This window comes from Triturus cristatus, chromosome 11 (assembly GCF_964204655.1).
Source record: "Triturus cristatus chromosome 11, aTriCri1.1, whole genome shotgun sequence".
In the NCBI taxonomy this organism is placed as follows: domain Eukaryota; kingdom Metazoa; phylum Chordata; class Amphibia; order Caudata; family Salamandridae; genus Triturus; species Triturus cristatus.
This window is the reverse complement of record NC_140594.1, coordinates 511,702,311-511,846,489: the sequence shown is the minus strand read 5'-3', so window position 1 is coordinate 511,846,489 and position 144,179 is coordinate 511,702,311.

The following is a 144,179-nucleotide window of genomic DNA, read 5'->3' as shown; positions in this document are numbered from 1 at the left end:
TCATGAATACAGATAGTAACCTACTGCATAACCTCCTGATATTTCATACTCCTGTGTGGTCATCTTCCACTGGGACAATTGGTCCAGAGCTGCTCTGACATCATAAAGCTAAAGCTAGATGTTGTCTGACAGGAAGGCCACTCTGTTGCCTAGCAAGCTGACTTCATAAAGCTAAGGCAAGATGTTGTCTGACATGAGGGCCACTCTGTTGCCTAACAAGCAGTAGGATACATTTAGCTTGGTAATGAAATGAATAGCAGGGTAAACAGGATGTCCAACTGAAAACCAAGATGGTAAGATGAAAGAAATTAGACATTTTTTGAGACTTCTAAATTTGTATGAACGGAAGTTTGAGCATAAGAGTCTCAACTTCACCATTGCTGAACTGGTAGGAATTGTCTAAAATGAAGATGGTAATTATGATATTCATAGTCTTTATTATTCCCATTAACTGTAGCATAACCCTTCATCTCTACACTTCTGAGTTGGCTTAATTGCTACTGGTGTACCATATCCTAAAACGAAGAAAGTTAGAAGGGTTCGCTGCCACTTGGCTGGCAAAAAGATCTTTTTATCTATGCCCTAATGTACGTGCTACAATTTTTGAGAGAGTGTTAGCAAATGAGGCAAGGGATGCAGAGAAGTATGGGAGGTTAAAAACACACATTGAGATTTGATTTTTTAGTGAGCTCTTGATTTTCACAATAAAATGGACTCCATATTATTGATCTGTTTACCCTTTATAAAAATCAAAAAAAAATTGTATTGCTTATAGTAAATGTGCTAACAGTGGACTTTTCCATCTGCAGGTTATACTGAATGACCAGCAGTGGCAGTGTTTCACAACAGAGTTTCTCTGAATTGCCGAGACTGAAGAAAGAAAAAAAAAGGCAGTCTTCCGGCATACGGCATCATTTTACCAATTTATATGGTAAGTAAAACTCACAATCATTCCTTCAGGTCTTACAAAGACTTTCACAGCATCAGAATGTCCTCCCTACCTTACAGTGGGAGCCTGAGCCTGAATGATATTTCTATCAAGATAGAACTAATATGGATCACTTTGGTTTGGTGTTGATCATAAAAGACTGACCATGCTCCCTCCTACTTGCCGTGTAGTCATGAATACAGATAGTAACCTACTGCATAACCTCCTGATATTTCATACTCCTGTGTGGTCATCTTCCACTGGGACAATTGGTCCAGAGCTGCTCTGACATCATACAGCTAAAGCTAGATGTTGTCTGACAGGAAGGCCACTCTGTTGCCTTGCAAGCTGACATCATAAAGCTAAGGCAAGATGTTGTCTGACATGAGGGCCACTCTGTTGTCTAACAAGCAGTAGGATACATTTAGCTTGGTAATGAAATGAATAGCAGGGTAAACAGGATGTCCAACTGAAAACCAAGATGGTAAGATGAAAGAAATTAGACATTTTTTGAGACTTCTAAATTTGTATGAACGGAAGTTGGAGCATAAGAGTCTCAACTTCACTATTGCTGAACTGGAAGGAATTGTCTAAAATGAAGATGGTAATTATGATATTCATAGTCTTTATTATTCCCATTAACTGTAGCATAACCCTTCATCTCTACACTTCTGAGTTGGCTTAATTGCTACTGGTGTACCATATCCTAAAACAAAGAAAGTTAGAAGCGTTCGCTGCCACTTGGCTTGCAAAAAGATCTTTTTATCTATGCCCCAATGTACGTGCTACAATTTTTGAGAGTGTTAGCAAATGAGGCAAGGGATGCAGGGAAGTATGGGAGGTTAAAAAACACACATTGAGATTTGATTTTCTAGTGAGCTCTTGATTTTCACAATAAAATGGACTCCATATTATTGATCTGTTTACCCTTTATAAAAATCAAAAAAAAATTGTATTGCTTATAGTAAATGTGCTAACAGTGGACTTTTCCATCTGCAGGTTATACTGAATGACCAGCAGTGGCAGTGTTTCACAACAGAGTTTCTCTGAATTGCCGAGACTGAAGAAAGAAAAAAAAGGCAGTCTTCCGGCATACGGCATAATTTTACCAATTTATATGGTAAGTAAAACTCACAATCATTCCTTCAGGTCTTACAAAGACTTTCACAGCATCAGAATGTCCTCCCTACCTTACAGTGGGAGCCTGAGCCTGAATGATATTTCTATCAAGATAGAACTAATATGGATCACTTTGGTTTGGTGTTGATCATAAAAGACTGACCATGCTCCCTCCTACTTGCCGTGTAGTCATGAATACAGATAGTAACCTACTGCATAACCTCCTGATATTTCATACTCCTGTGTGGTCATCTTCCACTGGGACAATTGGTCCAGAGCTGCTCTGACATCATAAAGCTAAAGCTAGATGTTGTCTGACAGGAAGGCCACTCTGTTGCCTAGCAAGCTGACATCATAAAGCTAAGGCAAGATGTTGTCTGACATGAGGGCCACTCTGTTGCCTAACGAGCAGTAGGATACATTTAGCTTGGTAATGAAATGAATAGCAGGGTAAACAGGATGTCCAACTGAAAACCAAGATGGTAAGATGAAAGAAATTAGACATTTTTAGAGACTTCTCAATTTGTATGAACGGAAGTTTGAGCATAAGAGTCTCAACTTCAACATTGCTGAACTGGTAGGAATTGTCTAAAACGAAGATGGTAATTATGATATTCATAGTCTTTATTATTCCCATTAACTGTAGCATAACCCTTCATCTCTACACTTCTGAGTTGGCTTAATTGCTACTGGTGTACCATATCCTAAAACGAAGAAAGTTAGAAGCGTTCGCTGCCACTTGGCTGGCAAAAAGATCTTTTTATCTATGCCCTAATGTACGTGCTACAATTTTTGAGAGAGTGTTAGCAAATGAGGCAAGGGATGCAGAGAAGTATGGGAGGTTAAAAAACACACATTGAGATTTGATTTTCTAGTGAGCTCTTGATTTTCACAATAAAATGGACTCCATATTATTGATCTGTTTACCCTTTATAAAAATCAAAAAAAAATTGTATTGCTTATTGTAAATGTGCTAACAGTGGACTTTTCCATCTGCAGGTTATACTGAATGACCAGCAGTGGCAGTGTTTCACAACAGAGTTTCTCTGAATTGCCGAGACTAAAGAAAGAAAAAAAAAGGCAGTCTTCCGGCATACGGCATCATTTTACCAATTTATATGGTAAGTAAAACTCACAATCATTCCTTCAGGTCTTACAAAGACTTTCACAGCATCAGAATGTCCTCCCTACCTTACAGTGGGAGCCTGAGCCTGAATGATATTTCTATCAAGATAGAACTAATATGGATCACATTGGTTTGGTGTTGATCATAAAAGACTGACCATGCTCCCTCCTACTTGCCTTGTAGTCACGAATACAGATAGTAACCTACTGCATAACCTCCTGATATTTCATACTCCTGTGTGGTCATCTTCCACTGGGACAATTGGTCCAGAGCTGCTCTGACATCATAAAGCTAAAGCTAGATGTTGTCTGACAGGAAGGCCACTCTGTTGCCTAGCAAGCTGACATCATAAAGCTAAGGCAAGATGTTGTCTGACATGAGGGCCACTCTGTTGCCTAACGAGCAGTAGGATACATTTAGCTTGGTAATGAAATGAATAGCAGGGTAAACAGGATGTCCAACTGAAAACCAAGATGGTAAGATGAAAGAAATTAGACATTTTTAGAGACTTCTCAATTTGTATGAACGGAAGTTTGAGCATAAGAGTCTCAACTTCAACATTGCTGAACTGGTAGGAATTGTCTAAAACGAAGATGGTAATTATGATATTCATAGTCTTTATTATTCCCATTAACTGTAGCATAACCCTTCATCTCTACACTTCTGAGTTGGCTTAATTGCTACTGGTGTACCATATCCTAAAACGAAGAAAGTTAGAAGCGTTCGCTGCCACTTGGCTGGCAAAAAGATCTTTTTATCTATGCCCTAATGTACGTGCTACAATTTTTGAGAGAGTGTTAGCAAATGAGGCAAGGGATGCAGAGAAGTATGGGAGGTTAAAAACACACATTGAGATTTGATTTTCTAGTGAGCTCTTGATTTTCACAATAAAATGGACTCCATATTATTGATCTGTTTACCCTTTATAAAAATCAAAAAAAAATTGTATTGCTTATTGTAAATGTGCTAACAGTGGACTTTTCCATCTGCAGGTTATACTGAATGACCAGCAGTGGCAGTGTTTCACAACAGAGTTTCTCTGAATTGCCGAGACTGAAGAAAGAAAAAAAAAGGCAGTCTTCCGGCATACGGCATCATTTTACCAATTTATATGGTAAGTAAAACTCACAATCATTCCTTCAGGTCTTACAAAGACTTTCACAGCATCAGAATGTCCTCCCTACCTTACAGTGGGAGCCTGAGCCTGAATGATATTTCTATCAAGATAGAACTAATATGGATCACATTGGTTTGGTGTTGATCATAAAAGACTGACCATGCTCCCTCCTACTTGCCTTGTAGTCATGAATACAGATAGTAACCTACTGCATAACCTCCTGATATTTCATACTCTTGTGTGGTCATCTTCCACTGGGACAATTGGTCCAGAGCTGCTCTGACATCATAAAGCTAAAGCTAGATGTTGTCTGACAGGAAGGCCACTCTGTTGCCTAGCAAGCTGACATCATAAAGCTAAGGCAAGATGTTGTCTGACATGAGGGCCACTCTGTTGCCTAACAAGCAGTAGGATACATTTAGCTTGGTAATGAAATGAATAGCAGGGTAAACAGGATGTCCAACTGAAAACCAAGATGGTAAGGTGAAAGAAATTAGACATTTTTAGAGACTTCTAAATTTGTATGAACGGAAGTTTGAGCATAAGAGTCTCAACTTCACCATTGCTGAACTGGTAGGAATTGTCTAAAATGAAGATGGTAATTATGATATTCATAGTCTTTATTATTCCCATTAACTGTAGCATAACCCTTCATCTCTACACTTCTGAGTTGGCTTAATTGCTACTGGTGTACCATATCCTAAAACGAAGAAAGTTAGAAGCGTTCGCTGCCACTTGGCTTGCAAAAAGATCTTTTTATCTATGCCCTAATGTAGGTGCTACAATTTTTGAGAGTGTTAGCAAATGAGGCAAGGGATGCAGAGAAGTATGGGAGGTTAAAAAACACACATTGAGATTTGATTTTCTAGTGAGCTCTTGATTTTCACAATAAAATGGACTCCATATTATTGATCTGTTTACCCTTTATAAAAATCAAAAAAAATTGTATTGCTTATAGTAAATGTGCTAACAGTGGACTTTTCCATCTGCAGGTTATACTGAATGACCAGCAGTGGCAGTGTTTCACAACAGAGTTTCTCTGAATTGCCGAGACTGAAGAAAGAAAAAAAAAGGCAGTCTTCCGGCATACAGCATCATTTTACCAATTTATATGGTAAGTAAAACTCACAATCATTCCTTCAGGTCTTACAAAGACTTTCACAGCATCAGAATGTCCTCCCTACCTTACAGTGGGAGCCTGAGCCTGAATAATATTTCTATCAAGATAGAACTATTATGGATCTCTTTGGTTTGGTGTTGATCATAAAAGACTGACCATGCTCCCTCCTACTTGCCGTGTAGTCATGAATACAGATAGTAACCTACTGCATAACCTCCTGATATTTCATACTCCTGTGTGGTCATCTTCCACTGGGACAATTGGTCCAGAGCTGCTCTGACATCATAAAGCTAAAGCTAGATGTTGTCTGACAGGAAGGCCACTCTGTTGCCTAGCAAGCTGACATCATAAAGCTAAGGCAAGATGTTGTCTGACATGAGGGCCACTCTGTTGCCTAACAAGCAGTAGGATACATTTAGCTTGGTAATGAAATGAATAGCAGGGTAAACAGGATGTCCAACTGAAAACCAAGATGGTAAGATGAAAGAAATTAGACATTTTTTGAGACTTCTAAATTTGTATGAACGGAAGTTTGAGCATAAGAGTCTCAACTTCACCATTGCTGAACTGGAAGGAATTGTCTAAAATGAAGATGGTAATTATGATATTCATAGTATTTATTATTCCCATTAACTGTAGCATAACCCTTCATCTCTACACTTCTGAGTTGGCTTAATTGCTACTGGTGTACCATATCCTAAAACGAAGAAAGTTAGAAGCGTTCGCTGCCACTTGGCTTGCAAAAAGATCTTTTTATCTATGCCCTAATGTAGGTGCTACAATTTTTGAGAGTGTTAGCAAATGAGGCAAGGGATGCAGAGAAGTATGGGAGGTTAAAAAACACACATTGAGATTTGATTTTCTAGTGAGCTCTTGATTTTCACAATAAAATGGACTCCATATTATTGATCTGTTTACCCTTTATAAAAATCAAAAAAAAATTGTATTGCTTATAGTAAATGTGCTAACAGTGGACTTTTCCATCTGCAGGTTATACTGAATGACCAGCAGTGGCAGTGTTTCACAACAGAGTTTCTCTGAATTGCCGAGACTGAAGAAAGAAAAAAAAAGGCAGTCTTCCGGCATACGGCATCATTTTACCAATTTATATGGTAAGTAAAACTCACAATCATTCCTTCAGGTCTTACAAAGACTTTCACAGCATCAGAATGTCCTCCCTACCTTACAGTGGGAGCCTGAGCCTGAATGATATTTCTATCAAGATAGAACTAATATGGATCACATTGGTTTGGTGTTGATCATAAAAGACTGACCATGCTCCCTCCTACTTGCCTTGTAGTCACGAATACAGATAGTAACCTACTGCATAACCTCCTGATATTTCATACTCCTGTGTGGTCATCTTCCACTGGGACAATTGGTCCAGAGCTGCTCTGACATCATAAAGCTAAAGCTAGATGTTGTCTGACAGGAAGGCCACTCTGTTGCCTAGCAAGCTGACATCATAAAGCTAAGGCAAGATGTTGTCTGACATGAGGGCCACTCTGTTGCCTAACAAGCAGTAGGATACATTTAGCTTGGTAATGAAATGAATAGCAGGGTAAACAGGATGTCCAACTGAAAACCAAGATGGTAAGATGAAAGAAATTAGACATTTTTAGAGACTTCTCAATTTGTATGAACGGAAGTTTGAGCATAAGAGTCTCAACTTCACCATTGCTGAACTGGTAGGAATTGTCTAAAATGAAGATGGTAATTATGATATTCATAGTCTTTATTATTCCCATTAACTGTAGCATAACCCTTCATCTCTACACTTCTGAGTTGGCTTAATTGCTACTGGTGTACCATATCCTAAAACGAAGAAAGTTAGAAGCGTTCGCTGCCACTTGGCTGGCAAAAAGATCTTTTTATCTATGCCCTAATGTACGTGCTACAATTGTTGAGAGAGTGTTAGCAAATGAGGCAAGGGATGCAGAGAAGTATGGGAGGTTAAAAACACACATTGAGATTTGATTTTCTAGTGAGCTCTTGATTTTCACAATAAAATGGACTCCATATTATTGATCTGTTTACCCTTTATAAAAATCAAAAAAAAATTGTATTGCTTATAGTAAATGTGCTAACAGTGGACTTTTCCATCTGCAGGTTATACTGAATGACCAGCAGTGGCAGTGTTTCACAACAGAGTTTCTCTGAATTGCCGAGACTGAAGAAAGAAAAAAAAAGGCAGTCTTCCGGCATACTGCATCATTTTACCAATTTATATGGTAAGTAAAACTCACAATCATTCCTTCAGGTCTTACAAAGACTTTCACAGCATCAGAATGTCCTCCCTACCTTACAGTGGGAGCCTGAGCCTGAATGATATTTCTATCAAGATAGAACTAATATGGATCACTTTGGTTTGGTGTTGATCATAAAAGACTGACCATGCTCCCTCCTACTTGCCGTGTAGTCATGAATACAGATAGTAACCTACTGCATAACCTCCTGATATTTCATACTCCTGTGTGGTCATCTTCCACTGGGACAATTGGTCCAGAGCTGCTCTGACATAAAGCTAAAGCTAGATGTTGTCTGACAGGAAGGCCACTCTGTTGCCTAGCAAGCTGACATCATAAAGCTAAGGCAAGATGTTGTCTGACATGAGGGCCACTCTGTTGCCTAACAAGCAGTAGGATACATTTAGCTTGGTAATGAAATGAATAGCAGGGTAAACAGGATGTCCAACTGAAAACCAAGATGGTAAGATGAAAGAAATTAGACATTTTTTGAGACTTCTAAATTTGTATGAACGGAAGTTTGAGCATAAGAGTCTCAACTTCACCATTGCTGAACTGGTAGGAATTGTCTAAAATGAAGATGGTAATTATGATATTCATAGTATTTATTATTCCCATTAACTGTAGCATAACCCTTCATCTCTACACTTCTGAGTTGGCTTAATTGCTACTGGTGTACCATATCCTAAAACGAAGAAAGTTAGAAGCGTTCGCTGCCACTTGGCTTGCAAAAAGATCTTTTTATCTATGCCCTAATGTAGGTGCTACAATTTTTGAGAGTGTTAGCAAATGAGGCAAGGGATGCAGAGAAGTATGGGAGGTTAAAAAACACACATTGAGATTTGATTTTCTAGTGAGCTCTTGATTTTCACAATAAAATGGACTCCATATTATTGATCTGTTTACCCTTTATAAAAATCAAAAAAAAATTGTATTGCTTATAGTAAATGTGCTAACAGTGGACTTTTCCATCTGCAGGTTATACTGAATGACCAGCAGTGGCAGTGTTTCACAACAGAGTTTCTCTGAATTGCCGAGACTGAAGAAAGAAAAAAAAAGACAGTCTTCCGGCATACGGCATCATTTTACCAATTTATATGGTAAGTAAAACTCACAATCATTCCTTCAGGTCTCACAAAGACTTTCACAGCATCAGAATGTCCTCCCTACCTTACAGTGGGAGCCTGAGCCTGAATGATATTTCTATCAAGATAGAACTAATATGGATCACATTGGTTTGGTGTTGATCATAAAAGACTGACCATGCTCCCTCCTACTTGCCGTGTAGTCATGAATACAGATAGTAACCTACTGCATAACCTCCTGATATTTCATACTCCTGTGTGGTCATCTTCCACTGGGACAATTGGTCCAGAGCTGCTCTGACATCATAAAGCTAAAGCTAGATGTTGTCTGACAGGAAGGCCACTCTGTTGCCTAGCAAGCTGACATCATAAAGCTAAGGCAAGATGTTGTCTGACATGAGGGCCACTCTGTTGCCTAACAAGCAGTAGGATACATTTAGCTTGGTAATGAAATGAATAGCAGGGTAAACAGGATGTCCAACTGAAAACCAAGATGGTAAGATGAAAGAAATTAGACATTTTTTGAGACTTCTAAATTTGTATGAACGGAAGTTTGAGCATAAGAGTCTCAACTTCACCATTGCTGAACTGGAAGGAATTGTCTAAAATGAAGATGGTAATTATGATATTCATAGTCTTTATTATTCCCATTAACTGTAGCATAACCCTTCATCTCTACACTTCTGAGTTGGCTTAATTGCTACTGGTGTACCATATCCTAAAACGAAGAAAGTTAGAAGCGTTCGCTGCCACTTGGCTTGCAAAAAGATCTTTTTATCTATGCCCTAATGTAGGTGCTACAATTTTTGAGAGTGTTAGCAAATGAGGCAAGGGATGCAGAGAAGTATGGGAGGTTAAAAAACACACATTGAGATTTGATTTTCTAGTGAGCTCTTGATTTTCACAATAAAATGGACTCCATATTATGGATCTGTTTACCCTTTATAAAAATCAAAAAAAATTGTATTGCTTATAGTAAATGTGCTAACAGTGGACTTTTCCATCTGCAGGTTATACTGAATGACCAGCAGTGGCAGTGTTTCACAACAGAGTTTCTCTGAATTGCCGAGACTGAAGAAAGAAAAAAAAAGGCAGTCTTCCGGCATACGGCATCATTTTACCAATTTATATGGTAAGTAAAACTCACAATCATTCCTTCAGGTCTTACAAAGACTTTCACAGCATCAGAATGTCCTCCCTACCTTACAGTGGGAGCCTGAGCCTGAATGATATTTCTATCAAGATAGAACTAATATGGATCACTTTGGTTTGGTGTTGATCATAAAAGACTGACCATGCTCCCTCCTACTTGCCGTGTAGTCATGAATACAGATAGTAACCTACTGCATAACCTCCTGATATTTCATACTCCTGTGTGGTCATCTTCCACTGGGACAATTGGTCCAGAGCTGCTCTGACATCATAAAGCTAAAGCTAGATGTTGTCTGACAGGAAGGCCTCTCTGTTGCCTAGCAAGCTGACATCATAAAGCTAAGGCAAGATGTTGTCTGACATGAGGGCCACTCTGTTGCCTAACAAGCAGTAGGATACATTTAGCTTGGTAATGAAATGAATAGCAGGGTAAACAGGATGTCCAACTGAAAACCAAGATGGTAAGATGAAAGAAATTAGACATTTTTTGAGACTTCTAAATTTGTATGAACGGAAGTTTGAGCATAAGAGTCTCAACTTCACCATTGCTGAACTGGAAGGAATTGTCTAAAATGAAGATGGTAATTATGATATTCATAGTCTTTATTATTCCCATTAACTGTAGCATAACCCTTCATCTCTACACTTCTGAGTTGGCTTAATTGCTACTGGTGTACCATATCCTAAAACGAAGAAAGTTAGAAGCGTTCGCTGCCACTTGGCTTGCAAAAAGATCTTTTTATCTATGCCCTAATGTACGTGCTACAATTTTTGAGAGAGTGTTAGCAAATGAGGCAAGGGATGCAGAGAAGTATGGGAGGTTAAAAAACACACATTGAGATTTGATTTTCTAGTGAGCTCTTGATTTTCACAATAAAATGGACTCCATATTATTGATCTGTTTACCCTTTATAAAAATCAAAAAAAAATTGTATTGCTTATAGTAAATGTGCTAACAGTGGACTTTTCCATCTGCAGGTTATACTGAATGACCAGCAGTGGCAGTGTTTCACAACAGAGTTTCTCTGAATTGCCGAGACAGAAGAAAGAAAAAAAAAAGGCAGTCTTCCGGCATACAACATCATTTTACCAATTTATATGGTAAGTAAAACTCACAATCATTCCTTAAGGTCTTACAAAGACTTTCACAGCATCAGAATGTCCTCCCTACCTTACAGTGGGAGCCTGAGCTTGAATGATATTTCTATCAAGATAGAACTAATATGGATCACTTTGGTTTGGTGTTGATCATAAAAGACTGACCATGCTCCCTCCTACTTGCCGTGTAGTCATGAATACAGATAGTAACCTACTGCATAAGCTCCTGATATTTCATACTCCTGTGTGGTCATCTTCCACTGGGACAATTGGTCCAGAGCTGCTCTGACATCATAAAGCTAAAGCTAGATGTTGTCTGACAGGAAGGCCACTCTGTTGCCTAGCAAGCTGACATCATAAAGCTAAGGCAAGATGTTGTCTGACATGAGGGCCACTCTGTTGCCTAACAAGCAGTAGGATACATTTAGCTTGGTAATGAAATGAATAGCAGGGTAAACAGGATGTCCAACTGAAAACCAAGATGGTAAGATGAAAGAAATTAGACATTTTTTGAGACTTCTAAATTTGTATGAACGGAAGTTGGAGCATAAGAGTCTCAACTTCACCATTGCTGAACTGGAAGGAATTGTCTAAAATGAAGATGGTAATTATGATATTCATAGTCTTTATTATTACCATTAACTGTAGCATAACCCTTCATCTCTACACTTCTGAGTTGGCTTAATTGCCACTGGTGTACCATATCCTAAAACGAAGAAAGTTAGAAGCGTTCGCTGCCACTTGGCTGGCAAAAAGATCTTTTTATCTATGCCCTAATGTACGTGCTACAATTGTTGAGAGAGTGTTAGCAAATGAGGCAAGGGATGCAGAGAAGTATGGGAGGTTAAAAACACACATTGAGATTTGATTTTCTAGTGAGCTCTTGATTTTCAAAATAAAATGGACTCCATATTATTGATCTGTTTACCCTTTATAAAATCAAAAAAAAATTGTATTGCTTATAGTAAATGTGCTAACAGTGGACTTTTCCATCTGCAGGTTATACTGAATGACCAGCAGTGGCAGTGTTTCACAACAGAGTTTCTCTGAATTGCCGAGACTGAAGAAAGAAAAAAAAAGGCAGTCTTCCGGCATACGGCATCATTTTACCAATTTATATGGTAAGTAAAACTCACAATCATTCCTTCAGGTCTTACAAAGACTTTCACAGCATCAGAATGTCCTCCCTACCTTACAGTGGGAGCCTGAGCCTGAATGATATTTCTATCAAGATAGAACTAATATGGATCACTTTGGTTTGGTGTTGATCATAAAAGACTGACCATGCTCCCTCCTACTTGCCGTGTAGTCATGAATACAGATAGTAACCTACTGCATAACCTCCTGATATTTCATACTCCTGTGTGGTCATCTTCCACTGGGACAATTGGTCCAGAGCTGCTCTGACATCATAAAGCTAAAGCTAGATGTTGTCTGACAGGAAGGCCACTCTGTTGCCTAGCAAGCTGACATCATAAAGCTAAGGCAAGATGTTGTCTGACATGAGGGCCACTCTGTTGCCTAACAAGCAGTAGGATACATTTAGCTTGGTAATGAAATGAATAGCAGGGTAAACAGGATGTCCAACTGAAAACCAAGATGGTAAGATGAAAGAAATTAGACATTTTTAGAGACTTCTAAATTTGTATGAACGGAAGTTGGAGCATAAGAGTCAACTTCACCATTGCTGAACTGGAAGGAATTGTCTAAAATGAAGATGGTAATTATGATATTCATAGTCTTTATTATTCCCATTAACTGTAGCATAACCCTTCATCTCTACACTTCTGAGTTGGCTTAATTGCTACTGGTGTACCATATCCTAAAACGAAGAAAGTTAGAAGGGTTCGCTGCCACTTGGCTGGCAAAAAGATCTTTTTATCTATGCCCTAATGTACGTGCTACAATTTTTGAGAGAGTGTTAGCAAATGAGGCAAGGGATGCAGAGAAGTATGGGAGGTTAAAAAACACACATTGAGATTTGATTTTCTAGTGAGCTCTTGATTTTCACAATAAAATGGACTCCATATTCTTGATCTGTTTACCCTTTATAAAAATCAAAAAAAAATTGTATTGCTTATAGTAAATGTGCTAACAGTGGACTTTTCCATCTGCAGGTTATACTGAATGACCAGCAGTGGCAGTGTTTCACAACAGAGTTTCTCTGAATTGCCGAGACTGAAGAAAGAAAAAAAAAGGCAGTCTTCCGGCATACAACATCATTTTACCAATTTATATGGTAAGTAAAACTCACAATCATTCCTTAAGGTCTTACAAAGACTTTCACAGCATCAGAATGTCCTCCCTACCTTACAGTGGGAGCCTGAGCCTGAATGATATTTCTATCAAGATAGAACTAATATGGATCACATTGGTTTGGTGTTGATCATAAAAGACTGACCATGCTCCCTCCTACTTGCCTTGTAGTCACGAATACAGATAGTAACCTACTGCATAACCTCCTGATATTTCATACTCCTGTGTGGTCATCTTCCACTGGGACAATTGGTCCAGAGCTGCTCTGACATCATAAAGCTAAAGCTAGATGTTGTCTGACAGGAAGGCCAATCTGTTGCCTAGCAAGCTGACATCATAAAGCTAAGGCAAGATGTTGTCTGACATGAGGGCCACTCTGTTGCCTAACAAGCAGTAGGATACATTTAGCTTGGTAATGAAATGAATAGCAGGGTAAACAGGATGTCCAACTGAAAACCAAGATGGTAAGATGAAAGAAATTAGACATTTTTTGAGACTTCTAAATTTGTATGAACGGAAGTTGGAGCATAAGAGTCTCAACTTCACCATTGCTGAACTGGAAGGAATTGTCTAAAATGAAGATGGTAATTATGATATTCATAGTCTTTATTATTCCCATTAACTGTAGCATAACCCTTCATCTCTACACTTCTGAGTTGGCTTAATTGCTACTGGTGTACCATATCCTAAAACGAAGAAAGTTAGAAGCGTTCGCTGCCACTTGGCTGGCAAAAAGATCTTTTTATCTATGCCCTAATGTACGTGCTACAATTGTTGAGAGAGTGTTAGCAAATGAGGCAAGGGATGCAGAGAAGTATGGGAGGTTAAAAACACACATTGAGATTTGATTTTCTAGTGAGCTCTTGATTTTCACAATAAAATGGACTCCATATTATTGATCTGTTTACCCTTTATAAAAATCAAAAAAAAATTGTATTGCTTATAGTAAATGTGCTAACAGTGGACTTTTCCATCTGCAGGTTATACTGAATGACCAGCAGTGGCAGTGTTTCACAACAGAGTTTCTCTGAATTGCCGAGACTGAAGAAAGAAAAAAAAAGGCAGTCTTCCGGCATACGGCATCATTTTACCAATTTATATGGTAAGTAAAACTCACAATCATTCCTTCAGGTCTTACAAAGACTTTCACAGCATCAGAATGTCCTCCCTACCTTACAGTGGGAGCCTGAGCCTGAATGATATTTCTATCAAGATAGAACTAATATGGATCACTTTGGTTTGGTGTTGATCATAAAAGACTGACCATGCTCCCTCCTACTTGCCGTGTAGTCATGAATACAGATAGTAACCTACTGCATAACCTCCTGATATTTCATACTCCTGTGTGGTCATCTTCCACTGGGACAATTGGTCCAGAGCTGCTCTGACATCATAAAGCTAAAGCTAGATGTTGTCTGACAGGAAGGCCACTCTGTTGCCTAGCAAGCTGACATCATAAAGCTAAGGCAAGATGTTGTCTGACATGAGGGCCACTCTGTTGCCTAACAAGCAGTAGGATACATTTAGCTTGGTAATGAAATGAATAGCAGGGTAAACAGGATGTCCAACTGAAAACCAAGATGGTAAGATGAAAGAAATTAGACATTTTTTGAGACTTCTCAATTTGTATGAACGGAAGTTTGAGCATAAGAGTCTCAACTTCACCATTGCTGAACTGGTAGGAATTGTCTAAAATGAAGATGGTAATTATGATATTCATAGTCTTTATTATTCCCATTAACTGTAGCATAACCCTTCATCTCTACACTTCTGAGTTGGCTTAATTGCTACTGGTGTACCATATCCTAAAACGAAGAAAGTTAGAAGCGTTCGCTGCCACTTGGCTTGCAAAAAGATCTTTTTATCTATGCCCTAATGTAGGTGCTACAATTTTTGAGAGTGTTAGCAAATGAGGCAAGGGATGCAGAGAAGTATGGGAGGTTAAAAAACACACATTGAGATTTGATTTTCTAGTGAGCTCTTGATTTTCACAATAAAATGGACTCCATATTATTGATCTGTTTACCCTTTATAAAAATCAAAAAAAAATTGTATTGCTTATAGTAAATGTGCTAACAGTGGACTTTTCCATCTGCAGGTTATACTGAATGACCAGCAGTGGCAGTGTTTCACAACAGAGTTTCTCTGAATTGCCGAGACTGAAGAAAGAAAAAAAAAGGCAGTCTTCCGGCATACGGCATCATTTTACCAATTTATATGGTAAGTAAAACTCACAATCATTCCTTCAGGTCTTACAAAGACTTTCACAGCATCAGAATGTCCTCCCTACCTTACAGTGGGAGCCTGAGCCTGAATGATATTTCTATCAAGATAGAACTAATATGGATCACTTTGGTTTGGTGTTGATCATAAAAGACTGACCATGCTCCCTCCTACTTGCCGTGTAGTCATGAATACAGATAGTAACCTACTGCATAACCTCCTGATATTTCATACTCCTGTGTGGTCATCTTCCACTGGGACAATTGGTCCAGAGCTGCTCTGACATCATAAAGCTAAAGCTAGATGTTGTCTGACAGGAAGGCCACTCTGTTGCCTAGCAAGCTGACATCATAAAGCTAAGGCAAGATGTTGTCTGACATGAGGGCCACTCTGTTGCCTAACAAGCAGTAGGATACATTTAGCTTGGTAATGAAATGAATAGCAGGGTAAACAGGATGTCCAACTGAAAACCAAGATGGTAAGATGAAAGAAATTAGACATTTTTTGAGACTTCTAAATTTGTATGAACGGAAGTTTGAGCATAAGAGTCTCAACTTCACCATTGCTGAACTGGAAGGAATTGTCTAAAATGAAGATGGTAATTATGATATTCATAGTCTTTATTATTCCCATTAACTGTAGCATAACCCTTCATCTCTACACTTCTGAGTTGGCTTAATTGCTACTGGTGTACCATATCCTAAAACGAAGAAAGTTAGAAGCGTTCGCTGCCACTTGGCTTGCAAAAAGATCTTTTTATCTATGCCCTAATGTACGTGCTACAATTTTTGAGTGTTAGCAAATGAGGCAAGGGATGCAGAGAAGTATGGGAGGTTAAACACACATTGAGATTTGATTTTCTAGTGAGCTCTTGATTTTCACAATAAAATGGACTCCATATTATTGATCTGTTTACCCTTTATAAAAATCAAAAAAAAATTGTATTGCTTATAGTAAATGTGCTAACAGTGGACTTTTCCATCTGCAGGTTATACTGAATGACCAGCAGTGGCAGTGTTTCACAACAGAGTTTCTCTGAATTGCCGAGACTGAAGAAAGAAAAAAAAAGGCAGTCTTCCGGCATACGGCATCATTTTACCAATTTATATGGTAAGTAAAACTCACAATCATTCCTTCAGGTCTTACAAAGACTTTCACAGCATCAGAATGTCCTCCCTACCTTACAGTGGGAGCCTGAGCCTGAATGATATTTCTATCAAGATAGAACTAATATGGATCACTTTGGTTTGGTGTTGATCATAAAAGACTGACCATGCTCCCTCCTACTTGCCGTGTAGTCATGAATACAGATAGTAACCTACTGCATAACCTCCTGATATTTCATACTCCTGTGTGGTCATCTTCCACTGGGACAATTGGTCCAGAGCTGCTCTGACATCATAAAGCTAAAGCTAGATGTTGTCTGACAGGAAGGCCACTCTGTTGCCTAGCAAGCTGACATCATAAAGCTAAGGCAAGATGTTGTCTGACATGAGGGCCACTCTGTTGCCTAACAAGCAGTAGGATACATTTAGCTTGGTAATGAAATGAATAGCAGGGTAAACAGGATGTCCAACTGAAAACCAAGATGGTAAGATGAAAGAAATTAGACATTTTTTGAGACTTCTAAATTTGTATGAACGGAAGTTTGAGCATAAGAGTCTCAACTTCACCATTGCTGAACTGGAAGGAATTGTCTAAAATGAAGATGGTAATTATGATATTCATAGTATTTATTATTCCCATTAACTGTAGCATAACCCTTCATCTCTACACTTCTGAGTTGGCTTAATTGCTACTGGTGTACCATATCCTAAAACGAAGAAAGTTAGAAGCGTTCGCTGCCACTTGGCTTGCAAAAAGATCTTTTTATCTATGCCCTAATGTAGGTGCTACAATTTTTGAGAGTGTTAGCAAATGAGGCAAGGGATGCAGAGAAGTATGGGAGGTTAAAAAACACACATTGAGATTTGATTTTCTAGTGAGCTCTTGATTTTCACAATAAAATGGACTCCATATTATTGATCTGTTTACCCTTTATAAAAATCAAAAAAAATTGTATTGCTTATAGTAAATGTGCTAACAGTGGACTTTTCCATCTGCAGGTTATACTGAATGACCAGCAGTGGCAGTGTTTCACAACAGAGTTTCTCTGAATTGCCGAGACTGAAGAAAGAAAAAAAAAGGCAGTCTTCCGGCATACGGCATCATTTTACCAATTTATATGGTAAGTAAAACTCACAATCATTCCTTCAGGTCTTACAAAGACTTTCACAGCATCAGAATGTCCTCCCTACCTTACAGTGGGAGCCTGAGCCTGAATGATATTTCTATCAAGATAGAACTAATATGGATCACTTTGGTTTGGTGTTGATCATAAAAGACTGACCATGCTCCCTCCTACTTGCCGTGTAGTCATGAATACAGATAGTAACCTACTGCATAACCTCCTGATATTTCATACTCCTGTGTGGTCATCTTCCACTGGGACAATTGGTCCAGAGCTGCTCTGACATCATAAAGCTAAAGCTAGATGTTGTCTGACAGGAAGGCCACTCTGTTGCCTAGCAAGCTGACATCATAAAGCTAAGGCAAGATGTTGTCTGACATGAGGGCCACTCTGTTGCCTAACAAGCAGTAGGATACATTTAGCTTGGTAATGAAATGAATAGCAGGGTAAACAGGATGTCCAACTGAAAACCAAGATGGTAAGATGAAAGAAATTAGACATTTTTTGAGACTTCTAAATTTGTATGAACGGAAGTTTGAGCATAAGAGTCTCAACTTCACCATTGCTGAACTGGAAGGAATTGTCTAAAATGAAGATGGTAATTATGATATTCATAGTATTTATTATTCCCATTAACTGTAGCATAACCCTTCATCTCTACACTTCTGAGTTGGCTTAATTGCTACTGGTGTACCATATCCTAAAACGAAGAAAGTTAGAAGCGTTCGCTGCCACTTGGCTTGCAAAAAGATCTTTTTATCTATGCCCTAATGTAGGTGCTACAATTTTTGAGAGTGTTAGCAAATGAGGCAAGGGATGCAGAGAAGTATGGGAGGTTAAAAAACACACATTGAGATTTGATTTTCTAGTGAGCTCTTGATTTTCACAATAAAATGGACTCCATATTATTGATCTGTTTACCCTTTATAAAAATCAAAAAAAAATTGTATTGCTTATAGTAAATGTGCTAACAGTGGACTTTTCCATCTGCAGGTTATACTGAATGACCAGCAGTGGCAGTGTTTCACAACAGAGTTTCTCTGAATTGCCGAGACTGAAGAAAGAAAAAAAAAGGCAGTCTTCCGGCATACGGCATCATTTTACCAATTTATATGGTAAGTAAAACTCACAATCATTCCTTCAGGTCTTACAAAGACTTTCACAGCATCAGAATGTCCTCCCTACCTTACAGTGGGAGCCTGAGCCTGAATGATATTTCTATCAAGATAGAACTAATATGGATCACATTGGTTTGGTGTTGATCATAAAAGACTGACCATGCTCCCTCCTACTTGCCTTGTAGTCACGAATACAGATAGTAACCTACTGCATAACCTCCTGATATTTCATACTCCTGTGTGGTCATCTTCCACTGGGACAATTGGTCCAGAGCTGCTCTGACATCATAAAGCTAAAGCTAGATGTTGTCTGACAGGAAGGCCACTCTGTTGCCTAGCAAGCTGACATCATAAAGCTAAGGCAAGATGTTGTCTGACATGAGGGCCACTCTGTTGCCTAACAAGCAGTAGGATACATTTAGCTTGGTAATGAAATGAATAGCAGGGTAAACAGGATGTCCAACTGAAAACCAAGATGGTAAGATGAAAGAAATTAGACATTTTTAGAGACTTCTCAATTTGTATGAACGGAAGTTTGAGCATAAGAGTCTCAACTTCACCATTGCTGAACTGGTAGGAATTGTCTAAAATGAAGATGGTAATTATGATATTCATAGTCTTTATTATTCCCATTAACTGTAGCATAACCCTTCATCTCTACACTTCTGAGTTGGCTTAATTGCTACTGGTGTACCATATCCTAAAACGAAAGTTAGAAGCGTTCGCTGCCACTTGGCTTGCAAAAAGATCTTTTTATCTATGCCCTAATGTAGGTGCTACAATTTTTGAGAGTGTTAGCAAATGAGGCAAGGGATGCAGAGAAGTATGGGAGGTTAAAAAACACACATTGAGATTTGATTTTCTAGTGAGCTCTTGATTTTCACAATAAAATGGACTCCATATTATTGATCTGTTTACCCTTTATAAAAATCAAAAAAAAATTGTATTGCTTATAGTAAATGTGCTAACAGTGGACTTTTCCATCTGCAGGTTATACTGAATGACCAGCAGTGGCAGTGTTTCACAACAGAGTTTCTCTGAATTGCCGAGACAGAAGAAAGAAAAAAAAAAGGCAGTCTTCCGGCATACAACATCATTTTACCAATTTATATGGTAAGTAAAACTCACAATCATTCCTTAAGGTCTTACAAAGACTTTCACAGCATCAGAATGTCCTCCCTACCTTACAGTGGGAGCCTGAGCCTGAATGATATTTCTATCAAGATAGAACTAATATGGATCACATTGGTTTGGTGTTGATCATAAAAGACTGACCATGCTCCCTCCTACTTGCCTTGTAGTCATGAATACAGATAGTAACCTACTGCATAACCTCCTGATATTTCATACTCCTGTGTGGTCATCTTCCACTGGGACAATTGGTCCAGAGCTGCTCTGACATCATAAAGCTAAAGCTAGATGTTGTCTGACAGGAAGGCCACTCTGTTGCCTAGCAAGCTGACTTCATAAAGCTAAGGCAAGATGTTGTCTGACATGAGGGCCACTCTGTTGCCTAACAAGCAGTAGGATACATTTAGCTTGGTAATGAAATGAATAGCAGGGTAAACAGGATGTCCAACTGAAAACCAAGATGGTAAGGTGAAAGAAATTAGACATTTTTAGAGACTTCTAAATTTGTATGAACGGAAGTTTGAGCATAAGAGTCTCAACTTCACCATTGCTGAACTGGTAGGAATTGTCTGAAATGAAGATGGTAATTATGATATTCATAGTCTTTATTATTCCCATTAACTGTAGCATAACCCTTCATCTCTACACTTCTGAGTTGGCTTAATTGCTACTGGTGTACCATATCCTAAAACGAAGAAAGTTAGAAGCGTTCGCTGCCACTTGGCTTGCAAAAAGATCTTTTTATCTATGCCCTAATGTACGTGCTACAATTTTTGAGAGAGTGTTAGCAAATGAGGCAAGGGATGCAGAGAAGTATGGGAGGTTAAAAAACACACATTGAGATTTGATTTTCTAGTGAGCTCTTGATTTTCACAATAAAATGGACTCCATATTATTGATCTGTTTACCCTTTATAAAAATCAAAAAAAAATTGTATTGCTTATAGTAAATGTGCAAACAGTGGACTTTTCCATCTGCAGGTTATACTGAATGACCAGCAGTGGCAGTGTTTCACAACAGAGTTTCTCTGAATTGCCGAGACAGAAGAAAGAAAAAAAAAAGGCAGTCTTCCGGCATACAACATCATTTTACCAATTTATATGGTAAGTAAAACTCACAATCATTCCTTAAGGTCTTACAAAGACTTTCACAGCATCAGAATGTCCTCCCTACCTTACAGTGGGAGCCTGAGCTTGAATGATATTTCTATCAAGATAGAACTAATATGGATCACTTTGGTTTGGTGTTGATCATAAAAGACTGACCATGCTCCCTCCTACTTGCCGTGTAGTCATGAATACAGATAGTAACCTACTGCATAAGCTCCTGATATTTCATACTCCTGTGTGGTCATCTTCCACTGGGACAATTGGTCCAGAGCTGCTCTGACATCATAAAGCTAAAGCTAGATGTTGTCTGACAGGAAGGCCACTCTGTTGCCTAGCAAGCTGACATCATAAAGCTAAGGCAAGATGTTGTCTGACATGAGGGCCACTCTGTTGCCTAACAAGCAGTAGGATACATTTAGCTTGGTAATGAAATGAATAGCAGGGTAAACAGGATGTCCAACTGAAAACCAAGATGGTAAGATGAAAGAAATTAGACATTTTTTGAGACTTCTAAATTTGTATGAACGGAAGTTGGAGCATAAGAGTCTCAACTTCACCATTGCTGAACTGGAAGGAATTGTCTAAAATGAAGATGGTAATTATGATATTCATAGTCTTTATTATTACCATTAACTGTAGCATAACCCTTCATCTCTACACTTCTGAGTTGGCTTAATTGCCACTGGTGTACCATATCCTAAAACGAAGAAAGTTAGAAGCGTTCGCTGCCACTTGGCTGGCAAAAAGATCTTTTTATCTATGCCCTAATGTACGTGCTACAATTGTTGAGAGAGTGTTAGCAAATGAGGCAAGGGATGCAGAGAAGTATGGGAGGTTAAAAACACACATTGAGATTTGATTTTCTAGTGAGCTCTTGATTTTCAAAATAAAATGGACTCCATATTATTGATCTGTTTACCCTTTATAAAAATCAAAAAAAAATTGTATTGCTTATAGTAAATGTGCTAACAGTGGACTTTTCCATCTGCAGGTTATACTGAATGACCAGCAGTGGCAGTGTTTCACAACAGAGTTTCTCTGAATTGCCGAGACTGAAGAAAGAAAAAAAAAGGCAGTCTTCCGGCATACAACATCATTTTACCAATTTATATGGTAAGTAAAACTCACAATCATTCCTTAAGGTCTTACAAAGACTTTCACAGCATCAGAATGTCCTCCCTACCTTACAGTGGGAGCCTGAATGATATTTCTATCAAGATAGAACTAATATGGATCACATTGGTTTGGTGTTGATCATAAAAGACTGACCATGCTCCCTCCTACTTGCCTTGTAGTCATGAATACAGATAGTAACCTACTGCATAACCTCCTGATATTTCATACTCCTGTGTGGTCATCTTCCACTGGGACAATTGGTCCAGAGCTGCTCTGACATCATAAAGCTAAAGCTAGATGTTGTCTGACAGGAAGGCCACTCTGTTGCCTAGCAAGCTGACTTCATAAAGCTAAGGCAAGATGTTGTCTGACATGAGGGCCACTCTGTTGCCTAACAAGCAGTAGGATACATTTAGCTTGGTAATGAAATGAATAGCAGGGTAAACAGGATGTCCAACTGAAAACCAAGATGGTAAGGTGAAAGAAATTAGACATTTTTAGAGACTTCTAAATTTGTATGAACGTAAGTTTGAGCATAAGAGTCTCAACTTCACCATTGCTGAACTGGTAGGAATTGTCTGAAATGAAGATGGTAATTATGATATTCATAGTCTTTATTATTCCCATTAACTGTAGCATAACCCTTCATCTCTACACTTCTGAGTTGGCTTAATTGCTACTGGTGTACCATATCCTAAAACGAAGAAAGTTAGAAGCGTTCGCTGCCACTTGGCTTGCAAAAAGATCTTTTTATCTATGCCCTAATGTACGTGCTACAATTTTTGAGAGAGTGTTAGCAAATGAGGCAAGGGATGCAGAGAAGTATGGGAGGTTAAAAAACACACATTGAGATTTGATTTTCTAGTGAGCTCTTGATTTTCACAATAAAATGGACTCCATATTATTGATCTGTTTACCCTTTATAAAAATCAAAAAAAAATTGTATTGCTTATAGTAAATGTGCTAACAGTGGACTTTTCCATCTGCAGGTTATACTGAATGACCAGCAGTGGCAGTGTTTCACAACAGAGTTTCTCTGAATTGCCGAGACTGAAGAAAGAAAAAAAAAGGCAGTCTTCCGGCATACGGCATCATTTTACCAATTTATATGGTAAGTAAAACTCACAATCATTCCTTCAGGTCTTACAAAGACTTTCACAGCATCAGAATGTCCTCCCTACCTTACAGTGGGAGCCTGAGCCTGAATGATATTTCTATCAAGATAGAACTAATATGGATCACTTTGGTTTGGTGTTGATCATAAAAGACTGACCATGCTCCCTCCTACTTGCCGTGTAGTCATGAATACAGATAGTAACCTACTGCATAAGCTCCTGATATTTCATACTCCTGTGTGGTCATCTTCCACTGGGACAATTGGTCCAGAGCTGCTCTGACATCATAAAGCTAAAGCTAGATGTTGTCTGACAGGAAGGCCACTCTGTTGCCTAGCAAGCTGACATCATAAAGCTAAGGCAAGATGTTGTCTGACATGAGGGCCACTCTGTTGCCTAACAAGCAGTAGGATACATTTAGCTTGGTAATGAAATGAATAGCAGGGTAAACAGGATGTCCAACTGAAAACCAAGATGGTAAGATGAAAGAAATTAGACATTTTTTGAGACTTCTAAATTTGTATGAACGGAAGTTGGAGCATAAGAGTCTCAACTTCACCATTGCTGAACTGGAAGGAATTGTCTAAAATGAAGATGGTAATTATGATATTCATAGTCTTTATTATTCCCATTAACTGTAGCATAACCCTTCATCTCTACACTTCTGAGTTGGCTTAATTGCTACTGGTGTACCATATCCTAAAACGAAGAAAGTTAGAAGCGTTCGCTGCCACTTGGCTGGCAAAAAGATCTTTTTATCTATGCCCTAATGTACGTGCTACAATTGTTGAGAGAGTGTTAGCAAATGAGGCAAGGGATGCAGAGAAGTATGGGAGGTTAAAAACACACATTGAGATTTGATTTTCTAGTGAGCTCTTGATTTTCAAAATAAAATGGACTCCATATTATTGATCTGTTTACCCTTTATAAAAATCAAAAAAAAATTGTATTGCTTATAGTAAATGTGCTAACAGTGGACTTTTCCATCTGCAGGTTATACTGAATGACCAGCAGTGGCAGTGTTTCACAACAGAGTTTCTCTGAATTGCCGAGACTGAAGAAAGAAAAAAAAAGGCAGTCTTCCGGCATACGGCATCATTTTACCAATTTATATGGTAAGTAAAACTCACAATCATTCCTTCAGGTCTTACAAAGACTTTCACAGCATCAGAATGTCCTCCCTACCTTACAGTGGGAGCCTGAGCCTGAATGATATTTCTATCAAGATAGAACTAATATGGATCACATTGGTTTGGTGTTGATCATAAAAGACTGACCATGCTCCCTCCTACTTGCCTTGTAGTCACGAATACAGATAGTAACCTACTGCATAACCTCCTGATATTTCATACTCCTGTGTGGTCATCTTCCACTGGGACAATTGGTCCAGAGCTGCTCTGACATCATAAAGCTAAAGCTAGATGTTGTCTGACTGGAAGGCCACTCTGTTGCCTAGCAAGCTGACATCATAAAGCTAAGGCAAGATGTTGTCTGACATGAGGGCCACTCTGTTGCCTAACAAGCAGTAGGATACATTTAGCTTGGTAATGAAATGAATAGCAGGGTAAACAGGATGTCCAACTGAAAACCAAGATGGTAAGATGAAAGAAATTAGACATTTTTAGAGACTTCTAAATTTGTATGAACGGAAGTTGGAGCATAAGAGTCAACTTCACCATTGCTGAACTGGAAGGAATTGTCTAAAATGAAGATGGTAATTATGATATTCATAGTCTTTATTATTCCCATTAACTGTAGCATAACCCTTCATCTCTACACTTCTGAGTTGGCTTAATTGCTACTGGTGTACCATATCCTAAAACGAAGAAAGTTAGAAGGGTTCGCTGCCACTTGGCTGGCAAAAAGATCTTTTTATCTATGCCCTAATGTACGTGCTACAATTTTTGAGAGAGTGTTAGCAAATGAGGCAAGGGATGCAGAGAAGTATGGGAGGTTAAAAAACACACATTGAGATTTGATTTTCTAGTGAGCTCTTGATTTTCACAATAAAATGGACTCCATATTATTGATCTGTTTACCCTTTATAAAAATCAAAAATAAATTGTATTGCTTATAGTAAATGTGCTAACAGTGGACTTTTCCATCTGCAGGTTATACTGAATGACCAGCAGTGGCAGTGTTTCACAACAGAGTTTCTCTGAATTGCCGAGACTGAAGAAAGAAAAAAAAAGGCAGTCTTCCGGCATACAACATCATTTTACCAATTTATATGGTAAGTAAAACTCACAATCATTCCTTAAGGTCTTACAAAGACTTTCACAGCATCAGAATGTCCTCCCTACCTTACAGTGGGAGCCTGAGCCTGAATGATATTTCTATCAAGATAGAACTAATATGGATCACATTGGTTTGGTGTTGATCATAAAAGACTGACCATGCTCCCTCCTACTTGCCTTGTAGTCATGAATACAGATAGTAACCTACTGCATAACCTCCTGATATTTCATACTCCTGTGTGGTCATCTTCCACTGGGACAATTGGTCCAGAGCTGCTCTGACATCATAAAGCTAAAGCTAGATGTTGTCTGACAGGAAGGCCACTCTGTTGCCTAGCAAGCTGACTTCATAAAGCTAAGGCAAGATGTTGTCTGACATGAGGGCCACTCTGTTGCCTAACAAGCAGTAGGATACATTTAGCTTGGTAATGAAATGAATAGCAGGGTAAACAGGATGTCCAACTGAAAACCAAGATGGTAAGGTGAAAGAAATTAGACATTTTTTGAGACTTCTAAATTTGTATGAACGGAAGTTTGAGCATAAGAGTCTCAACTTCACCATTGCTGAACTGGAAGGAATTGTCTAAAATGAAGATGGTAATTATGATATTCATAGTCTTTATTATTCCCATTAACGGTAGCATAACCCTTCATCTCTACACTTCTGAGTTGGCTTAATTGCTACTGGTGTACCATATCCTAAAACGAAGAAAGTTAGAAGCGTTCGCTGCCACTTGGCTGGCAAAAAGATCTTTTTATCTATGCCCTAATGTACGTGCTACAATTGTTGAGAGAGTGTTAGCAAATGAGGCAAGGGATGCAGAGAAGTATGGGAGGTTAAAAACACACATTGAGATTTGATTTTCTAGTGAGCTCTTGATTTTCAAAATAAAATGGACTCCATATTATTGATCTGTTTACCCTTTATAAAAATCAAAAAAAAATTGTATTGCTTATAGTAAATGTGCTAACAGTGGACTTTTCCATCTGCAGGTTATACTGAATGACCAGCAGTGGCAGTGTTTCACAACAGAGTTTCTCTGAATTGCCGAGACTGAAGAAAGAAAAAAAAAGGCAGTCTTCCGGCATACAACATCATTTTACCAATTTATATGGTAAGTAAAACTCACAATCATTCCTTAAGGTCTTACAAAGACTTTCACAGCATCAGAATGTCCTCCCTACCTTACAGTGGGAGCCTGAATGATATTTCTATCAAGATAGAACTAATATGGATCACATTGGTTTGGTGTTGATCATAAAAGACTGACCATGCTCCCTCCTACTTGCCTTGTAGTCATGAATACAGATAGTAACCTACTGCATAACCTCCTGATATTTCATACTCCTGTGTGGTCATCTTCCACTGGGACAATTGGTCCAGAGCTGCTCTGACATCATAAAGCTAAAGCTAGATGTTGTCTGACAGGAAGGCCACTCTGTTGCCTAGCAAGCTGACTTCATAAAGCTAAGGCAAGATGTTGTCTGACATGAGGGCCACTCTGTTGCCTAACAAGCAGTAGGATACATTTAGCTTGGTAATGAAATGAATAGCAGGGTAAACAGGATGTCCAACTGAAAACCAAGATGGTAAGGTGAAAGAAATTAGACATTTTTAGAGACTTCTAAATTTGTATGAACGTAAGTTTGAGCATAAGAGTCTCAACTTCACCATTGCTGAACTGGTAGGAATTGTCTGAAATGAAGATGGTAATTATGATATTCATAGTCTTTATTATTCCCATTAACTGTAGCATAACCCTTCATCTCTACACTTCTGAGTTGGCTTAATTGCTACTGGTGTACCATATCCTAAAACGAAGAAAGTTAGAAGCGTTCGCTGCCACTTGGCTTGCAAAAAGATCTTTTTATCTATGCCCTAATGTACGTGCTACAATTTTTGAGAGAGTGTTAGCAAATGAGGCAAGGGATGCAGAGAAGTATGGGAGGTTAAAAAACACACATTGAGATTTGATTTTCTAGTGAGCTCTTGATTTTCACAATAAAATGGACTCCATATTATTGATCTGTTTACCCTTTATAAAAATCAAAAAAAAATTGTATTGCTTATAGTAAATGTGCTAACAGTGGACTTTTCCATCTGCAGGTTATACTGAATGACCAGCAGTGGCAGTGTTTCACAACAGAGTTTCTCTGAATTGCCGAGACTGAAGAAAGAAAAAAAAAGGCAGTCTTCCGGCATACGGCATCATTTTACCAATTTATATGGTAAGTAAAACTCACAATCATTCCTTCAGGTCTTACAAAGACTTTCACAGCATCAGAATGTCCTCCCTACCTTACAGTGGGAGCCTGAGCCTGAATGATATTTCTATCAAGATAGAACTAATATGGATCACTTTGGTTTGGTGTTGATCATAAAAGACTGACCATGCTCCCTCCTACTTGCCGTGTAGTCATGAATACAGATAGTAACCTACTGCATAAGCTCCTGATATTTCATACTCCTGTGTGGTCATCTTCCACTGGGACAATTGGTCCAGAGCTGCTCTGACATCATAAAGCTAAAGCTAGATGTTGTCTGACAGGAAGGCCACTCTGTTGCCTAGCAAGCTGACATCATAAAGCTAAGGCAAGATGTTGTCTGACATGAGGGCCACTCTGTTGCCTAACAAGCAGTAGGATACATTTAGCTTGGTAATGAAATGAATAGCAGGGTAAACAGGATGTCCAACTGAAAACCAAGATGGTAAGGTGAAAGAAATTAGACATTTTTAGAGACTTCTAAATTTGTATGAACGGAAGTTTGAGCATAAGAGTCTCAACCTCACCATTGCTGAACTGGTAGGAATTGTCTAAAATGAAGATGGTAATTATGATATTCATAGTCTTTATTATTCCCATTAACTGTAGCATAACCCTTCATCTCTACACTTCTGAGTTGGCTTAATTGCTACTGGTGTACCATATCCTAAAACGAAGAAAGTTAGAAGGGTTCGCTGCCACTTGGCTGGCAAAAAGATCTTTTTATCTATGCCCTAATGTACGTGCTACAATTTTTGAGAGAGTGTTAGCAAATGAGGCAAGGGATGCAGAGAAGTATGGGAGGTTAAAAACACACATTGAGATTTGATTTTTTAGTGAGCTCTTGATTTTCACAATAAAATGGACTCCATATTATTGATCTGTTTACCCTTTATAAAAATCAAAAAAAAATTGTATTGCTTATAGTAAATGTGCTAACAGTGGACTTTTCCATCTGCAGGTTATACTGAATGACCAGCAGTGGCAGAGTTTCACAACAGAGTTTCTCTGAATTGCCGAGACTGAAGAAAGAAAAAAAAAGGCAGTCTTCCGGCATACGGCATCATTTTACCAATTTATATGGTAAGTAAAACTCACAATCATTCCTTCAGGTCTTACAAAGACTTTCACAGCATCAGAATGTCCTCCCTACCTTACAGTGGGAGCCTGAGCCTGAATGATATTTCTATCAAGATAGAACTAATATGGATCACATTGGTTTGGTGTTGATCATAAAAGACTGACCATGCTCCCTCCTACTTGCCTTGTAGTCATGAATACAGATAGTAACCTACTGCATAACCTCCTGATATTTCATACTCCTGTGTGGTCATCTTCCACTGGGACAATTGGTCCAGAGCTGCTCTGACATCATAAAGCTAAAGCTAGATGTTGTCTGACAGGAAGGCCACTCTGTTGCCTAGCAAGCTGACATCATAAAGCTAAGGCAAGATGTTGTCTGACATGAGGGCCACTCTGTTGCCTAACAAGCAGTAGGATACATTTAGCTTGGTAATGAAATGAATAGCAGGGTAAACAGGATGTCCAACTGAAAACCAAGATGGTAAGGTGAAAGAAATTAGACATTTTTAGAGACTTCTAAATTTGTATGAACGGAAGTTTGAGCATAAGAGTCTCAACCTCACCATTGCTGAACTGGTAGGAATTGTCTAAAATGAAGATGGTAATTATGATATTCATAGTCTTTATTATTCCCATTAACTGTAGCATAACCCTTCATCTCTACACTTCTGAGTTGGCTTAATTGCTACTGGTGTACCATATCCTAAAACGAAGAAAGTTAGAAGGGTTCGCTGCCACTTGGCTGGCAAAAAGATCTTTTTATCTATGCCCTAATGTACGTGCTACAATTTTTGAGAGAGTGTTAGCAAATGAGGCAAGGGATGCAGAGAAGTATGGGAGGTTAAAAACACACATTGAGATTTGATTTTTTAGTGAGCTCTTGATTTTCACAATAAAATGGACTCCATATTATTGATCTGTTTACCCTTTATAAAAATCAAAAAAAAATTGTATTGCTTATAGTAAATGTGCTAACAGTGGACTTTTCCATCTGCAGGTTATACTGAATGACCAGCAGTGGCAGTGTTTCACAACAGAGTTTCTCTGAATTGCCGAGACTGAAGAAAGAAAAAAAAAGGCAGTCTTCCGGCATACGGCATCATTTTACCAATTTATATGGTAAGTAAAACTCACAATCATTCCTTCAGGTCTTACAAAGACTTTCACAGCATCAGAATGTCCTCCCTACCTTACAGTGGGAGCCTGAGCCTGAATGATATTTCTATCAAGATAGAACTAATATGGATCACATTGGTTTGGTGTTGATCATAAAAGACTGACCATGCTCCCTCCTACTTGCCTTGTAGTCATGAATACAGATAGTAACCTACTGCATAACCTCCTGATATTTCATACTCCTGTGTGGTCATCTTCCACTGGGACAATTGGTCCAGAGCTGCTCTGACATCATAAAGCTAAAGCTAGATGTTGTCTGACAGGAAGGCCACTCTGTTGCCTAGCAAGCTGACTTCATAAAGCTAAGGCAAGATGTTGTCTGACATGAGGGCCACTCTGTTGCCTAACAAGCAGTAGGATACATTTAGCTTGGTAATGAAATGAATAGCAGGGTAAAAAGGATGTCCAACTGAAAACCAAGATGGTAAGGTGAAAGAAATTAGACATTTTTTGAGACTTCTAAATTTGTATGAACGGAAGTTTGAGCATAAGAGTCTCAACTTCACCATTGCTGAACTGGAAGGAATTGTCTAAAATGAAGATGGTAATTATGATATTCATAGTCTTTATTATTCCCATTAACTGTAGCATAACCCTTCATCTCTACACTTCTGAGTTGGCTTAATTGCTACTGGTGTACCATATCCTAAAACGTAGAAAGTTAGAAGGGTTCGCTGCCACTTGGCTGGCAAAAAGATCTTTTTATCTATGCCCTAATGTACGTGCTACAATTGTTGAGAGAGTGTTAGCAAATGAGGCAAGGGATGCAGAGAAGTATGGGAGGTTAAAAACACACATTGAGATTTGATTTTCTAGTGAGCTCTTGATTTTCACAATAAAATGGACTCCATATTATTGATCTGTTTACCCTTTATACAAATCAAAAAAAAATTGTATTGCTTATAGTAAATGTGCTAACAGTGGACTTTTCCATCTGCAGGTTATACTGAATGACCAGCAGTGGCAGTGTTTCACAACAGAGTTTCTCTGAATTGCCGAGACTGAAGAAAGAAAAAAAAGGCAGTCTTCCGGCATACGGCATAATTTTACCAATTTATATGGTAAGTAAAACTCACAATCATTCCTTCAGGTCTTACAAAGACTTTCACAGCATCAGAATGTCCTCCCTACCTTACAGTGGGAGCCTGAGCCTGAATGATATTTCTATCAAGATAGAACTAATATGGATCACATTGGTTTGGTGTTGATCATAAAAGACTGACCATGCTCCCTCCTACTTGCCGTGTAGTCATGAATACAGATAGTAACCTACTGCATAACCTCCTGATATTTCATACTCCTGTGTGGTCATCTTCCACTGGGACAATTGGTCCAGAGCTGCTCTGACATCATAAAGCTAAAGCTAGATGTTGTCTGACAGGAAGGCCACTCTGTTGCCTAGCAAGCTGACATCATAAAGCTAAGGCAAGATGTTGTCTGACATGAGGGCCACTCTGTTGCCTAACAAGCAGTAGGATACATTTAGCTTGGTAATGAAATGAATAGCAGGGTAAACAGGATGTCCAACTGAAAACCAAGATGGTAAGATGAAAGAAATTAGACATTTTTAGAGACTTCTAAATTTGTATGAACGGAAGTTGGAGCATAAGAGTCAACTTCACCATTGCTGAACTGGAAGGAATTGTCTAAAATGAAGATGGTAATTATGATATTCATAGTCTTTATTATTCCCATTAACTGTAGCATAACCCTTCATCTCTACACTTCTGAGTTGGCTTAATTGCTACTGGTGTACCATATCCTAAAACGAAGAAAGTTAGAAGGGTTCGCTGCCACTTGGCTGGCAAAAAGATCTTTTTATCTATGCCCTAATGTACGTGCTACAATTTTTGAGAGAGTGTTAGCAAATGAGGCAAGGGATGCAGAGAAGTATGGGAGGTTAAAAAACACACATTGAGATTTGATTTTCTAGTGAGCTCTTGATTTTCACAATAAAATGGACTCCATATTATTGATCTGTTTACCCTTTATAAAAATCAAAAATAAATTGTATTGCTTATAGTAAATGTGCTAACAGTGGACTTTTCCATCTGCAGGTTATACTGAATGACCAGCAGTGGCAGTGTTTCACAACAGAGTTTCTCTGAATTGCCGAGACTGAAGAAAGAAAAAAAAAGGCAGTCTTCCGGCATACAACATCATTTTACCAATTTATATGGTAAGTAAAACTCACAATCATTCCTTAAGGTCTTACAAAGACTTTCACAGCATCAGAATGTCCTCCCTACCTTACAGTGGGAGCCTGAGCCTGAATGATATTTCTATCAAGATAGAACTAATATGGATCACATTGGTTTGGTGTTGATCATAAAAGACTGACCATGCTCCCTCCTACTTGCCTTGTAGTCATGAATACAGATAGTAACCTACTGCATAACCTCCTGATATTTCATACTCCTGTGTGGTCATCTTCCACTGGGACAATTGGTCCAGAGCTGCTCTGACATCATAAAGCTAAAGCTAGATGTTGTCTGACAGGAAGGCCACTCTGTTGCCTAGCAAGCTGACTTCATAAAGCTAAGGCAAGATGTTGTCTGACATGAGGGCCACTCTGTTGCCTAACAAGCAGTAGGATACATTTAGCTTGGTAATGAAATGAATAGCAGGGTAAACAGGATGTCCAACTGAAAACCAAGATGGTAAGGTGAAAGAAATTAGACATTTTTTGAGACTTCTAAATTTGTATGAACGGAAGTTTGAGCATAAGAGTCTCAACTTCACCATTGCTGAACTGGAAGGAATTGTCTAAAATGAAGATGGTAATTATGATATTCATAGTCTTTATTATTCCCATTAACGGTAGCATAACCCTTCATCTCTACACTTCTGAGTTGGCTTAATTGCTACTGGTGTACCATATCCTAAAACGAAGAAAGTTAGAAGCGTTCGCTGCCACTTGGCTGGCAAAAAGATCTTTTTATCTATGCCCTAATGTACGTGCTACAATTGTTGAGAGAGTGTTAGCAAATGAGGCAAGGGATGCAGAGAAGTATGGGAGGTTAAAAACACACATTGAGATTTGATTTTCTAGTGAGCTCTTGATTTTCAAAATAAAATGGACTCCATATTATTGATCTGTTTACCCTTTATAAAAATCAAAAAAAAATTGTATTGCTTATAGTAAATGTGCTAACAGTGGACTTTTCCATCTGCAGGTTATACTGAATGACCAGCAGTGGCAGTGTTTCACAACAGAGTTTCTCTGAATTGCCGAGACTGAAGAAAGAAAAAAAAAGGCAGTCTTCCGGCATACAACATCATTTTACCAATTTATATGGTAAGTAAAACTCACAATCATTCCTTAAGGTCTTACAAAGACTTTCACAGCATCAGAATGTCCTCCCTACCTTACAGTGGGAGCCTGAATGATATTTCTATCAAGATAGAACTAATATGGATCACATTGGTTTGGTGTTGATCATAAAAGACTGACCATGCTCCCTCCTACTTGCCTTGTAGTCATGAATACAGATAGTAACCTACTGCATAACCTCCTGATATTTCATACTCCTGTGTGGTCATCTTCCACTGGGACAATTGGTCCAGAGCTGCTCTGACATCATAAAGCTAAAGCTAGATGTTGTCTGACAGGAAGGCCACTCTGTTGCCTAGCAAGCTGACTTCATAAAGCTAAGGCAAGATGTTGTCTGACATGAGGGCCACTCTGTTGCCTAACAAGCAGTAGGATACATTTAGCTTGGTAATGAAATGAATAGCAGGGTAAACAGGATGTCCAACTGAAAACCAAGATGGTAAGGTGAAAGAAATTAGACATTTTTTGAGACTTCTAAATTTGTATGAACGGAAGTTGGAGCATAAGAGTCTCAACTTCACCATTGCTGAACTGGAAGGAATTGTCTAAAATGAAGATGGTAATTATGATATTCATAGTCTTTATTATTCCCATTAACTGTAGCATAACCCTTCATCTCTACACTTCTGAGTTGGCTTAATTGCTACTGGTGTACCATATCCTAAAACGAAGAAAGTTAGAAGCGTTCGCTGCCACTTGGCTGGCAAAAAGATCTTTTTATCTATGCCCTAATGTACGTGCTACAATTGTTGAGAGAGTGTTAGCAAATGAGGCAAGGGATGCAGAGAAGTATGGGAGGTTAAAAACACACATTGAGATTTGATTTTCTAGTGAGCTCTTGATTTTCAAAATAAAATGGACTCCATATTATTGATCTGTTTACCCTTTATAAAAATCAAAAAAAAATTGTATTGCTTATAGTAAATGTGCTAACAGTGGACTTTTCCATCTGCAGGTTATACTGAATGACCAGCAGTGGCAGTGTTTCACAACAGAGTTTCTCTGAATTGCCGAGACTGAAGAAAGAAAAAAAAAGGCAGTCTTCCGGCATACGGCATCATTTTACCAATTTATATGGTAAGTAAAACTCACAATCATTCCTTCAGGTCTTACAAAGACTTTCACAGCATCAGAATGTCCTCCCTACCTTACAGTGGGAGCCTGAGCCTGAATGATATTTCTATCAAGATAGAACTAATATGGATCACATTGGTTTGGTGTTGATCATAAAAGACTGACCATGCTCCCTCCTACTTGCCTTGTAGTCATGAATACAGATAGTAACCTACTGCATAACCTCCTGATATTTCATACTCCTGTGTGGTCATCTTCCACTGGGACAATTGGTCCAGAGCTGCTCTGACATCATAAAGCTAAAGCTAGATGTTGTCTGACAGGAAGGCCACTCTGTTGCCTAGCAAGCTGACATCATAAAGCTAAGGCAAGATGTTGTCTGACATGAGGGCCACTCTGTTGCCTAACAAGCAGTAGGATACATTTAGCTTGGTAATGAAATGAATAGCAGGGTAAACAGGATGTCCAACTGAAAACCAAGATGGTAAGGTGAAAGAAATTAGACATTTTTAGAGACTTCTAAATTTGTATGAACGGAAGTTTGAGCATAAGAGTCTCAACCTCACCATTGCTGAACTGGTAGGAATTGTCTAAAATGAAGATGGTAATTATGATATTCATAGTCTTTATTATTCCCATTAACTGTAGCATAACCCTTCATCTCTACACTTCTGAGTTGGCTTAATTGCTACTGGTGTACCATATCCTAAAACGAAGAAAGTTAGAAGGGTTCGCTGCCACTTGGCTGGCAAAAAGATCTTTTTATCTATGCCCTAATGTACGTGCTACAATTTTTGAGAGAGTGTTAGCAAATGAGGCAAGGGATGCAGAGAAGTATGGGAGGTTAAAAACACACATTGAGATTTGATTTTTTAGTGAGCTCTTGATTTTCACAATAAAATGGACTCCATATTATTGATCTGTTTACCCTTTATAAAAATAAAAAAAAAATTGTATTGCTTATAGTAAATGTGCTAACAGTGGACTTTTCCATCTGCAGGTTATACTGAATGACCAGCAGTGGCAGAGTTTCACAACAGAGTTTCTCTGAATTGCCGAGACTGAAGAAAGAAAAAAAAAGGCAGTCTTCCGGCATACGGCATCATTTTACCAATTTATATGGTAAGTAAAACTCACAATCATTCCTTCAGGTCTTACAAAGACTTTCACAGCATCAGAATGTCCTCCCTACCTTACAGTGGGAGCCTGAGCCTGAATGATATTTCTATCAAGATAGAACTAATATGGATCACATTGGTTTGGTGTTGATCATAAAAGACTGACCATGCTCCCTCCTACTTGCCTTGTAGTCATGAATACAGATAGTAACCTACTGCATAACCTCCTGATATTTCATACTCCTGTGTGGTCATCTTCCACTGGGACAATTGGTCCAGAGCTGCTCTGACATCATAAAGCTAAAGCTAGATGTTGTCTGACAGGAAGGCCACTCTGTTGCCTAGCAAGCTGACTTCATAAAGCTAAGGCAAGATGTTGTCTGACATGAGGGCCACTCTGTTGCCTAACAAGCAGTAGGATACATTTAGCTTGGTAATGAAATGAATAGCAGGGTAAACAGGATGTCCAACTGAAAACCAAGATGGTAAGGTGAAAGAAATTAGACATTTTTTGAGACTTCTAAATTTGTATGAACGGAAGTTTGAGCATAAGAGTCTCAACTTCACCATTGCTGAACTGGAAGGAATTGTCTAAAATGAAGATGGTAATTATGATATTCATAGTCTTTATTATTCCCATTAACGGTAGCATAACCCTTCATCTCTACACTTCTGAGTTGGCTTAATTGCTACTGGTGTACCATATCCTAAAACGAAGAAAGTTAGAAGCGTTCGCTGCCACTTGGCTGGCAAAAAGATCTTTTTATCTATGCCCTAATGTACGTGCTACAATTGTTGAGAGAGTGTTAGCAAATGAGGCAAGGGATGCAGAGAAGTATGGGAGGTTAAAAACACACATTGAGATTTGATTTTCTAGTGAGCTCTTGATTTTCAAAATAAAATGGACTCCATATTATTGATCTGTTTACCCTTTATAAAAATCAAAAAAAAATTGTATTGCTTATAGTAAATGTGCTAACAGTGGACTTTTCCATCTGCAGGTTATACTGAATGACCAGCAGTGGCAGTGTTTCACAACAGAGTTTCTCTGAATTGCCGAGACTGAAGAAAGAAAAAAAAAGGCAGTCTTCCGGCATACGGCATCATTTTACCAATTTATATGGTAAGTAAAACTCACAATCATTCCTTCAGGTCTTACAAAGACTTTCACAGCATCAGAATGTCCTCCCTACCTTACAGTGGGAGCCTGAGCCTGAATGATATTTCTATCAAGATAGAACTAATATGGATCACATTGGTTTGGTGTTGATCATAAAAGACTGACCATGCTCCCTCCTACTTGCCTTGTAGTCATGAATACAGATAGTAACCTACTGCATAACCTCCTGATATTTCATACTCCTGTGTGGTCATCTTCCACTGGGACAATTGGTCCAGAGCTGCTCTGACATCATAAAGCTAAAGCTAGATGTTGTCTGACAGGAAGGCCACTCTGTTGCCTAGCAAGCTGACATCATAAAGCTAAGGCAAGATGTTGTCTGACATGAGGGCCACTCTGTTGCCTAACAAGCAGTAGGATACATTTAGCTTGGTAATGAAATGAATAGCAGGGTAAACAGGATGTCCAACTGAAAACCAAGATGGTAAGGTGAAAGAAATTAGACATTTTTAGAGACTTCTAAATTTGTATGAACGGAAGTTTGAGCATAAGAGTCTCAACCTCACCATTGCTGAACTGGTAGGAATTGTCTAAAATGAAGATGGTAATTATGATATTCATAGTCTTTATTATTCCCATTAACTGTAGCATAACCCTTCATCTCTACACTTCTGAGTTGGCTTAATTGCTACTGGTGTACCATATCCTAAAACGAAGAAAGTTAGAAGGGTTCGCTGCCACTTGGCTGGCAAAAAGATCTTTTTATCTATGCCCTAATGTACGTGCTACAATTTTTGAGAGAGTGTTAGCAAATGAGGCAAGGGATGCAGAGAAGTATGGGAGGTTAAAAACACACATTGAGATTTGATTTTTTAGTGAGCTCTTGATTTTCACAATAAAATGGACTCCATATTATTGATCTGTTTACCCTTTATAAAAATCAAAAAAAAATTGTATTGCTTATAGTAAATGTGCTAACAGTGGACTTTTCCATCTGCAGGTTATACTGAATGACCAGCAGTGGCAGTGTTTCACAACAGAGTTTCTCTGAATTGCCGAGACTGAAGAAAGAAAAAAAAAGGCAGTCTTCCGGCATACGGCATCATTTTACCAATTTATATGGTAAGTAAAACTCACAATCATTCCTTCAGGTCTTACAAAGACTTTCACAGCATCAGAATGTCCTCCCTACCTTACAGTGGGAGCCTGAGCCTGAATGATATTTCTATCAAGATAGAACTAATATGGATCACATTGGTTTGGTGTTGATCATAAAAGACTGACCATGCTCCCTCCTACTTGCCTTGTAGTCATGAATACAGATAGTAACCTACTGCATAACCTCCTGATATTTCATACTCCTGTGTGGTCATCTTCCACTGGGACAATTGGTCCAGAGCTGCTCTGACATCATAAAGCTAAAGCTAGATGTTGTCTGACAGGAAGGCCACTCTGTTGCCTAGCAAGCTGACTTCATAAAGCTAAGGCAAGATGTTGTCTGACATGAGGGCCACTCTGTTGCCTAACAAGCAGTAGGATACATTTAGCTTGGTAATGAAATGAATAGCAGGGTAAAAAGGATGTCCAACTGAAAACCAAGATGGTAAGGTGAAAGAAATTAGACATTTTTTGAGACTTCTAAATTTGTATGAACGGAAGTTTGAGCATAAGAGTCTCAACTTCACCATTGCTGAACTGGAAGGAATTGTCTAAAATGAAGATGGTAATTATGATATTCATAGTCTTTATTATTCCCATTAACTGTAGCATAACCCTTCATCTCTACACTTCTGAGTTGGCTTAATTGCTACTGGTGTACCATATCCTAAAACGTAGAAAGTTAGAAGGGTTCGCTGCCACTTGGCTGGCAAAAAGATCTTTTTATCTATGCCCTAATGTACGTGCTACAATTGTTGAGAGAGTGTTAGCAAATGAGGCAAGGGATGCAGAGAAGTATGGGAGGTTAAAAACACACATTGAGATTTGATTTTCTAGTGAGCTCTTGATTTTCACAATAAAATGGACTCCATATTATTGATCTGTTTACCCTTTATACAAATCAAAAAAAAATTGTATTGCTTATAGTAAATGTGCTAACAGTGGACTTTTCCATCTGCAGGTTATACTGAATGACCAGCAGTGGCAGTGTTTCACAACAGAGTTTCTCTGAATTGCCGAGACTGAAGAAAGAAAAAAAAGGCAGTCTTCCGGCATACGGCATAATTTTACCAATTTATATGGTAAGTAAAACTCACAATCATTCCTTCAGGTCTTACAAAGACTTTCACAGCATCAGAATGTCCTCCCTACCTTACAGTGGGAGCCTGAGCCTGAATGATATTTCTATCAAGATAGAACTAATATGGATCACATTGGTTTGGTGTTGATCATAAAAGACTGACCATGCTCCCTCCTACTTGCCGTGTAGTCATGAATACAGATAGTAACCTACTGCATAACCTCCTGATATTTCATACTCCTGTGTGGTCATCTTCCACTGGGACAATTGGTCCAGAGCTGCTCTGACATCATAAAGCTAAAGCTAGATGTTGTCTGACAGGAAGGCCACTCTGTTGCCTAGCAAGCTGACATCATAAAGCTAAGGCAAGATGTTGTCTGACATGAGGGCCACTCTGTTGCCTAACAAGCAGTAGGATACATTTAGCTTGGTAATGAAATGAATAGCAGGGTAAACAGGATGTCCAACTGAAAACCAAGATGGTAAGATGAAAGAAATTAGACATTTTTTGAGACTTCTAAATTTGTATGAACGGAAGTTTCAGCATAAGAGTCTCAACTTCACCATTGCTGAACTGGTAGGAATTGTCTAAAATGAAGATGGTAATTATGATATTCATAGTCTTTATTATTCCCATTAACTGTAGCATAACCCTTCATCTCTACACTTCTGAGTTGGCTTAATTGCTACTGGTGTACCATATCCTAAAACGAAGAAAGTTAGAAGCGTTCGCTGCCACTTGGCTGGCAAAAAGATCTTTTTATCTATGCCCTAATGTACGTGCTACAATTGTTGAGAGAGTGTTAGCAAATGAGGCAAGGGATGCAGAGAAGTATGGGAGGTTAAAAACACACATTGAGATTTGATTTTCTAGTGAGCTCTTGATTTTCACAATAAAATGGACTCCATATTATTGATCTGTTTACCCTTTATAAAAATCAAAAAAAAATTGTATTGCTTATAGTAAATGTGCTAACAGTGGACTTTTCCATCTGCAGGTTATACTGAATGACCAGCAGTGGCAGTGTTTCACAACAGAGTTTCTCTGAATTGCCGAGACTGAAGAAAGAAAAAAAAAGGCAGTCTTCCGGCATACGGCATCATTTTACCAATTTATATGGTAAGTAAAACTCACAATCATTCCTTCAGGTCTTACAAAGACTTTCACAGCATCAGAATGTCCTCCCTACCTTACAGTGGGAGCCTGAGCCTGAATGATATTTCTATCAAGATAGAACTAATATGGATCACTTTGGTTTGGTGTTGATCATAAAAGACTGACCATGCTCCCTCCTACTTGCCTTGTAGTCATGAATACAGATAGTAACCTACTGCATAACCTCCTGATATTTCATACTCCTGTGTGGTCATCTTCCACTGGGACAATTGGTCCAGAGCTGCTCTGACATCATAAAGCTAAAGCTAGATGTTGTCTGACAGGAAGGCCACTCTGTTGCCTAGCAAGCTGACATCATAAAGCTAAGGCAAGATGTTGTCTGACATGAGGGCCACTCTGTTGCCTAACAAGCAGTAGGATACATTTAGCTTGGTAATGAAATGAATAGCAGGGTAAACAGGATGTCCAACTGAAAACCAAGATGGTAAGGTGAAAGAAATTAGACATTTTTAGAGACTTCTAAATTTGTATGAACGGAAGTTTGAGCATAAGAGTCTCAACCTCACCATTGCTCAACTGGTAGGAATTGTCTAAAATGAAGATGGTAATTATGATATTCATAGTCTTTATTATTCCCATTAACTGTAGCATAACCCTTCATCTCTACACTTCTGAGTTGGCTTAATTGCTACTGGTGTACCATATCCTAAAACGAAGAAAGTTAGAAGGGTTCGCTGCCACTTGGCTGGCAAAAAGATCTTTTTATCTATGCCCTAATGTACGTGCTACAATTTTTGAGAGAGTGTTAGCAAATGAGGCAAGGGATGCAGAGAAGTATGGGAGGTTAAAAACACACATTGAGATTTGATTTTTTAGTGAGCTCTTGATTTTCACAATAAAATGGACTCCATATTATTGATCTGTTTACCCTTTATAAAAATCAAAAAAAAATTGTATTGCTTATAGTAAATGTGCTAACAGTGGACTTTTCCATCTGCAGGTTATACTGAATGACCAGCAGTGGCAGTGTTTCACAACAGAGTTTCTCTGAATTGCCGAGACTGAAGAAAGAAAAAAAAAGGCAGTCTTCCGGCATACAACATCATTTTACCAATTTATATGGTAAGTAAAACTCACAATCATTCCTTAAGGTCTTACAAAGACTTTCACAGCATCGGAATGTCCTCCCTACCTTACAGTGGGAGCCTGAGCCTGAATGATATTTCAATCAAGATAGAACTAATATGGATCACATTGGTTTGGTGTTGATCATAAAAGACTGACCATGCTCCCTCCTACTTGCCTTGTAGTCATGAATACAGATAGTAACCTACTGCATAACCTCCTGATATTTCATACTCCTGTGTGGTCATCTTCCACTGGGACAATTGGTCCAGAGCTGCTCTGACATCATAAAGCTAAGGCAAGATGTTGTCTGACATGAGGGCCACTCTGTTGCCTAACAAGCAGTAGGATACATTTAGCTTGGTAATGAAATGAATAGCAGGGTAAACAGGATGTCCAACTGAAAACCAAGATGGTAAGGTGAAAGAAATTAGACATTTTTAGAGACTTCTAAATTTGTATGAACGGAAGTTTGAGCATAAGAGTCTCAACCTCACCATTGCTCAACTGGTAGGAATTGTCTAAAATGAAGATGGTAATTATGATATTCATAGTCTTTATTATTCCCATTAACTGTAGCATAACCCTTCATCTCTACACTTCTGAGTTGGCTTAATTGCTACTGGTGTACCATATCCTAAAACGAAGAAAGTTAGAAGGGTTCGCTGCCACTTGGCTGGCAAAAAGATCTTTTTATCTATGCCCTAATGTACGTGCTACAATTTTTGAGAGAGTGTTAGCAAATGAGGCAAGGGATGCAGAGAAGTATGGGAGGTTAAAAAACACACATTGAGATTTGATTTTCTAGTGAGCTCTTGATTTTCACAATAAAATGGACTCCATATTATTGATCTGTTTACCCTTTATAAAAATCAAAAATAAATTGTATTGCTTATAGTAAATGTGCTAACAGTGGACTTTTCCATCTGCAGGTTATACTGAATGACCAGCAGTGGCAGTGTTTCACAACAGAGTTTCTCTGAATTGCCGAGACTGAAGAAAGAAAAAAAAAGGCAGTCTTCCGGCATACAACATCATTTTACCAATTTATATGGTAAGTAAAACTCACAATCATTCCTTAAGGTCTTACAAAGACTTTCACAGCATCAGAATGTCCTCCCTACCTTACAGTGGGAGCCTGAGCCTGAATGATATTTCTATCAAGATAGAACTAATATGGATCACATTGGTTTGGTGTTGATCATAAAAGACTGACCATGCTCCCTCCTACTTGCCTTGTAGTCATGAATACAGATAGTAACCTACTGCATAACCTCCTGATATTTCATACTCCTGTGTGGTCATCTTCCACTGGGACAATTGGTCCAGAGCTGCTCTGACATCATAAAGCTAAAGCTAGATGTTGTCTGACAGGAAGGCCACTCTGTTGCCTAGCAAGCTGACTTCATAAAGCTAAGGCAAGATGTTGTCTGACATGAGGGCCACTCTGTTGCCTAACAAGCAGTAGGATACATTTAGCTTGGTAATGAAATGAATAGCAGGGTAAACAGGATGTCCAACTGAAAACCAAGATGGTAAGGTGAAAGAAATTAGACATTTTTTGAGACTTCTAAATTTGTATGAACGGAAGTTTGAGCATAAGAGTCTCAACTTCACCATTGCTGAACTGGAAGGAATTGTCTAAAATGAAGATGGTAATTATGATATTCATAGTCTTTATTATTCCCATTAACGGTAGCATAACCCTTCATCTCTACACTTCTGAGTTGGCTTAATTGCTACTGGTGTACCATATCCTAAAACGAAGAAAGTTAGAAGCGTTCGCTGCCACTTGGCTGGCAAAAAGATCTTTTTATCTATGCCCTAATGTACGTGCTACAATTGTTGAGAGAGTGTTAGCAAATGAGGCAAGGGATGCAGAGAAGTATGGGAGGTTAAAAACACACATTGAGATTTGATTTTCTAGTGAGCTCTTGATTTTCAAAATAAAATGGACTCCATATTATTGATCTGTTTACCCTTTATAAAAATCAAAAAAAAATTGTATTGCTTATAGTAAATGTGCTAACAGTGGACTTTTCCATCTGCAGGTTATACTGAATGACCAGCAGTGGCAGTGTTTCACAACAGAGTTTCTCTGAATTGCCGAGACTGAAGAAAGAAAAAAAAAGGCAGTCTTCCGGCATACAACATCATTTTACCAATTTATATGGTAAGTAAAACTCACAATCATTCCTTAAGGTCTTACAAAGACTTTCACAGCATCAGAATGTCCTCCCTACCTTACAGTGGGAGCCTGAATGATATTTCTATCAAGATAGAACTAATATGGATCACATTGGTTTGGTGTTGATCATAAAAGACTGACCATGCTCCCTCCTACTTGCCTTGTAGTCATGAATACAGATAGTAACCTACTGCATAACCTCCTGATATTTCATACTCCTGTGTGGTCATCTTCCACTGGGACAATTGGTCCAGAGCTGCTCTGACATCATAAAGCTAAAGCTAGATGTTGTCTGACAGGAAGGCCACTCTGTTGCCTAGCAAGCTGACTTCATAAAGCTAAGGCAAGATGTTGTCTGACATGAGGGCCACTCTGTTGCCTAACAAGCAGTAGGATACATTTAGCTTGGTAATGAAATGAATAGCAGGGTAAACAGGATGTCCAACTGAAAACCAAGATGGTAAGGTGAAAGAAATTAGACATTTTTTGAGACTTCTAAATTTGTATGAACGGAAGTTGGAGCATAAGAGTCTCAACTTCACCATTGCTGAACTGGAAGGAATTGTCTAAAATGAAGATGGTAATTATGATATTCATAGTCTTTATTATTCCCATTAACTGTAGCATAACCCTTCATCTCTACACTTCTGAGTTGGCTTAATTGCTACTGGTGTACCATATCCTAAAACGAAGAAAGTTAGAAGCGTTCGCTGCCACTTGGCTGGCAAAAAGATCTTTTTATCTATGCCCTAATGTACGTGCTACAATTGTTGAGAGAGTGTTAGCAAATGAGGCAAGGGATGCAGAGAAGTATGGGAGGTTAAAAACACACATTGAGATTTGATTTTCTAGTGAGCTCTTGATTTTCAAAATAAAATGGACTCCATATTATTGATCTGTTTACCCTTTATAAAAATCAAAAAAAAATTGTATTGCTTATAGTAAATGTGCTAACAGTGGACTTTTCCATCTGCAGGTTATACTGAATGACCAGCAGTGGCAGTGTTTCACAACAGAGTTTCTCTGAATTGCCGAGACTGAAGAAAGAAAAAAAAAGGCAGTCTTCCGGCATACGGCATCATTTTACCAATTTATATGGTAAGTAAAACTCACAATCATTCCTTCAGGTCTTACAAAGACTTTCACAGCATCAGAATGTCCTCCCTACCTTACAGTGGGAGCCTGAGCCTGAATGATATTTCTATCAAGATAGAACTAATATGGATCACATTGGTTTGGTGTTGATCATAAAAGACTGACCATGCTCCCTCCTACTTGCCTTGTAGTCATGAATACAGATAGTAACCTACTGCATAACCTCCTGATATTTCATACTCCTGTGTGGTCATCTTCCACTGGGACAATTGGTCCAGAGCTGCTCTGACATCATAAAGCTAAAGCTAGATGTTGTCTGACAGGAAGGCCACTCTGTTGCCTAGCAAGCTGACATCATAAAGCTAAGGCAAGATGTTGTCTGACATGAGGGCCACTCTGTTGCCTAACAAGCAGTAGGATACATTTAGCTTGGTAATGAAATGAATAGCAGGGTAAACAGGATGTCCAACTGAAAACCAAGATGGTAAGGTGAAAGAAATTAGACATTTTTAGAGACTTCTAAATTTGTATGAACGGAAGTTTGAGCATAAGAGTCTCAACCTCACCATTGCTGAACTGGTAGGAATTGTCTAAAATGAAGATGGTAATTATGATATTCATAGTCTTTATTATTCCCATTAACTGTAGCATAACCCTTCATCTCTACACTTCTGAGTTGGCTTAATTGCTACTGGTGTACCATATCCTAAAACGAAGAAAGTTAGAAGGGTTCGCTGCCACTTGGCTGGCAAAAAGATCTTTTTATCTATGCCCTAATGTACGTGCTACAATTTTTGAGAGAGTGTTAGCAAATGAGGCAAGGGATGCAGAGAAGTATGGGAGGTTAAAAACACACATTGAGATTTGATTTTTTAGTGAGCTCTTGATTTTCACAATAAAATGGACTCCATATTATTGATCTGTTTACCCTTTATAAAAATAAAAAAAAAATTGTATTGCTTATAGTAAATGTGCTAACAGTGGACTTTTCCATCTGCAGGTTATACTGAATGACCAGCAGTGGCAGAGTTTCACAACAGAGTTTCTCTGAATTGCCGAGACTGAAGAAAGAAAAAAAAAGGCAGTCTTCCGGCATACGGCATCATTTTACCAATTTATATGGTAAGTAAAACTCACAATCATTCCTTCAGGTCTTACAAAGACTTTCACAGCATCAGAATGTCCTCCCTACCTTACAGTGGGAGCCTGAGCCTGAATGATATTTCTATCAAGATAGAACTAATATGGATCACATTGGTTTGGTGTTGATCATAAAAGACTGACCATGCTCCCTCCTACTTGCCTTGTAGTCATGAATACAGATAGTAACCTACTGCATAACCTCCTGATATTTCATACTCCTGTGTGGTCATCTTCCACTGGGACAATTGGTCCAGAGCTGCTCTGACATCATAAAGCTAAAGCTAGATGTTGTCTGACAGGAAGGCCACTCTGTTGCCTAGCAAGCTGACTTCATAAAGCTAAGGCAAGATGTTGTCTGACATGAGGGCCACTCTGTTGCCTAACAAGCAGTAGGATACATTTAGCTTGGTAATGAAATGAATAGCAGGGTAAACAGGATGTCCAACTGAAAACCAAGATGGTAAGGTGAAAGAAATTAGACATTTTTTGAGACTTCTAAATTTGTATGAACGGAAGTTTGAGCATAAGAGTCTCAACTTCACCATTGCTGAACTGGAAGGAATTGTCTAAAATGAAGATGGTAATTATGATATTCATAGTCTTTATTATTCCCATTAACGGTAGCATAACCCTTCATCTCTACACTTCTGAGTTGGCTTAATTGCTACTGGTGTACCATATCCTAAAACGAAGAAAGTTAGAAGCGTTCGCTGCCACTTGGCTGGCAAAAAGATCTTTTTATCTATGCCCTAATGTACGTGCTACAATTGTTGAGAGAGTGTTAGCAAATGAGGCAAGGGATGCAGAGAAGTATGGGAGGTTAAAAACACACATTGAGATTTGATTTTCTAGTGAGCTCTTGATTTTCAAAATAAAATGGACTCCATATTATTGATCTGTTTACCCTTTATAAAAATCAAAAAAAAATTGTATTGCTTATAGTAAATGTGCTAACAGTGGACTTTTCCATCTGCAGGTTATACTGAATGACCAGCAGTGGCAGTGTTTCACAACAGAGTTTCTCTGAATTGCCGAGACTGAAGAAAGAAAAAAAAAGGCAGTCTTCCGGCATACGGCATCATTTTACCAATTTATATGGTAAGTAAAACTCACAATCATTCCTTCAGGTCTTACAAAGACTTTCACAGCATCAGAATGTCCTCCCTACCTTACAGTGGGAGCCTGAGCCTGAATGATATTTCTATCAAGATAGAACTAATATGGATCACATTGGTTTGGTGTTGATCATAAAAGACTGACCATGCTCCCTCCTACTTGCCTTGTAGTCATGAATACAGATAGTAACCTACTGCATAACCTCCTGATATTTCATACTCCTGTGTGGTCATCTTCCACTGGGACAATTGGTCCAGAGCTGCTCTGACATCATAAAGCTAAAGCTAGATGTTGTCTGACAGGAAGGCCACTCTGTTGCCTAGCAAGCTGACATCATAAAGCTAAGGCAAGATGTTGTCTGACATGAGGGCCACTCTGTTGCCTAACAAGCAGTAGGATACATTTAGCTTGGTAATGAAATGAATAGCAGGGTAAACAGGATGTCCAACTGAAAACCAAGATGGTAAGGTGAAAGAAATTAGACATTTTTAGAGACTTCTAAATTTGTATGAACGGAAGTTTGAGCATAAGAGTCTCAACCTCACCATTGCTGAACTGGTAGGAATTGTCTAAAATGAAGATGGTAATTATGATATTCATAGTCTTTATTATTCCCATTAACTGTAGCATAACCCTTCATCTCTACACTTCTGAGTTGGCTTAATTGCTACTGGTGTACCATATCCTAAAACGAAGAAAGTTAGAAGGGTTCGCTGCCACTTGGCTGGCAAAAAGATCTTTTTATCTATGCCCTAATGTACGTGCTACAATTTTTGAGAGAGTGTTAGCAAATGAGGCAAGGGATGCAGAGAAGTATGGGAGGTTAAAAACACACATTGAGATTTGATTTTTTAGTGAGCTCTTGATTTTCACAATAAAATGGACTCCATATTATTGATCTGTTTACCCTTTATAAAAATCAAAAAAAAATTGTATTGCTTATAGTAAATGTGCTAACAGTGGACTTTTCCATCTGCAGGTTATACTGAATGACCAGCAGTGGCAGTGTTTCACAACAGAGTTTCTCTGAATTGCCGAGACTGAAGAAAGAAAAAAAAAGGCAGTCTTCCGGCATACGGCATCATTTTACCAATTTATATGGTAAGTAAAACTCACAATCATTCCTTCAGGTCTTACAAAGACTTTCACAGCATCAGAATGTCCTCCCTACCTTACAGTGGGAGCCTGAGCCTGAATGATATTTCTATCAAGATAGAACTAATATGGATCACATTGGTTTGGTGTTGATCATAAAAGACTGACCATGCTCCCTCCTACTTGCCTTGTAGTCATGAATACAGATAGTAACCTACTGCATAACCTCCTGATATTTCATACTCCTGTGTGGTCATCTTCCACTGGGACAATTGGTCCAGAGCTGCTCTGACATCATAAAGCTAAAGCTAGATGTTGTCTGACAGGAAGGCCACTCTGTTGCCTAGCAAGCTGACTTCATAAAGCTAAGGCAAGATGTTGTCTGACATGAGGGCCACTCTGTTGCCTAACAAGCAGTAGGATACATTTAGCTTGGTAATGAAATGAATAGCAGGGTAAACAGGATGTCCAACTGAAAACCAAGATGGTAAGATGAAAGAAATTAGACATTTTTTGAGACTTCTAAATTTGTATGAACGGAAGTTTCAGCATAAGAGTCTCAACTTCACCATTGCTGAACTGGTAGGAATTGTCTAAAATGAAGATGGTAATTATGATATTCATAGTCTTTATTATTCCCATTAACTGTAGCATAACCCTTCATCTCTACACTTCTGAGTTGGCTTAATTGCTACTGGTGTACCATATCCTAAAACGAAGAAAGTTAGAAGCGTTCGCTGCCACTTGGCTGGCAAAAAGATCTTTTTATCTATGCCCTAATGTACGTGCTACAATTGTTGAGAGAGTGTTAGCAAATGAGGCAAGGGATGCAGAGAAGTATGGGAGGTTAAAAACACACATTGAGATTTGATTTTCTAGTGAGCTCTTGATTTTCACAATAAAATGGACTCCATATTATTGATCTGTTTACCCTTTATAAAAATCAAAAAAAAATTGTATTGCTTATAGTAAATGTGCTAACAGTGGACTTTTCCATCTGCAGGTTATACTGAATGACCAGCAGTGGCAGTGTTTCACAACAGAGTTTCTCTGAATTGCCGAGACTGAAGAAAGAAAAAAAAAGGCAGTCTTCCGGCATACGGCATCATTTTACCAATTTATATGGTAAGTAAAACTCACAATCATTCCTTCAGGTCTTACAAAGACTTTCACAGCATCAGAATGTCCTCCCTACCTTACAGTGGGAGCCTGAGCCTGAATGATATTTCTATCAAGATAGAACTAATATGGATCACTTTGGTTTGGTGTTGATCATAAAAGACTGACCATGCTCCCTCCTACTTGCCTTGTAGTCATGAATACAGATAGTAACCTACTGCATAACCTCCTGATATTTCATACTCCTGTGTGGTCATCTTCCACTGGGACAATTGGTCCAGAGCTGCTCTGACATCATAAAGCTAAAGCTAGATGTTGTCTGACAGGAAGGCCACTCTGTTGCCTAGCAAGCTGACATCATAAAGCTAAGGCAAGATGTTGTCTGACATGAGGGCCACTCTGTTGCCTAACAAGCAGTAGGATACATTTAGCTTGGTAATGAAATGAATAGCAGGGTAAACAGGATGTCCAACTGAAAACCAAGATGGTAAGGTGAAAGAAATTAGACATTTTTAGAGACTTCTAAATTTGTATGAACGGAAGTTTGAGCATAAGAGTCTCAACCTCACCATTGCTCAACTGGTAGGAATTGTCTAAAATGAAGATGGTAATTATGATATTCATAGTCTTTATTATTCCCATTAACTGTAGCATAACCCTTCATCTCTACACTTCTGAGTTGGCTTAATTGCTACTGGTGTACCATATCCTAAAACGAAGAAAGTTAGAAGGGTTCGCTGCCACTTGGCTGGCAAAAAGATCTTTTTATCTATGCCCTAATGTACGTGCTACAATTTTTGAGAGAGTGTTAGCAAATGAGGCAAGGGATGCAGAGAAGTATGGGAGGTTAAAAACACACATTGAGATTTGATTTTTTAGTGAGCTCTTGATTTTCACAATAAAATGGACTCCATATTATTGATCTGTTTACCCTTTATAAAAATCAAAAAAAAATTGTATTGCTTATAGTAAATGTGCTAACAGTGGACTTTTCCATCTGCAGGTTATACTGAATGACCAGCAGTGGCAGTGTTTCACAACAGAGTTTCTCTGAATTGCCGAGACTGAAGAAAGAAAAAAAAAGGCAGTCTTCCGGCATACAACATCATTTTACCAATTTATATGGTAAGTAAAACTCACAATCATTCCTTAAGGTCTTACAAAGACTTTCACAGCATCGGAATGTCCTCCCTACCTTACAGTGGGAGCCTGAGCCTGAATGATATTTCAATCAAGATAGAACTAATATGGATCACATTGGTTTGGTGTTGATCATAAAAGACTGACCATGCTCCCTCCTACTTGCCTTGTAGTCATGAATACAGATAGTAACCTACTGCATAACCTCCTGATATTTCATACTCCTGTGTGGTCATCTTCCACTGGGACAATTGGTCCAGAGCTGCTCTGACATCATAAAGCTAAGGCAAGATGTTGTCTGACATGAGGGCCACTCTGTTGCCTAACAAGCAGTAGGATACATTTAGCTTGGTAATGAAATGAATAGCAGGGTAAACAGGATGTCCAACTGAAAACCAAGATGGTAAGGTGAAAGAAATTAGACATTTTTAGAGACTTCTAAATTTGTATGAACGGAAGTTTGAGCATAAGAGTCTCAACCTCACCATTGCTCAACTGGTAGGAATTGTCTAAAATGAAGATGGTAATTATGATATTCATAGTCTTTATTATTCCCATTAACTGTAGCATAACCCTTCATCTCTACACTTCTGAGTTGGCTTAATTGCTACTGGTGTACCATATCCTAAAACGAAGAAAGTTAGAAGGGTTCGCTGCCACTTGGCTGGCAAAAAGATCTTTTTATCTATGCCCTAATGTACGTGCTACAATTTTTGAGAGAGTGTTAGCAAATGAGGCAAGGGATGCAGAGAAGTATGGGAGGTTAAAAACACACATTGAGATTTGATTTTTTAGTGAGCTCTTGATTTTCACAATAAAATGGACTCCATATTATTGATCTGTTTACCCTTTATAAAAATCAAAAAAAAATTGTATTGCTTATAGTAAATGTGCTAACAGTGGACTTTTCCATCTGCAGGTTATACTGAATGACCAGCAGTGGCAGTGTTTCACAACAGAGTTTCTCTGAATTGCCGAGACTGAAGAAAGAAAAAAAAAGGCAGTCTTCCGGCATACGGCATCATTTTACCAATTTATATGGTAAGTAAAACTCACAATCATTCCTTCAGGTCTTACAAAGACTTTCACAGCATCAGAATGTCCTCCCTACCTTACAGTGGGAGCCTGAGCCTGAATGATATTTCTATCAAGATAGAACTAATATGGATCACATTGGTTTGGTGTTGATCATAAAAGACTGACCATGCTCCCTCCTACTTGCCTTGTAGTCATGAATACAGATAGTAACCTACTGCATAACCTCCTGATATTTCATACTCCTGTGTGGTCATCTTCCACTGGGACAATTGGTCCAGAGCTGCTCTGACATCATAAAGCTAAAGCTAGATGTTGTCTGACAGGAAGGCCACTCTGTTGCCTAGCAAGCTGACATCATAAAGCTAAGGCAAGATGTTGTCTGACATGAGGGCCACTCTGTTGCCTAACAAGCAGTAGGATACATTTAGCTTGGTAATGAAATGAATAGCAGGGTAAACAGGATGTCCAACTGAAAACCAAGATGGTAAGGTGAAAGAAATTAGACATTTTTAGAGACTTCTAAATTTGTATGAACGGAAGTTTGAGCATAAGAGTCTCAACCTCACCATTGCTGAACTGGTAGGAATTGTCTAAAATGAAGATGGTAATTATGATATTCATAGTCTTTATTATTCCCATTAACTGTAGCATAACCCTTCATCTCTACACTTCTGAGTTGGCTTAATTGCTACTGGTGTACCATATCCTAAAACGAAGAAAGTTAGAAGGGTTCGCTGCCACTTGGCTGGCAAAAAGATCTTTTTATCTATGCCCTAATGTACGTGCTACAATTTTTGAGAGAGTGTTAGCAAATGAGGCAAGGGATGCAGAGAAGTATGGGAGGTTAAAAACACACATTGAGATTTGATTTTTTAGTGAGCTCTTGATTTTCACAATAAAATGGACTCCATATTATTGATCTGTTTACCCTTTATAAAAATAAAAAAAAAATTGTATTGCTTATAGTAAATGTGCTAACAGTGGACTTTTCCATCTGCAGGTTATACTGAATGACCAGCAGTGGCAGAGTTTCACAACAGAGTTTCTCTGAATTGCCGAGACTGAAGAAAGAAAAAAAAAGGCAGTCTTCCGGCATACGGCATCATTTTACCAATTTATATGGTAAGTAAAACTCACAATCATTCCTTCAGGTCTTACAAAGACTTTCACAGCATCAGAATGTCCTCCCTACCTTACAGTGGGAGCCTGAGCCTGAATGATATTTCTATCAAGATAGAACTAATATGGATCACATTGGTTTGGTGTTGATCATAAAAGACTGACCATGCTCCCTCCTACTTGCCTTGTAGTCATGAATACAGATAGTAACCTACTGCATAACCTCCTGATATTTCATACTCCTGTGTGGTCATCTTCCACTGGGACAATTGGTCCAGAGCTGCTCTGACATCATAAAGCTAAAGCTAGATGTTGTCTGACAGGAAGGCCACTCTGTTGCCTAGCAAGCTGACTTCATAAAGCTAAGGCAAGATGTTGTCTGACATGAGGGCCACTCTGTTGCCTAACAAGCAGTAGGATACATTTAGCTTGGTAATGAAATGAATAGCAGGGTAAACAGGATGTCCAACTGAAAACCAAGATGGTAAGGTGAAAGAAATTAGACATTTTTTGAGACTTCTAAATTTGTATGAACGGAAGTTTGAGCATAAGAGTCTCAACTTCACCATTGCTGAACTGGAAGGAATTGTCTAAAATGAAGATGGTAATTATGATATTCATAGTCTTTATTATTCCCATTAACGGTAGCATAACCCTTCATCTCTACACTTCTGAGTTGGCTTAATTGCTACTGGTGTACCATATCCTAAAACGAAGAAAGTTAGAAGCGTTCGCTGCCACTTGGCTGGCAAAAAGATCTTTTTATCTATGCCCTAATGTACGTGCTACAATTGTTGAGAGAGTGTTAGCAAATGAGGCAAGGGATGCAGAGAAGTATGGGAGGTTAAAAACACACATTGAGATTTGATTTTCTAGTGAGCTCTTGATTTTCAAAATAAAATGGACTCCATATTATTGATCTGTTTACCCTTTATAAAAATCAAAAAAAAATTGTATTGCTTATAGTAAATGTGCTAACAGTGGACTTTTCCATCTGCAGGTTATACTGAATGACCAGCAGTGGCAGTGTTTCACAACAGAGTTTCTCTGAATTGCCGAGACTGAAGAAAGAAAAAAAAAGGCAGTCTTCCGGCATACGGCATCATTTTACCAATTTATATGGTAAGTAAAACTCACAATCATTCCTTCAGGTCTTACAAAGACTTTCACAGCATCAGAATGTCCTCCCTACCTTACAGTGGGAGCCTGAGCCTGAATGATATTTCTATCAAGATAGAACTAATATGGATCACATTGGTTTGGTGTTGATCATAAAAGACTGACCATGCTCCCTCCTACTTGCCTTGTAGTCATGAATACAGATAGTAACCTACTGCATAACCTCCTGATATTTCATACTCCTGTGTGGTCATCTTCCACTGGGACAATTGGTCCAGAGCTGCTCTGACATCATAAAGCTAAAGCTAGATGTTGTCTGACAGGAAGGCCACTCTGTTGCCTAGCAAGCTGACATCATAAAGCTAAGGCAAGATGTTGTCTGACATGAGGGCCACTCTGTTGCCTAACAAGCAGTAGGATACATTTAGCTTGGTAATGAAATGAATAGCAGGGTAAACAGGATGTCCAACTGAAAACCAGGATGGTAAGGTGAAAGAAATTAGACATTTTTAGAGACTTCTAAATTTGTATGAACGGAAGTTTGAGCATAAGAGTCTCAACCTCACCATTGCTGAACTGGTAGGAATTGTCTAAAATGAAGATGGTAATTATGATATTCATAGTCTTTATTATTCCCATTAACTGTAGCATAACCCTTCATCTCTACACTTCTGAGTTGGCTTAATTGCTACTGGTGTACCATATCCTAAAACGAAGAAAGTTAGAAGGGTTCGCTGCCACTTGGCTGGCAAAAAGATCTTTTTATCTATGCCCTAATGTACGTGCTACAATTTTTGAGAGAGTGTTAGCAAATGAGGCAAGGGATGCAGAGAAGTATGGGAGGTTAAAAACACACATTGAGATTTGATTTTTTAGTGAGCTCTTGATTTTCACAATAAAATGGACTCCATATTATTGATCTGTTTACCCTTTATAAAAATCAAAAAAAAATTGTATTGCTTATAGTAAATGTGCTAACAGTGGACTTTTCCATCTGCAGGTTATACTGAATGACCAGCAGTGGCAGTGTTTCACAACAGAGTTTCTCTGAATTGCCGAGACTGAAGAAAGAAAAAAAAAGGCAGTCTTCCGGCATACGGCATCATTTTACCAATTTATATGGTAAGTAAAACTCACAATCATTCCTTCAGGTCTTACAAAGACTTTCACAGCATCAGAATGTCCTCCCTACCTTACAGTGGGAGCCTGAGCCTGAATGATATTTCTATCAAGATAGAACTAATATGGATCACATTGGTTTGGTGTTGATCATAAAAGACTGACCATGCTCCCTCCTACTTGCCTTGTAGTCATGAATACAGATAGTAACCTACTGCATAACCTCCTGATATTTCATACTCCTGTGTGGTCATCTTCCACTGGGACAATTGGTCCAGAGCTGCTCTGACATCATAAAGCTAAAGCTAGATGTTGTCTGACAGGAAGGCCACTCTGTTGCCTAGCAAGCTGACTTCATAAAGCTAAGGCAAGATGTTGTCTGACATGAGGGCCACTCTGTTGCCTAACAAGCAGTAGGATACATTTAGCTTGGTAATGAAATGAATAGCAGGGTAAAAAGGATGTCCAACTGAAAACCAAGATGGTAAGGTGAAAGAAATTAGACATTTTTTGAGACTTCTAAATTTGTATGAACGGAAGTTTGAGCATAAGAGTCTCAACTTCACCATTGCTGAACTGGAAGGAATTGTCTAAAATGAAGATGGTAATTATGATATTCATAGTCTTTATTATTCCCATTAACTGTAGCATAACCCTTCATCTCTACACTTCTGAGTTGGCTTAATTGCTACTGGTGTACCATATCCTAAAACGTAGAAAGTTAGAAGGGTTCGCTGCCACTTGGCTGGCAAAAAGATCTTTTTATCTATGCCCTAATGTACGTGCTACAATTGTTGAGAGAGTGTTAGCAAATGAGGCAAGGGATGCAGAGAAGTATGGGAGGTTAAAAACACACATTGAGATTTGATTTTCTAGTGAGCTCTTGATTTTCACAATAAAATGGACTCCATATTATTGATCTGTTTACCCTTTATACAAATCAAAAAAAAATTGTATTGCTTATAGTAAATGTGCTAACAGTGGACTTTTCCATCTGCAGGTTATACTGAATGACCAGCAGTGGCAGTGTTTCACAACAGAGTTTCTCTGAATTGCCGAGACTGAAGAAAGAAAAAAAAGGCAGTCTTCCGGCATACGGCATAATTTTACCAATTTATATGGTAAGTAAAACTCACAATCATTCCTTCAGGTCTTACAAAGACTTTCACAGCATCAGAATGTCCTCCCTACCTTACAGTGGGAGCCTGAGCCTGAATGATATTTCTATCAAGATAGAACTAATATGGATCACATTGGTTTGGTGTTGATCATAAAAGACTGACCATGCTCCCTCCTACTTGCCGTGTAGTCATGAATACAGATAGTAACCTACTGCATAACCTCCTGATATTTCATACTCCTGTGTGGTCATCTTCCACTGGGACAATTGGTCCAGAGCTGCTCTGACATCATAAAGCTAAAGCTAGATGTTGTCTGACAGGAAGGCCACTCTGTTGCCTAGCAAGCTGACATCATAAAGCTAAGGCAAGATGTTGTCTGACATGAGGGCCACTCTGTTGCCTAACAAGCAGTAGGATACATTTAGCTTGGTAATGAAATGAATAGCAGGGTAAACAGGATGTCCAACTGAAAACCAAGATGGTAAGATGAAAGAAATTAGACATTTTTTGAGACTTCTAAATTTGTATGAACGGAAGTTTCAGCATAAGAGTCTCAACTTCACCATTGCTGAACTGGTAGGAATTGTCTAAAATGAAGATGGTAATTATGATATTCATAGTCTTTATTATTCCCATTAACTGTAGCATAACCCTTCATCTCTACACTTCTGAGTTGGCTTAATTGCTACTGGTGTACCATATCCTAAAACGAAGAAAGTTAGAAGCGTTCGCTGCCACTTGGCTGGCAAAAAGATCTTTTTATCTATGCCCTAATGTACGTGCTACAATTGTTGAGAGAGTGTTAGCAAATGAGGCAAGGGATGCAGAGAAGTATGGGAGGTTAAAAACACACATTGAGATTTGATTTTCTAGTGAGCTCTTGATTTTCACAATAAAATGGACTCCATATTATTGATCTGTTTACCCTTTATAAAAATCAAAAAAAAATTGTATTGCTTATAGTAAATGTGCTAACAGTGGACTTTTCCATCTGCAGGTTATACTGAATGACCAGCAGTGGCAGTGTTTCACAACAGAGTTTCTCTGAATTGCCGAGACTGAAGAAAGAAAAAAAAAGGCAGTCTTCCGGCATACGGCATCATTTTACCAATTTATATGGTAAGTAAAACTCACAATCATTCCTTCAGGTCTTACAAAGACTTTCACAGCATCAGAATGTCCTCCCTACCTTACAGTGGGAGCCTGAGCCTGAATGATATTTCTATCAAGATAGAACTAATATGGATCACTTTGGTTTGGTGTTGATCATAAAAGACTGACCATGCTCCCTCCTACTTGCCTTGTAGTCATGAATACAGATAGTAACCTACTGCATAACCTCCTGATATTTCATACTCCTGTGTGGTCATCTTCCACTGGGACAATTGGTCCAGAGCTGCTCTGACATCATAAAGCTAAAGCTAGATGTTGTCTGACAGGAAGGCCACTCTGTTGCCTAGCAAGCTGACATCATAAAGCTAAGGCAAGATGTTGTCTGACATGAGGGCCACTCTGTTGCCTAACAAGCAGTAGGATACATTTAGCTTGGTAATGAAATGAATAGCAGGGTAAACAGGATGTCCAACTGAAAACCAAGATGGTAAGGTGAAAGAAATTAGACATTTTTAGAGACTTCTAAATTTGTATGAACGGAAGTTTGAGCATAAGAGTCTCAACCTCACCATTGCTCAACTGGTAGGAATTGTCTAAAATGAAGATGGTAATTATGATATTCATAGTCTTTATTATTCCCATTAACTGTAGCATAACCCTTCATCTCTACACTTCTGAGTTGGCTTAATTGCTACTGGTGTACCATATCCTAAAACGAAGAAAGTTAGAAGGGTTCGCTGCCACTTGGCTGGCAAAAAGATCTTTTTATCTATGCCCTAATGTACGTGCTACAATTTTTGAGAGAGTGTTAGCAAATGAGGCAAGGGATGCAGAGAAGTATGGGAGGTTAAAAACACACATTGAGATTTGATTTTTTAGTGAGCTCTTGATTTTCACAATAAAATGGACTCCATATTATTGATCTGTTTACCCTTTATAAAAATCAAAAAAAAATTGTATTGCTTATAGTAAATGTGCTAACAGTGGACTTTTCCATCTGCAGGTTATACTGAATGACCAGCAGTGGCAGTGTTTCACAACAGAGTTTCTCTGAATTGCCGAGACTGAAGAAAGAAAAAAAAAGGCAGTCTTCCGGCATACAACATCATTTTACCAATTTATATGGTAAGTAAAACTCACAATCATTCCTTAAGGTCTTACAAAGACTTTCACAGCATCGGAATGTCCTCCCTACCTTACAGTGGGAGCCTGAGCCTGAATGATATTTCAATCAAGATAGAACTAATATGGATCACATTGGTTTGGTGTTGATCATAAAAGACTGACCATGCTCCCTCCTACTTGCCTTGTAGTCATGAATACAGATAGTAACCTACTGCATAACCTCCTGATATTTCATACTCCTGTGTGGTCATCTTCCACTGGGACAATTGGTCCAGAGCTGCTCTGACATCATAAAGCTAAGGCAAGATGTTGTCTGACATGAGGGCCACTCTGTTGCCTAACAAGCAGTAGGATACATTTAGCTTGGTAATGAAATGAATAGCAGGGTAAACAGGATGTCCAACTGAAAACCAAGATGGTAAGGTGAAAGAAATTAGACATTTTTAGAGACTTCTAAATTTGTATGAACGGAAGTTTGAGCATAAGAGTCTCAACCTCACCATTGCTCAACTGGTAGGAATTGTCTAAAATGAAGATGGTAATTATGATATTCATAGTCTTTATTATTCCCATTAACTGTAGCATAACCCTTCATCTCTACACTTCTGAGTTGGCTTAATTGCTACTGGTGTACCATATCCTAAAACGAAGAAAGTTAGAAGGGTTCGCTGCCACTTGGCTGGCAAAAAGATCTTTTTATCTATGCCCTAATGTACGTGCTACAATTTTTGAGAGAGTGTTAGCAAATGAGGCAAGGGATGCAGATAAGTATGGGAGGTTAAAAACACACATTGAGATTTGATTTTTTAGTGAGCTCTTGATTTTCACAATAAAATGGACTCCATATTATTGATCTGTTTACCCTTTATAAAAATCAAAAAAAAATTGTATTGCTTATAGTAAATGTGCTAACAGTGGACTTTTCCATCTGCAGGTTATACTGAATGACCAGCAGTGGCAGTGTTTCACAACAGAGTTTCTCTGAATTGCCGAGACTGAAGAAAGAAAAAAAAAGGCAGTCTTCCGGCATACAACATCATTTTACCAATTTATATGGTAAGTAAAACTCACAATCATTCCTTAAGGTCTTACAAAGACTTTCACAGCATCGGAATGTCCTCCCTACCTTACAGTGGGAGCCTGAGCCTGAATGATATTTCTATCAAGATAGAACTAATATGGATCACATTGGTTTGGTGTTGATCATAAGACTGATCATGCTCCCTCCTACTTGCCTTGTAGTCATGAATACAGATAGTAACCTACTGCATAACCTCCTGATATTTCATACTCCTGTGTGGTCATCTTCCACTGGGACAATTGGTCCAGAGCTGCTCTGACATCATAAAGCTAAAGCTAGATGTTGTCTGACAGGAAGGCCACTCTGTTGCCTAGCAAGCTGACTTCATAAAGCTAAGGCAAGATGTTGTCTGACATGAGGGCCACTCTGTTGCCTAACAAGCAGTAGGATACATTTAGCTTGGTAATGAAATGAATAGCAGGGTAAACAGGATGTCCAACTGAAAACCAAGATGGTAAGGTGAAAGAAATTAGACATTTTTAGAGACTTCTAAATTTGTATGAACGGAAGTTTGAGCATAAGAGTCTCAACTTCACCATTGCTGAACTGGAAGGAATTGTCTAAAATGAAGATGGTAATTATGATATTCATAGTCTTTATTATTCCCATTAACTGTAGCATAACCCTTCATCTCTACACTTCTGAGTTGGCTTAATTGCTACTGGTGTACCATATCCTAAAACGAAGAAAGTTAGAAGCGTTCGCTGCCACTTGGCTGGCAAAAAGATCTTTTTATCTATGCCCTAATGTACGTGCTACAATTTTTGAGAGAGTGTTAGCAAATGAGGCAAGGGATGCAGAGAAGTATGGGAGGTTAAAAAACACACATTGAGATTTGATTTTCTAGTGAGCTCTTGATTTTCACAATAAAATGGACTCCATATTATTGATCTGTTTACCCTTTATAAAAATCAAAAAAAAATTGTATTGCTTATAGTAAATGTGCTAACAGTGGACTTTTCCATCTGCAGGTTATACTGAATGACCAGCAGTGGCAGTGTTTCACAACAGAGTTTCTCTGAATTGCCGAGACTGAAGAAAGAAAAAAAAGGCAGTCTTCCGGCATACGGCATAATTTTACCAATTTATATGGTAAGTAAAACTCACAATCATTCCTTCAGGTCTTACAAAGACTTTCACAGCATCAGAATGTCCTCCCTACCTTACAGTGGGAGCCTGAGCCTGAATGATATTTCTATCAAGATAGAACTAATATGGATCACTTTGGTTTGGTGTTGATCATAAAAGACTGACCATGCTCCCTCCTACTTGCCGTGTAGTCATGAATACAGATAGTAACCTACTGCATAACCTCCTGATATTTCATACTCCTGTGTGGTCATCTTCCACTGGGACAATTGGTCCAGAGCTGCTCTGACATCATACAGCTAAAGCTAGATGTTGTCTGACAGGAAGGCCACTCTGTTGCCTTGCAAGCTGACATCATAAAGCTAAGGCAAGATGTTGTCTGACATGAGGGCAACTCTGTTGTCTAACAAGCAGTAGGATACATTTAGCTTGGTAATGAAATGAATAGCAGGGTAAACAGGATGTCCAACTGAAAACCAAGATGGTAAGATGAAAGAAATTAGACATTTTTTGAGACTTCTAAATTTGTATGAACGGAAGTTGGAGCATAAGAGTCTCAACTTCACTATTGCTGAACTGGAAGGAATTGTCTAAAATGAAGATGGTAATTATGATATTCATAGTCTTTATTATTCCCATTAACTGTAGCATAACCCTTCATCTCTACACTTCTGAGTTGGCTTAATTGCTACTGGTGTACCATATCCTAAAACGAAGAAAGTTAGAAGCGTTCGCTGCCACTTGGCTTGCAAAAAGATCTTTTTATCTATGCCCTAATGTACGTGCTACAATTTTTGAGAGTGTTAGCAAATGAGGCAAGGGATGCAGGGAAGTATGGGAGGTTAAAAAACACACATTGAGATTTGATTTTCTAGTGAGCTCTTGATTTTCACAATAAAATGGACTCCATATTATTGATCTGTTTACCCTTTATAAAAATCAAAAAAAAATTGTATTGCTTATAGTAAATGTGCTAACAGTGGACTTTTCCATCTGCAGGTTATACTGAATGACCAGCAGTGGCAGTGTTTCACAACAGAGTTTCTCTGAATTGCCGAGAATGAAGAAAGAAAAAAAAGGCAGTCTTCCGGCATACGGCATAATTTTACCAATTTATATGGTAAGTAAAACTCACAATCATTCCTTCAGGTCTTACAAAGACTTTCACAGCATCAGAATGTCCTCCCTACCTTACAGTGGGAGCCTGAGCCTGAATGATATTTCTATCAAGATAGAACTAATATGGATCACTTTGGTTTGGTGTTGATCATAAAAGACTGACCATGCTCCCTCCTACTTGCCGTGTAGTCATGAATACAGATAGTAACCTACTGCATAACCTCCTGATATTTCATACTCCTGTGTGGTCATCTTCCACTGGGACAATTGGTCCAGAGCTGCTCTGACATCATAAAGCTAAAGCTAGATGTTGTCTGACAGGAAGGCCACTCTGTTGCCTAGCAAGCTGACATCATAAAGCTAAGGCAAAATGTTGTCTGACATGAGGGCCACTCTGTTGCCTAACAAGCAGTAGGATACATTTAGCTTGGTAATGAAATGAATAGCAGGGTAAACAGGATGTCTAACTGAAAACCAAGATGGTAAGATGAAAGAAATTAGACATTTTTTGAGACTTCTAAATTTGTATGAACGGAAGTTGGAGCATAAGAGTCTCAACTTCACCATTGCTGAACTGGAAGGAATTGTCTAAAATGAAGATGGTAATTATGATATTCATAGTCTTTATTATTCCCATTAACTGTAGCATAACCCTTCATCTCTACACTTCTGAGTTGGCTTAATTGCTACTGGTGTACCATATTCTAAAACGAAGAAAGTTAGAAGGGTTCGCTGCCACTTGGCTGGCAAAAAGATCTTTTTATCTATGCCCTAATGTACGTGCTACAATTTTTGAGAGAGTGTTAGCAAATGAGGCAAGGGATGCAGAGAAGTATGGGAGGTTAAAAAACACACATTGAGATTTGATTTTCTAGTGAGCTCTTGATTTTCACAATAAAATGGACTCCATATTATTGATCTGTTTACCCTTTATAAAAATCAAAAAAAAATTGTATTGCTTATAGTAAATGTGCTAACAGTGGACTTTTCCATCTGCAGGTTATACTGAATGACCAGCAGTGGCAGTGTTTCACAACAGAGTTTCTCTGAATTGCCGAGACTGAAGAAAGAAAAAAAAAGGCAGTCTTCCGGCATACGGCATCATTTTACCAATTTATATGGTAAGTAAAACTCACAATCATTCCTTCAGGTCTTACAAAGACTTTCACAGCATCAGAATGTCCTCCCTACCTTACAGTGGGAGCCTGAGCCTGAATGATATTTCTATCAAGATAGAACTAATATGGATCACTTTGGTTTGGTGTTGATCATAAAAGACTGACCATGCTCCCTCCTACTTGCCGTGTAGTCATGAATACAGATAGTAACCTACTGCATAACCTCCTGATATTTCATACTCCTGTGTGGTCATCTTCCACTGGGACAATTGGTCCAGAGCTGCTCTGACATCATAAAGCTAAAGCTAGATGTTGTCTGACAGGAAGGCCACTCTGTTGCCTAGCAAGCTGACATCATAAAGCTAAGGCAAGATGTTGTCTGACATGAGGGCCACTCTGTTGCCTAACGAGCAGTAGGATACATTTAGCTTGGTAATGAAATGAATAGCAGGGTAAACAGGATGTCCAACTGAAAACCAAGATGGTAAGATGAAAGAAATTAGACATTTTTTGAGACTTCTAAATTTGTATGAACGGAAGTTGGAGCATAAGAGTCTCAACTTCACCATTGCTGAACTGGAAGGAATTGTCTAAAATGAAGATGGTAATTATGATATTCATAGTCTTTATTATTCCCATTAACTGTAGCATAACCCTTCATCTCTACACTTCTGAGTTGGCTTAATTGCTACTGGTGTACCATATTCTAAAACGAAGAAAGTTAGAAGGGTTCGCTGCCACTTGGCTGGCAAAAAGATCTTTTTATCTATGCCCTAATGTACGTGCTACAATTTTTGAGAGAGTGTTAGCAAATGAGGCAAGGGATGCAGAGAAGTATGGGAGGTTAAAAAACACACATTGAGATTTGATTTTCTAGTGAGCTCTTGATTTTCACAATAAAATGGACTCCATATTATTGATCTGTTTACCCTTTATAAAAATAAAAAAAAAATTGTATTGCTTATAGTAAATGTGCTAACAGTGGACTTTTCCATCTGCAGGTTATACTGAATGACCAGCAGTGGCAGTGTTTCACAACAGAGTTTCTCTGAATTGCCGAGACTGAAGAAAGAAAAAAAAAGGCAGTCTTCCGGCATACGGCATCATTTTACCAATTTATATGGTAAGTAAAACTCACAATCATTCCTTCAGGTCTTACAAAGACTTTCACAGCATCAGAATGTCCTCCCTACCTTACAGTGGGAGCCTGAGCCTGAATGATATTTCTATCAAGATAGAACTAATATGGATCACTTTGGTTTGGTGTTGATCATAAAAGACTGACCATGCTCCCTCCTACTTGCCGTGTAGTCATGAATACAGATAGTAACCTACTGCATAACCTCCTGATATTTCATACTCCTGTGTGGTCATCTTCCACTGGGACAATTGGTCCAGAGCTGCTCTGACATCATAAAGCTAAAGCTAGATGTTGTCTGACAGGAAGGCCACTCTGTTGCCTAGCAAGCTGACATCATAAAGCTAAGGCAAGATGTTGTCTGACATGAGGGCCACTCTGTTGCCTAACGAGCAGTAGGATACATTTAGCTTGGTAATGAAATGAATAGCAGGGAAAACAGGATGTCCAACTGAAAACCAAGATGGTAAGATGAAAGAAATTAGACATTTTTAGAGACTTCTCAATTTGTATGAACGGAAGTTTGAGCATAAGAGTCTCAACTTCAACATTGCTGAACTGGTAGGAATTGTCTAAAACGAAGATGGTAATTATGATATTCATAGTCTTTATTATTCCCATTAACTGTAGCATAACCCTTCATCTCTACACTTCTGAGTTGGCTTAATTGCTACTGGTGTACCATATCCTAAAACGAAGAAAGTTAGAAGCGTTCGCTGCCAATTGGCTGGCAAAAAGATCTTTTTATCTATGCCCTAATGTACGTGCTACAATTTTTGAGAGAGTGTTAGCAAATGAGGCAAGGGATGCAGAGAAGTATGGGAGGTTAAAAAACACACATTGAGATTTGATTTTCTAGTGAGCTCTTGATTTTCACAATAAAATGGACTCCATATTATTGATCTGTTTACCCTTTATAAAAATAAAAAAAAAATTGTATTGCTTATAGTAAATGTGCTAACAGTGGACTTTTCCATCTGCAGGTTATACTGAATGACCAGCAGTGGCAGTGTTTCACAACAGAGTTTCTCTGAATTGCCGAGACTGAAGAAAGAAAAAAAAAGGCAGTCTTCCGGCATACGGCATCATTTTACCAATTTATATGGTAAGTAAAACTCACAATCATTCCTTCAGGTCTTACAAAGACTTTCACAGCATCAGAATGTCCTCCCTACCTTACAGTGGGAGCCTGAGCCTGAATGATATTTCTATCAAGATAGAACTAATATGGATCACTTTGGTTTGGTGTTGATCATAAAAGACTGACCATGCTCCCTCCTACTTGCCGTGTAGTCATGAATACAGATAGTAACCTACTGCATAACCTCCTGATATTTCATACTTCTGTGTGGTCATCTTCCACTGGGACAATTGGTCCAGAGCTGCTCTGACATCATAAAGCTAAAGCTAGATGTTGTCTGACAGGAAGGCCACTCTGTTGCCTAGCAAGCTGACATCATAAAGCTAAGGCAAGATGTTGTCTGACATGAGGGCCACTCTGTTGCCTAACGAGCAGTAGGATACATTTAGCTTGGTAATGAAATGAATAGCAGGGAAAACAGGATGTCCAACTGAAAACCAAGATGGTAAGATGAAAGAAATTAGACATTTTTAGAGACTTCTCAATTTGTATGAACGGAAGTTTGAGCATAAGAGTCTCAACTTCAACATTGCTGAACTGGTAGGAATTGTCTAAAACGAAGATGGTAATTATGATATTCATAGTCTTTATTATTCCCATTAACTGTAGCATAACCCTTCATCTCTACACTTCTGAGTTGGCTTAATTGCTACTGGTGTACCATATCCTAAAACGAAGAAAGTTAGAAGCGTTCGCTGCCAATTGGCTGGCAAAAAGATCTTTTTATCTATGCCCTAATGTACGTGCTACAATTTTTGAGAGAGTGTTAGCAAATGAGGCAAGGGATGCAGAGAAGTATGGGAGGTTAAAAAACACACATTGAGATTTGATTTTCTAGTGAGCTCTTGATTTTCACAATAAAATGGACTCCATATTATTGATCTGTTTACCCTTTATAAAAATCAAAAAAAAATTGTATTGCTTATTGTAAATGTGCTAACAGTGGACTTTTCCATCTGCAGGTTATACTGAATGACCAGCAGTGGCAGTGTTTCACAACAGAGTTTCTCTGAATTGCCGAGACTGAAGAAAGAAAAAAAAAGGCAGTCTTCCGGCATACGGCATCATTTTACCAATTTATATGGTAAGTAAAACTCACAATCATTCCTTCAGGTCTTACAAAGACTTTCACAGCATCAGAATGTCCTCCCTACCTTACAGTGGGAGCCTGAGCCTGAATGATATTTCTATCAAGATAGAACTAATATGGATCACATTGGTTTGGTGTTGATCATAAAAGACTGACCATGCTCCCTCCTACTTGCCTTGTAGTCACGAATACAGATAGTAACCTACTGCATAACCTCCTGATATTTCATACTCCTGTGTGGTCATCTTCCACTGGGACAATTGGTCCAGAGCTGCTCTGACATCATAAAGCTAAAGCTAGATGTTGTCTGACAGGAAGGCCACTCTGTTGCCTAGCAAGCTGACATCATAAAGCTAAGGCAAGATGTTGTCTGACATGAGGGCCACTCTGTTGCCTAACGAGCAGTAGGATACATTTAGCTTGGTAATGAAATGAATAGCAGGGTAAACAGGATGTCCAACTGAAAACCAAGATGGTAAGATGAAAGAAATTAGACATTTTTAGAGACTTCTCAATTTGTATGAACGGAAGTTTGAGCATAAGAGTCTCAACTTCAACATTGCTGAACTGGTAGGAATTGTCTAAAACGAAGATGGTAATTATGATATTCATAGTCTTTATTATTCCCATTAACTGTAGCATAACCCTTCATCTCTACACTTCTGAGTTGGCTTAATTGCTACTGGTGTACCATATCCTAAAACGAAGAAAGTTAGAAGCGTTCGCTGCCACTTGGCTGGCAAAAAGATCTTTTTATCTATGCCCTAATGTACGTGCTACAATTTTTGAGAGAGTGTTAGCAAATGAGGCAAGGGATGCAGAGAAGTATGGGAGGTTAAAAACACACATTGAGATTTGATTTTCTAGTGAGCTCTTGATTTTCACAATAAAATGGACTCCATATTATTGATCTGTTTACCCTTTATAAAAATCAAAAAAAAATTGTATTGCTTATAGTAAATGTGCTAACAGTGGACTTTTCCATCTGCAGGTTATACTGAATGACCAGCAGTGGCAGTGTTTCACAACAGAGTTTCTCTGAATTGCCGAGACTGAAGAAAGAAAAAAAAAGGCAGTCTTCCGGCATACGGCATAATTTTACCAATTTATATGGTAAGTAAAACTCACAATCATTCCTTCAGGTCTTACAAAGACTTTCACAGCATCAGAATGTCCTCCCTACCTTACAGTGGGAGCCTGAGCCTGAATGATATTTCTATCAAGATAGAACTAATATGGATCACTTTGGTTTGGTGTTGATCATAAAAGACTGACCATGCTCCCTCCTACTTGCCGTGTAGTCATGAATACAGATAGTAACCTACTGCATAACCTCCTGATATTTCATACTCCTGTGTGGTCATCTTCCACTGGGACAATTGGTCCAGAGCTGCTCTGACATCATAAAGCTAAAGCTAGATGTTGTCTGACAGGAAGGCCACTCTGTTGCCTAGCAAGCTGACATCATAAAGCTAAGGCAAAATGTTGTCTGACATGAGGGCCACTCTGTTGCCTAACAAGCAGTAGGATACATTTAGCTTGGTAATGAAATGAATAGCAGGGTAAACAGGATGTCTAACTGAAAACCAAGATGGTAAGATGAAAGAAATTAGACATTTTTTGAGACTTCTAAATTTGTATGAACGGAAGTTGGAGCATAAGAGTCTCAACTTCACCATTGCTGAACTGGAAGGAATTGTCTAAAATGAAGATGGTAATTATGATATTCATAGTCTTTATTATTCCCATTAACTGTAGCATAACCCTTCATCTCTACACTTCTGAGTTGGCTTAATTGCTACTGGTGTACCATATTCTAAAACGAAGAAAGTTAGAAGGGTTCGCTGCCACTTGGCTGGCAAAAAGATCTTTTTATCTATGCCCTAATGTACGTGCTACAATTTTTGAGAGAGTGTTAGCAAATGAGGCAAGGGATGCAGAGAAGTATGGGAGGTTAAAAAACACACATTGAGATTTGATTTTCTAGTGAGCTCTTGATTTTCACAATAAAATGGACTCCATATTATTGATCTGTTTACCCTTTATAAAAATAAAAAAAAAATTGTATTGCTTATAGTAAATGTGCTAACAGTGGACTTTTCCATCTGCAGGTTATACTGAATGACCAGCAGTGGCAGTGTTTCACAACAGAGTTTCTCTGAATTGCCGAGACTGAAGAAAGAAAAAAAAAGGCAGTCTTCCGGCATACGGCATCATTTTACCAATTTATATGGTAAGTAAAACTCACAATCATTCCTTCAGGTCTTACAAAGACTTTCACAGCATCAGAATGTCCTCCCTACCTTACAGTGGGAGCCTGAGCCTGAATGATATTTCTATCAAGATAGAACTAATATGGATCACATTGGTTTGGTGTTGATCATAAAAGACTGACCATGCTCCCTCCTACTTGCCTTGTAGTCATGAATACAGATAGTAACCTACTGCATAACCTCCTGATATTTCATACTCCTGTGTGGTCATCTTCCACTGGGACAATTGGTCCAGAGCTGCTCTGACATCATAAAGCTAAAGCTAGATGTTGTCTGACAGGAAGGCCACTCTGTTGCCTAGCAAGCTGACTTCATAAAGCTAAGGCAAGATGTTGTCTGACATGAGGGCCACTCTGTTGCCTAACGAGCAGTAGGATACATTTAGCTTGGTAATGAAATGAATAGCAGGGTAAACAGGATGTCCAACTGAAAACCAAGATGGTAAGATGAAAGAAATTAGACATTTTTAGAGACTTCTCAATTTGTATGAACGGAAGTTTGAGCATAAGAGTCTCAACTTCAACATTGCTGAACTGGTAGGAATTGTCTAAAACGAAGATGGTAATTATGATATTCATAGTCTTTATTATTCCCATTAACTGTAGCATAACCCTTCATCTCTACACTTCTGAGTTGGCTTAATTGCTACTGGTGTACCATATCCTAAAACGAAGAAAGTTAGAAGCGTTCGCTGCCAATTGGCTGGCAAAAAGATCTTTTTATCTATGCCCTAATGTACGTGCTACAATTTTTGAGAGAGTGTTAGCAAATGAGGCAAGGGATGCAGAGAAGTATGGGAGGTTAAAAAACACACATTGAGATTTGATTTTCTAGTGAGCTCTTGATTTTCACAATAAAATGGACTCCATATTATTGATCTGTTTACCCTTTATAAAAATCAAAAAAAAATTGTATTGCTTATTGTAAATGTAAATGTGCTAACAGTGGACTTTTCCATCTGCAGGTTATACTGAATGACCAGCAGTGGCAGTGTTTCACAACAGAGTTTCTCTGAATTGCCGAGACTGAAGAAAGAAAAAAAAAGGCAGTCTTCCGGCATACGGCATCATTTTACCAATTTATATGGTAAGTAAAACTCACAATCATTCCTTCAGGTCTTACAAAGACTTTCACAGCATCAGAATGTCCTCCCTACCTTACAGTGGGAGCCTGAGCCTGAATGATATTTCTATCAAGATAGAACTAATATGGATCACATTGGTTTGGTGTTGATCATAAAAGACTGACCATGCTCCCTCCTACTTGCCTTGTAGTCATGAATACAGATAGTAACCTACTGCATAACCTCCTGATATTTCATACTCCTGTGTGGTCATCTTCCACTGGGACAATTGGTCCAGAGCTGCTCTGACATCATAAAGCTAAAGCTAGATGTTGTCTGACAGGAAGGCCACTCTGTTGCCTAGCAAGCTGACATCATAAAGCTAAGGCAAGATGTTGTCTGACATGAGGGCCACTCTGTTGCCTAACAAGCAGTAGGATACATTTAGCTTGGTAATGAAATGAATAGCAGGGTAAACAGGATGTCCAACTGAAAACCAAGATGGTAAGGTGAAAGAAATTAGACATTTTTTGAGACTTCTAAATTTGTATGAACGGAAGTTGGAGCATAAGAGTCAACTTCACCATTGCTGAACTGGAAGGAATTGTCTAAAATGAAGATGGTAATTATGATATTCATAGTCTTTATTATTCCCATTAACTGTAGCATAACCCTTCATCTCTACACTTCTGAGTTGGCTTAATTGCTACTGGTGTACCATATCCTAAAACGAAGAAAGTTAGAAGCGTTCGCTGCCACTTGGCTGGCAAAAAGATCTTTTTATCTATGCCCTAATGTACGTGCTACAATTGTTGAGAGAGTGTTAGCAAATGAGGCAAGGGATGCAGAGAAGTATGGGAGGTTAAAAACACACATTGAGATTTGATTTTCTAGTGAGCTCTTGATTTTCACAATAAAATGGACTCCATATTATTGATCTGTTTACCCTTTATAAAAATCAAAAAAAAATTGTATTGCTTATAGTAAATGTGCTAACAGTGGACTTTTCCATCTGCAGGTTATACTGAATGACCAGCAGTGGCAGTGTTTCACAACAGAGTTTCTCTGAATTGCCGAGACTGAAGAAAGAAAAAAAAAGGCAGTCTTCCGGCATACGGCATCATTTTACCAATTTATATGGTAAGTAAAACTCACAATCATTCCTTCAGGTCTCACAAAGACTTTCACAGCATCAGAATGTCCTCCCTACCTTACAGTGGGAGCCTGAGCCTGAATGATATTTCTATCAAGATAGAACTAATATGGATCACATTGGTTTGGTGTTGATCATAAAAGACTGACCATGCTCCCTCCTACTTGCCGTGTAGTCATGAATACAGATAGTAACCTACTGCATAACCTCCTGATATTTCATACTCCTGTGTGGTCATCTTCCACTGGGACAATTGGTCCAGAGCTGCTCTGACATCATAAAGCTAAAGCTAGATGTTGTCTGACAGGAAGGCCACTCTGTTGCCTAGCAAGCTGACATCATAAAGCTAAGGCAAGATGTTGTCTGACATGAGGGCCACTCTGTTGCCTAACAAGCAGTAGGATACATTTAGCTTGGTAATGAAATGAATAGCAGGGTAAACAGGATGTCCAACTGAAAACCAAGATGGTAAGATGAAAGAAATTAGACATTTTTTGAGACTTCTCAATTTGTATGAACGGAAGTTTGAGCATAAGAGTCTCAACTTCACCATTGCTGAACTGGTAGGAATTGTCTAAAATGAAGATGGTAATTATGATATTCATAGTCTTTATTATTCCCATTAACTGTAGCATAACCCTTCATCTCTACACTTCTGAGTTGGCTTAATTGCTACTGGTGTACCATATCCTAAAACGAAGAAAGTTAGAAGCGTTCGCTGCCACTTGGCTTGCAAAAAGATCTTTTTATCTATGCCCTAATGTAGGTGCTACAATTTTTGAGAGTGTTAGCAAATGAGGCAAGGGATGCAGAGAAGTATGGGAGGTTAAAAAACACACATTGAGATTTGATTTTCTAGTGAGCTCTTGATTTTCACAATAAAATGGACTCCATATTATTGATCTGTTTACCCTTTATAAAAATCAAAAAAAAATTGTATTGCTTATAGTAAATGTGCTAACAGTGGACTTTTCCATCTGCAGGTTATACTGAATGACCAGCAGTGGCAGTGTTTCACAACAGAGTTTCTCTGAATTGCCGAGACTGAAGAAAGAAAAAAAAAGGCAGTCTTCCGGCATACGGCATCATTTTACCAATTTATATGGTAAGTAAAACTCACAATCATTCCTTCAGGTCTTACAAAGACTTTCACAGCATCAGAATGTCCTCCCTACCTTACAGTGGGAGCCTGAGCCTGAATGATATTTCTATCAAGATAGAACTAATATGGATCACTTTGGTTTGGTGTTGATCATAAAAGACTGACCATGCTCCCTCCTACTTGCCGTGTAGTCATGAATACAGATAGTAACCTACTGCATAACCTCCTGATATTTCATACTCCTGTGTGGTCATCTTCCACTGGGACAATTGGTCCAGAGCTGCTCTGACATCATAAAGCTAAAGCTAGATGTTGTCTGACAGGAAGGCCACTCTGTTGCCTAGCAAGCTGACATCATAAAGCTAAGGCAAGATGTTGTCTGACATGAGGGCCACTCTGTTGCCTAACGAGCAGTAGGATACATTTAGCTTGGTAATGAAATGAATAGCAGGGAAAACAGGATGTCCAACTGAAAACCAAGATGGTAAGATGAAAGAAATTAGACATTTTTAGAGACTTCTCAATTTGTATGAACGGAAGTTTGAGCATAAGAGTCTCAACTTCAACATTGCTGAACTGGTAGGAATTGTCTAAAACGAAGATGGTAATTATGATATTCATAGTCTTTATTATTCCCATTAACTGTAGCATAACCCTTCATCTCTACACTTCTGAGTTGGCTTAATTGCTACTGGTGTACCATATCCTAAAACGAAGAAAGTTAGAAGCGTTCGCTGCCACTTGGCTGGCAAAAAGATCTTTTTATCTATGCCCTAATGTACGTGCTACAATTTTTGAGAGAGTGTTAGCAAATGAGGCAAGGGATGCAGAGAAGTATGGGAGGTTAAAAACACACATTGAGATTTGATTTTCTAGTGAGCTCTTGATTTTCACAATAAAATGGACTCCATATTATTGATCTGTTTACCCTTTATAAAAATAAAAAAAAAATTGTATTGCTTATAGTAAATGTGCTAACAGTGGACTTTTCCATCTGCAGGTTATACTGAATGACCAGCAGTGGCAGTGTTTCACAACAGAGTTTCTCTGAATTGCCGAGACTGAAGAAAGAAAAAAAAAGGCAGTCTTCCGGCATACGGCATCATTTTACCAATTTATATGGTAAGTAAAACTCACAATCATTCCTTCAGGTCTTACAAAGACTTTCACAGCATCAGAATGTCCTCCCTACCTTACAGTGGGAGCCTGAGCCTGAATGATATTTCTATCAAGATAGAACTAATATGGATCACATTGGTTTGGTGTTGATCATAAAAGACTGACCATGCTCCCTCCTACTTGCCTTGTAGTCATGAATACAGATAGTAACCTACTGCATAACCTCCTGATATTTCATACTCCTGTGTGGTCATCTTCCACTGGGACAATTGGTCCAGAGCTGCTCTGACATCATAAAGCTAAAGCTAGATGTTGTCTGACAGGAAAGCCACTCTGTTGCCTAGCAAGCTGACTTCATAAAGCTAAGGCAAGATGTTGTCTGACATGAGGGCCACTCTGTTGCCTAACGAGCAGTAGGATACATTTAGCTTGGTAATGAAATGAATAGCAGGGTAAACAGGATGTCCAACTGAAAACCAAGATGGTAAGATGAAAGAAATTAGACATTTTTAGAGACTTCTCAATTTGTATGAACGGAAGTTTGAGCATAAGAGTCTCAACTTCACCATTGCTGAACTGGAAGGAATTGTCTAAAATGAAGATGGTAATTATGATATTCATAGTCTTTATTATTCCCATTAACTGTAGCATAACCCTTCATCTCTACACTTCTGAGTTGGCTTAATTGCTACTGGTGTACCATATCCTAAAACGAAGAAAGTTAGAAGCGTTCGCTGCCACTTGGCTGGCAAAAAGATCTTTTTATCTATGCCCTAATGTACGTGCTACAATTGTTGAGAGAGTGTTAGCAAATGAGGCAAGGGATGCAGAGAAGTATGGGAGGTTAAAAACACACATTGAGATTTGATTTTCTAGTGAGCTCTTGATTTTCACAATAAAATGGACTCCATATTATTGATCTGTTTACCCTTTATAAAAATCAAAAAAAAATTGTATTGCTTATAGTAAATGTGCTAACAGTGGACTTTTCCATCTGCAGGTTATACTGAATGACCAGCAGTGGCAGTGTTTCACAACAGAGTTTCTCTGAATTGCCGAGACTGAAGAAAGAAAAAAAAAGGCAGTCTTCCGGCATACGGCATCATTTTACCAATTTATATGGTAAGTAAAACTCACAATCATTCCTTCAGGTCTTACAAAGACTTTCACAGCATCAGAATGTCCTCCCTACCTTACAGTGGGAGCCTGAGCCTGAATGATATTTCTATCAAGATAGAACTAATATGGATCACATTGGTTTGGTGTTGATCATAAAAGACTGACCATGCTCCCTCCTACTTGCCTTGTAGTCATGAATACAGATAGTAACCTACTGCATAACCTCCTGATATTTCATACTCCTGTGTGGTCATCTTCCACTGGGACAATTGGTCCAGAGCTGCTCTGACATCATAAAGCTAAAGCTAGATGTTGTCTGACAGGAAGGCCACTCTGTTGCCTAGCAAGCTGACATCATAAAGCTAAGGCAAGATGTTGTCTGACATGAGGGCCACTCTGTTGCCTAACAAGCAGTAGGATACATTTAGCTTGGTAATGAAATGAATAGCAGGGTAAACAGGATGTCCAACTGAAAACCAAGATGGTAAGGTGAAAGAAATTAGACATTTTTTGAGACTTCTAAATTTGTATGAACGGAAGTTGGAGCATAAGAGTCAACTTCACCATTGCTGAACTGGAAGGAATTGTCTAAAATGAAGATGGTAATTATGATATTCATAGTCTTTATTATTCCCATTAACTGTAGCATAACCCTTCATCTCTACACTTCTGAGTTGGCTTAATTGCTACTGGTGTACCATATCCTAAAACGAAGAAAGTTAGAAGCGTTCGCTGCCACTTGGCTGGCAAAAAGATCTTTTTATCTATGCCCTAATGTACGTGCTACAATTGTTGAGAGAGTGTTAGCAAATGAGGCAAGGGATGCAGAGAAGTATGGGAGGTTAAAAACACACATTGAGATTTGATTTTCTAGTGAGCTCTTGATTTTCACAATAAAATGGACTCCATATTATTGATCTGTTTACCCTTTATAAAAATCAAAAAAAAATTGTATTGCTTATAGTAAATGTGCTAACAGAGGACTTTTCCATCTGCAGGTTATACTGAATGACCAGCAGTGGCAGTGTTTCACAACAGAGTTTCTCTGAATTGCCGAGACTGAAGAAAGAAAAAAAAAGGCAGTCTTCCGGCATACGGCATCATTTTACCAATTTATATGGTAAGTAAAACTCACAATCATTCCTTCAGGTCTTACAAAGACTTTCACAGCATCAGAATGTCCTCCCTACCTTACAGTGGGAGCCTGAGCCTGAATGATATTTCTATCAAGATAGAACTAATATGGATCACATTGGTTTGGTGTTGATCATAAAAGACTGACCATGCTCCCTCCTACTTGCCTTGTAGTCACGAATACAGATAGTAACCTACTGCATAACCTCCTGATATTTCATACTCCTGTGTGGTCATCTTCCACTGGGACAATTGGTCCAGAGCTGCTCTGACATCATAAAGCTAAAGCTAGATGTTGTCTGACAGGAAGGCCACTCTGTTGCCTAGCAAGCTGACATCATAAAGCTAAGGCAAGATGTTGTCTGACATGAGGGCCACTCTGTTGCCTAACAAGCAGTAGGATACATTTAGCTTGGTAATGAAATGAATAGCAGGGTAAACAGGATGTCCAACTGAAAACCAAGATGGTAAGATGAAAGAAATTAGACATTTTTTGAGACTTCTAAATTTGTATGAACGGAAGTTGGAGCATAAGAGTCTCAACTTCACCATTGCTGAACTGGAAGGAATTGTCTAAAATGAAAATGGTAATTATGATATTCATAGTCTTTATTATTCCCATTAACTGTAGCATAACCCTTCATCTCTACACTTCTGAGTTGGCTTAATTGCTACTGGTGTACCATATCCTAAAACGAAGAAAGTTAGAAGCGTTCGCTGCCACTTGGCTGGCAAAAAGATCTTTTTATCTATGCCCTAATGTACGTGCTACAATTGTTGAGAGAGTGTTAGCAAATGAGGCAAGGGATGCAGAGAAGTATGGGAGGTTAAAAACACACATTGAGATTTGATTTTCTAGTGAGCTCTTGATTTTCACAATAAAATGGACTCCATATTATTGATCTGTTTACCCTTTATAAAAATCAAAAAAAAATTGTATTGCTTATAGTAAATGTGCTAACAGTGGACTTTTCCATCTGCAGGTTATACTGAATGACCAGCAGTGGCAGTGTTTCACAACAGAGTTTCTCTGAATTGCCGAGACTGAAGAAAGAAAAAAAAAGGCAGTCTTCCGGCATACGGCATCATTTTACCAATTTATATGGTAAGTAAAACTCACAATCATTCCTTCAGGTCTTACAAAGACTTTCACAGCATCAGAATGTCCTCCCTACCTTACAGTGGGAGCCTGAGCCTGAATGATATTTCTATCAAGATAGAACTAATATGGATCACATTGGTTTGGTGTTGATCATAAAAGACTGACCATGCTCCCTCCTACTTGCCTTGTAGTCATGAATACAGATAGTAACCTACTGCATAACCTCCTGATATTTCATACTCCTGTGTGGTCATCTTCCACTGGGACAATTGGTCCAGAGCTGCTCTGACATCATAAAGCTAAAGCTAGATGTTGTCTGACAGGAAGGCCACTCTGTTGCCTAGCAAGCTGACATCATAAAGCTAAGGCAAGATGTTGTCTGACATGAGGGCCACTCTGTTGCCTAACAAGCAGTAGGATACATTTAGCTTGGTAATGAAATGAATAGCAGGGTAAACAGGATGTCCAACTGAAAACCAAGATGGTAAGATGAAAGAAATTAGACATTTTTTGAGACTTCTAAATTTGTATGAACGGAAGTTTGAGCATAAGAGTCTCAACTTCACCATTGCTGAACTGGTAGGAATTGTCTAAAATGAAGATGGTAATTATGATATTCATAGTCTTTATTATTCCCATTAACTGTAGCATAACCCTTCATCTCTACACTTCTGAGTTGGCTTAATTGCTACTGGTGTACCATATCCTAAAACGAAGAAAGTTAGAAGCGTTCGCTGCCACTTGGCTTGCAAAAAGATCTTTTTATCTATGCCCTAATGTAGGTGCTACAATTTTTGAGAGTGTTAGCAAATGAGGCAAGGGATGCAGAGAAGTATGGGAGGTTAAAAAACACACATTGAGATTTGATTTTCTAGTGAGCTCTTGATTTTCACAATAAAATGGACTCCATATTATTGATCTGTTTACCCTTTATAAAAATCAAAAAAAAATTGTATTGCTTATAGTAAATGTGCTAACAGTGGACTTTTCCATCTGCAGGTTATACTGAATGACCAGCAGTGGCAGTGTTTCACAACAGAGTTTCTCTGAATTGCCGAGACTGAAGAAAGAAAAAAAAAGGCAGTCTTCCGGCATACGGCATCATTTTACCAATTTATATGGTAAGTAAAACTCACAATCATTCCTTCAGGTCTTACAAAGACTTTCACAGCATCAGAATGTCCTCCCTACCTTACAGTGGGAGCCTGAGCCTGAATGATATTTCTATCAAGATAGAACTAATATGGATCACTTTGGTTTGGTGTTGATCATAAAAGACTGACCATGCTCCCTCCTACTTGCCGTGTAGTCATGAATACAGATAGTAACCTACTGCATAACCTCCTGATATTTCATACTCCTGTGTGGTCATCTTCCACTGGGACAATTGGTCCAGAGCTGCTCTGACATCATAAAGCTAAAGCTAGATGTTGTCTGACAGGAAGGCCACTCTGTTGCCTAGCAAGCTGACATCATAAAGCTAAGGCAAGATGTTGTCTGACATGAGGGCCACTCTGTTGCCTAACAAGCAGTAGGATACATTTAGCTTGGTAATGAAATGAATAGCAGGGTAAACAGGATGTCCAACTGAAAACCAAGATGGTAAGATGAAAGAAATTAGACATTTTTTGAGACTTCTAAATTTGTATGAACGGAAGTTTGAGCATAAGAGTCTCAACTTCACCATTGCTGAACTGGTAGGAATTGTCTAAAATGAAGATGGTAATTATGATATTCATAGTCTTTATTATTCCCATTAACTGTAGCATAACCCTTCATCTCTACACTTCTGAGTTGGCTTAATTGCTACTGGTGTACCATATCCTAAAACGAAGAAAGTTAGAAGGGTTCGCTGCCACTTGGCTGGCAAAAAGATCTTTTTATCTATGCCCTAATGTACGTGCTACAATTTTTGAGAGAGTGTTAGCAAATGAGGCAAGGGATGCAGAGAAGTATGGGAGGTTAAAAACACACATTGAGATTTGATTTTTTAGTGAGCTCTTGATTTTCACAATAAAATGGACTCCATATTATTGATCTGTTTACCCTTTATAAAAATCAAAAAAAAATTGTATTGCTTATAGTAAATGTGCTAACAGTGGACTTTTCCATCTGCAGGTTATACTGAATGACCAGCAGTGGCAGTGTTTCACAACAGAGTTTCTCTGAATTGCCGAGACTGAAGAAAGAAAAAAAAAGGCAGTCTTCCGGCATACGGCATCATTTTACCAATTTATATGGTAAGTAAAACTCACAATCATTCCTTCAGGTCTTACAAAGACTTTCACAGCATCAGAATGTCCTCCCTACCTTACAGTGGGAGCCTGAGCCTGAATGATATTTCTATCAAGATAGAACTAATATGGATCACTTTGGTTTGGTGTTGATCATAAAAGACTGACCATGCTCCCTCCTACTTGCCGTGTAGTCATGAATACAGATAGTAACCTACTGCATAACCTCCTGATATTTCATACTCCTGTGTGGTCATCTTCCACTGGGACAATTGGTCCAGAGCTGCTCTGACATCATACAGCTAAAGCTAGATGTTGTCTGACAGGAAGGCCACTCTGTTGCCTTGCAAGCTGACATCATAAAGCTAAGGCAAGATGTTGTCTGACATGAGGACCACTCTGTTGTCTAACAAGCAGTAGGATACATTTAGCTTGGTAATGAAATGAATAGCAGGGTAAACAGGATGTCCAACTGAAAACCAAGATGGTAAGATGAAAGAAATTAGACATTTTTTGAGACTTCTAAATTTGTATGAACGGAAGTTGGAGCATAAGAGTCTCAACTTCACTATTGCTGAACTGGAAGGAATTGTCTAAAATGAAGATGGTAATTATGATATTCATAGTCTTTATTATTCCCATTAACTGTAGCATAACCCTTCATCTCTACACTTCTGAGTTGGCTTAATTGCTACTGGTGTACCATATCCTAAAACGAAGAAAGTTAGAAGCGTTCGCTGCCACTTGGCTTGCAAAAAGATCTTTTTATCTATGCCCTAATGTACGTGCTACAATTTTTGAGAGTGTTAGCAAATGAGGCAAGGGATGCAGGGAAGTATGGGAGGTTAAAAAACACACATTGAGATTTGATTTTCTAGTGAGCTCTTGATTTTCACAATAAAATGGACTCCATATTATTGATCTGTTTACCCTTTATAAAAATCAAAAAAAAATTGTATTGCTTATAGTAAATGTGCTAACAGTGGACTTTTCCATCTGCAGGTTATACTGAATGACCAGCAGTGGCAGTGTTTCACAACAGAGTTTCTCTGAATTGCCGAGACTGAAGAAAGAAAAAAAAGGCAGTCTTCCGGCATACGGCATAATTTTACCAATTTATATGGTAAGTAAAACTCACAATCATTCCTTCAGGTCTTACAAAGACTTTCACAGCATCAGAATGTCCTCCCTACCTTACAGTGGGAGCCTGAGCCTGAATGATATTTCTATCAAGATAGAACTAATATGGATCACTTTGGTTTGGTGTTGATCATAAAAGACTGACCATGCTCCCTCCTACTTGCCGTGTAGTCATGAATACAGATAGTAACCTACTGCATAACCTCCTGATATTTCATACTCCTGTGTGGTCATCTTCCACTGGGACAATTGGTCCAGAGCTGCTCTGACATCATAAAGCTAAAGCTAGATGTTGTCTGACAGGAAGGCCACTCTGTTGCCTAGCAAGCTGACATCATAAAGCTAAGGCAAAATGTTGTCTGACATGAGGGCCACTCTGTTGCCTAACAAGCAGTAGGATACATTTAGCTTGGTAATGAAATGAATAGCAGGGTAAACAGGATGTCTAACTGAAAACCAAGATGGTAAGATGAAAGAAATTAGACATTTTTTGAGACTTCTAAATTTGTATGAACGGAAGTTGGAGCATAAGAGTCTCAACTTCACCATTGCTGAACTGGAAGGAATTGTCTAAAATGAAGATGGTAATTATGATATTCATAGTCTTTATTATTCCCATTAACTGTAGCATAACCCTTCATCTCTACACTTCTGAGTTGGCTTAATTGCTACTGGTGTACCATATTCTAAAACGAAGAAAGTTAGAAGGGTTCGCTGCCACTTGGCTGGCAAAAAGATCTTTTTATCTATGCCCTAATGTACGTGCTACAATTTTTGAGAGAGTGTTAGCAAATGAGGCAAGGGATGCAGAGAAGTATGGGAGGTTAAAAAACACACATTGAGATTTGATTTTCTAGTGAGCTCTTGATTTTCACAATAAAATGGACTCCATATTATTGATCTGTTTACCCTTTATAAAAATCAAAAAAAAATTGTATTGCTTATAGTAAATGTGCTAACAGTGGACTTTTCCATCTGCAGGTTATACTGAATGACCAGCAGTGGCAGTGTTTCACAACAGAGTTTCTCTGAATTGCCGAGACTGAAGAAAGAAAAAAAAAGGCAGTCTTCCGGCATACGGCATCATTTTACCAATTTATATGGTAAGTAAAACTCACAATCATTCCTTCAGGTCTTACAAAGACTTTCACAGCATCAGAATGTCCTCCCTACCTTACAGTGGGAGCCTGAGCCTGAATGATATTTCTATCAAGATAGAACTAATATGGATCACATTGGTTTGGTGTTGATCATAAAAGACTGACCATGCTCCCTCCTACTTGCCTTGTAGTCATGAATACAGATAGTAACCTACTGCATAACCTCCTGATATTTCATACTCCTGTGTGGTCATCTTCCACTGGGACAATTGGTCCAGAGCTGCTCTGACATCATAAAGCTAAAGCTAGATGTTGTCTGACAGGAAGGCCACTCTGTTGCCTAGCAAGCTGACATCATAAAGCTAAGGCAAGATGTTGTCTGACATGAGGGCCACTCTGTTGCCTAACAAGCAGTAGGATACATTTAGCTTGGTAATGAAATGAATAGCAGGGTAAACAGGATGTCCAACTGAAAACCAAGATGGTAAGGTGAAAGAAATTAGACATTTTTAGAGACTTCTAAATTTGTATGAACGGAAGTTTGAGCATAAGAGTCTCAACTTCACCATTGCTGAACTGGTAGGAATTGTCTAAAATGAAGATGGTAATTATGATATTCATAGTCTTTATTATTCCCATTAACTGTAGCATAACCCTTCATCTCTACACTTCTGAGTTGGCTTAATTGCTACTGGTGTACCATATCCTAAAACGAAGAAAGTTAGAAGCGTTCGCTGCCACTTGGCTTGCAAAAAGATCTTTTTATCTATGCCCTAATGTAGGTGCTACAATTTTTGAGAGTGTTAGCAAATGAGGCAAGGGATGCAGAGAAGTATGGGAGGTTAAAAAACACACATTGAGATTTGATTTTCTAGTGAGCTCTTGATTTTCACAATAAAATGGACTCCATATTATTGATCTGTTTACCCTTTATAAAAATCAAAAAAAATTGTATTGCTTATAGTAAATGTGCTAACAGTGGACTTTTCCATCTGCAGGTTATACTGAATGACCAGCAGTGGCAGTGTTTCACAACAGAGTTTCTCTGAATTGCCGAGACTGAAGAAAGAAAAAAAAAGGCAGTCTTCCGGCATACGGCATCATTTTACCAATTTATATGGTAAGTAAAACTCACAATCATTCCTTCAGGTCTTACAAAGACTTTCACAGCATCAGAATGTCCTCCCTACCTTACAGTGGGAGCCTGAGCCTGAATGATATTTCTATCAAGATAGAACTAATATGGATCACTTTGGTTTGGTGTTGATCATAAAAGACTGACCATGCTCCCTCCTACTTGCCGTGTAGTCATGAATACAGATAGTAACCTACTGCATAACCTCCTGATATTTCATACTCCTGTGTGGTCATCTTCCACTGGGACAATTGGTCCAGAGCTGCTCTGACATCATAAAGCTAAAGCTAGATGTTGTCTGACAGGAAGGCCACTCTGTTGCCTAGCAAGCTGACATCATAAAGCTAAGGCAAGATGTTGTCTGACATGAGGGCCACTCTGTTGCCTAACAAGCAGTAGGATACATTTAGCTTGGTAATGAAATGAATAGCAGGGTAAACAGGATGTCCAACTGAAAACCAAGATGGTAAGGTGAAAGAAATTAGACATTTTTAGAGACTTCTCAATTTGTATGAACGGAAGTTTGAGCATAAGAGTCTCAACTTCACCATTGCTGAACTGGTAGGAATTGTCTAAAATGAAGATGGTAATTATGATATTCATAGTCTTTATTATTCCCATTAACTGTAGCATAACCCTTCATCTCTACACTTCTGAGTTGGCTTAATTGCTACTGGTGTACCATATCCTAAAACGAAGAAAGTTAGAAGCGTTCGCTGCCACTTGGCTTGCAAAAAGATCTTTTTATCTATGCCCTAATGTAGGTGCTACAATTTTTGAGAGTGTTAGCAAATGAGGCAAGGGATGCAGAGAAGTATGGGAGGTTAAAAAACACACATTGAGATTTGATTTTCTAGTGAGCTCTTGATTTTCACAATAAAATGGACTCCATATTATTGATCTGTTTACCCTTTATAAAAATCAAAAAAAAATTGTATTGCTTATAGTAAATGTGCTAACAGTGGACTTTTCCATCTGCAGGTTATACTGAATGACCAGCAGTGGCAGTGTTTCACAACAGAGTTTCTCTGAATTGCCGAGACTGAAGAAAGAAAAAAAAAGGCAGTCTTCCGGCATACGGCATCATTTTACCAATATATATGGTAAGTAAAACTCACAATCATTCCTTCAGGTCTTACAAAGACTTTCACAGCATCAGAATGTCCTCCCTACCTTACAGTGGGAGCCTGAGCCTGAATGATATTTCTATCAAGATAGAACTAATATGGATCACATTGGTTTGGTGTTGATCATAAAAGACTGACCATGCTCCCTCCTACTTGCCTTGTAGTCACGAATACAGATAGTAACCTACTTCATAACCTCCTGATATTTCATACTCCTGTGTGGTCATCTTCCACTGGGACAATTGGTCCAGAGCTGCTCTGACATCATAAAGCTAAAGCTAGATGTTGTCTGACAGGAAGGCCACTCTGTTGCCTAGCAAGCTGACATCATAAAGCTAAGGCAAGATGTTGTCTGACATGAGGGCCACTCTGTTGCCTAACAAGCAGTAGGATACATTTAGCTTGGTAATGAAATGAATAGCAGGGTAAACAGGATGTCCAACTGAAAACCAAGATGGTAAGATGAAAGAAATTAGACATTTTTAGAGACTTCTCAATTTGTATGAACGGAAGTTGGAGCATAAGAGTCTCAACTTCACCATTGCTGAACTGGAAGGAATTGTCTAAAATGAAGATGGTAATTATGATATTCATAGTCTTTATTATTCCCATTAACTGTAGCATAACCCTTCATCTCTACACTTCTGAGTTGGCTTAATTGCTACTGGTGTACCATATCCTAAAACGAAGAAAGTTAGAAGCGTTCGCTGCCACTTGGCTGGCAAAAAGATCTTTTTATCTATGCCCTAATGTACGTGCTACAATTGTTGAGAGAGTGTTAGCAAATGAGGCAAGGGATGCAGAGAAGTATGGGAGGTTAAAAACACACATTGAGATTTGATTTTCTAGTGAGCTCTTGATTTTCACAATAAAATGGACTCCATATTATTGATCTGTTTACCCTTTATAAAAATCAAAAAAAAATTGTATTGCTTATAGTAAATGTGCTAACAGTGGACTTTTCCATCTGCAGGTTATACTGAATGACCAGCAGTGGCAGTGTTTCACAACAGAGTTTCTCTGAATTGCCGAGACTGAAGAAAGAAAAAAAAAGGCAGTCTTCCGGCATACTGCATCATTTTACCAATTTATATGGTAAGTAAAACTCACAATCATTCCTTCAGGTCTTACAAAGACTTTCACAGCATCAGAATGTCCTCCCTACCTTACAGTGGGAGCCTGAGCCTGAATGATATTTCTATCAAGATAGAACTAATATGGATCACTTTGGTTTGGTGTTGATCATAAAAGACTGACCATGCTCCCTCCTACTTGCCGTGTAGTCATGAATACAGATAGTAACCTACTGCATAACCTCCTGATATTTCATACTCCTGTGTGGTCATCTTCCACTGGGACAATTGGTCCAGAGCTGCTCTGACATAAAGCTAAAGCTAGATGTTGTCTGACAGGAAGGCCACTCTGTTGCCTAGCAAGCTGACATCATAAAGCTAAGGCAAGATGTTGTCTGACATGAGGGCCACTCTGTTGCCTAACAAGCAGTAGGATACATTTAGCTTGGTAATGAAATGAATAGCAGGGTAAACAGGATGTCCAACTGAAAACCAAGATGGTAAGATGAAAGAAATTAGACATTTTTTGAGACTTCTAAATTTGTATGAACGGAAGTTGAAGCATAAGAGTCAACTTCACCATTGCTGAACTGGAAGGAATTGTCTAAAATGAAGATGGTAATTATGATATTCATAGTCTTTATTATTCCCATTAACTGTAGCATAACCCTTCATCTCTACACTTCTGAGTTGGCTTAATTGCTACTGGTGTACCATATCCTAAAACGAAGAAAGTTAGAAGCGTTCGCTGCCACTTGGCTGGCAAAAAGATCTTTTTATCTATGCCCTAATGTACGTGCTACAATTGTTGAGAGAGTGTTAGCAAATGAGGCAAGGGATGCAGAGAAGTATGGGAGGTTAAAAACACACATTGAGATTTGATTTTCTAGTGAGCTCTTGATTTTCACAATAAAATGGACTCCATATTATTGATCTGTTTACCCTTTATAAAAATCAAAAAAAAATTGTATTGCTTATAGTAAATGTGCTAACTGTGGACTTTTCCATCTGCAGGTTATACTGAATGACCAGCAGTGGCAGTGTTTCACAACAGAGTTTCTCTGAATTGCCGAGACTGAAGAAAGAAAAAAAAAGGCAGTCTTCCGGCATACTGCATCATTTTACCAATTTATATGGTAAGTAAAACTCACAATCATTCCTTCAGGTCTTACAAAGACTTTCACAGCATCAGAATGTCCTCCCTACCTTACAGTGGGAGCCTGAGCCTGAATGATATTTCTATCAAGATAGAACTAATATGGATCACTTTGGTTTGGTGTTGATCATAAAAGACTGACCATGCTCCCTCCTACTTGCCGTGTAGTCATGAATACAGATAGTAACCTACTGCATAACCTCCTGATATTTCATACTCCTGTGTGGTCATCTTCCACTGGGACAATTGGTCCAGAGCTGCTCTGACATAAAGCTAAAGCTAGATGTTGTCTGACAGGAAGGCCACTCTGTTGCCTAGCAAGCTGACATCATAAAGCTAAGGCAAGATGTTGTCTGACATGAGGGCCACTCTGTTGCCTAACAAGCAGTAGGATACATTTAGCTTGGTAATGAAATGAATAGCAGGGTAAACAGGATGTCCAACTGAAAACCAAGATGGTAAGATGAAAGAAATTAGACATTTTTTGAGACTTCTAAATTTGTATGAACGGAAGTTGGAGCATAAGAGTCAACTTCACCATTGCTGAACTGGAAGGAATTGTCTAAAATGAAGATGGTAATTATGATATTCATAGTCTTTATTATTCCCATTAACTGTAGCATAACCCTTCATCTCTACACTTCTGAGTTGGCTTAATTGCTACTGGTGTACCATATCCTAAAACGAAGAAAGTTAGAAGCGTTCGCTGCCACTTGGCTGGCAAAAAGATCTTTTTATCTATGCCCTAATGTACGTGCTACAATTGTTGAGAGAGTGTTAGCAAATGAGGCAAGGGATGCAGAGAAGTATGGGAGGTTAAAAACACACATTGAGATTTGATTTTCTAGTGAGCTCTTGATTTTCACAATAAAATGGACTCCATATTATTGATCTGTTTACCCTTTATAAAAATCAAAAAAAAATTGTATTGCTTATAGTAAATGTGCTAACAGTGGACTTTTCCATCTGCAGGTTATACTGAATGACCAGCAGTGGCAGTGTTTCACAACAGAGTTTCTCTGAATTGCCGAGACTGAAGAAAGAAAAAAAAAGGCAGTCTTCCGGCATACGGCATCATTTTACCAATATATATGGTAAGTAAAACTCACAATCATTCCTTCAGGTCTTACAAAGACTTTCACAGCATCAGAATGTCCTCCCTACCTTACAGTGGGAGCCTGAGCCTGAATGATATTTCTATCAAGATAGAACTAATATGGATCACATTGGTTTGGTGTTGATCATAAAAGACTGACCATGCTCCCTCCTACTTGCCTTGTAGTCACGAATACAGATAGTAACCTACTTCATAACCTCCTGATATTTCATACTCCTGTGTGGTCATCTTCCACTGGGACAATTGGTCCAGAGCTGCTCTGACATCATAAAGCTAAAGCTAGATGTTGTCTGACAGGAAGGCCACTCTGTTGCCTAGCAAGCTGACATCATAAAGCTAAGGCAAGATGTTGTCTGACATGAGGGCCACTCTGTTGCCTAACAAGCAGTAGGATACATTTAGCTTGGTAATGAAATGAATAGCAGGGTAAACAGGATGTCCAACTGAAAACCAAGATGGTAAGATGAAAGAAATTAGACATTTTTAGAGACTTCTCAATTTGTATGAACGGAAGTTGGAGCATAAGAGTCTCAACTTCACCATTGCTGAACTGGAAGGAATTGTCTAAAATGAAGATGGTAATTATGATATTCATAGTCTTTATTATTCCCATTAACTGTAGCATAACCCTTCATCTCTACACTTCTGAGTTGGCTTAATTGCTACTGGTGTACCATATCCTAAAACGAAGAAAGTTAGAAGCGTTCGCTGCCACTTGGCTGGCAAAAAGATCTTTTTATCTATGCCCTAATGTACGTGCTACAATTGTTGAGAGAGTGTTAGCAAATGAGGCAAGGGATGCAGAGAAGTATGGGAGGTTAAAAACACACATTGAGATTTGATTTTCTAGTGAGCTCTTGATTTTCACAATAAAATGGACTCCATATTATTGATCTGTTTACCCTTTATAAAAATCAAAAAAAAATTGTATTGCTTATAGTAAATGTGCTAACAGTGGACTTTTCCATCTGCAGGTTATACTGAATGACCAGCAGTGGCAGTGTTTCACAACAGAGTTTCTCTGAATTGCCGAGACTGAAGAAAGAAAAAAAAAGGCAGTCTTCCGGCATACGGCATCATTTTACCAATATATATGGTAAGTAAAACTCACAATCATTCCTTCAGGTCTTACAAAGACTTTCACAGCATCAGAATGTCCTCCCTACCTTACAGTGGGAGCCTGAGCCTGAATGATATTTCTATCAAGATAGAACTAATATGGATCACATTGGTTTGGTGTTGATCATAAAAGACTGACCATGCTCCCTCCTACTTGCCTTGTAGTCACGAATACAGATAGTAACCTACTTCATAACCTCCTGATATTTCATACTCCTGTGTGGTCATCTTCCACTGGGACAATTGGTCCAGAGCTGCTCTGACATAAAGCTAAAGCTAGATGTTGTCTGACAGGAAGGCCACTCTGTTGCCTAGCAAGCTGACATCATAAAGCTAAGGCAAGATGTTGTCTGACATGAGGGCCACTCTGTTGCCTAACAAGCAGTAGGATACATTTAGCTTGGTAATGAAATGAATAGCAGGGTAAACAGGATGTCCAACTGAAAACCAAGATGGTAAGATGAAAGAAATTAGACATTTTTTGAGACTTCTAAATTTGTATGAACGGAAGTTGGAGCATAAGAGTCAACTTCACCATTGCTGAACTGGAAGGAATTGTCTAAAATGAAGATGGTAATTATGATATTCATAGTCTTTATTATTCCCATTAACTGTAGCATAACCCTTCATCTCTACACTTCTGAGTTGGCTTAATTGCTACTGGTGTACCATATCCTAAAACGAAGAAAGTTAGAAGCGTTCGCTGCCACTTGGCTGGCAAAAAGATCTTTTTATCTATGCCCTAATGTACGTGCTACAATTGTTGAGAGAGTGTTAGCAAATGAGGCAAGGGATGCAGAGAAGTATGGGAGGTTAAAAACACACATTGAGATTTGATTTTCTAGTGAGCTTTTGATTTTCACAATAAAATGGACTCCATATTATTGATCTGTTTACCCTTTATAAAAATCAAAAAAAAATTGTATTGCTTATAGTAAATGTGCTAACAGTGGACTTTTCCATCTGCAGGTTATACTGAATGACCAGCAGTGGCAGTGTTTCACAACAGAGTTTCTCTGAATTGCTGAGACTGAAGAAAGAAAAAAAAAGGCAGTCTTCCGGCATACGGCATCATTTTACCAATATATATGGTAAGTAAAACTCACAATCATTCCTTCAGGTCTTACAAAGACTTTCACAGCATCAGAATGTCCTCCCTACCTTACAGTGGGAGCCTGAGCCTGAATGATATTTCTATCAAGATAGAACTAATATGGATCACATTGGTTTGGTGTTGATCATAAAAGACTGACCATGCTCCCTCCTACTTGCCTTGTAGTCACGAATACAGATAGTAACCTACTTCATAACCTCCTGATATTTCATACTCCTGTGTGGTCATCTTCCACTGGGACAATTGGTCCAGAGCTGCTCTGACATCATAAAGCTAAAGCTAGATGTTGTCTGACAGGAAGGCCACTCTGTTGCCTAGCAAGCTGACATCATAAAGCTAAGGCAAGATGTTGTCTGACATGAGGGCCACTCTGTTGCCTAACAAGCAGTAGGATACATTTAGCTTGGTAATGAAATGAATAGCAGGGTAAACAGGATGTCCAACTGAAAACCAAGATGGTAAGATGAAAGAAATTAGACATTTTTTGAGACTTCTAAATTTGTATGAACGGAAGTTGGAGCATAAGAGTCAACTTCACCATTGCTGAACTGGAAGGAATTGTCTAAAATGAAGATGGTAATTATGATATTCATAGTCTTTATTATTCCCATTAACTGTAGCATAACCCTTCATCTCTACACTTCTGAGTTGGCTTAATTGCTACTGGTGTACCATATCCTAAAACGAAGAAAGTTAGAAGCGTTCGCTGCCACTTGGCTGGCAAAAAGATCTTTTTATCTATGCCCTAATGTACGTGCTACAATTGTTGAGAGAGTGTTAGCAAATGAGGCAAGGGATGCAGAGAAGTATGGGAGGTTAAAAACACACATTGAGATTTGATTTTCTAGTGAGCTCTTGATTTTCACAATAAAATGGACTCCATATTATTGATCTGTTTACCCTTTATAAAAATCAAAAAAAAATTGTATTGCTTATAGTAAATGTGCTAACAGTGGACTTTTCCATCTGCAGGTTATACTGAATGACCAGCAGTGGCAGTGTTTCACAACAGAGTTTCTCTGAATTGCCGAGACTGAAGAAAGAAAAAAAAAGGCAGTCTTCCGGCATACTGCATCATTTTACCAATTTATATGGTAAGTAAAACTCACAATCATTCCTTCAGGTCTTACAAAGACTTTCACAGCATCAGAATGTCCTCCCTACCTTACAGTGGGAGCCTGAGCCTGAATGATATTTCTATCAAGATAGAACTAATATGGATCACTTTGGTTTGGTGTTGATCATAAAAGACTGACCATGCTCCCTCCTACTTGCCGTGTAGTCATGAATACAGATAGTAACCTACTGCATAACCTCCTGATATTTCATACTCCTGTGTGGTCATCTTCCACTGGGACAATTGGTCCAGAGCTGCTCTGACATAAAGCTAAAGCTAGATGTTGTCTGACAGGAAGGCCACTCTGTTGCCTAGCAAGCTGACATCATAAAGCTAAGGCAAGATGTTGTCTGACATGAGGGCCACTCTGTTGCCTAACAAGCAGTAGGATACATTTAGCTTGGTAATGAAATGAATAGCAGGGTAAACAGGATGTCCAACTGAAAACCAAGATGGTAAGATGAAAGAAATTAGACATTTTTTGAGACTTCTAAATTTGTATGAACGGAAGTTGGAGCATAAGAGTCAACTTCACCATTGCTGAACTGGAAGGAATTGTCTAAAATGAAGATGGTAATTATGATATTCATAGTCTTTATTATTCCCATTAACTGTAGCATAACCCTTCATCTCTACACTTCTGAGTTGGCTTAATTGCTACTGGTGTACCATATCCTAAAACGAAGAAAGTTAGAAGCGTTCGCTGCCACTTGGCTGGCAAAAAGATCTTTTTATCTATGCCCTAATGTACGTGCTACAATTGTTGAGAGAGTGTTAGCAAATGAGGCAAGGGATGCAGAGAAGTATGGGAGGTTAAAAACACACATTGAGATTTGATTTTCTAGTGAGCTCTTGATTTTCACAATAAAATGGACTCCATAATATTGATCTGTTTACCCTTTATAAAAATCAAAAAAAAATTGTATTGCTTATAGTAAATGTGCTAACAGTGGACTTTTCCATCTGCAGGTTATACTGAATGACCAGCAGTGGCAGTGTTTCACAACAGAGTTTCTCTGAATTGCCGAGACTGAAGAAAGAAAAAAAAAGGCAGTCTTCCGGCATACGGCATCATTTTACCAATTTATATGGTAAGTAAAACTCACAATCATTCCTTCAGGTCTCACAAAGACTTTCACAGCATCAGAATGTCCTCCCTACCTTACAGTGGGAGCCTGAGCCTGAATGATATTTCTATCAAGATAGAACTAATATGGATCACATTGGTTTGGTGTTGATCATAAAAGACTGACCATGCTCCCTCCTACTTGCCTTGTAGTCACGAATACAGATAGTAACCTACTGCATAACCTCCTGATATTTCATACTCCTGTGTGGTCATCTTCCACTGGGACAATTGGTCCAGAGCTGCTCTGACATCATAAAGCTAAAGCTAGATGTTGTCTGACAGGAAGGCCACTCTGTTGCCTAGCAAGCTGACATCATAAAGCTAAGGCAAGATGTTGTCTGACATGAGGGCCACTCTGTTGCCTAACGAGCAGTAGGATACATTTAGCTTGGTAATGAAATGAATAGCAGGGTAAACAGGATGTCCAACTGAAAACCAAGATGGTAAGATGAAAGAAATTAGACATTTTTAGAGACTTCTCAATTTGTATGAACGGAAGTTTGAGCATAAGAGTCTCAACTTCAACATTGCTGAACTGGTAGGAATTGTCTAAAACGAAGATGGTAATTATGATATTCATAGTCTTTATTATTCCCATTAACTGTAGCATAACCCTTCATCTCTACACTTCTGAGTTGGCTTAATTGCTACTGGTGTACCATATCCTAAAACGAAGAAAGTTAGAAGCGTTCGCTGCCACTTGGCTGGCAAAAAGATCTTTTTATCTATGCCCTAATGTACGTGCTACAATTTTTGAGAGAGTGTTAGCAAATGAGGCAAGGGATGCAGAGAAGTATGGGAGGTTAAAAACACACATTGAGATTTGATTTTCTAGTGAGCTCTTGATTTTCACAATAAAATGGACTCCATATTATTGATCTGTTTACCCTTTATAAAAATCAAAAAAAAATTGTATTGCTTATTGTAAATGTGCTAACAGTGGACTTTTCCATCTGCAGGTTATACTGAATGACCAGCAGTGGCAGTGTTTCACAACAGAGTTTCTCTGAATTGCCGAGACTGAAGAAAGAAAAAAAAAGGCAGTCTTCCGGCATACGGCATCATTTTACCAATTTATATGGTAAGTAAAACTCACAATCATTCCTTCAGGTCTTACAAAGACTTTCACAGCATCAGAATGTCCTCCCTACCTTACAGTGGGAGCCTGAGCCTGAATGATATTTCTATCAAGATAGAACTAATATGGATCACATTGGTTTGGTGTTGATCATAAAAGACTGACCATGCTCCCTCCTACTTGCCTTGTAGTCATGAATACAGATAGTAACCTACTGCATAACCTCCTGATATTTCATACTCCTGTGTGGTCATCTTCCACTGGGACAATTGGTCCAGAGCTGCTCTGACATCATAAAGCTAAAGCTAGATGTTGTCTGACAGGAAGGCCACTCTGTTGCCTAGCAAGCTGACATCATAAAGCTAAGGCAAGATGTTGTCTGACATGAGGGCCACTCTGTTGCCTAACAAGCAGTAGGATACATTTAGCTTGGTAATGAAATGAATAGCAGGGTAAACAGGATGTCCAACTGAAAACCAAGATGGTAAGGTGAAAGAAATTAGACATTTTTAGAGACTTCTAAATTTGTATGAACGGAAGTTTGAGCATAAGAGTCTCAACTTCACCATTGCTGAACTGGTAGGAATTGTCTAAAATGAAGATGGTAATTATGATATTCATAGTCTTTATTATTCCCATTAACTGTAGCATAACCCTTCATCTCTACACTTCTGAGTTGGCTTAATTGCTACTGGTGTACCATATCCTAAAACGAAGAAAGTTAGAAGCGTTCGCTGCCACTTGGCTTGCAAAAAGATCTTTTTATCTATGCCCTAATGTAGGTGCTACAATTTTTGAGAGTGTTAGCAAATGAGGCAAGGGATGCAGAGAAGTATGGGAGGTTAAAAAACACACATTGAGATTTGATTTTCTAGTGAGCTCTTGATTTTCACAATAAAATGGACTCCATATTATTGATCTGTTTACCCTTTATAAAAATCAAAAAAAATTGTATTGCTTATAGTAAATGTGCTAACAGTGGACTTTTCCATCTGCAGGTTATACTGAATGACCAGCAGTGGCAGTGTTTCACAACAGAGTTTCTCTGAATTGCCGAGACTGAAGAAAGAAAAAAAAAGGCAGTCTTCCGGCATACGGCATCATTTTACCAATTTATATGGTAAGTAAAACTCACAATCATTCCTTCAGGTCTTACAAAGACTTTCACAGCATCAGAATGTCCTCCCTACCTTACAGTGGGAGCCTGAGCCTGAATGATATTTCTATCAAGATAGAACTAATATGGATCACTTTGGTTTGGTGTTGATCATAAAAGACTGACCATGCTCCCTCCTACTTGCCGTGTAGTCATGAATACAGATAGTAACCTACTGCATAACCTCCTGATATTTCATACTCCTGTGTGGTCATCTTCCACTGGGACAATTGGTCCAGAGCTGCTCTGACATCATAAAGCTAAAGCTAGATGTTGTCTGACAGGAAGGCCACTCTGTTGCCTAGCAAGCTGACATCATAAAGCTAAGGCAAGATGTTGTCTGACATGAGGGCCACTCTGTTGCCTAACAAGCAGTAGGATACATTTAGCTTGGTAATGAAATGAATAGCAGGGTAAACAGGATGTCCAACTGAAAACCAAGATGGTAAGATGAAAGAAATTAGACATTTTTTGAGACTTCTAAATTTGTATGAACGGAAGTTTGAGCATAAGAGTCTCAACTTCACCATTGCTGAACTGGAAGGAATTGTCTAAAATGAAGATGGTAATTATGATATTCATAGTATTTATTATTCCCATTAACTGTAGCATAACCCTTCATCTCTACACTTCTGAGTTGGCTTAATTGCTACTGGTGTACCATATCCTAAAACGAAGAAAGTTAGAAGCGTTCGCTGCCACTTGGCTTGCAAAAAGATCTTTTTATCTATGCCCTAATGTAGGTGCTACAATTTTTGAGAGTGTTAGCAAATGAGGCAAGGGATGCAGAGAAGTATGGGAGGTTAAAAAACACACATTGAGATTTGATTTTCTAGTGAGCTCTTGATTTTCACAATAAAATGGACTCCATATTATTGATCTGTTTACCCTTTATAAAAATCAAAAAAAAATTGTATTGCTTATAGTAAATGTGCTAACAGTGGACTTTTCCATCTGCAGGTTATACTGAATGACCAGCAGTGGCAGTGTTTCACAACAGAGTTTCTCTGAATTGCCGAGACTGAAGAAAGAAAAAAAAAGGCAGTCTTCCGGCATACGGCATCATTTTACCAATTTATATGGTAAGTAAAACTCACAATCATTCCTTCAGGTCTTACAAAGACTTTCACAGCATCAGAATGTCCTCCCTACCTTACAGTGGGAGCCTGAGCCTGAATGATATTTCTATCAAGATAGAACTAATATGGATCACATTGGTTTGGTGTTGATCATAAAAGACTGACCATGCTCCCTCCTACTTGCCTTGTAGTCACGAATACAGATAGTAACCTACTGCATAACCTCCTGATATTTCATACTCCTGTGTGGTCATCTTCCACTGGGACAATTGGTCCAGAGCTGCTCTGACATCATAAAGCTAAAGCTAGATGTTGTCTGACAGGAAGGCCACTCTGTTGCCTAGCAAGCTGACATCATAAAGCTAAGGCAAGATGTTGTCTGACATGAGGGCCACTCTGTTGCCTAACAAGCAGTAGGATACATTTAGCTTGGTAATGAAATGAATAGCAGGGTAAACAGGATGTCCAACTGAAAACCAAGATGGTAAGATGAAAGAAATTAGACATTTTTAGAGACTTCTCAATTTGTATGAACGGAAGTTTGAGCATAAGAGTCTCAACTTCACCATTGCTGAACTGGTAGGAATTGTCTAAAATGAAGATGGTAATTATGATATTCATAGTCTTTATTATTCCCATTAACTGTAGCATAACCCTTCATCTCTACACTTCTGAGTTGGCTTAATTGCTACTGGTGTACCATATCCTAAAACGAAGAAAGTTAGAAGCGTTCGCTGCCACTTGGCTGGCAAAAAGATCTTTTTATCTATGCCCTAATGTACGTGCTACAATTGTTGAGAGAGTGTTAGCAAATGAGGCAAGGGATGCAGAGAAGTATGGGAGGTTAAAAACACACATTGAGATTTGATTTTCTAGTGAGCTCTTGATTTTCACAATAAAATGGACTCCATATTATTGATCTGTTTACCCTTTATAAAAATCAAAAAAAAATTGTATTGCTTATAGTAAATGTGCTAACAGTGGACTTTTCCATCTGCAGGTTATACTGAATGACCAGCAGTGGCAGTGTTTCACAACAGAGTTTCTCTGAATTGCCGAGACTGAAGAAAGAAAAAAAAAGGCAGTCTTCCGGCATACGGCATCATTTTACCAATTTATATGGTAAGTAAAACTCACAATCATTCCTTCAGGTCTTACAAAGACTTTCACAGCATCAGAATGTCCTCCCTACCTTACAGTGGGAGCCTGAGCCTGAATGATATTTCTATCAAGATAGAACTAATATGGATCACATTGGTTTGGTGTTGATCATAAAAGACTGACCATGCTCCCTCCTACTTGCCTTGTAGTCATGAATACAGATAGTAACCTACTGCATAACCTCCTGATATTTCATACTCCTGTGTGGTCATCTTCCACTGGGACAATTGGTCCAGAGCTGCTCTGACATCATAAAGCTAAAGCTAGATGTTGTCTGACAGGAAGGCCACTCTGTTGCCTAGCAAGCTGACATCATAAAGCTAAGGCAAGATGTTGTCTGACATGAGGGCCACTCTGTTGCCTAACAAGCAGTAGGATACATTTAGCTTGGTAATGAAATGAATAGCAGGGTAAACAGGATGTCCAACTGAAAACCAAGATGGTAAGGTGAAAGAAATTAGACATTTTTAGAGACTTCTAAATTTGTATGAACGGAAGTTTGAGCATAAGAGTCTCAACTTCACCATTGCTGAACTGGTAGGAATTGTCTAAAATGAAGATGGTAATTATGATATTCATAGTCTTTATTATTCCCATTAACTGTAGCATAACCCTTCATCTCTACACTTCTGAGTTGGCTTAATTGCTACTGGTGTACCATATCCTAAAACGAAGAAAGTTAGAAGCGTTCGCTGCCACTTGGCTTGCAAAAAGATCTTTTTATCTATGCCCTAATGTAGGTGCTACAATTTTTGAGAGTGTTAGCAAATGAGGCAAGGGATGCAGAGAAGTATGGGAGGTTAAAAAACACACATTGAGATTTGATTTTCTAGTGAGCTCTTGATTTTCACAATAAAATGGACTCCATATTATTGATCTGTTTACCCTTTATAAAAATCAAAAAAAATTGTATTGCTTATAGTAAATGTGCTAACAGTGGACTTTTCCATCTGCAGGTTATACTGAATGACCAGCAGTGGCAGTGTTTCACAACAGAGTTTCTCTGAATTGCCGAGACTGAAGAAAGAAAAAAAAAGGCAGTCTTCCGGCATACGGCATCATTTTACCAATTTATATGGTAAGTAAAACTCACAATCATTCCTTCAGGTCTTACAAAGACTTTCACAGCATCAGAATGTCCTCCCTACCTTACAGTGGGAGCCTGAGCCTGAATGATATTTCTATCAAGATAGAACTAATATGGATCACTTTGGTTTGGTGTTGATCATAAAAGACTGACCATGCTCCCTCCTACTTGCCGTGTAGTCATGAATACAGATAGTAACCTACTGCATAACCTCCTGATATTTCATACTCCTGTGTGGTCATCTTCCACTGGGACAATTGGTCCAGAGCTGCTCTGACATCATAAAGCTAAAGCTAGATGTTGTCTGACAGGAAGGCCACTCTGTTGCCTAGCAAGCTGACATCATAAAGCTAAGGCAAGATGTTGTCTGACATGAGGGCCACTCTGTTGCCTAACAAGCAGTAGGATACATTTAGCTTGGTAATGAAATGAATAGCAGGGTAAACAGGATGTCCAACTGAAAACCAAGATGGTAAGATGAAAGAAATTAGACATTTTTTGAGACTTCTAAATTTGTATGAACGGAAGTTTGAGCATAAGAGTCTCAACTTCACCATTGCTGAACTGGAAGGAATTGTCTAAAATGAAGATGGTAATTATGATATTCATAGTATTTATTATTCCCATTAACTGTAGCATAACCCTTCATCTCTACACTTCTGAGTTGGCTTAATTGCTACTGGTGTACCATATCCTAAAACGAAGAAAGTTAGAAGCGTTCGCTGCCACTTGGCTTGCAAAAAGATCTTTTTATCTATGCCCTAATGTAGGTGCTACAATTTTTGAGAGTGTTAGCAAATGAGGCAAGGGATGCAGAGAAGTATGGGAGGTTAAAAAACACACATTGAGATTTGATTTTCTAGTGAGCTCTTGATTTTCACAATAAAATGGACTCCATATTATTGATCTGTTTACCCTTTATAAAAATCAAAAAAAAATTGTATTGCTTATAGTAAATGTGCTAACAGTGGACTTTTCCATCTGCAGGTTATACTGAATGACCAGCAGTGGCAGTGTTTCACAACAGAGTTTCTCTGAATTGCCGAGACTGAAGAAAGAAAAAAAAAGGCAGTCTTCCGGCATACGGCATCATTTTACCAATTTATATGGTAAGTAAAACTCACAATCATTCCTTCAGGTCTTACAAAGACTTTCACAGCATCAGAATGTCCTCCCTACCTTACAGTGGGAGCCTGAGCCTGAATGATATTTCTATCAAGATAGAACTAATATGGATCACATTGGTTTGGTGTTGATCATAAAAGACTGACCATGCTCCCTCCTACTTGCCTTGTAGTCACGAATACAGATAGTAACCTACTGCATAACCTCCTGATATTTCATACTCCTGTGTGGTCATCTTCCACTGGGACAATTGGTCCAGAGCTGCTCTGACATCATAAAGCTAAAGCTAGATGTTGTCTGACAGGAAGGCCACTCTGTTGCCTAGCAAGCTGACATCATAAAGCTAAGGCAAGATGTTGTCTGACATGAGGGCCACTCTGTTGCCTAACAAGCAGTAGGATACATTTAGCTTGGTAATGAAATGAATAGCAGGGTAAACAGGATGTCCAACTGAAAACCAAGATGGTAAGATGAAAGAAATTAGACATTTTTAGAGACTTCTCAATTTGTATGAACGGAAGTTTGAGCATAAGAGTCTCAACTTCACCATTGCTGAACTGGTAGGAATTGTCTAAAATGAAGATGGTAATTATGATATTCATAGTCTTTATTATTCCCATTAACTGTAGCATAACCCTTCATCTCTACACTTCTGAGTTGGCTTAATTGCTACTGGTGTACCATATCCTAAAACGAAGAAAGTTAGAAGCGTTCGCTGCCACTTGGCTGGCAAAAAGATCTTTTTATCTATGCCCTAATGTACGTGCTACAATTGTTGAGAGAGTGTTAGCAAATGAGGCAAGGGATGCAGAGAAGTATGGGAGGTTAAAAACACACATTGAGATTTGATTTTCTAGTGAGCTCTTGATTTTCACAATAAAATGGACTCCATATTATTGATCTGTTTACCCTTTATAAAAATCAAAAAAAAATTGTATTGCTTATAGTAAATGTGCTAACAGTGGACTTTTCCATCTGCAGGTTATACTGAATGACCAGCAGTGGCAGTGTTTCACAACAGAGTTTCTCTGAATTGCCGAGACTGAAGAAAGAAAAAAAAAGGCAGTCTTCCGGCATACTGCATCATTTTACCAATTTATATGGTAAGTAAAACTCAAAATCATTCCTTCAGGTCTTACAAAGACTTTCACAGCATCAGAATGTCCTCCCTACCTTACAGTGGGAGCCTGAGCCTGAATGATATTTCTATCAAGATAGAACTAATATGGATCACTTTGGTTTGGTGTTGATCATAAAAGACTGACCATGCTCCCTCCTACTTGCCGTGTAGTCATGAATACAGATAGTAACCTACTGCATAACCTCCTGATATTTCATACTCCTGTGTGGTCATCTTCCACTGGGACAATTGGTCCAGAGCTGCTCTGACATAAAGCTAAAGCTAGATGTTGTCTGACAGGAAGGCCACTCTGTTGCCTAGCAAGCTGACATCATAAAGCTAAGGCAAGATGTTGTCTGACATGAGGGCCACTCTGTTGCCTAACAAGCAGTAGGATACATTTAGCTTGGTAATGAAATGAATAGCAGGGTAAACAGGATGTCCAACTGAAAACCAAGATGGTAAGATGAAAGAAATTAGACATTTTTTGAGACTTCTAAATTTGTATGAACGGAAGTTGGAGCATAAGAGTCAACTTCACCATTGCTGAACTGGAAGGAATTGTCTAAAATGAAGATGGTAATTATGATATTCATAGTCTTTATTATTCCCATTAACTGTAGCATAACCCTTCATCTCTACACTTCTGAGTTGGCTTAATTGCTACTGGTGTACCATATCCTAAAACGAAGAAAGTTAGAAGCGTTCGCTGCCACTTGGCTGGCAAAAAGATCTTTTTATCTATGCCCTAATGTACGTGCTACAATTGTTGAGAGAGTGTTAGCAAATGAGGCAAGGGATGCAGAGAAGTATGGGAGGTTAAAAACACACATTGAGATTTGATTTTCTAGTGAGCTCTTGATTTTCACAATAAAATGGACTCCATATTATTGATCTGTTTACCCTTTATAAAAATCAAAAAAAAATTGTATTGCTTATAGTAAATGTGCTAACAGTGGACTTTTCCATCTGCAGGTTATACTGAATGACCAGCAGTGGCAGTGTTTCACAACAGAGTTTCTCTGAATTGCCGAGACTGAAGAAAGAAAAAAAAAGGCAGTCTTCCGGCATACGGCATCATTTTACCAATTTATATGGTAAGTAAAACTCACAATCATTCCTTCAGGTCTCACAAAGACTTTCACAGCATCAGAATGTCCTCCCTACCTTACAGTGGGAGCCTGAGCCTGAATGATATTTCTATCAAGATAGAACTAATATGGATCACATTGGTTTGGTGTTGATCATAAAAGACTGACCATGCTCCCTCCTACTTGCCGTGTAGTCATGAATACAGATAGTAACCTACTGCATAACCTCCTGATATTTCATACTCCTGTGTGGTCATCTTCCACTGGGACAATTGGTCCAGAGCTGCTCTGACATCATAAAGCTAAAGCTAGATGTTGTCTGACAGGAAGGCCACTCTGTTGCCTAGCAAGCTGACATCATAAAGCTAAGGCAAGATGTTGTCTGACATGAGGGCCACTCTGTTGCCTAACAAGCAGTAGGATACATTTAGCTTGGTAATGAAATGAATAGCAGGGTAAACAGGATGTCCAACTGAAAACCAAGATGGTAAGATGAAAGAAATTAGACATTTTTAGAGACTTCTCAATTTGTATGAACGGAAGTTGGAGCATAAGAGTCTCAACTTCACCATTGCTGAACTGGAAGGAATTGTCTAAAATGAAGATGGTAATTATGATATTCATAGTCTTTATTATTCCCATTAACTGTAGCATAACCCTTCATCTCTACACTTCTGAGTTGGCTTAATTGCTACTGGTGTACCATATCCTAAAACGAAGAAAGTTAGAAGCGTTCGCTGCCACTTGGCTGGCAAAAAGATCTTTTTATCTATGCCCTAATGTACGTGCTACAATTGTTGAGAGAGTGTTAGCAAATGAGGCAAGGGATGCAGAGAAGTATGGGAGGTTAAAAACACACATTGAGATTTGATTTTCTAGTGAGCTCTTGATTTTCACAATAAAATGGACTCCATATTATTGATCTGTTTACCCTTTATAAAAATCAAAAAAAAATTGTATTGCTTATAGTAAATGTGCTAACAGTGGACTTTTCCATCTGCAGGTTATACTGAATGACCAGCAGTGGCAGTGTTTCACAACAGAGTTTCTCTGAATTGCCGAGACTGAAGAAAGAAAAAAAAAGGCAGTCTTCCGGCATACGGCATCATTTTACCAATTTATATGGTAAGTAAAACTCACAATCATTCCTTCAGGTCTTACAAAGACTTTCACAGCATCAGAATGTCCTCCCTACCTTACAGTGGGAGCCTGAGCCTGAATGATATTTCTATCAAGATAGAACTAATATGGATCACATTGGTTTGGTGTTGATCATAAAAGACTGACCATGCTCCCTCCTACTTGCCTTGTAGTCACGAATACAGATAGTAACCTACTGCATAACCTCCTGATATTTCATACTCCTGTGTGGTCATCTTCCACTGGGACAATTGGTCCAGAGCTGCTCTGACATCATAAAGCTAAAGCTAGATGTTGTCTGACAGGAAGGCCACTCTGTTGCCTAGCAAGCTGACATCATAAAGCTAAGGCAAGATGTTGTCTGACATGAGGGCCACTCTGTTGCCTAACAAGCAGTAGGATACATTTAGCTTGGTAATGAAATGAATAGCAGGGTAAACAGGATGTCCAACTGAAAACCAAGATGGTAAGATGAAAGAAATTAGACATTTTTAGAGACTTCTCAATTTGTATGAACGGAAGTTTGAGCATAAGAGTCTCAACTTCACCATTGCTGAACTGGTAGGAATTGTCTAAAATGAAGATGGTAATTATGATATTCATAGTCTTTATTATTCCCATTAACTGTAGCATAACCCTTCATCTCTACACTTCTGAGTTGGCTTAATTGCTACTGGTGTACCATATCCTAAAACGAAGAAAGTTAGAAGCGTTCGCTGCCACTTGGCTTGCAAAAAGATCTTTTTATCTATGCCCTAATGTAGGTGCTACAATTTTTGAGAGTGTTAGCAAATGAGGCAAGGGATGCAGAGAAGTATGGGAGGTTAAAAAACACACATTGAGATTTGATTTTCTAGTGAGCTCTTGATTTTCACAATAAAATGGACTCCATATTATTGATCTGTTTACCCTTTATAAAAATCAAAAAAAAATTGTATTGCTTATAGTAAATGTGCTAACAGTGGACTTTTCCATCTGCAGGTTATACTGAATGACCAGCAGTGGCAGTGTTTCACAACAGAGTTTCTCTGAATTGCCGAGACTGAAGAAAGAAAAAAAAAGGCAGTCTTCCGGCATACGGCATCATTTTACCAATATATATGGTAAGTAAAACTCACAATCATTCCTTCAGGTCTTACAAAGACTTTCACTGCATCAGAATGTCCTCCCTACCTTACAGTGGGAGCCTGAGCCTGAATGATATTTCTATCAAGATAGAACTAATATGGATCACATTGGTTTGGTGTTGATCATAAAAGACTGACCATGCTCCCTCCTACTTGCCTTGTAGTCACGAATACAGATAGTAACCTACTTCATAACCTCCTGATATTTCATACTCCTGTGTGGTCATCTTCCACTGGGACAATTGGTCCAGAGCTGCTCTGACATCATAAAGCTAAAGCTAGATGTTGTCTGACAGGAAGGCCACTCTGTTGCCTAGCAAGCTGACATCATAAAGCTAAGGCAAGATGTTGTCTGACATGAGGGCCACTCTGTTGCCTAACAAGCAGTAGGATACATTTAGCTTGGTAATGAAATGAATAGCAGGGTAAACAGGATGTCCAACTGAAAACCAAGATGGTAAGATGAAAGAAATTAGACATTTTTAGAGACTTCTCAATTTGTATGAACGGAAGTTGGAGCATAAGAGTCTCAACTTCACCATTGCTGAACTGGAAGGAATTGTCTAAAATGAAGATGGTAATTATGATATTCATAGTCTTTATTATTCCCATTAACTGTAGCATAACCCTTCATCTCTACACTTCTGAGTTGGCTTAATTGCTACTGGTGTACCATATCCTAAAACGAAGAAAGTTAGAAGCGTTCGCTGCCACTTGGCTGGCAAAAAGATCTTTTTATCTATGCCCTAATGTACGTGCTACAATTGTTGAGAGAGTGTTAGCAAATGAGGCAAGGGATGCAGAGAAGTATGGGAGGTTAAAAACACACATTGAGATTTGATTTTCTAGTGAGCTCTTGATTTTCACAATAAAATGGACTCCATATTATTGATCTGTTTACCCTTTATAAAAATCAAAAAAAAATTGTATTGCTTATAGTAAATGTGCTAACAGTGGACTTTTCCATCTGCAGGTTATACTGAATGACCAGCAGTGGCAGTGTTTCACAACAGAGTTTCTCTGAATTGCCGAGACTGAAGAAAGAAAAAAAAAGGCAGTCTTCCGGCATACTGCATCATTTTACCAATTTATATGGTAAGTAAAACTCAAAATCATTCCTTCAGGTCTTACAAAGACTTTCACAGCATCAGAATGTCCTCCCTACCTTACAGTGGGAGCCTGAGCCTGAATGATATTTCTATCAAGATAGAACTAATATGGATCACTTTGGTTTGGTGTTGATCATAAAAGACTGACCATGCTCCCTCCTACTTGCCGTGTAGTCATGAATACAGATAGTAACCTACTGCATAACCTCCTGATATTTCATACTCCTGTGTGGTCATCTTCCACTGGGACAATTGGTCCAGAGCTGCTCTGACATAAAGCTAAAGCTAGATGTTGTCTGACAGGAAGGCCACTCTGTTGCCTAGCAAGCTGACATCATAAAGCTAAGGCAAGATGTTGTCTGACATGAGGGCCACTCTGTTGCCTAACAAGCAGTAGGATACATTTAGCTTGGTAATGAAATGAATAGCAGGGTAAACAGGATGTCCAACTGAAAACCAAGATGGTAAGATGAAAGAAATTAGACATTTTTTGAGACTTCTAAATTTGTATGAACGGAAGTTGGAGCATAAGAGTCAACTTCACCATTGCTGAACTGGAAGGAATTGTCTAAAATGAAGATGGTAATTATGATATTCATAGTCTTTATTATTCCCATTAACTGTAGCATAACCCTTCATCTCTACACTTCTGAGTTGGCTTAATTGCTACTGGTGTACCATATCCTAAAACGAAGAAAGTTAGAAGCGTTCGCTGCCACTTGGCTGGCAAAAAGATCTTTTTATCTATGCCCTAATGTACGTGCTACAATTGTTGAGAGAGTGTTAGCAAATGAGGCAAGGGATGCAGAGAAGTATGGGAGGTTAAAAACACACATTGAGATTTGATTTTCTAGTGAGCTCTTGATTTTCACAATAAAATGGACTCCATATTATTGATCTGTTTACCCTTTATAAAAATCAAAAAAAAATTGTATTGCTTATAGTAAATGTGCTAACAGTGGACTTTTCCATCTGCAGGTTATACTGAATGACCAGCAGTGGCAGTGTTTCACAACAGAGTTTCTCTGAATTGCCGAGACTGAAGAAAGAAAAAAAAAGGCAGTCTTCCGGCATACGGCATCATTTTACCAATTTATATGGTAAGTAAAACTCACAATCATTCCTTCAGGTCTCACAAAGACTTTCACAGCATCAGAATGTCCTCCCTACCTTACAATGGGAGCCTGAGCCTGAATGATATTTCTATCAAGATAGAACTAATATGGATCACATTGGTTTGGTGTTGATCATAAAAGACTGACCATGCTCCCTCCTACTTGCCGTGTAGTCATGAATACAGATAGTAACCTACTGCATAACCTCCTGATATTTCATACTCCTGTGTGGTCATCTTCCACTGGGACAATTGGTCCAGAGCTGCTCTGACATCATAAAGCTAAAGCTAGATGTTGTCTGACAGGAAGGCCACTCTGTTGCCTAGCAAGCTGACATCATAAAGCTAAGGCAAGATGTTGTCTGACATGAGGGCCACTCTGTTGCCTAACAAGCAGTAGGATACATTTAGCTTGGTAATGAAATGAATAGCAGGGTAAACAGGATGTCCAACTGAAAACCAAGATGGTAAGATGAAAGAAATTAGACATTTTTAGAGACTTCTCAATTTGTATGAACGGAAGTTGGAGCATAAGAGTCTCAACTTCACCATTGCTGAACTGGAAGGAATTGTCTAAAATGAAGATGGTAATTATGATATTCATAGTCTTTATTATTCCCATTAACTGTAGCATAACCCTTCATCTCTACACTTCTGAGTTGGCTTAATTGCTACTGGTGTACCATATCCTAAAACGAAGAAAGTTAGAAGCGTTCGCTGCCACTTGGCTGGCAAAAAGATCTTTTTATCTATGCCCTAATGTACGTGCTACAATTGTTGAGAGAGTGTTAGCAAATGAGGCAAGGGATGCAGAGAAGTATGGGAGGTTAAAAACACACATTGAGATTTGATTTTCTAGTGAGCTCTTGATTTTCACAATAAAATGGACTCCATATTATTGATCTGTTTACCCTTTATAAAAATCAAAAAAAAATTGTATTGCTTATAGTAAATGTGCTAACAGTGGACTTTTCCATCTGCAGGTTATACTGAATGACCAGCAGTGGCAGTGTTTCACAACAGAGTTTCTCTGAATTGCCGAGACTGAAGAAAGAAAAAAAAAGGCAGTCTTCCGGCATACTGCATCATTTTACCAATTTATATGGTAAGTAAAACTCACAATCATTCCTTCAGGTCTTACAAAGACTTTCACAGCATCAGAATGTCCTCCCTACCTTACAGTGGGAGCCTGAGCCTGAATGATATTTCTATCAAGATAGAACTAATATGGATCACTTTGGTTTGGTGTTGATCATAAAAGACTGACCATGCTCCCTCCTACTTGCCGTGTAGTCATGAATACAGATAGTAACCTACTGCATAACCTCCTGATATTTCATACTCCTGTGTGGTCATCTTCCACTGGGACAATTGGTCCAGAGCTGCTCTGACATAAAGCTAAAGCTAGATGTTGTCTGACAGGAAGGCCACTCTGTTGCCTAGCAAGCTGACATCATAAAGCTAAGGCAAGATGTTGTCTGACATGAGGGCCACTCTGTTGCCTAACAAGCAGTAGGATACATTTAGCTTGGTAATGAAATGAATAGCAGGGTAAACAGGATGTCCAACTGAAAACCAAGATGGTAAGATGAAAGAAATTAGACATTTTTTGAGACTTCTAAATTTGTATGAACGGAAGTTGGAGCATAAGAGTCAACTTCACCATTGCTGAACTGGAAGGAATTGTCTAAAATGAAGATGGTAATTATGATATTCATAGTCTTTATTATTCCCATTAACTGTAGCATAACCCTTCATCTCTACACTTCTGAGTTGGCTTAATTGCTACTGGTGTACCATATCCTAAAACGAAGAAAGTTAGAAGCGTTCGCTGCCACTTGGCTGGCAAAAAGATCTTTTTATCTATGCCCTAATGTACGTGCTACAATTGTTGAGAGAGTGTTAGCAAATGAGGCAAGGGATGCAGAGAAGTATGGGAGGTTAAAAACACACATTGAGATTTGATTTTCTAGTGAGCTCTTGATTTTCACAATAAAATGGACTCCATATTATTGATCTGTTTACCCTTTATAAAAATCAAAAAAAAATTGTATTGCTTATAGTAAATGTGCTAACAGTGGACTTTTCCATCTGCAGGTTATACTGAATGACCAGCAGTGGCAGTGTTTCACAACAGAGTTTCTCTGAATTGCCGAGACTGAAGAAAGAAAAAAAAAGGCAGTCTTCCGGCATACGGCATCATTTTACCAATTTATATGGTAAGTAAAACTCACAATCATTCCTTCAGGTCTCACAAAGACTTTCACAGCATCAGAATGTCCTCCCTACCTTACAGTGGGAGCCTGAGCCTGAATGATATTTCTATCAAGATAGAACTAATATGGATCACATTGGTTTGGTGTTGATCATAAAAGACTGACCATGCTCCCTCCTACTTGCCGTGTAGTCATGAATACAGATAGTAACCTACTGCATAACCTCCTGATATTTCATACTCCTGTGTGGTCATCTTCCACTGGGACAATTGGTCCAGAGCTGCTCTGACATCATAAAGCTAAAGCTAGATGTTGTCTGACAGGAAGGCCACTCTGTTGCCTAGCAAGCTGACATCATAAAGCTAAGGCAAGATGTTGTCTGACATGAGGGCCACTCTGTTGCCTAACGAGCAGTAGGATACATTTAGCTTGGTAATGAAATGAATAGCAGGGTAAACAGGATGTCCAACTGAAAACCAAGATGGTAAGATGAAATTAAATTAGACATTTTTAGAGACTTCTCAATTTGTATGAACGGAAGTTTGAGCATAAGAGTCTCAACTTCAACATTGCTGAACTGGTAGGAATTGTCTAAAACGAAGATGGTAATTATGATATTCATAGTCTTTATTATTCCCATTAACTGTAGCATAACCCTTCATCTCTACACTTCTGAGTTGGCTTAATTGCTACTGGTGTACCATATCCTAAAACGAAGAAAGTTAGAAGCGTTCGCTGCCACTTGGCTGGCAAAAAGATCTTTTTATCTATGCCCTAATGTACGTGCTACAATTTTTGAGAGAGTGTTAGCAAATGAGGCAAGGGATGCAGAGAAGTATGGGAGGTTAAAAACACACATTGAGATTTGATTTTCTAGTGAGCTCTTGATTTTCACAATAAAATGGACTCCATATTATTGATCTGTTTACCCTTTATAAAAATCAAAAAAAAATTGTATTGCTTATTGTAAATGTGCTAACAGTGGACTTTTCCATCTGCAGGTTATACTGAATGACCAGCAGTGGCAGTGTTTCACAACAGAGTTTCTCTGAATTGCCGAGACTGAAGAAAGAAAAAAAAAGGCAGTCTTCCGGCATACGGCATCATTTTACCAATTTATATGGTAAGTAAAACTCACAATCATTCCTTCAGGTCTTACAAAGACTTTCACAGCATCAGAATGTCCTCCCTACCTTACAGTGGGAGCCTGAGCCTGAATGATATTTCTATCAAGATAGAACTAATATGGATCACATTGGTTTGGTGTTGATCATAAAAGACTGACCATGCTCCCTCCTACTTGCCTTGTAGTCATGAATACAGATAGTAACCTACTGCATAACCTCCTGATATTTCATACTCCTGTGTGGTCATCTTCCACTGGGACAATTGGTCCAGAGCTGCTCTGACATCATAAAGCTAAAGCTAGATGTTGTCTGACAGGAAGGCCACTCTGTTGCCTAGCAAGCTGACATCATAAAGCTAAGGCAAGATGTTGTCTGACATGAGGGCCACTCTGTTGCCTAACAAGCAGTAGGATACATTTAGCTTGGTAATGAAATGAATAGCAGGGTAAACAGGATGTCCAACTGAAAACCAAGATGGTAAGGTGAAAGAAATTAGACATTTTTAGAGACTTCTAAATTTGTATGAACGGAAGTTTGAGCATAAGAGTCTCAACTTCACCATTGCTGAACTGGTAGGAATTGTCTAAAATGAAGATGGTAATTATGATATTCATAGTCTTTATTATTCCCATTAACTGTAGCATAACCCTTCATCTCTACACTTCTGAGTTGGCTTAATTGCTACTGGTGTACCATATCCTAAAACGAAGAAAGTTAGAAGCGTTCGCTGCCACTTGGCTTGCAAAAAGATCTTTTTATCTATGCCCTAATGTAGGTGCTACAATTTTTGAGAGTGTTAGCAAATGAGGCAAGGGATGCAGAGAAGTATGGGAGGTTAAAAAACACACATTGAGATTTGATTTTCTAGTGAGCTCTTGATTTTCACAATAAAATGGACTCCATATTATTGATCTGTTTACCCTTTATAAAAATCAAAAAAAATTGTATTGCTTATAGTAAATGTGCTAACAGTGGACTTTTCCATCTGCAGGTTATACTGAATGACCAGCAGTGGCAGTGTTTCACAACAGAGTTTCTCTGAATTGCCGAGACTGAAGAAAGAAAAAAAAAGGCAGTCTTCCGGCATACTGCATCATTTTACCAATTTATATGGTAAGTAAAACTCACAATCATTCCTTCAGGTCTTACAAAGACTTTCACAGCATCAGAATGTCCTCCCTACCTTACAGTGGGAGCCTGAGCCTGAATGATATTTCTATCAAGATAGAACTAATATGGATCACTTTGGTTTGGTGTTGATCATAAAAGACTGACCATGCTCCCTCCTACTTGCCGTGTAGTCATGAATACAGATAGTAACCTACTGCATAACCTCCTGATATTTCATACTCCTGTGTGGTCATCTTCCACTGGGACAATTGGTCCAGAGCTGCTCTGACATCATAAAGCTAAAGCTAGATGTTGTCTGACAGGAAGGCCACTCTGTTGCCTAGCAAGCTGACATCATAAAGCTAAGGCAAGATGTTGTCTGACATGAGGGCCACTCTGTTGCCTAACAAGCAGTAGGATACATTTAGCTTGGTAATGAAATGAATAGCAGGGTAAACAGGATGTCCAACTGAAAACCAAGATGGTAAGATGAAAGAAATTAGACATTTTTTGAGACTTCTAAATTTGTATGAACGGAAGTTTGAGCATAAGAGTCTCAACTTCACCATTGCTGAACTGGAAGGAATTGTCTAAAATGAAGATGGTAATTATGATATTCATAGTATTTATTATTCCCATTAACTGTAGCATAACCCTTCATCTCTACACTTCTGAGTTGGCTTAATTGCTACTGGTGTACCATATCCTAAAACGAAGAAAGTTAGAAGCGTTCGCTGCCACTTGGCTTGCAAAAAGATCTTTTTATCTATGCCCTAATGTAGGTGCTACAATTTTTGAGAGTGTTAGCAAATGAGGCAAGGGATGCAGAGAAGTATGGGAGGTTAAAAAACACACATTGAGATTTGATTTTCTAGTGAGCTCTTGATTTTCACAATAAAATGGACTCCATATTATTGATCTGTTTACCCTTTATAAAAATCAAAAAAAAATTGTATTGCTTATAGTAAATGTGCTAACAGTGGACTTTTCCATCTGCAGGTTATACTGAATGACCAGCAGTGGCAGTGTTTCACAACAGAGTTTCTCTGAATTGCCGAGACTGAAGAAAGAAAAAAAAAGGCAGTCTTCCGGCATACGGCATCATTTTACCAATTTATATGGTAAGTAAAACTCACAATCATTCCTTCAGGTCTTACAAAGACTTTCACAGCATCAGAATGTCCTCCCTACCTTACAGTGGGAGCCTGAGCCTGAATGATATTTCTATCAAGATAGAACTAATATGGATCACATTGGTTTGGTGTTGATCATAAAAGACTGACCATGCTCCCTCCTACTTGCCTTGTAGTCACGAATACAGATAGTAACCTACTGCATAACCTCCTGATATTTCATACTCCTGTGTGGTCATCTTCCACTGGGACAATTGGTCCAGAGCTGCTCTGACATCATAAAGCTAAAGCTAGATGTTGTCTGACAGGAAGGCCACTCTGTTGCCTAGCAAGCTGACATCATAAAGCTAAGGCAAGATGTTGTCTGACATGAGGGCCACTCTGTTGCCTAACAAGCAGTAGGATACATTTAGCTTGGTAATGAAATGAATAGCAGGGTAAACAGGATGTCCAACTGAAAACCAAGATGGTAAGATGAAAGAAATTAGACATTTTTAGAGACTTCTCAATTTGTATGAACGGAAGTTTGAGCATAAGAGTCTCAACTTCACCATTGCTGAACTGGTAGGAATTGTCTAAAATGAAGATGGTAATTATGATATTCATAGTCTTTATTATTCCCATTAACTGTAGCATAACCCTTCATCTCTACACTTCTGAGTTGGCTTAATTGCTACTGGTGTACCATATCCTAAAACGAAGAAAGTTAGAAGCGTTCGCTGCCACTTGGCTTGCAAAAAGATCTTTTTATCTATGCCCTAATGTAGGTGCTACAATTTTTGAGAGTGTTAGCAAATGAGGCAAGGGATGCAGAGAAGTATGGGAGGTTAAAAAACACACATTGAGATTTGATTTTCTAGTGAGCTCTTGATTTTCACAATAAAATGGACTCCATATTATTGATCTGTTTACCCTTTATAAAAATCAAAAAAAAATTGTATTGCTTATAGTAAATGTGCTAACAGTGGACTTTTCCATCTGCAGGTTATACTGAATGACCAGCAGTGGCAGTGTTTCACAACAGAGTTTCTCTGAATTGCCGAGACTGAAGAAAGAAAAAAAAAGGCAGTCTTCCGGCATACGGCATCATTTTACCAATATATATGGTAAGTAAAACTCACAATCATTCCTTCAGGTCTTACAAAGACTTTCACAGCATCAGAATGTCCTCCCTACCTTACAGTGGGAGCCTGAGCCTGAATGATATTTCTATCAAGATAGAACTAATATGGATCACATTGGTTTGGTGTTGATCATAAAAGACTGACCATGCTCCCTCCTACTTGCCTTGTAGTCACGAATACAGATAGTAACCTACTTCATAACCTCCTGATATTTCATACTCCTGTGTGGTCATCTTCCACTGGGACAATTGGTCCAGAGCTGCTCTGACATCATAAAGCTAAAGCTAGATGTTGTCTGACAGGAAGGCCACTCTGTTGCCTAGCAAGCTGACATCATAAAGCTAAGGCAAGATGTTGTCTGACATGAGGGCCACTCTGTTGCCTAACAAGCAGTAGGATACATTTAGCTTGGTAATGAAATGAATAGCAGGGTAAACAGGATGTCCAACTGAAAACCAAGATGGTAAGATGAAAGAAATTAGACATTTTTAGAGACTTCTCAATTTGTATGAACGGAAGTTGGAGCATAAGAGTCTCAACTTCACCATTGCTGAACTGGAAGGAATTGTCTAAAATGAAGATGGTAATTATGATATTCATAGTCTTTATTATTCCCATTAACTGTAGCATAACCCTTCATCTCTACACTTCTGAGTTGGCTTAATTGCTACTGGTGTACCATATCCTAAAACGAAGAAAGTTAGAAGCGTTCGCTGCCACTTGGCTGGCAAAAAGATCTTTTTATCTATGCCCTAATGTACGTGCTACAATTGTTGAGAGAGTGTTAGCAAATGAGGCAAGGGATGCAGAGAAGTATGGGAGGTTAAAAACACACATTGAGATTTGATTTTCTAGTGAGCTCTTGATTTTCACAATAAAATGGACTCCATATTATTGATCTGTTTACCCTTTATAAAAATCAAAAAAAAATTGTATTGCTTATAGTAAATGTGCTAACAGTGGACTTTTCCATCTGCAGGTTATACTGAATGACCAGCAGTGGCAGTGTTTCACAACAGAGTTTCTCTGAATTGCCGAGACTGAAGAAAGAAAAAAAAAGGCAGTCTTCCGGCATACTGCATCATTTTACCAATTTATATGGTAAGTAAAACTCAAAATCATTCCTTCAGGTCTTACAAAGACTTTCACAGCATCAGAATGTCCTCCCTACCTTACAGTGGGAGCCTGAGCCTGAATGATATTTCTATCAAGATAGAACTAATATGGATCACTTTGGTTTGGTGTTGATCATAAAAGACTGACCATGCTCCCTCCTACTTGCCGTGTAGTCATGAATACAGATAGTAACCTACTGCATAACCTCCTGATATTTCATACTCCTGTGTGGTCATCTTCCACTGGGACAATTGGTCCAGAGCTGCTCTGACATAAAGCTAAAGCTAGATGTTGTCTGACAGGAAGGCCACTCTGTTGCCTAGCAAGCTGACATCATAAAGCTAAGGCAAGATGTTGTCTGACATGAGGGCCACTCTGTTGCCTAACAAGCAGTAGGATACATTTAGCTTGGTAATGAAATGAATAGCAGGGTAAACAGGATGTCCAACTGAAAACCAAGATGGTAAGATGAAAGAAATTAGACATTTTTTGAGACTTCTAAATTTGTATGAACGGAAGTTGGAGCATAAGAGTCAACTTCACCATTGCTGAACTGGAAGGAATTGTCTAAAATGAAGATGGTAATTATGATATTCATAGTCTTTATTATTCCCATTAACTGTAGCATAACCCTTCATCTCTACACTTCTGAGTTGGCTTAATTGCTACTGGTGTACCATATCCTAAAACGAAGAAAGTTAGAAGCGTTCGCTGCCACTTGGCTGGCAAAAAGATCTTTTTATCTATGCCCTAATGTACGTGCTACAATTGTTGAGAGAGTGTTAGCAAATGAGGCAAGGGATGCAGAGAAGTATGGGAGGTTAAAAACACACATTGAGATTTGATTTTCTAGTGAGCTCTTGATTTTCACAATAAAATGGACTCCATATTATTGATCTGTTTACCCTTTATAAAAATCAAAAAAAAATTGTATTGCTTATAGTAAATGTGCTAACAGTGGACTTTTCCATCTGCAGGTTATACTGAATGACCAGCAGTGGCAGTGTTTCACAACAGAGTTTCTCTGAATTGCCGAGACTGAAGAAAGAAAAAAAAAGGCAGTCTTCCGGCATACGGCATCATTTTACCAATTTATATGGTAAGTAAAACTCACAATCATTCCTTCAGGTCTCACAAAGACTTTCACAGCATCAGAATGTCCTCCCTACCTTACAGTGGGAGCCTGAGCCTGAATGATATTTCTATCAAGATAGAACTAATATGGATCACATTGGTTTGGTGTTGATCATAAAAGACTGACCATGCTCCCTCCTACTTGCCGTGTAGTCATGAATACAGATAGTAACCTACTGCATAACCTCCTGATATTTCATACTCCTGTGTGGTCATCTTCCACTGGGACAATTGGTCCAGAGCTGCTCTGACATCATAAAGCTAAAGCTAGATGTTGTCTGACAGGAAGGCCACTCTGTTGCCTAGCAAGCTGACATCATAAAGCTAAGGCAAGATGTTGTCTGACATGAGGGCCACTCTGTTGCCTAACAAGCAGTAGGATACATTTAGCTTGGTAATGAAATGAATAGCAGGGTAAACAGGATGTCCAACTGAAAACCAAGATGGTAAGATGAAAGAAATTAGACATTTTTTGAGACTTCTAAATTTGTATGAACGGAAGTTGGAGCATAAGAGTCAACTTCACCATTGCTGAACTGGAAGGAATTGTCTAAAATGAAGATGGTAATTATGATATTCATAGTCTTTATTATTCCCATTAACTGTAGCATAACCCTTCATCTCTACACTTCTGAGTTGGCTTAATTGCTACTGGTGTACCATATCCTAAAACGAAGAAAGTTAGAAGCGTTCGCTGCCACTTGGCTGGCAAAAAGATCTTTTTATCTATGCCCTAATGTACGTGCTACAATTGTTGAGAGAGTGTTAGCAAATGAGGCAAGGGATGCAGAGAAGTATGGGAGGTTAAAAACACACATTGAGATTTGATTTTCTAGTGAGCTCTTGATTTTCACAATAAAATGGACTCCATATTATTGATCTGTTTACCCTTTATAAAAATCAAAAAAAAATTGTATTGCTTATAGTAAATGTGCTAACAGTGGACTTTTCCATCTGCAGGTTATACTGAATGACCAGCAGTGGCAGTGTTTCACAACAGAGTTTCTCTGAATTGCCGAGACTGAAGAAAGAAAAAAAAAGGCAGTCTTCCGGCATACGGCATCATTTTACCAATTTATATGGTAAGTAAAACTCACAATCATTCCTTCAGGTCTTACAAAGACTTTCACAGCATCAGAATGTCCTCCCTACCTTACAGTGGGAGCCTGAGCCTGAATGATATTTCTATCAAGATAGAACTAATATGGATCACATTGGTTTGGTGTTGATCATAAAAGACTGACCATGCTCCCTCCTACTTGCCTTGTAGTCACGAATACAGATAGTAACCTACTGCATAACCTCCTGATATTTCATACTCCTGTGTGGTCATCTTCCACTGGGACAATTGGTCCAGAGCTGCTCTGACATCATAAAGCTAAAGCTAGATGTTGTCTGACAGGAAGGCCACTCTGTTGCCTAGCAAGCTGACATCATAAAGCTAAGGCAAGATGTTGTCTGACATGAGGGCCACTCTGTTGCCTAACAAGCAGTAGGATACATTTAGCTTGGTAATGAAATGAATAGCAGGGTAAACAGGATGTCCAACTGAAAACCAAGATGGTAAGATGAAAGAAATTAGACATTTTTTGAGACTTCTAAATTTGTATGAACGGAAGTTGGAGCATAAGAGTCTCAACTTCACCATTGCTGAACTGGAAGGAATTGTCTAAAATGAAGATGGTAATTATGATATTCATAGTCTTTATTATTACCATTAACTGTAGCATAACCCTTCATCTCTACACTTCTGAGTTGGCTTAATTGCCACTGGTGTACCATATCCTAAAACGAAGAAAGTTAGAAGCGTTCGCTGCCACTTGGCTGGCAAAAAGATCTTTTTATCTATGCCCTAATGTACGTGCTACAATTGTTGAGAGAGTGTTAGCAAATGAGGCAAGGGATGCAGAGAAGTATGGGAGGTTAAAAACACACATTGAGATTTGATTTTCTAGTGAGCTCTTGATTTTCAAAATAAAATGGACTCCATATTATTGATCTGTTTACCCTTTATAAAATCAAAAAAAAATTGTATTGCTTATAGTAAATGTGCTAACAGTGGACTTTTCCATCTGCAGGTTATACTGAATGACCAGCAGTGGCAGTGTTTCACAACAGAGTTTCTCTGAATTGCCGAGACTGAAGAAAGAAAAAAAAAGGCAGTCTTCCGGCATACGGCATCATTTTACCAATTTATATGGTAAGTAAAACTCACAATCATTCCTTCAGGTCTTACAAAGACTTTCACAGCATCAGAATGTCCTCCCTACCTTACAGTGGGAGCCTGAGCCTGAATGATATTTCTATCAAGATAGAACTAATATGGATCACTTTGGTTTGGTGTTGATCATAAAAGACTGACCATGCTCCCTCCTACTTGCCGTGTAGTCATGAATACAGATAGTAACCTACTGCATAACCTCCTGATATTTCATACTCCTGTGTGGTCATCTTCCACTGGGACAATTGGTCCAGAGCTGCTCTGACATCATAAAGCTAAAGCTAGATGTTGTCTGACAGGAAGGCCACTCTGTTGCCTAGCAAGCTGACATCATAAAGCTAAGGCAAGATGTTGTCTGACATGAGGGCCACTCTGTTGCCTAACAAGCAGTAGGATACATTTAGCTTGGTAATGAAATGAATAGCAGGGTAAACAGGATGTCCAACTGAAAACCAAGATGGTAAGATGAAAGAAATTAGACATTTTTAGAGACTTCTCAATTTGTATGAACGGAAGTTTGAGCATAAGAGTCTCAACTTCACCATTGCTGAACTGGTAGGAATTGTCTAAAATGAAGATGGTAATTATGATATTCATAGTCTTTATTATTCCCATTAACTGTAGCATAACCCTTCATCTCTACACTTCTGAGTTGGCTTAATTGCTACTGGTGTACCATATCCTAAAACGAAGAAAGTTAGAAGCGTTCGCTGCCACTTGGCTGGCAAAAAGATCTTTTTATCTATGCCCTAATGTACGTGCTACAATTGTTGAGAGAGTGTTAGCAAATGAGGCAAGGGATGCAGAGAAGTATGGGAGGTTAAAAACACACATTGAGATTTGATTTTCTAGTGAGCTCTTGATTTTCACAATAAAATGGACTCCATATTATTGATCTGTTTACCCTTTATAAAAATCAAAAAAAAATTGTATTGCTTATAGTAAATGTGCTAACAGTGGACTTTTCCATCTGCAGGTTATACTGAATGACCAGCAGTGGCAGTGTTTCACAACAGAGTTTCTCTGAATTGCCGAGACTGAAGAAAGAAAAAAAAAGGCAGTCTTCCGGCATACTGCATCATTTTACCAATTTATATGGTAAGTAAAACTCAAAATCATTCCTTCAGGTCTTACAAAGACTTTCACAGCATCAGAATGTCCTCCCTACCTTACAGTGGGAGCCTGAGCCTGAATGATATTTCTATCAAGATAGAACTAATATGGATCACTTTGGTTTGGTGTTGATCATAAAAGACTGACCATGCTCCCTCCTACTTGCCGTGTAGTCATGAATACAGATAGTAACCTACTGCATAACCTCCTGATATTTCATACTCCTGTGTGGTCATCTTCCACTGGGACAATTGGTCCAGAGCTGCTCTGACATAAAGCTAAAGCTAGATGTTGTCTGACAGGAAGGCCACTCTGTTGCCTAGCAAGCTGACATCATAAAGCTAAGGCAAGATGTTGTCTGACATGAGGGCCACTCTGTTGCCTAACAAGCAGTAGGATACATTTAGCTTGGTAATGAAATGAATAGCAGGGTAAACAGGATGTCCAACTGAAAACCAAGATGGTAAGATGAAAGAAATTAGACATTTTTTGAGACTTCTAAATTTGTATGAACGGAAGTTGGAGCATAAGAGTCAACTTCACCATTGCTGAACTGGAAGGAATTGTCTAAAATGAAGATGGTAATTATGATATTCATAGTCTTTATTATTCCCATTAACTGTAGCATAACCCTTCATCTCTACACTTCTGAGTTGGCTTAATTGCTACTGGTGTACCATATCCTAAAACGAAGAAAGTTAGAAGCGTTCGCTGCCACTTGGCTGGCAAAAAGATCTTTTTATCTATGCCCTAATGTACGTGCTACAATTGTTGAGAGAGTGTTAGCAAATGAGGCAAGGGATGCAGAGAAGTATGGGAGGTTAAAAACACACATTGAGATTTGATTTTCTAGTGAGCTCTTGATTTTCACAATAAAATGGACTCCATATTATTGATCTGTTTACCCTTTATAAAAATCAAAAAAAAATTGTATTGCTTATAGTAAATGTGCTAACAGTGGACTTTTCCATCTGCAGGTTATACTGAATGACCAGCAGTGGCAGTGTTTCACAACAGAGTTTCTCTGAATTGCCGAGACTGAAGAAAGAAAAAAAAAGGCAGTCTTCCGGCATACGGCATCATTTTACCAATTTATATGGTAAGTAAAACTCACAATCATTCCTTCAGGTCTCACAAAGACTTTCACAGCATCAGAATGTCCTCCCTACCTTACAGTGGGAGCCTGAGCCTGAATGATATTTCTATCAAGATAGAACTAATATGGATCACATTGGTTTGGTGTTGATCATAAAAGACTGACCATGCTCCCTCCTACTTGCCGTGTAGTCATGAATACAGATAGTAACCTACTGCATAACCTCCTGATATTTCATACTCCTGTGTGGTCATCTTCCACTGGGACAATTGGTCCAGAGCTGCTCTGACATCATAAAGCTAAAGCTAGATGTTGTCTGACAGGAAGGCCACTCTGTTGCCTAGCAAGCTGACATCATAAAGCTAAGGCAAGATGTTGTCTGACATGAGGGCCACTCTGTTGCCTAACAAGCAGTAGGATACATTTAGCTTGGTAATGAAATGAATAGCAGGGTAAACAGGATGTCCAACTGAAAACCAAGATGGTAAGATGAAAGAAATTAGACATTTTTTGAGACTTCTCAATTTGTATGAACGGAAGTTTGAGCATAAGAGTCTCAACTTCACCATTGCTGAACTGGTAGGAATTGTCTAAAATGAAGATGGTAATTATGATATTCATAGTCTTTATTATTCCCATTAACTGTAGCATAACCCTTCATCTCTACACTTCTGAGTTGGCTTAATTGCTACTGGTGTACCATATCCTAAAACGAAGAAAGTTAGAAGCGTTCGCTGCCACTTGGCTTGCAAAAAGATCTTTTTATCTATGCCCTAATGTAGGTGCTACAATTTTTGAGAGTGTTAGCAAATGAGGCAAGGGATGCAGAGAAGTATGGGAGGTTAAAAAACACACATTGAGATTTGATTTTCTAGTGAGCTCTTGATTTTCACAATAAAATGGACTCCATATTATTGATCTGTTTACCCTTTATAAAAATCAAAAAAAAATTGTATTGCTTATAGTAAATGTGCTAACAGTGGACTTTTCCATCTGCAGGTTATACTGAATGACCAGCAGTGGCAGTGTTTCACAACAGAGTTTCTCTGAATTGCCGAGACTGAAGAAAGAAAAAAAAAGGCAGTCTTCCGGCATACGGCATCATTTTACCAATTTATATGGTAAGTAAAACTCACAATCATTCCTTCAGGTCTTACAAAGACTTTCACAGCATCAGAATGTCCTCCCTACCTTACAGTGGGAGCCTGAGCCTGAATGATATTTCTATCAAGATAGAACTAATATGGATCACTTTGGTTTGGTGTTGATCATAAAAGACTGACCATGCTCCCTCCTACTTGCCGTGTAGTCATGAATACAGATAGTAACCTACTGCATAACCTCCTGATATTTCATACTCCTGTGTGGTCATCTTCCACTGGGACAATTGGTCCAGAGCTGCTCTGACATCATAAAGCTAAAGCTAGATGTTGTCTGACAGGAAGGCCACTCTGTTGCCTAGCAAGCTGACATCATAAAGCTAAGGCAAGATGTTGTCTGACATGAGGGCCACTCTGTTGCCTAACAAGCAGTAGGATACATTTAGCTTGGTAATGAAATGAATAGCAGGGTAAACAGGATGTCCAACTGAAAACCAAGATGGTAAGATGAAAGAAATTAGACATTTTTTGAGACTTCTAAATTTGTATGAACGGAAGTTTGAGCATAAGAGTCTCAACTTCACCATTGCTGAACTGGAAGGAATTGTCTAAAATGAAGATGGTAATTATGATATTCATAGTCTTTATTATTCCCATTAACTGTAGCATAACCCTTCATCTCTACACTTCTGAGTTGGCTTAATTGCTACTGGTGTACCATATCCTAAAACGAAGAAAGTTAGAAGCGTTCGCTGCCACTTGGCTTGCAAAAAGATCTTTTTATCTATGCCCTAATGTAGGTGCTACAATTTTTGAGTGTTAGCAAATGAGGCAAGGGATGCAGAGAAGTATGGGAGGTTAAACACACATTGAGATTTGATTTTCTAGTGAGCTCTTGATTTTCACAATAAAATGGACTCCATATTATTGATCTGTTTACCCTTTATAAAAATCAAAAAAAAATTGTATTGCTTATAGTAAATGTGCTAACAGTGGACTTTTCCATCTGCAGGTTATACTGAATGACCAGCAGTGGCAGTGTTTCACAACAGAGTTTCTCTAAATTGCCGAGACTGAAGAAAGAAAAAAAAAGGCAGTCTTCCGGCATACGGCATCATTTTACCAATTTATATGGTAAGTAAAACTCACAATCATTCCTTCAGGTCTTACAAAGACTTTCACAGCATCAGAATGTCCTCCCTACCTTACAGTGGGAGCCTGAGCCTGAATGATATTTCTATCAAGATAGAACTAATATGGATCACTTTGGTTTGGTGTTGATCATAAAAGACTGACCATGCTCCCTCCTACTTGCCGTGTAGTCATGAATACAGATAGTAACCTACTGCATAACCTCCTGATATTTCATACTCCTGTGTGGTCATCTTCCACTGGGACAATTGGTCCAGAGCTGCTCTGACATCATAAAGCTAAAGCTAGATGTTGTCTGACAGGAAGGCCACTCTGTTGCCTAGCAAGCTGACATCATAAAGCTAAGGCAAGATGTTGTCTGACATGAGGGCCACTCTGTTGCCTAACAAGCAGTAGGATACATTTAGCTTGGTAATGAAATGAATAGCAGGGTAAACAGGATGTCCAACTGAAAACCAAGATGGTAAGATGAAAGAAATTAGACATTTTTTGAGACTTCTAAATTTGTATGAACGGAAGTTTGAGCATAAGAGTCTCAACTTCACCATTGCTGAACTGGAAGGAATTGTCTAAAATGAAGATGGTAATTATGATATTCATAGTATTTATTATTCCCATTAACTGTAGCATAACCCTTCATCTCTACACTTCTGAGTTGGCTTAATTGCTACTGGTGTACCATATCCTAAAACGAAGAAAGTTAGAAGCGTTCGCTGCCACTTGGCTTGCAAAAAGATCTTTTTATCTATGCCCTAATGTAGGTGCTACAATTTTTGAGAGTGTTAGCAAATGAGGCAAGGGATGCAGAGAAGTATGGGAGGTTAAAAAACACACATTGAGATTTGATTTTCTAGTGAGCTCTTGATTTTCACAATAAAATGGACTCCATATTATTGATCTGTTTACCCTTTATAAAAATCAAAAAAAATTGTATTGCTTATAGTAAATGTGCTAACAGTGGACTTTTCCATCTGCAGGTTATACTGAATGACCAGCAGTGGCAGTGTTTCACAACAGAGTTTCTCTGAATTGCCGAGACTGAAGAAAGAAAAAAAAAGGCAGTCTTCCGGCATACGGCATCATTTTACCAATTTATATGGTAAGTAAAACTCACAATCATTCCTTCAGGTCTTACAAAGACTTTCACAGCATCAGAATGTCCTCCCTACCTTACAGTGGGAGCCTGAGCCTGAATGATATTTCTATCAAGATAGAACTAATATGGATCACTTTGGTTTGGTGTTGATCATAAAAGACTGACCATGCTCCCTCCTACTTGCCGTGTAGTCATGAATACAGATAGTAACCTACTGCATAACCTCCTGATATTTCATACTCCTGTGTGGTCATCTTCCACTGGGACAATTGGTCCAGAGCTGCTCTGACATCATAAAGCTAAAGCTAGATGTTGTCTGACAGGAAGGCCACTCTGTTGCCTAGCAAGCTGACATCATAAAGCTAAGGCAAGATGTTGTCTGACATGAGGGCCACTCTGTTGCCTAACAAGCAGTAGGATACATTTAGCTTGGTAATGAAATGAATAGCAGGGTAAACAGGATGTCCAACTGAAAACCAAGATGGTAAGATGAAAGAAATTAGACATTTTTTGAGACTTCTAAATTTGTATGAACGGAAGTTTGAGCATAAGAGTCTCAACTTCACCATTGCTGAACTGGAAGGAATTGTCTAAAATGAAGATGGTAATTATGATATTCATAGTATTTATTATTCCCATTAACTGTAGCATAACCCTTCATCTCTACACTTCTGAGTTGGCTTAATTGCTACTGGTGTACCATATCCTAAAACGAAGAAAGTTAGAAGCGTTCGCTGCCACTTGGCTTGCAAAAAGATCTTTTTATCTATGCCCTAATGTAGGTGCTACAATTTTTGAGAGTGTTAGCAAATGAGGCAAGGGATGCAGAGAAGTATGGGAGGTTAAAAAACACACATTGAGATTTGATTTTCTAGTGAGCTCTTGATTTTCACAATAAAATGGACTCCATATTATTGATCTGTTTACCCTTTATAAAAATCAAAAAAAAATTGTATTGCTTATAGTAAATGTGCTAACAGTGGACTTTTCCATCTGCAGGTTATACTGAATGACCAGCAGTGGCAGTGTTTCACAACAGAGTTTCTCTAAATTGCCGAGACTGAAGAAAGAAAAAAAAAAAGGCAGTCTTCCGGCATACGGCATCATTTTACCAATTTATATGGTAAGTAAAACTCACAATCATTCCTTCAGGTCTTACAAAGACTTTCACAGCATCAGAATGTCCTCCCTACCTTACAGTGGGAGCCTGAGCCTGAATGATATTTCTATCAAGATAGAACTAATATGGATCACATTGGTTTGGTGTTGATCATAAAAGACTGACCATGCTCCCTCCTACTTGCCTTGTAGTCACGAATACAGATAGTAACCTACTGCATAACCTCCTGATATTTCATACTCCTGTGTGGTCATCTTCCACTGGGACAATTGGTCCAGAGCTGCTCTGACATCATAAAGCTAAAGCTAGATGTTGTCTGACAGGAAGGCCACTCTGTTGCCTAGCAAGCTGACATCATAAAGCTAAGGCAAGATGTTGTCTGACATGAGGGCCACTCTGTTGCCTAACAAGCAGTAGGATACATTTAGCTTGGTAATGAAATGAATAGCAGGGTAAACAGGATGTCCAACTGAAAACCAAGATGGTAAGATGAAAGAAATTAGACATTTTTAGAGACTTCTCAATTTGTATGAACGGAAGTTTGAGCATAAGAGTCTGAACTTCACCATTGCTGAACTGGTAGGAATTGTCTAAAATGAAGATGGTAATTATGATATTCATAGTCTTTATTATTCCCATTAACTGTAGCATAACCCTTCATCTCTACACTTCTGAGTTGGCTTAATTGCTACTGGTGTACCATAACCTAAAACGAAGAAAGTTAGAAGCGTTCGCTGCCACTTGGCTTGCAAAAAGATCTTTTTATCTATGCCCTAATGTAGGTGCTACAATTTTTGAGAGTGTTAGCAAATGAGGCAAGGGATGCAGAGAAGTATGGGAGGTTAAAAAACACACATTGAGATTTGATTTTCTAGTGAGCTCTTGATTTTCACAATAAAATGGACTCCATATTATTGATCTGTTTACCCTTTATAAAAATCAAAAAAAAATTGTATTGCTTATAGTAAATGTGCTAACAGTGGACTTTTCCATCTGCAGGTTATACTGAATGACCAGCAGTGGCAGTGTTTCACAACAGAGTTTCTCTGAATTGCCGAGACTGAAGAAAGAAAAAAAAAGGCAGTCTTCCGGCATACGGCATCATTTTACCAATATATATGGTAAGTAAAACTCACAATCATTCCTTCAGGTCTTACAAAGACTTTCACAGCATCAGAATGTCCTCCCTACCTTACAGTGGGAGCCTGAGCCTGAATGATATTTCTATCAAGATAGAACTAATATGGATCACATTGGTTTGGTGTTGATCATAAAAGACTGACCATGCTCCCTCCTACTTGCCTTGTAGTCACGAATACAGATAGTAACCTACTTCATAACCTCCTGATATTTCATACTCCTGTGTGGTCATCTTCCACTGGGACAATTGGTCCAGAGCTGCTCTGACATCATAAAGCTAAAGCTAGATGTTGTCTGACAGGAAGGCCACTCTGTTGCCTAGCAAGCTGACATCATAAAGCTAAGGCAAGATGTTGTCTGACATGAGGGCCACTCTGTTGCCTAACAAGCAGTAGGATACATTTAGCTTGGTAATGAAATGAATAGCAGGGTAAACAGGATGTCCAACTGAAAACCAAGATGGTAAGATGAAAGAAATTAGACATTTTTAGAGACTTCTCAATTTGTATGAACGGAAGTTGGAGCATAAGAGTCTCAACTTCACCATTGCTGAACTGGAAGGAATTGTCTAAAATGAAGATGGTAATTATGATATTCATAGTCTTTATTATTCCCATTAACTGTAGCATAACCCTTCATCTCTACACTTCTGAGTTGGCTTAATTGCTACTGGTGTACCATATCCTAAAACGAAGAAAGTTAGAAGCGTTCGCTGCCACTTGGCTGGCAAAAAGATCTTTTTATCTATGCCCTAATGTACGTGCTACAATTGTTGAGAGAGTGTTAGCAAATGAGGCAAGGGATGCAGAGAAGTATGGGAGGTTAAAAACACACATTGAGATTTGATTTTCTAGTGAGCTCTTGATTTTCACAATAAAATGGACTCCATATTATTGATCTGTTTACCCTTTATAAAAATCAAAAAAAAATTGTATTGCTTATAGTAAATGTGCTAACAGTGGACTTTTCCATCTGCAGGTTATACTGAATGACCAGCAGTGGCAGTGTTTCACAACAGAGTTTCTCTGAATTGCCGAGACTGAAGAAAGAAAAAAAAAGGCAGTCTTCCGGCATACTGCATCATTTTACCAATTTATATGGTAAGTAAAACTCACAATCATTCCTTCAGGTCTTACAAAGACTTTCACAGCATCAGAATGTCCTCCCTACCTTACAGTGGGAGCCTGAGCCTGAATGATATTTCTATCAAGATAGAACTAATATGGATCACTTTGGTTTGGTGTTGATCATAAAAGACTGACCATGCTCCCTCCTACTTGCCGTGTAGTCATGAATACAGATAGTAACCTACTGCATAACCTCCTGATATTTCATACTCCTGTGTGGTCATCTTCCACTGGGACAATTGGTCCAGAGCTGCTCTGACATAAAGCTAAAGCTAGATGTTGTCTGACAGGAAGGCCACTCTGTTGCCTAGCAACCTGACATCATAAAGCTAAGGCAAGATGTTGTCTGACATGAGGGCCACTCTGTTGCCTAACAAGCAGTAGGATACATTTAGCTTGGTAATGAAATGAATAGCAGGGTAAACAGGATGTCCAACTGAAAACCAAGATGGTAAGATGAAAGAAATTAGACATTTTTTGAGACTTCTAAATTTGTATGAACGGAAGTTGGAGCATAAGAGTCAACTTCACCATTGCTGAACTGGAAGGAATTGTCTAAAATGAAGATGGTAATTATGATATTCATAGTCTTTATTATTCCCATTAACTGTAGCATAACCCTTCATCTCTACACTTCTGAGTTGGCTTAATTGCTACTGGTGTACCATATCCTAAAACGAAGAAAGTTAGAAGCGTTCGCTGCCACTTGGCTGGCAAAAAGATCTTTTTATCTATGCCCTAATGTACGTGCTACAATTGTTGAGAGAGTGTTAGCAAATGAGGCAAGGGATGCAGAGAAGTATGGGAGGTTAAAAACACACATTGAGATTTGATTTTCTAGTGAGCTCTTGATTTTCACAATAAAATGGACTCCATATTATTGATCTGTTTACCCTTTATAAAAATCAAAAAAAAATTGTATTGCTTATAGTAAATGTGCTAACAGTGGACTTTTCCATCTGCAGGTTATACTGAATGACCAGCAGTGGCAGTGTTTCACAACAGAGTTTCTCTGAATTGCCGAGACTGAAGAAAGAAAAAAAAAGGCAGTCTTCCGGCATACGGCATCATTTTACCAATTTATATGGTAAGTAAAACTCACAATCATTCCTTCAGGTCTTACAAAGACTTTCACAGCATCAGAATGTCCTCCCTACCTTACAGTGGGAGCCTGAGCCTGAATGATATTTCTATCAAGATAGAACTAATATGGATCACTTTGGTTTGGTGTTGATCATAAAAGACTGACCATGCTCCCTCCTACTTGCCGTGTAGTCATGAATACAGATAGTAACCTACTGCATAACCTCCTGATATTTCATACTCCTGTGTGGTCATCTTCCACTGGGACAATTGGTCCAGAGCTGCTCTGACATCATAAAGCTAAAGCTAGATGTTGTCTGACAGGAAGGCCACTCTGTTGCCTAGCAAGCTGACATCATAAAGCTAAGGCAAGATGTTGTCTGACATGAGGGCCACTCTGTTGCCTAACAAGCAGTAGGATACATTTAGCTTGGTAATGAAATGAATAGCAGGGTAAACAGGATGTCCAACTGAAAACCAAGATGGTAAGATGAAAGAAATTAGACATTTTTTGAGACTTCTAAATTTGTATGAACGGAAGTTTGAGCATAAGAGTCTCAACTTCACCATTGCTGAACTGGAAGGAATTGTCTAAAATGAAGATGGTAATTATGATATTCATAGTCTTTATTATTCCCATTAACTGTAGCATAACCCTTCATCTCTACACTTCTGAGTTGGCTTAATTGCTACTGGTGTACCATATCCTAAAACGAAGAAAGTTAGAAGCGTTCGCTGCCACTTGGCTTGCAAAAAGATCTTTTTATCTATGCCCTAATGTACGTGCTACAATTTTTGAGTGTTAGCAAATGAGGCAAGGGATGCAGAGAAGTATGGGAGGTTAAACACACATTGAGATTTGATTTTCTAGTGAGCTCTTGATTTTCACAATAAAATGGACTCCATATTATTGATCTGTTTACCCTTTATAAAAATCAAAAAAAAATTGTATTGCTTATAGTAAATGTGCTAACAGTGGACTTTTCCATCTGCAGGTTATACTGAATGACCAGCAGTGGCAGTGTTTCACAACAGAGTTTCTCTGAATTGCCGAGACAGAAGAAAGAAAAAAAAAAGGCAGTCTTCCGGCATACAACATCATTTTACCAATTTATATGGTAAGTAAAACTCACAATCATTCCTTAAGGTCTTACAAAGACTTTCACAGCATCAGAATGTCCTCCCTACCTTACAGTGGGAGCCTGAGCCTGAATGATATTTCTATCAAGATAGAACTAATATGGATCACTTTGGTTTGGTGTTGATCATAAAAGACTGACCATGCTCCCTCCTACTTGCCGTGTAGTCATGAATACAGATAGTAACCTACTGCATAAGCTCCTGATATTTCATACTCCTGTGTGGTCATCTTCCACTGGGACAATTGGTCCAGAGCTGCTCTGACATCATAAAGCTAAAGCTAGATGTTGTCTGACAGGAAGGCCACTCTGTTGCCTAGCAAGCTGACATCATAAAGCTAAGGCAAGATGTTGTCTGACATGAGGGCCACTCTGTTGCCTAACAAGCAGTAGGATACATTTAGCTTGGTAATGAAATGAATAGCAGGGTAAACAGGATGTCCAACTGAAAACCAAGATGGTAAGATGAAAGAAATTAGACATTTTTTGAGACTTCTAAATTTGTATGAACGGAAGTTTGAGCATAAGAGTCTCAACTTCACCATTGCTGAACTGGAAGGAATTGTCTAAAATGAAGATGGTAATTATGATATTCATAGTCTTTATTATTCCCATTAACTGTAGCATAACCCTTCATCTCTACACTTCTGAGTTGGCTTAATTGCTACTGGTGTACCATATCCTAAAACGAAGAAAGTTAGAAGCGTTCGCTGCCACTTGGCTGGCAAAAAGATCTTTTTATCTATGCCCTAATGTACGTGCTACAATTGTTGAGAGAGTGTTAGCAAATGAGGCAAGGGATGCAGAGAAGTATGGGAGGTTAAAAACACACATTGAGATTTGATTTTCTAGTGAGCTCTTGATTTTCACAATAAAATGGACTCCATATTATTGATCTGTTTACCCTTTATAAAAATCAAAAAAAAATTGTATTGCTTATAGTAAATGTGCTAACAGTGGACTTTTCCATCTGCAGGTTATACTGAATGACCAGCAGTGGCAGTGTTTCACAACAGAGTTTCTCTGAATTGCCGAGACTGAAGAAAGAAAAAAAAAGGCAGTCTTCCGGCATACGGCATCATTTTACCAATTTATATGGTAAGTAAAACTCACAATCATTCCTTCAGGTCTCACAAAGACTTTCACAGCATCAGAATGTCCTCCCTACCTTACAGTGGGAGCCTGAGCCTGAATGATATTTCTATCAAGATAGAACTAATATGGATCACATTGGTTTGGTGTTGATCATAAAAGACTGACCATGCTCCCTCCTACTTGCCGTGTAGTCATGAATACAGATAGTAACCTACTGCATAACCTCCTGATATTTCATACTCCTGTGTGGTCATCTTCCACTGGGACAATTGGTCCAGAGCTGCTCTGACATCATAAAGCTAAAGCTAGATGTTGTCTGACAGGAAGGCCACTCTGTTGCCTAGCAAGCTGACATCATAAAGCTAAGGCAAGATGTTGTCTGACATGAGGGCCACTCTGTTGCCTAACAAGCAGTAGGATACATTTAGCTTGGTAATGAAATGAATAGCAGGGTAAACAGGATGTCCAACTGAAAACCAAGATGGTAAGATGAAAGAAATTAGACATTTTTTGAGACTTCTAAATTTGTATGAACGGAAGTTGGAGCATAAGAGTCAACTTCACCATTGCTGAACTGGAAGGAATTGTCTAAAATGAAGATGGTAATTATGATATTCATAGTCTTTATTATTCCCATTAACTGTAGCATAACCCTTCATCTCTACACTTCTGAGTTGGCTTAATTGCTACTGGTGTACCATATCCTAAAACGAAGAAAGTTAGAAGCGTTCGCTGCCACTTGGCTGGCAAAAAGATCTTTTTATCTATGCCCTAATGTACGTGCTACAATTGTTGAGAGAGTGTTAGCAAATGAGGCAAGGGATGCAGAGAAGTATGGGAGGTTAAAACACACATTGAGATTTGATTTTCTAGTGAGCTCTTGATTTTCACAATAAAATGGACTCCATATTATTGATCTGTTTACCCTTTATAAAAATCAAAAAAAAATTGTATTGCTTATAGTAAATGTGCTAACAGTGGACTTTTCCATCTGCAGGTTATACTGAATGACCAGCAGTGGCAGTGTTTCACAACAGAGTTTCTCTGAATTGCCGAGACTGAAGAAAGAAAAAAAAAGGCAGTCTTCCGGCATACGGCATCATTTTACCAATTTATATGGTAAGTAAAACTCACAATCATTCCTTCAGGTCTCACAAAGACTTTCACAGCATCAGAATGTCCTCCCTACCTTACAGTGGGAGCCTGAGCCTGAATGATATTTCTATCAAGATAGAACTAATATGGATCACATTGGTTTGGTGTTGATCATAAAAGACTGACCATGCTCCCTCCTACTTGCCGTGTAGTCATGAATACAGATAGTAACCTACTGCATAACCTCCTGATATTTCATACTCCTGTGTGGTCATCTTCCACTGGGACAATTGGTCCAGAGCTGCTCTGACATCATAAAGCTAAAGCTAGATGTTGTCTGACAGGAAGGCCACTCTGTTGCCTAGCAAGCTGACATCATAAAGCTAAGGCAAGATGTTGTCTGACATGAGGGCCACTCTGTTGCCTAACAAGCAGTAGGATACATTTAGCTTGGTAATGAAATGAATAGCAGGGTAAACAGGATGTCCAACTGAAAACCAAGATGGTAAGATGAAAGAAATTAGACATTTTTTGAGACTTCTCAATTTGTATGAACGGAAGTTTGAGCATAAGAGTCTCAACTTCACCATTGCTGAACTGGTAGGAATTGTCTAAAATGAAGATGGTAATTATGATATTCATAGTCTTTATTATTCCCATTAACTGTAGCATAACCCTTCATCTCTACACTTCTGAGTTGGCTTAATTGCTACTGGTGTACCATATCCTAAAACGAAGAAAGTTAGAAGCGTTCGCTGCCACTTGGCTTGCAAAAAGATCTTTTTATCTATGCCCTAATGTAGGTGCTACAATTTTTGAGAGTGTTAGCAAATGAGGCAAGGGATGCAGAGAAGTATGGGAGGTTAAAAAACACACATTGAGATTTGATTTTCTAGTGAGCTCTTGATTTTCACAATAAAATGGACTCCATATTATTGATCTGTTTACCCTTTATAAAAATCAAAAAAAAATTGTATTGCTTATAGTAAATGTGCTAACAGTGGACTTTTCCATCTGCAGGTTATACTGAATGACCAGCAGTGGCAGTGTTTCACAACAGAGTTTCTCTGAATTGCCGAGACTGAAGAAAGAAAAAAAAAGGCAGTCTTCCGGCATACGGCATCATTTTACCAATTTATATGGTAAGTAAAACTCACAATCATTCCTTCAGGTCTTACAAAGACTTTCACAGCATCAGAATGTCCTCCCTACCTTACAGTGGGAGCCTGAGCCTGAATGATATTTCTATCAAGATAGAACTAATATGGATCACTTTGGTTTGGTGTTGATCATAAAAGACTGACCATGCTCCCTCCTACTTGCCGTGTAGTCATGAATACAGATAGTAACCTACTGCATAACCTCCTGATATTTCATACTCCTGTGTGGTCATCTTCCACTGGGACAATTGGTCCAGAGCTGCTCTGACATCATAAAGCTAAAGCTAGATGTTGTCTGACAGGAAGGCCACTCTGTTGCCTAGCAAGCTGACATCATAAAGCTAAGGCAAGATGTTGTCTGACATGAGGGCCACTCTGTTGCCTAACAAGCAGTAGGATACATTTAGCTTGGTAATGAAATGAATAGCAGGGTAAACAGGATGTCCAACTGAAAACCAAGATGGTAAGATGAAAGAAATTAGACATTTTTTGAGACTTCTAAATTTGTATGAACGGAAGTTTGAGCATAAGAGTCTCAACTTCACCATTGCTGAACTGGAAGGAATTGTCTAAAATGAAGATGGTAATTATGATATTCATAGTCTTTATTATTCCCATTAACTGTAGCATAACCCTTCATCTCTACACTTCTGAGTTGGCTTAATTGCTACTGGTGTACCATATCCTAAAACGAAGAAAGTTAGAAGCGTTCGCTGCCACTTGGCTTGCAAAAAGATCTTTTTATCTATGCCCTAATGTACGTGCTACAATTTTTGAGTGTTAGCAAATGAGGCAAGGGATGCAGAGAAGTATGGGAGGTTAAACACACATTGAGATTTGATTTTCTAGTGAGCTCTTGATTTTCACAATAAAATGGACTCCATATTATTGATCTGTTTACCCTTTATAAAAATCAAAAAAAAATTGTATTGCTTATAGTAAATGTGCTAACAGTGGACTTTTCCATCTGCAGGTTATACTGAATGACCAGCAGTGGCAGTGTTTCACAACAGAGTTTCTCTGAATTGCCGAGACTGAAGAAAGAAAAAAAAAGGCAGTCTTCCGGCATACGGCATCATTTTACCAATATATATGGTAAGTAAAACTCACAATCATTCCTTCAGGTCTTACAAAGACTTTCACAGCATCAGAATGTCCTCCCTACCTTACAGTGGGAGCCTGAGCCTGAATTATATTTCTATCAAGATAGAACTAATATGGATCACATTGGTTTGGTGTTGATCATAAAAGACTGACCATGCTCCCTCCTACTTGCCTTGTAGTCACGAATACAGATAGTAACCTACTTCATAACCTCCTGATATTTCATACTCCTGTGTGGTCATCTTCCACTGGGACAATTGGTCCAGAGCTGCTCTGACATCATAAAGCTAAAGCTAGATGTTGTCTGACAGGAAGGCCACTCTGTTGCCTAGCAAGCTGACATCATAAAGCTAAGGCAAGATGTTGTCTGACATGAGGGCCACTCTGTTGCCTAACAAGCAGTAGGATACATTTAGCTTGGTAATGAAATGAATAGCAGGGTAAACAGGATGTCCAACTGAAAACCAAGATGGTAAGATGAAAGAAATTAGACATTTTTAGAGACTTCTCAATTTGTATGAACGGAAGTTGGAGCATAAGAGTCTCAACTTCACCATTGCTGAACTGGAAGGAATTGTCTAAAATGAAGATGGTAATTATGATATTCATAGTCTTTATTATTCCCATTAACTGTAGCATAACCCTTCATCTCTACACTTCTGAGTTGGCTTAATTGCTACTGGTGTACCATATCCTAAAACGAAGAAAGTTAGAAGCGTTCGCTGCCACTTGGCTGGCAAAAAGATCTTTTTATCTATGCCCTAATGTACGTGCTACAATTGTTGAGAGAGTGTTAGCAAATGAGGCAAGGGATGCAGAGAAGTATGGGAGGTTAAAAACACACATTGAGATTTGATTTTCTAGTGAGCTCTTGATTTTCACAATAAAATGGACTCCATATTATTGATCTGTTTACCCTTTATAAAAATCAAAAAAAAATTGTATTGCTTATAGTAAATGTGCTAACAGTGGACTTTTCCATCTGCAGGTTATACTGAATGACCAGCAGTGGCAGTGTTTCACAACAGAGTTTCTCTGAATTGCCGAGACTGAAGAAAGAAAAAAAAAGGCAGTCTTCCGGCATACGGCATCATTTTACCAATTTATATGGTAAGTAAAACTCACAATCATTCCTTCAGGTCTTACAAAGACTTTCACAGCATCAGAATGTCCTCCCTACCTTACAGTGGGAGCCTGAGCCTGAATGATATTTCTATCAAGATAGAACTAATATGGATCACTTTGGTTTGGTGTTGATCATAAAAGACTGACCATGCTCCCTCCTACTTGCCGTGTAGTCATGAATACAGATAGTAACCTACTGCATAACCTCCTGATATTTCATACTCCTGTGTGGTCATCTTCCACTGGGACAATTGGTCCAGAGCTGCTCTGACATCATAAAGCTAAAGCTAGATGTTGTCTGACAGGAAGGCCACTCTGTTGCCTAGCAAGCTGACATCATAAAGCTAAGGCAAGATGTTGTCTGACATGAGGGCCACTCTGTTGCCTAACAAGCAGTAGGATACATTTAGCTTGGTAATGAAATGAATAGCAGGGTAAACAGGATGTCCAACTGAAAACCAAGATGGTAAGATGAAAGAAATTAGACATTTTTTGAGACTTCTCAATTTGTATGAACGGAAGTTTGAGCATAAGAGTCTCAACTTCACCATTGCTGAACTGGTAGGAATTGTCTAAAATGAAGATGGTAATTATGATATTCATAGTCTTTATTATTCCCATTAACTGTAGCATAACCCTTCATCTCTACACTTCTGAGTTGGCTTAATTGCTACTGGTGTACCATATCCTAAAACGAAGAAAGTTAGAAGCGTTCGCTGCCACTTGGCTTGCAAAAAGATCTTTTTATCTATGCCCTAATGTAGGTGCTACAATTTTTGAGAGTGTTAGCAAATGAGGCAAGGGATGCAGAGAAGTATGGGAGGTTAAAAAACACACATTGAGATTTGATTTTCTAGTGAGCTCTTGATTTTCACAATAAAATGGACTCCATATTATTGATCTGTTTACCCTTTATAAAAATCAAAAAAAAATTGTATTGCTTATAGTAAATGTGCTAACAGTGGACTTTTCCATCTGCAGGTTATACTGAATGACCAGCAGTGGCAGTGTTTCACAACAGAGTTTCTCTGAATTGCCGAGACTGAAGAAAGAAAAAAAAAGGCAGTCTTCCGGCATACGGCATCATTTTACCAATTTATATGGTAAGTAAAACTCACAATCATTCCTTCAGGTCTCACAAAGACTTTCACAGCATCAGAATGTCCTCCCTACCTTACAGTGGGAGCCTGAGCCTGAATGATATTTCTATCAAGATAGAACTAATATGGATCACATTGGTTTGGTGTTGATCATAAAAGACTGACCATGCTCCCTCCTACTTGCCGTGTAGTCATGAATACAGATAGTAACCTACTGCATAACCTCCTGATATTTCGTACTCTTGTGTGGTCATCTTCCACTGGGACAATTGGTCCAGAGCTGCTCTGACATCATAAAGCTAAAGCTAGATGTTGTCTGACAGGAAGGCCACTCTGTTGCCTAGCAAGCTGACATCATAAAGCTAAGGCAAGATGTTGTCTGACATGAGGGCCACTCTGTTGCCTAACAAGCAGTAGGATACATTTAGCTTGGTAATGAAATAAATAGCAGGGTAAACAGGATGTCCAACTGAAAACCAAGATGGTAAGATGAAAGAAATTAGACATTTTTAGAGACTTCTCAATTTGTATGAACGGAAGTTTCAGCATAAGAGTCTCAACTTCACCATTTCTGAACTGGTAGGAATTGTCTAAAATGAAGATGGTAATTATGATATTCATAGTCTTTATTATTCCCATTAACTAACTGTAGCATAACCCTTCATCTCTAAACTTCTGAGTTGGCTTAATTGCTACTGGTGTACCATATCCTAAAGCGAAGAAAGTTAGAAGGGTTCGCTGCCACTTGGCTGGCAAAAAGATCTTTTTATCTATGCCCTAATGTACGTGCTACAATTGTTGAGAGAGTGTTAGCAAATGAGGCAAGGGATGCAGAGAAGTATGGGAGGCTAAAAACACACATTGAGATTTGATTTTCTAGTGAGCTCTTGATTTTCACAATAAAATGGACTCCATATTATTGATCTGTTTACCCTTTATACAAATCAAAAAAAAATTGTATTGCTTATAGTAAATGTGCTAACAGTGGACTTTTCCATCTGCAGGTTATACTGAATGACCAGCAGTGGCAGTGTTTCACAACAGAGTTTCTCTGAATTGCCGAGACTGAAGAAAGAAAAAAAAAGGCAGTCTTCCGGCATACGGCATCATTTTACCAATTTATATGGTAAGTAAAACTCACAATCATTCCTTCAGGTCTTACAAAGACTTTCACAGCATCAGAATGTCCTCCCTACCTTACAGTGGGAGCCTGAGCCTGAATGATATTTCTATCAAGATAGAACTAATATGGATCACTTTGGTTTGGTGTTGATCATAAAAGACTGACCATGCTCCCTCCTACTTGCCGTGTAGTCATGAATACAGATAGTAACCTACTGCATAACCTCCTGATATTTCATACTCCTGTGTGGTCATCTTCCACTGGGACAATTGGTCCAGAGCTGCTCTGACATCATAAAGCTAAAGCTAGATGTTGTCTGACAGGAAGGCCACTCTGTTGCCTAGCAAGCTGACATCATAAAGCTAAGGCAAGATGTTGTCTGACATGAGGGCTACTCTGTTGCCTAACAAGCAGTAGGATACATTTAGCTTGGTAATGAAATGAATAGCAGGGTAAACAGGATGTCCAACTGAAAACCAAGATGGTAAGATGAAAGAAATTAGACATTTTTTGAGACTTCTAAATTTGTATGAACGGAAGTTGGAGCATAAGAGTCAACTTCACCATTGCTGAACTGGAAGGAATTGTCTAAAATGAAGATGGTAATTATGATATTCATAGTCTTTATTATTCCCATTAACTGTAGCATAACCCTTCATCTCTACACTTCTGAGTTGGCTTAATTGCTACTGGTGTACCATATCCTAAAACGAAGAAAGTTAGAAGCGTTCGCTGCCACTTGGCTGGCAAAAAGATCTTTTTATCTATGCCCTAATGTACGTGCTACAATTTTTGAGAGAGTGTTAGCAAATGAGGCAAGGGATGCAGAGAAGTATGGGAGGTTAAAAACACACATTGAGATTTGATTTTCTAGTGAGCTCTTGATTTTCACAATAAAATGGACTCCATATTATTGATCTGTTTACCCTTTATAAAAATCAAAAAAAAATTGTATTGCTTATAGTAAATGTGCTAACAAAGGACTTTTCCATCTGCAGGTTATACTGAATGACCAGCAGTGGCAGTGTTTCACAACAGAGTTTCTCTGAATTGCCGAGACTGAAGAAAGAAAAAAAAAAGGCAGTCTTCCGGCATACGGCATCATTTTACCAATTTATATGGTAAGTAAAACTCACAATCATTCCTTCAGGTCTCACAAAGACTTTCACAGCATCAGAATGTCCTCCCTACCTTACAGTGGGAGCCTGAGCCTGAATGATATTTCTATCAAGATAGAACTAATATGGATCACATTGGTTTGGTGTTGATCATAAAAGACTGACCATGCTCCCTCCTACTTGCCGTGTAGTCATGAATACAGATAGTAACCTACTGCATAACCTCCTGATATTTCATACTCCTGTGTGGTCATCTTCCACTGGGACAATTGGTCCAGAGCTGCTCTGACATCATAAAGCTAAAGCTAGATGTTGTCTGACAGGAAGGCCACTCTGTTGCCTAGCAAGCTGACATCATAAAGCTAAGGCAAGATGTTGTCTGACATGAGGGCTACTCTGTTGCCTAACAAGCAGTAGGATACATTTAGCTTGGTAATGAAATGAATAGCAGGGTAAACAGGATGTCCAACTGAAAACCAAGATGGTAAGATGAAAGAAATTAGACATTTTTTGAGACTTCTAAATTTGTATGAACGGAAGTTGGAGCATAAGAGTCTCAACTTCACCATTGCTGAACTGGAAGGAATTGTCTAAAATGAAGATGGTAATTATGATATTCATAGTCTTTATTATTCCCATTAACTGTAGCATAACCCTTCATCTCTACACTTCTGAGTTGGCTTAATTGCTACTGGTGTACCATATCCTAAAACGAAGAAAGTTAGAAGGGTTCGCTGCCACTTGGCTGGCAAAAAGATCTTTTTATCTATGCCCTAATGTACGTGCTACAATTGTTGAGAGAGTGTTAGCAAATGAGGCAAGGGATGCAGAGAAGTATGGGAGGTTAAAAACACACATTGAGATTTGATTTTCTAGTGAGCTCTTGATTTTCACAATAAAATGGACTCCATATTATTGATCTGTTTACCCTTTATACAAATCAAAAAAAAATTGTATTGCTTATAGTAAATGTGCTAACAGTGGACTTTTCCATCTGCAGGTTATACTGAATGACCAGCAGTGGCAGTGTTTCACAACAGAGTTTCTCTGAATTGCCGAGACTGAAGAAAGAAAAAAAAAGGCAGTCTTCCGGCATACGGCATCATGTTACCAATTTATATGGTAAGTAAAACTCACAATCATTCCTTCAGGTCTCACAAAGACTTTCACAGCATCAGAATGTCCTCCCTACCTCACAGTGGGAGCCTGAGCCTGAATGATATTTCTATCAAGATAGAACTAATATGGATCACATTGGTTTGGTGTTGATCATAAAAGACTGACCATGCTCCCTCCTACTTGCCTTATAGTCATGAATACAGATAGTAACCTACTGCATAACCTCCTGATATTTCATACTCCTGTGTGGTCATCTTCCACTGGGACAATTGGTCCAGAGCTGCTCTGACATCATAAAGCTAAAGCTAGATGTTGTCTGACAGGAAGGCCACTCTGTTGCCTAGCAAGCTGACATCATAAAGCTAAGGCAAGATGTTGTCTGACATGAGGGCCACTCTGTTGCCTAAAAAGCAGTAGGATACATTTAGCTTGGTAATGAAATGAATAGCAGGGTAAACAGGATGTCCAACTGAAAACCAAGATGGTAAGGTGAAAGAAATTAGACATTTTTAGAGACTTCTCAATTTGTATGAACGGAAGTTTGAGCATAAGAGTCTCAACTTCACCATTTCTGAACTGGTAGGAATTGTCTAAAATGAAGATGGTAATTATGATATTCATAGTCTTTATTATTCCCATTAACTAACTGTAGCATAACCCTTCATCTCTACACTTCTGAGTTGGCTTAATTGCTACTGGTGTACCATATCCTAAAGGGAAGAAAGTTAGAAGGGTTCGCTGCCACTTGGCTGGCAAAAAGATCTTTTTATCTATGCCCTAATGTACGTGCTACAATTGTTGAGAGAGTGTTAGCAAATGAGGCAAGGGATGCAGAGAAGTATGGGAGGCTAAAAACACACATTGAGATTTGATTTTCTAGTGAGCTCTTGATTTTCACAATAAAATGGACTCCATATTATTGATCTGTTTACCCTTTATACAAATCAAAAAAAAATTGTATTGCTTATAGTAAATGTGCTAACAGTGGACTTTTCCATCTGCAGGTTATACTGAATGACCAGCAGTGGCAGTGTTTCACAACAGAGTTTCTCTGAATTGCCGAGACTGAAGAAAGAAAAAAAAAGGCAGTCTTCCGGCATACAACATCATTTTACCAATTTATATGGTAAGTAAAACTCACAATCATTCCTTCAGGTCTTACAAAGACTTTCACAGCATCAGAATGTCCTCCCTACCTTACAGTGGGAGCCTGAGCCTGAATGATATTTCTATCAAGATAGAACTAATATGGATCACATTGGTTTGGTGTTGATCATAAAAGACTGACCATGCTCCCTCCTACTTGCCGTGTAGTCATGAATACAGATAGTAACCTACTGCATAACCTCCTGATATTTCATACTCCTGTGTGGTCATCTTCCACTGGGACAATTGGTCCAGAGCTGCTCTGACATCATAAAGCTAAAGCTAGATGTTGTCTGACAGGAAGGCCACTCTGTTGCCTAGCAAGCTGACATCATAAAGCTAAGGCAAGATGTTGTCTGACATGAGAGCCACTCTGTTGCCTAACAAGCAGTAGGATACATTTAGCTTGGTAATGAAATGAATAGCAGGGTAAACAGGATGTCCAACTGAAAACCAAGATGGTAAGATGAAAGAAATTAGACATTTTTTGAGACTTCTAAATTTGTATGAACGGAAGTTGGAGCATAAGAGTCTCAACTTCACCATTGCTGAACTGGAAGGAATTGTCTAAAATGAAGATGGTAATTATGATATTCATAGTCTTTATTATTCCCATTAACTGTAGCATAACCCTTCATCTCTACACTTCTGAGTTGGCTTAATTGCTACTGGTGTACCATATCCTAAAACGAAGAAAGTTAGAAGGGTTCGCTGCCACTTGGCTGGCAAAAAGATCTTTTTATCTATGCCCTAATGTACGTGCTACAATTGTTGAGAGAGTGTTAGCAAATGAGGCAAGGGATGCAGAGAAGTATGGGAGGTTAAAAACACACATTGAGATTTGATTTTCTAGTGAGCTCTTGATTTTCACAATAAAATGGACTCCATATTATTGATATGTTTACCCTTTATAAAAATCAAAAAAAAATTGTATTGCTTATAGTAAATGTGCTAACAGTGGACTTTTCCATCTGCAGGTTATACTGAATGACCAGCAGTGGCAGTGTTTCACAACAGAGTTTCTCTGAATTGCCGAGACTGAAGAAAGAAAAAAAAAGGCAGTCTTCCGGCATACGGCATCATGTTACCAATTTATATGGTAAGTAAAACTCACAATCATTCCTTCAGGTCTCACAAAGACTTTCACAGCATCAGAATGTCCTCCCTACCTTACAGTGGGAGCCTGAGCCTGAATGATATTTCTATCAAGATAGAACTAATATGGATCACATTGGTTTGGTGTTGATCATAAAAGACTGACCATGCTCCCTCCTACTTGCCTTATAGTCATGAATACAGATAGTAACCTACTGCATAACCTCCTGATATTTCATACTCCTGTGTGGTCATCTTCCACTGGGACAATTGGTCCAGAGCTGCTCTGACATCATAAAGCTAAAGCTAGATGTTGTCTGACAGGAAGGCCACTCTGTTGCCTAGCAAGCTGACATCATAAAGCTAAGGCAAGATGTTGTCTGACATGAGGGCCACTCTGTTGCCTAACAAGCAGTAGGATACATTTAGCTTGGTAATGAAATGAATAGCAGGGTAAACAGGATGTCCAACTGAAAACCAAGATGGTAAGGTGAAAGAAATTAGACATTTTTAGAGACTTCTCAATTTGTATGAACGGAAGTTTGAGCATAAGAGTCTCAACTTCACCATTGCTGAACTGGTAGGAATTGTCTAAAATGAAGATGGTAATTATGATATTCATAGTCTTTATTATTCCCATTAACTGTAGCATAACCCTTCATCTCTACACTTCTGAGTTGGCTTAATTGCTACTGGTGTACCATATCCTAAAACGAAGAAAGTTAGAAGGGTTCGCTGCCACTTGGCTGGCAAAAAGATCTTTTTATCTATGCCCTAATGTACGTGCTACAATTGTTGAGAGAGTGTTAGCAAATGAGGCAAGGGATGCAGAGAAGTATGGGAGGTTAAAAACACACATTGAGATTTGATTTTCTAGTGAGCTCTTTTTTTTCACAATAAAATGGACTCCATATTATTGATCTTTTTACCCTTTATACAAATCAAAAAAAAATTGTATTGCTTATAGTAAATGTGCTAACAGTGGACTTTTCCATCTGCAGGTTATACTGAATGACCAGCAGTGGCAGTGTTTCACAACAGAGTTTCTCTGAATTGCCGAGACTGAAGAAAGAAAAAAAAAGGCAGTCTTCCGGCATACGGCATCATTTTACCAATTTATATGGTAAGTAAAACTCACAATCATTCCTTCAGGTCTCACAAAGACTTTCACAGCATCAGCATGTCCTCCCTACCTTACAGTGGGAGCCTGAGCCTGAATGATATTTCTATCAAGATAGAACTAATATGGATCACATTGGTTTGGTGTTGATCATAAAAGACTGACCATGCTCCCTCCTACTTGCCGTGTAGTCATGAATACAGATAGTAACCTACTGCATAACCTCCTGATATTTCATACTCCTGTGTGGTCATCTTCCACTGGGACAATTGGTCCAGAGCTGCTCTGACATCATAAAGCTAAAGCTAGATGTTGTCTGACAGGAAGGCCACTCTGTTGCCTAGCAAGCTGACATCATAAAGCTAAGGCAAGATGTTGTCTGACATGAGGTCCACTCTGTTGCCTAACAAGCAGTAGGATACATTTAGCTTGGTAATGAAATGAATAGCAGGGTAAACAGGATGTCCAACTGAAAACCAAGATGGTAAGATGAAAGAAATTAGACATTTTTTGAGACTTCTAAATTTGTATGAACGGAAGTTTGAGCATAAGAGTCTCAACTTCACCATTGCTGAACTGGAAGGAATTGTCTAAAATGAAGATGGTAATTATGATATTCATAGTCTTTATTATTCCCATTAACTGTAGCATAACCCTTCATCTCTACACTTCTGAGTTGGCTTAATTGCTACTGGTGTACCATATCCTAAAACGAAGAAAGTTAGAAGGGTTCGCTGCCACTTGGCTGGCAAAAAGATCTTTTTATCTATGCCCTAATGTACGTGCTACAATTGTTGAGAGAGTGTTAGCAAATGAGGCAAGGGATGCAGAGAAGTATGGGAGGTTAAAAACACACATTGAGATTTGATTTTCTAGTGAGCTCTTGATTTTCACAATAAAATGGACTCCATATTATTGATCTTTTTACCCTTTATAAAAATCAAAAAAAAATTGTATTGCTTATAGTAAATGTGCTAACAGTGGACTTTTCCATCTGCAGGTTATACTGAATGACCAGCAGTGGCAGTGTTTCACAACAGAGTTTCTCTGAATTGCCGAGACTGAAGAAAGAAAAAAAAGGCAGTCTTCCGGCATACGGCATAATTTTACCAATTTATATGGTAAGTAAAACTCACAATCATTCCTTCAGGTCTTACAAAGACTTTCACAGCATCAGAATGTCCTCCCTACCTTACAGTGGGAGCCTGAGCCTGAATGATATTTCTATCAAGATAGAACTAATATGGATCACATTGGTTTGGTGTTGATCATAAAAGACTGACCATGCTCCCTCCTACTTGCCGTGTAGTCATGAATACAGATAGTAACCTACTGCATAACCTCCTGATATTTCATACTCCTGTGTGGTCATCTTCCACTGGGACAATTGGTCCAGAGCTGCTCTGACATCATAAAGCTAAAGCTAGATGTTGTCTGACAGGAAGGCCACTCTGTTGCCTAGCAAGCTGACATCATAAAGCTAAGGCAAGATGTTGTCTGACATGAGGGCCACTCTGTTGCCTAACAAGCAGTAGGATACATTTAGCTTGGTAATGAAATGAATAGCAGGGTAAACAGGATGTCCAACTGAAAACCAAGATGGTAAGATGAAAGAAATTAGACATTTTTTGAGACTTCTAAATTTGTATGAACGGAAGTTTGAGCATAAGAGTCTCAACTTCACCATTGCTGAACTGGAAGGAATTGTCTAAAATGAAGATGGTAATTATGATATTCATAGTCTTTATTATTCCCATTAACTGTAGCATAACCCTTCATCTCTACACTTCTGAGTTGGCTTAATTGCTACTGGTGTACCATATCCTAAAACGAAGAAAGTTAGAAGGGTTCGCTGCCACTTGGCTGGCAAAAAGATCTTTTTATCTATGCCCTAATGTACGTGCTACAATTTTTGAGAGAGTGTTAGCAAATGAGGCAAGGGATGCAGAGAAGTATGGGAGGTTAAAAACACACATTGAGATTTGATTTTCTAGTGAGCTCTTGATTTTCACAATAAAATGGACTCCATATTATTGATCTGTTTACCCTTTATAAAAATCAAAAAAAAATTGTATTGCTTATAGTAAATGTGCTAACAGTGGACTTTTCCATCTGCAGGTTATACTGAATGACCAGCAGTGGCAGTGTTTCACAACAGAGTTTCTCTGAATTGCCGAGACTGAAGAAAGAAAAAAAAAGGCAGTCTTCCGGCATACGGCATCATTTTACCAATTTATATGGTAAGTAAAACTCACAATCATTCCTTCAGGTCTCACAAAGACTTTCACAGCATCAGAATGTCCTCCCTACCTTACAGTGGGAGCCTGAGCCTGAATGATATTTCTATCAAGATAGAACTAATATGGATCACATTGGTTTGGTGTTGATCATAAAAGACTGACCATGCTCCCTCCTACTTGCCGTGTAGTCATGAATACAGATAGTAACCTACTGCATAACCTCCTGATATTTCATACTCCTGTGTGGTCATCTTCCACTGGGACAATTGGTCCAGAGCTGCTCTGACATCATAAAGCTAAAGCTAGATGTTGTCTGACAGGAAGGCCACTCTGTTGCCTAGCAAGCTGACATCATAAAGCTAAGGCAAGATGTTGTCTGACCTGAGGGCCACTCTGTTGCCTAACAAGCAGTAGGATACATTTAGCTTGGTAATGAAATGAATAGCAGGGTAAACAGGATGTCCAACTGAAAACCAAGATGGTAAGATGAAAGAAATTAGACATTTTTTGAGACTTCTAAATTTGTATGAACGGAAGTTGGAGCATAAGAGTCTCAACTTCACCATTGCTGAACTGGAAGGAATTGTCTAAAATGAAGATGGTAATTATGATATTCATAGTCTTTATTATTCCCATTAACTGTAGCATAACCCTTCATCTCTACACTTCTGAGTTGGCTTAATTGCTACTGGTGTACCATATCCTAAAACGAAGAAAGTTAGAAGCGTTCGCTGCCACTTGGCTGGCAAAAAGATCTTTTTATCTATGCCCTAATGTACGTGCTACAATTTTTGAGAGAGTGTTAGTAAATGAGGCAAGGGATGCAGAGAAGTATGGGAGGTTAAAAACACACATTGAGATTTGATTTTCTAGTGAGCTCTTGATTTTCAAAATAAAATGGACTCCATATTATTGATCTGTTTACCCTTTATAAAAATCAAAAAAAAATTGTATTGCTTATAGTAAATGTGCTAACAGTGGACTTTTCCATCTGCAGGTTATACTGAATGACCAGCAGTGGCAGTGTTTCACAACAGAGTTTCTCTGAATTGCCGAGACTGAAGAAAGAAAAAAAAAGGCAGTCTTCCGGCATACGGCATCATGTTACCAATTTATATGGTAAGTAAAACTCACAATCATTCCTTCAGGTCTCACAAAGACTTTCACAGCATCAGAATGTCCTCCCTACCTTACAGTGGGAGCCTGAGCCTGAATGATATTTCTATCAAGATAGAACTAATATGGATCACATTGGTTTGGTGTTGATCATAAAAGACTGACCATGCTCCCTCCTACTTGCCTTATAGTCATGAATACAGATAGTAACCTACTGCATAACCTCCTGATATTTCATACTCCTGTGTGGTCATCTTCCACTGGGACAATTGGTCCAGAGCTGCTCTGACATCATAAAGCTAAAGCTAGATGTTGTCTGACAGGAAGGCCACTCTGTTGCCTAGCAAGCTGACATCATAAAGCTAAGGCAAGATGTTGTCTGACATGAGGGCCACTCTGTTGCCTAACAAGCAGTAGGATACATTTAGCTTGGTAATGAAATGAATAGCAGGGTAAACAGGATGTCCAACTGAAAACCAAGATGGTAAGGTGAAAGAAATTAGACATTTTTAGAGACTTCTCAATTTGTATGAACGGAAGTTTGAGCATAAGAGTCTCAACTTCACCATTGCTGAACTGGTAGGAATTGTCTAAAATGAAGATGGTAATTATGATATTCATAGTCTTTATTATTCCCATTAACTGTAGCATAACCCTTCATCTCTACACTTCTGAGTTGGCTTAATTGCTACTGGTGTACCATATCCTAAAACGAAGAAAGTTAGAAGGGTTCGCTGCCACTTGGCTGGCAAAAAGATCTTTTTATCTATGCCCTAATGTACGTGCTACAATTGTTGAGAGAGTGTTAGCAAATGAGGCAAGGGATGCAGAGAAGTATGGGAGGTTAAAAACACACATTGAGATTTGATTTTCTAGTGAGCTCTTTTTTTTCACAATAAAATGGACTCCATATTATTGATCTTTTTACCCTTTATACAAATCAAAAAAAAATTGTATTGCTTATAGTAAATGTGCTAACAGTGGACTTTTCCATCTGCAGGTTATACTGAATGACCAGCAGTGGCAGTGTTTCACAACAGAGTTTCTCTGAATTGCCGAGACTGAAGAAAGAAAAAAAAAGGCAGTCTTCCGGCATACGGCATCATTTTACCAATTTATATGGTAAGTAAAACTCACAATCATTCCTTCAGGTCTCACAAAGACTTTCACAGCATCAGCATGTCCTCCCTACCTTACAGTGGGAGCCTGAGCCTGAATGATATTTCTATCAAGATAGAACTAATATGGATCACATTGGTTTGGTGTTGATCATAAAAGACTGACCATGCTCCCTCCTACTTGCCGTGTAGTCATGAATACAGATAGTAACCTACTGCATAACCTCCTGATATTTCATACTCCTGTGTGGTCATCTTCCACTGGGACAATTGGTCCAGAGCTGCTCTGACATCATAAAGCTAAAGCTAGATGTTGTCTGACAGGAAGGCCACTCTGTTGCC